Source organism: Eleginops maclovinus, chromosome 20 (assembly GCF_036324505.1).
Source record: "Eleginops maclovinus isolate JMC-PN-2008 ecotype Puerto Natales chromosome 20, JC_Emac_rtc_rv5, whole genome shotgun sequence".
NCBI classification, from domain to species: Eukaryota; Metazoa; Chordata; class Actinopteri; order Perciformes; family Eleginopidae; genus Eleginops; species Eleginops maclovinus.
This window is the reverse complement of record NC_086368.1, coordinates 3,098,243-3,226,223: the sequence shown is the minus strand read 5'-3', so window position 1 is coordinate 3,226,223 and position 127,981 is coordinate 3,098,243. Positions and strand designations below refer to the sequence as shown.

General features: G+C 41.3%; 6 protein-coding genes and 1 long non-coding RNA gene across 10 annotated transcripts; 3 read left to right on the top strand and 4 right to left on the bottom strand.

The window, feature by feature from the left end:
• Positions 1–27,365: 27,365 nt before the first annotated feature.
• LOC134883135 (fibronectin type III domain-containing protein 11-like) lies at positions 27,366–28,658 on the top strand. Its single transcript, XM_063911335.1, has 2 exons — positions 27,366–27,476; positions 27,906–28,658. Exons 1-2 carry the CDS (start codon positions 27,366–27,368, stop codon positions 28,656–28,658), a joined length of 864 nt encoding a protein of 287 aa, XP_063767405.1.
• Positions 28,659–45,496: 16,838 nt separating this feature from the next.
• On the top strand, positions 45,497–47,938 carry LOC134882433 (zinc finger BED domain-containing protein 5-like). The gene has a single exon (XM_063910111.1). The coding sequence runs from the start codon at positions 45,737–45,739 to the stop codon at positions 47,573–47,575; it is 1,839 nt and encodes a 612-aa protein (XP_063766181.1). The 5' UTR covers positions 45,497–45,736; the 3' UTR covers positions 47,576–47,938.
• Positions 47,939–52,631: 4,693 nt separating this feature from the next.
• Positions 52,632–54,749, bottom strand: LOC134882276 (P2Y purinoceptor 1-like). Its single transcript, XM_063909901.1, has one exon. The coding sequence runs from the start codon at positions 54,578–54,580 to the stop codon at positions 53,543–53,545; it is 1,038 nt and encodes a 345-aa protein (XP_063765971.1). The 5' UTR covers positions 54,581–54,749; the 3' UTR covers positions 52,632–53,542.
• A 998-nt stretch (positions 54,750–55,747) lies between these two features.
• LOC134883421 (CCN family member 5-like) lies at positions 55,748–63,545 on the bottom strand. The gene is made up of 5 exons (XM_063911782.1): positions 63,457–63,545; positions 60,824–61,040; positions 59,900–60,148; positions 57,158–57,375; positions 55,748–56,340 (listed from the first exon to the last, which is right to left on the bottom strand). Exons 1-5 carry the CDS (start codon positions 63,511–63,513, stop codon positions 56,047–56,049), a joined length of 1,035 nt encoding a protein of 344 aa, XP_063767852.1. The 5' UTR covers positions 63,514–63,545; the 3' UTR covers positions 55,748–56,046.
• A 2,323-nt stretch (positions 63,546–65,868) lies between these two features.
• On the top strand, positions 65,869–72,572 carry LOC134882337 (uncharacterized). 2 transcript variants are annotated; one of them, XR_010168144.1, is made up of 2 exons: positions 65,869–66,082; positions 70,361–72,572. It is a non-coding gene; the product is annotated as an uncharacterized LOC134882337 (long non-coding RNA). The 2 variants fall into 2 exon arrangements; XR_010168145.1 differs by having other exon boundaries at positions 70,345–72,572.
• Positions 72,573–83,324: 10,752 nt separating this feature from the next.
• On the bottom strand, positions 83,325–92,978 carry LOC134883015 (serine/threonine-protein kinase 35-like). Of its 2 annotated transcripts, none has more exons than XM_063911100.1 (3): positions 92,335–92,978; positions 90,635–91,380; positions 83,325–85,500 (listed from the first exon to the last, which is right to left on the bottom strand). In XM_063911100.1, exons 1-2 carry the CDS (start codon positions 92,819–92,821, stop codon positions 90,671–90,673), a joined length of 1,197 nt encoding a protein of 398 aa, XP_063767170.1. In that variant the 5' UTR covers positions 92,822–92,978; the 3' UTR covers positions 83,325–85,500; positions 90,635–90,670. The 2 variants fall into 2 exon arrangements, with proteins under 2 accessions (XP_063767170.1, XP_063767171.1); XM_063911101.1 differs by having other exon boundaries at positions 90,647–91,380.
• A 2,799-nt stretch (positions 92,979–95,777) lies between these two features.
• Positions 95,778–121,782, bottom strand: LOC134883014 (3'-5' exoribonuclease HELZ2-like). Of its 2 annotated transcripts, XM_063911098.1 has the most exons (20): positions 121,720–121,782; positions 114,841–116,335; positions 112,686–112,869; positions 112,120–112,227; positions 110,029–110,543; positions 109,298–109,936; positions 107,605–108,403; positions 107,415–107,490; positions 103,857–107,328; positions 103,632–103,717; positions 103,345–103,470; positions 103,109–103,264; positions 102,887–103,031; positions 102,690–102,806; positions 102,162–102,354; positions 100,715–100,861; positions 100,272–100,481; positions 99,992–100,148; positions 98,605–98,772; positions 95,778–97,502 (listed from the first exon to the last, which is right to left on the bottom strand). In XM_063911098.1, exons 2-20 carry the CDS (start codon positions 116,184–116,186, stop codon positions 97,375–97,377), a joined length of 8,772 nt encoding a protein of 2,923 aa, XP_063767168.1. In that variant the 5' UTR covers positions 116,187–116,335; positions 121,720–121,782; the 3' UTR covers positions 95,778–97,374. The 2 variants fall into 2 exon arrangements, with proteins under 2 accessions (XP_063767168.1, XP_063767169.1); XM_063911099.1 differs by lacking the exon at positions 102,690–102,806.
• Positions 121,783–127,981: the final 6,199 nt, after the last annotated feature.

The following is a 127,981-nucleotide window of genomic DNA, read 5'->3' as shown; positions in this document are numbered from 1 at the left end:
TTCTCCTAGCAGTCTTCCTCAACGGGCATGGGGCTGGCCCCTGAGCCCCTGTTTAACCAGGTGAGCAGTCAAAAACAGAGCACTTGCTCAACGCGATTTCAATGATGAGCGGTGGGGCACAACGGTTTTGGCCCCATAACCAATGAAAAATAATAGAAGGACATACGTCACATATTACCATCCACCGTTGATGCAGAATTCTGTACAGTTAGACCAATCAGAGTTATTTGTTTGATGCATTTTCATTTGAATTTTGAACGAACCAATAGTAATTTGTTAATTCACTTTGCCCGTGATAGGCAGAGACATTTTGTCAATCCAAGTTTCTGTTCTGAAGCGGCAGGTGCCATTTTGTTCTTTGCTATTGAGTCAGACCTTTATAGTTGTATATTACTTACATTTCTTTTTTTGTGAGTTAGTTTAGTAATGTTAGTGAGTAGCTGAATGACCTAATCTTAGCAAACACTGCTCAACTTTACGGCTTGTTCGTCGTTGAGGCTGAGTGGGATTTTTGCTAGTGGCTGCTGTTAGCCTAACTTAGTTAACGTTAGCTGCGCTCCAATGGCACCTAGCCGTTCCCATTCCCATTGAACTTGAAGACGCGACCGAGACGCCACTGTTTAGGACACCAACGGAGGGACTATAGCCCTTTCTCATTTCTCCAATTTTCGCTTCCTCGCCTCCTCGCTCATTCTCTAAATTCTCTAAATGCACATCAGGGATCGAGGAATATCCAATGACCGCTCTGCAAACTGTTCCCGTTGTGATTACATATGAATGTTATGCTCAGTGTTTCCCACAGATCTGAAATACACTTGGGGGCGTGGCTTTGTGACGTGCAACAACATATCCACGTCTGCTAAACTAATCCAAACGTCGTCTTCCGTGTTTCTCGTAAAGTCTCCCTTTCTGTTGGTTGCTTGATAGAAGGCCCTTCACGCGATACCAGAGTGAACAGGTACAAGAAGGCGTAGAGCGAGGGATCATTGTCCACTAGTTAATCGATGGCGTCGTGCTCGCGGACGAATACAAAAAAAAACAACCTAAATGCGTCGCTAAATATACGTTAAAACCCTGAGGCTACTTATGTTATTAATACAATTGCTTGAATCGTGACGCGATGTTTAAACGTAAAAACACTACTACTACATATTCTGTCCTCCTGCCTCGAGCTTGCACCCATAAACACCAAAACAGTTTCCTTCACCCACTCTGCTCTCTGGTTTAGCCCCCAAACTCCGCCTGATGAAAACCTTGTGCCCAGCAACCTGAAAGACTCAGCAATTACACAGGTTGCACGATTCACTCTCAAACCAAGGACTACCTACAGCCAGGGCTGGCTCTGACCAATTTGGTGCATGAGACGGACGGGCTGTCAGGAGAGGGAGACAGGGAGAGAGGAAAAGAGAGCTTTATTATACCCGTGTTATTATCCAAAATTACTGTATTATGAGGGCAACAATAGATTATGGTAGTATAGTGTATGGAACAGCAGCAAGGACATCATTAGAAAAAGTGGACAGAGCACTGCGATTATGTATACGACCTATTAAATCAACCCCCATTAACGCAGTACTTATAGAAGCAGGAGAAACAAAGCTTGAGTTAAGAAGGGAGAAACTGGCACTCGCATATTGGGTCAGGCTAAAAGGAAGGGGAGAAGAAAACCCTGCAAAAAAGACTATACAGGAATGCTGGGAATATTCAAAGTTCCAGGGGTTAGGGTTTGGGTGGACAAGGGATGAACAAATGAAGAAATATGGAATGGAGGCCTTAGGGTTCACCAGGACCACCCCAGTGAGTAGCGTTCCACCTTGACTATTCCCAGAAGTAAAGATCGATATGAGTATTCTGGAAAAGAAAAGACAATGGCAAATGAATGAAGTAGGAGTTAAAACTGGTATTTACCTGAGGAGCAACTACTACAGTTATCTCAAAATATATACAGATGGTTCTAAGAACAAACAGGAGTGTGGGAAGTGGTGTGTATGCCCCTGAGTTCCAAATATCTATTTCCAAAAGACTATCTGATCAGTTATCAGTGTATACAGCCGGAATAGTGGCAGTCATTATCGGGTTACAGTGGGTGGAAGAGGTCAGACCAGATAGGGTGGTGGTATGCACAGATTCAATGGCTGTGTTGGAAAGCATACAGTCAACAACATCTGTCAGAGAAGATTTAATCATTGAACTGTACCATAGTTTGCTAAGACTTCACAGAGGTGGCATGGATGTACAGTTCTGTTGGGTACCAGCGCATGAGGGGCTGAAAGGGAATGAGTGTGCTGATAAACTAGCAAAAGGGGCACTACAAAAGGAAATAACAGTACCAGTTCCACTCGGAAAAGGAGAAGGAAAAGCAGTGATTAAGAAGAAAGGAATGGAGATATGGCAGAAAAGGTGGGAGGAAGACCATAAAGGAAAGGGGTACCATAAAATACAAAAGTCAGTGATACCAAAGAACTACAAAGAAAGGAACAGAAGGGAGGAAATCATCATAACAAGACTCAGATTGGACCACACAGGTTTAAATGGCACCATGTTTGTACTGGGGAAAAGGAATAGTGACAAATGTGGGAACTGTGGAGTGAAAGAAAACGTTGAACATATCATATTTCACTGTGCCATGTATGCAGTAGAAAGAGAAAGGTTATATGATAAAGTCCAAGAGGCGGGGAGGGACTGGATTTAATGGGGATACTGGGAACAGAGGGAGAGGGGGTAAGAGTCACCAGGAAGGCTCTCTTTACTTTTTTAAATGACACAAGGCTGGTGAGTAGAATTTAAGAAAGGGTAAATGACATAATGTTACACACTCTTGTACAGTAAGTGGCGGTATGCACCTTAAAGTTGGTTGCGATCTGCCATTAAACCCAAAGAAGAAGAAGAAGAAGAAGAAGAAGAAGAAGAAGAAGAAGAGACAAGAGAATTAGTGACGCCTGCGACAGGTCGTGGTGACAGTGATGGAGAAGTTTTTAAAAAGGAAAAGTGCAAACTCCGAACTTGGCCCTGCACAAGATTCTGACTCAGATGAAGGCCGTAGTACGAGTGGTGGTAAAAAGAAAGTAAATACGGTGAGCTCGAGGCAATACAACGAGAGCTATCTTTCGTTCGGATTTACTTTCACCGGGGATGAGACGACACCGACTCCATTTTGGTTGGTGTGTGGGGAGAAGCTGTCCAACAGTGCCATGTTGCCAAGCAAGCTTAAACGCCATCTCCCCACTAAACACCCGTCGCTTCTAAACTAGCCGACGGACTATTTTGTTCGCCTGCGTGAAAACACAGCGAAACAGGCAACTTTTATGAGAAAAACCACAAAGGTAAATGAGAAAGCCCTCAAAGCTAGTTACGTAGTTGCTGAACTCGTAGCTAAATCAAAAGTTCCCCACACTGGCAGGGACATTAATTCTACCTGCCTGCAAAGCCATAGTCAACGAGATGCTCGGCCCTGACACGGTTAAAGACATAGCTACAGTCCCGCTCTCAGATAACACAATTGCCAGACGTATTAATGACATGTCTACAGACATCGAAAGTCATGTTTTGGAAAAGATACGCATCAGTGGGAAATTTGATGAGTCTACGGACATTAGTGGCCATGCTCAGCTGCTGGCCAATGTGCGTTTTGTGGATGGAGATGCCATTAGAGAAAACTTCCTATATTGCAAGACACTGCCAGAGAAAACGAAAGGAGAGGAGATTTTTCGGGTCACATCGGAATATCTTGACCAGGGAGGACTTACGTGGGAAAATTGCACAAGTGTTTGCACTGATGGAGCTGCAGCCATGGTCGGGCGCACCAAAGGCTTCGTTAGCAGAGTGAAGGAAATAAAAACACTGATCTTATTACTACACACTGTTTTTTGCACCGTGAGGCCCTCGTTGCAAAGACTTTACCAGCAGAACTAGGTCCTGTGTTGGATGATGTTGTGCGCATAGTGAACTTTGTAAAGAAACGACTGTGAGCAGGATCGCTCAGGTGGAAGGTAAGAGACAGAAGGGTTCGGGGTTGGGCAAAAATAATAGCGTTTATTCCATAAGAAACATGCAAACGAAAGACTGCTCCCCGGCACTTCCAGGACGGCAAGGCCAGGACGGGGTGTGTCGGCTTCCCAGGACCCAGCCTACTGCAAGACAGACCAGAACCAGGTTACCAACATGCTTTATATTAAATGACTGATTACCTGATTCTGATCAGCTGTCTGGTCTCCGGCCGAGCCACTCCCCTCACCCCAGCAGCCGGCGCTCTAACCACACCCGGCTGCCACAACGACCTTTGAAAAGTCGTATATTTGCATCTTTGTGTGAGGAAATGGGAGTGGAGCATACAGCCCTATTGCTCCATATGGAGGTCCGATGGTTGTCGTGCGGCAAGTTGCTGGCCCGTGCGTATGAGCTGCAGGAGGAACTTAAGGTGTTTCTGACAAACGAGAGATCCGATTACTCCAATCCGATTACTCCAAAGTGTGCAAAGCTGGCATACCTGGCACATATATTTCATCATTTGAATTAACTCAACATCCGGACGCAAGGCCAAAATGAAAACCTGCTTACAAGCACAGATAAAATAAACAGATTCCGTTTAAAGATGCATTTCTGGCAACAACATGTGCAAAGTACCAACCTTGAGATGTTCCCACTCACAGACAAAGGGCAAGATCACACTGCTGCACTGTGCGAGGTAATAGATAAACATTTGAAAACTCTTGAGGAGAAGTTGTCATTTTATTTCCCTTCAGCCTCCACTGAATGTCTTGACTGTGCCAGACGTTTTTGGCTGAATGCTTCCAAGGAGTTCCCCATTCTGGCCAACAAAGCTGTTCTGACATTGCTCCCATTTTCCACAACATATCTGTGTGAGCTGAGCTTTTCAAGCCTGACTGCGATAAAAACAAAAAACAGAGAGACTGAGAAATGTTGAGGAAGAGCTTCGTGTGTGTCTTTCTTCCATTCCTGCCAGGATATTGGCTTTGTGCTTCATCTAAACAGGCCCAGGTTTCACACTGAGTGAGTGTAAATAAATTGAGAAACTACATTTAATTGAATATTAGGCTACAGAGTGTCAATTTGTAATATTTTTGGTTTGTGGTGTGCCGCAAGATTTTTCCAATGTAAAAAATGTTCCGTGGTTCAATAAAGGTTGAAAAACACAGAGTTAATCGATCGCGGATAGCGTCGTGCTCGCGAACGGATTAGAAAACAAAAAAAACAACAAAGTTGGTCGCGAAATATACCTGGGCGGCGCCCCCAAGTAAAGTGTGGGAAACCCTGCCATGATATTAGGCGGATTGCCAGACTTTTTTAAGCCACTAGCTGTTCATGTAACGCAGAACGAAGACAACTTTATTCATAGACTTTAGAAGGAGACTAGTGTGTAGTGTATATGAAGAGGCGGAGAAAATGAAAACGACAGAAACTACAGATAATGGGATGAAGACTAATACTAGTCAAGGCCGAGGTCCCACCAAAATGCCCGCTAACAGAAAAGAGGATGCCAACATGACATGTTACAAGTGTGGAATGAGAGGGCACAAGGCAAGAAAGTGTTACAGAAAAGTGTGGTGTGGTTACTATAAAAATAATACACACCTCGAGTCACTGTGCAAGAAAAAAGGGGGACAAGATGGCGTCAGAAAAGTGTCAGAGGTACAAAACATTGACCATCGACAGCAGAGAGCACAGCTACGGGATACACTGTATATACCTTCATACCCACATGACATCTTTTCGGTGGCAAGAGCAACAAACACAGGAGCATGATTACCAAGGATGGTAGCAGATTGGACATCCACAAGAATGGAAATCTGTATTACTTGCCAACTGTTGTGGAAAATATTGACAAATGTAAAGGGTGTCATGACATGCAAACTTGGCATGACATTGCAATTATGAAGATGTACAAAAGTTACACAGTGTGGTGAAAGGCATGGAAATAAGGGAAAGTACAGTTAAACCTACTCAGTTATGTGAAGTGTGTACAAAAGGAAAATTCACACAGACAAGAAATAGGGAGCCAGATAGAAGGTCTGAGAAACCAGACGGAGTGCAGAAGGACACAGATATGCACAGTCTTTTACAGACGATTATTCAGGCACCGTGATGGTGTATTTTCTAAAGACAAAAAGCGATACAGTGCAAGGCACAGAAAGGTTCTTAGCAGACATAGCACCTTATGGAGAAGTCAGATGTATTCGTTCAGACAACGGCACTCAGTTTACAAGCCGTGACTTCCAAGCACTGTTAACTAAAAATAGGATTAGACACGAGACATCTGCACCTTATTCACCCCACTAAAACGGGACAGCAGAGAGAAGTTGGCGAACTCTCTATGATATGAGCCGATGCTTACTGATAGAAAGCGAGTTACCAGGCAAACTATGGAACTACGCTATGCCGACAGCAGCTTATGTGAGAAACAGGTGCTACAGCAGGCGAACAAAGAAAACGCCATACGAGCTTTTCACAGGAAAAGAACCAAACATATCCAAATTGCAGAAATTTGGATCGACATGTTTTGCCTACAAGCAAGACAAGGGAAAGCTAGACTCTAGATGCAAGCAAGGTGTTTTCATTGACTACAATAAAAAAAAAAAGCCATACATACACAATGTATTACCCAGACGAAGAGAGAGTCCAAAAGCACAGGTTGGTGAAATTCACAACCAAGATGGCAAAAGAAAAAGAGAAACAAACATATGAATCACACATAGAATATGGTGATGGGGATATACACCCCACGGTCAATGACAATGATGTAAAGGTTGTTGATGAAAATGTGGAGAATGTATCAGGCCAGACATGTGAACTTGAGACTTTACCTGAAAAGACCGAACGCACACAGCCGGGTAAAGCCACAGAGACTGTGACCAAAAGATACCCACAGAGAAACAAAAAGAGACCAGCTCATCTGCAGGATTTTGAGACTGAGATACAAATGTCAAAATACATGCACAGATTGCTACAGAGCACTCAGTGACATTCCCCAAACTTACCATGACGCCATAGCGTCAACAAACTCAAGAGAGTGGAAGGAGATGCGCTCTCTGGAGGAGAATGAGACCTTCAACCTCACCCATTTGCCACCAGGTAAACAGGCAGTGGGGGGAAAATGGGTCTATGCACTCAAAAGAAACATCGATGGATCAGACAAACACAAAGCAAGATTTGTAGCAAAAGGCTACAGTCAAAAACAGGGAACTGACTACGACCAGAGATTTTCACCCACACCTGATATGACCAGTATCAGAGTGTTCATGCAAAAAGCAGCACAGGAGGGCCTAATCTTACACCAGATGGACGTTAAGACAGCCTATTTGCATGCACCAATTGACTGTGAAATCTATATGGAGCAACCAGAAGGCTATGAGAAAAAGCCAAAAACAGGTGAAAGACTTGTATGTAAATTACAGAAGTCTCTTTATGGACTCAAGCAGTCAGGTAGAAACTGGATGTTATGGAAACTATGTTACACACGATTTCATACAGAACCCTGTGTATATACAAGAGAGAAACATAACGAAAAAGTAATCTTGATAGTGTGGGTCGACGATCTGATCCTCGGAGCAAGTAATGAAAATGTACTGGAAAGACTGAAGAGTATGTTGACTGAAAAGTTCAAAATGAAAGACTTGGGAAAGATAAAACATTTCCTAGGGATAGATTTTTACCAAACCGAAGGTGAAGTTAAAATGACACAGAAGAAATACATAGGCAAAATACTAGAACGATTTGAAATGCAGGATTGCAAGCCCAGAGAGACCCCATGTGAGTCAAAACTTGATTACACAGAAAATGCTGAAAAAATGAAAGAGCCAAGAAAGTACAGAGAGGCAGTGGGAAGTTTAATTTACTTGTCCACGTGCACTAGACCAGATTTAAGTTTTGTGGTCAGCAGACTTACTCAGCACTTCGCTGAACTTACAGAAGAACACTGGAGCACAGTTAAACATGTGTTCAGATATCTCAAAGGCACAGCAGAACAGGAGTTATGCTTCAAGAGAAATGACACAAAGGTACTAGGTCTAAGAATGTGCACTGATGCTGACTGGGCATCAGATGCAAAAGATAGACGTAGTATGACAGGGTATTGTGTCAGCCTGAGAGAAGGAAGCTCTCTGATCTCATGGAAAACAAAGAAACAACCAACAGTGGCACTATCTACCTGTGATGCAGAATACATGTCCTTAGCGTCAGCTATACAGGAATGTATCTATGTAGATCAGCTACTTAGAGGTATAGACAAATATCAGTATGCACACAATGAGGTGCACAAGGATAATCAAGGCACTACGACCTACAACAGCTGCCACGAACGGCTTCCATAGCCACTGGCTGTAGGTGTAGCCTAACGGTAAGTTACACTTTATGTTAGCTTGTTTACTTGACTGGGTTTGTTTAGGGGCTACCGGTTAGCAGATGAGAGGCTGACTAACTCCTATCTATCCAGCTGCTTCAGATAAGGTAACGTAAATGTAGGCTAACGTTAACTTAGTAATGTAATGTAAATGTAATTAAAGGTTTATTAACCTCTTACCAGTCACCCGTCCCGAATACAGGACAGTGGAGCCTCTTACCCCCCACACGCAACACTACAAATGCATTTTTGGGCACCTTATCATGAACTACCATAGTAATGCTGTATATCATTTGAAAGCTGAGAGTCTCAAGAATCGATACATGTAAAGCTTTCCATGAATAAACATATGTAATGAACACAGTCAATCTATTGGTAAAAAAATATTCTACAAAGCCTCAGCTTTCAAAAGAAGTCAAGCACTTGATTATAAGTCAAAAGTATGGTAGTATGGTCAAAGTAGGAGGTGTGCAATTTCGAGCAAAAACTCAAAATGGGGGGTGAAGCCGAAGAGGTCAATTCATTTAACAGTGCTTTGATATGTGTGGTGTATAGTATTATGGTGTGTGGCACAGCATTACAATGGTCAACTCAAAATGTGGCTATTAAATAATCAGAAGAACTATGACAACCCTTTTGTGTAAGGGCCAGCAGTCAAGAATTGAACAACTTTGTTGCAGCTGCTAACAATGACTACATTTACTGTTGAATTCTACAGATCACCATGGACCCCTTTCTTTCAGCCTTGAGAGAAAGGGGTGTTCCTGTGGAGAAGAATGGCAGAGGACAAGGGGAAGTAGCTACATCATCTAAGATAATATTCAAAGGCATTGCCTGCTAATGCTAAAAAGTGACAAATGAAGAACTATTTTGGTCCAATTTGGTTGTTGCAAATCTGTAGAATCATAAAGATGATACATTTGGACATTGATAATGGCATAATACATGTATTCGCCCGCACAAGATGGACATAAAATGATTTATATGACCTAAGTTAATACTGGTAACTACAAAATTGCAGCAAAGGTTGGACACACACCCTTGCTGTTAAAAACAAATTAACCAAAACTGCTATGACCAGTGTAAGAATTGAATAGAATAGAATAGTATGGAAGCCGAGAACGGCCATGGATTTTCTTTTTTTTTATGAACTGTTATGTCGGGATAACGACTTATTATCTCGTTATCTCAATATAACAAAGATTGTTTTCTCGTGATAACAAATTAATTATTTAGTTATCTTGATATAACAGAAATATAACAGAAATGTTCAAGTCTGATGATTGCGCGCTGGTTAATGTGATCGTCCTGATTTCAAGCTACAAGAGCTGCCACTGTCTGGTCCAGGTGTGTCCCAGGGAGGTGAAATTGGCAGATCACATTATTGATCAACGCATCAGGATTTACTTCAATCAAGGTCTAACACAGGAAGAAATTGCATTGTGCCTTTCTGTTAGAGATGGCATTTAAGTCATTTAAGGAGAAGACTAGCCCGGTTACAACTTTACAGGCAACGGTTAAGTGATCCCACTGAGATTGTTATCTTCATTAGCAACCAGATAAGAGGACCGTGTCGTCTTCATGGTTACCGAATGAAGCACCACAGGTGCAGATCGGCTGGAATGCGCGTTACTCAAGACATGTTTCAGAACCAGAGGGCGTACAGCAACGGAGAGGAACAACACTTCAGAGAAGATCTTATAGTGTCCCAGGGCCCAATTATTTATGGCATATGGACTCCTATGACAAGCTGACCCCTTTCGGCATTGGAATAAACGGATGCATTGATGGGATTTCGCATCATATAATCTGGATGCAAGCAAACTCTTCCAACGGTAACCCCAAAGTCATCGCAGCATATTTCATTAATGCAGTCACAGAACTTGGGGGATGTCCATAGATAATTCGATTGGATTCGGGAACTGAAAATGTCCACGTTAACAGGCTGCAACACTTCTTCGGAGAAGATGAGACTGGCGTTGTGCATGGGCAGTGTGTGTTCCAAGGACGCTGTACAGCAAATCAACGGATCGAAAGCTATTAATCCATCTGTTGTGGAAATGCATGTCACAGCGGTCACTTTAAAGGCAACGTCAACAAACGGAGGTGGGGGATCTATAGGAGACAAAACGTGAGCTATTGGAAGGACGTCTTCCAGGAGTTCCAGGCAACTGGAGACTTTAATGGGGATTTCATAGACAAGGGTCTGATCCAATTCTGCTTTCTTAAGATTATCCAAGTTAGTCCTCCACTGTCCATATCTTCAATATAGTACATCTTAGCGCTGTATTTCGTGTTGTTTGATATGAAAGCTGAGCCAGTTTGCCGCCTGCCCCACTTGTCTGTATACCTGTCTGTAGACTCCAACTGTCAATGAGAGAAACGTGAAATAAGATGTGCTGTTTATTGTGTTTCACCGGCTAGGAGCTGTCATTATGCGCAAATTACGCACGGCTGCGCGCTCTTCATAGTGTCCATCCTCACTTGAACGTCGTCACAACTAAGGATAAATCAATCAAATCAAAATGCTGATGAATCACACATGATTCATCAGCATTACGTTTATTAAAAAGCGCCTTTGGTTGACAGTTTACAGATATCTATCCTATTAAAGGAGTGTCAATCCTGATATCCTGGTGTGCATAAAATAGTACTGGTTGCTAATACGGAGGATTAAGTTAGACGTGCGCCCAGTGCACTCAAACATAGCAAAACGGAAAGTTCAGTAATGTTACAATTATCTCGCAGGTTTATTTTCCTTCATATATTATACAGCGGCAATAACTTTAACTCATAATACATGTAACCAAAACAACAAACCAAATTGCTCAACACATCAAAACCACATAGGCACAGTCAAAAAACAGTCTGCTTCCCAAATCAGCAACGCCTGTGTCTGGGTTTCCCTAGGTTAAATGGCCTAACTGGGCTGACCCGAGGTCAACTGAGCCACACAGCAAATACAGTCCCCTAGTGGTACAGGGCAAAATGATATGAAATAATGCAAAATTAATATGGCTCATACACTCCAGCACCTAATTGCGTCTGCCAGAGCAATTACACCAAATTCAATTGAGCCATAAATACAGAGAAAAAGACAAAAAATAATAATAATATATAAATATATATATATATATATATATTCATATATATATATATATATATATATATATATATATATATATGAATATATAGATATATTTATATATTTATATATATAGATATATATATAAATATATAGATATATTTATATATTTATATATATAAATATATAAATATATAGATATATAGATATATTTATATATATATATATAAATATATCTATATATTTATATATATATAGCCCATTTTAAATGGGAACCAATTACTCTTTAGCTTCATTAAGAAGCATATTTTAGTTATGGGTCGTTCAATGATGTTTGTCTTGGTCTACAAACGAACCACACATCGTACCAGACCTCTCTTATCAGGGAAGGTTTCCCGGACTCTTCCTAGCATCCATGACCCAAGTGGTGCTGTGGAGTCCGCAACCATGACCAGGTCTCCAGGAATAAAACTCATCTTCTCCTGGTACCAGGGCCGGGGTGGGCCATTTTCTCAGTCCGGGAATTTAATTCAAATTCAGGCCACTCTGATATGGAGGAGGAATTTGAGTCCATGAAAAGATAAAACAAACAAAAAACAATTCTCTCTCAATGCTTTTTATTTGTTTTAAACAAAGGTATATAATACTTTGCGTCACTTTAACAATATATAATTCAAATTCAAATAAAATAAAGATAATGATAAAGAAGAAAAGTTATTTCACAAATCAAAGTTATTTCAAAAATCAAACTGCACATACTGTATTTAAGATTAAAACAGCAAAAGTTTCCTCAGCAAAGTGCTTGTCTTTGCGAATTCGTTAATGACAGTGTCATTGTCAATGGACATCAAAATGTCCTTTTCAACACACATGAGCATAAATGCATCAAGGAGTTCCTGCGACATTGAGCTTCGTAGCCTGGTTTTCACACATTTTAAGGCAGAGAAGCTCCGCTCGCATGCAACCTGGGTGGTTGAAAGAGTCAAGAGAAACTTATAAGCCAACCCGATTACATGGTAAGCATCTGTGAGGAGGTTATATTGTGTGAGGATCAAGTAAACGCAGATAGCACAGTTTTTGCAAGAAGAGCATGTCCTGCTCTCCAGCTCAAATTCTGGCTCCATGTATGAAATTCCACTACCCTCCTCATCAGTCTGTGTGACCTCTCTTCCTGTCCTGACCACATAATCCTCCAGAGGAGACTTTTTCAGTCTCTCCCACTGGGATGCCAGGCTATACAGCTCGTCATGCAACCTGCTGACAGTCGCTCTGTCATCAAACCTCAATACACACTTGCTTAACTCTTGCAGTGCTGTACTGGGGATTCCGTTTTCCCTCAACTCAGTAAAGTTGTTTGGGTCAAGGCAAGCAAAATCTGAGGCAAGTGTTGCATTGGCTGCAAACCTCCTGTTGATACTGCCAGCAACTGTGTGCAGAATAACATTATGGACTTTGACCTCAAATGCAGTATAAGGTGAGACTGGTGGGTCATCTTCCTGGAGCTCTCCTGGCATTCTTTTCTTTTTTCTGAGTCGTTTTTCTGGGAGAGAACTCTCCACAACAAGTTCACTGTCTGCCTCTTCCAGTTTCTTGTTGGCCCAACTCACAAACACATCAGCTGCTCCTTTAACTCCCTCAAAGTCCCTGGCAAATGTTTTGAGGCTTTCCTCTGTCCCCTCAACCAAACGCTGAGCTGACAAAATATTCATCCCATGTGTCTGTAAATACTTGGATAGAGGGGAGGTGTGCCTGAAGATGCGGAGGAAAATCTGGGCTGTGAGTATAACCTCATATCTCAAAAGGGTTTCCACATGCCCCTTTGCTTTGGCCCTGACCACTGACTTCATAGTGTCATCCGCTTCAATTGCCACCAGGGTCAACAAGAGGTCAACATAGAGAGCATCCCTTGGATCGCCAAAGCTCCCAAACACCTTTGTAAGGGCCTGATCCTTAGCCCACCACCTTGTAGCTCCTATTGGAGCCAATTTCCGGTGACGTCTGTCCTCACTCATCTCCTCCCACTTTTGCATGCGTTTCCACGACTCCTTCAGAAACACTGCCACATCATTCAGAATGGAAAAAAGTGATGTGCTTTCAACCACACTGCCTGTTGTGTCTGTCAGAACAAGATTTAACACATGGGCATAACACCACATGTGAATCTGTGTAGGAGCCAGTTCAGAGAGCAATGCTGAGAACCCCTGATATTGGCCCTGCATATTGGCAGCACCATCAGTGGAGTTGCCCACACATGTGCCAATATCAATGCTGAGATCATCCAAAGTCTGTTTCAACAGGTCAGTGAAATGCTGACCTGTGGACTTCTCACAATCCACCACAGCAACCAGTCGCTCATGAATCACATCTGTCACATACCTTAGTATGACAGAACATTGGTCTGTGGATGACACATCCTGAGTAGTGTCTATCTGTACCGAAAACATGCCTGCCTCTCTGACCTCATCAGCGATTCTGCGTTTTATCAGCATTTTGAGTACATCCACCACTTTGTTGACTATGTCCTTGGAAAAAAGTGTCACAAGAGACCCTCTTCCTTTTCCCCCACTGTCATGGTGAATTTTGCTTTGCTCAATGCAACTGCTAATGTGTTGCTGAAGACAAGGATCATATCGGCCCAAAAGCAGTAGCAACTCTAAAAAGTTGCCATGATTGACCTGCAGTGTTTTCTAGGGTGTAAGCAGCCTCTGCCTTATCCCCTCGATAACTAAGACCACATTTTCCAATGACTTTAACCACATCAACAATGCGTTCCATTACCTGGCGCTTCTGTTTAACTTTCTCATGATGTAAAGACATCTGTTTGCCTGCCAAAAGGCTGTTTACATTTGCATCTTTAGCCATCAGAAAGTAAGCATCTGCACAATTCCTATGTATCTTACTTTGTTCATGCTCTTCAATGCGCTGATGGATATGTTTCCATGCCTTCATACCACCCTTAATGAAGGGATTGTTTGTTTTAGCAGGTGGCGCAAATGCCAAACAAACAGAACAGTACAGTGATTCTGTTTTGTCACTGAAAGTCAACCATTTGCGGTTGGTGCCTTGTTTGTTGTAGAACACTTTGGCTACAGGGGGTGTTGTGGGCTGCTGAGGATGGAAACTAAAAAACATTTGTAGGTCTTGTCTCTGAGGACGAGAAAAATAATCAAATGCCTCCTCATCTATGCTATTGGCTGCCTGTGAGATCTCCTGCTGCACTCCTGCTGTTTCTAAGGTTCCTCGAGCCTCCCTCTCAGCATCTGACTCTCCTATATTATAGCAATTAGTCACATAGACAATTATTGATTAATTATTGATTGAAGTGATTACTTATTTCATTTGGGCTTATTTTGATGCATTTCAAGTAATTAGTTCGTTTTAAATCCTGCTACCTGTTTCCTCTGTGGTCCTGGCCTCTCCATGCCTACTGCATTCTCCTTCAGACTGCACCTGATCCTCTGAGGCTACAGAAAATGTTCATTAAGAGTTGTCTATGTTGCTAGAAAACATGACACACTTTATTTATCCTTTTATTCACTGATTAATTCATTTATTTATTTACTGTAATTGTGGTTGTGTTAAATTATTTGCATGATTTAGTCTACCACCCTACCATGGTTTTCTTCTCTATGCCAATATTTTACATCACAAATGTCTATCTTGACTAACTACAGTATCTTCCTCTACCTGGCCCTTCAGTAGTCGTGCCCTCCTTGGGATCATCAGTAGCACTGGAAGTGGGCTGCTGAGCTGTTGCTAGAAAACAATCGATAACAATAAAAAAATATATTTAATAGTGAGTTGATAACCACAGTGTGCGCGCCTCTGTGGAAATGCACGATATGACGGCGAGACGAAATAGGTTACAGTTGCAGAGGAGATAAGCGTGACAGCACATTTGAAACTGTTTGTCAAAAAATGGAAAAATTGAATGTAAAGCAAGTGTTCGGTTCGTTTACACACAGCAAGCACGGGACGTGAACATCTCTGCATCTGCATTCGTGCTCAGTCCGAAATGGATAGAAATCGACAAGAAAACAGATTCTTCCTTTCACATCAAAGCGTCGTGCCCGCGCGGTGTCCGGATAAGTGCTCATTGCAACTTGAAAATAGAACAGTCTATTCCCTGCACGGGTCTGAGCGGGCTCAGCTCACATTATAATAAATGGGAGGGGAAGGCTTGAACATGAAACATGATGCTGATTCCCGCGGATAGAACGCGCGTGCAGACTCTCCAGTAATTAAAAAAGGCAACTAAACACCCCAACGTGCTCGCGCTGCCCCTGTTCCTGCACACGCGAACCATGTACAATATTTGCATACAGCACTTCTAAATAATTATATTTATTTTAATTGCATGTTTGAGATGCATTTAATAACAAATATCAAACAACTAATGTGATCGTCCCTATTTAATATTGCGTTAGTAACCACATGTGCGCGCCTGTGGGAATGCAGGCTAGGCCTACAGTTGATGAGGAGATACAGTGTGATAAAGCGTTAAGCAATTGTTCATCAGAACTGGAATGTAAAGAAAGTGTTCGGTTCTTCTTTGAATATAGGAATACACTTCTAAATCATATAAATTGTGAGATTTTACATATTTAACAACAAAAGCAGTCAGATGACAGTTGAGTTGACATTGCAAACGTTCGCCACGTTATAGCCTATTTGATCAAATTCACAACCAGGCCTATTATCCATATCTCTCAGTAACCTACCAGCTTGTCTTGAGAACATATCTGTCAATTTGGCACATTTGGCTGCCACCTCCTGTCTTTTTTTAAGCTTAGCCCTCTCCGTTTCACCTGGCCTCTTTCTACCCTCCATCACTGACGCGCTCTGTTTCGCGCCGTTGTTATTTAAAAGACGAGCCGTGGGCCAAACCATCTGAAACATTTGGGAGGAGAGAATTCCCTTACATGGTAGAACCTATTTAATCTGCTGTGATGCAGCAGGCGGCTGCGCTGCAATGGTGAATTTATGCAGACTACAGTTGAATTGATATTAATGCAAGAATAAGATAAGTGACAAAAATTAGTTACAACTATTTTCCCCATGGGCCAATCAGGCCAGGTCGATGGTTTGGGCCGGGAAAGGTCCCGGATAATACCATTGCCACCCCGGCATTGCCTGGTACCATTTTTGACGGTCTAAAAGCGGTAAGTAGCTACTCGCGGATCCTAATGCAAAATGAATGTGGCTCTTACAGTTTAGGTTTAATTTTAACAACAATGGAAAAACATCAACCACAAACAGTTGGCCAGTTTTTACATACTTTTCCAAGAAAACAGCGTCACATTTCTATTTTTTGTAAATAAATTGTCTTTATTGAAATGTTAACACAAGTGCGACGTTTTTTTTCTTCCACAGTGCCTTCAGCGGTCATATTCAAATTTTAAAGAGATCATAAATTGAAAAGAAAAATCTACCTCCTTCTTCTACAGCGATACATCTCGCCTCCACACGTAGAACTTGTGGATTATATAAAAGATGGTGCTACTAAATTCCTGTGTGTGTGTGTGTGTGTGTGTGTGTGTGTGTGTGTGTGTGTGTGTGTGTGTGTGTGTGTGTGTGTGTGTAGTTTTAATTTGCTGTCCAAGCAAACAAAGCCTTTTTAGGCCAAATCCATTACCCACACACTACTCTTCAACACAGAGATGAATTCTGTTCTAAAATCTGCATAGTCTTTGTAGCTAGATGCCAGTTCCAAAGAACAACCACAGGTGTGAGCAAAGGGCGCCCTTGCGAACTCTGGCTGTTCTGCTGTGAATGTGACTTTAATGGTCTTAGATAGGAACAAGTCAGACCCTGTGCAGTACCTGAGGAATAGGTCAAGCTCCTTCTCATCTCTTTCTCTTACACATCTCAAGAGATGATTTGAGGTACTTTGCTCTGACATAGATCCTGGGAACTTGATGGTTTTGGTAATCTTTCTTGCCTTGGGTTTGAGATCATCCAGAATCTTCTTCAGTCCTTCACCACTCATGGATTGTCCAATAGACCTGAGAATTGGCTTCCAACACTTTATGATAAATGCTGGTTGTTGTACCGTCTCTTTGTGGGTTATTTCCTCCTCCAGACTTGGCAGATTTTCTTCAGTTGGGAGTACACAGCAGTTGTGACTGCTGAGTATGCTGAGGAGTTCATCCATATCTGCCCCTTTGAAGTTGCTAAGTGCCTCAGTTAGCACATCCTTCTCAGTTCCGCTGATATAGTTGAAGAAAGCCTCCAGTAGATTGTCTAAACAGGAGAGAGATAGAGCCTCTGTAGGGAATGGAGGAGCAAGTTGGACAGGAAAAAACTGAAATTTCTGCTATCCAAAGGCCAAGATGCGAGCAACAGCAGTCCACTCTTTCTCTTGGAATTTGTGATGCAAAATTGGGATCTTGTAGTTGGTTCCACATGTCTTTGTTGCATAAAACACATCCCAGAGATCAGTGAGGCAGTCTCTAGTGACCCCACTCCCAACTCCAGCCTCAACTTTGCCACGTTCAAGCACACGCCTGATGAAATATTAGCATCTAGTATGCAGTTGTCTTTAAATGCTTCAATCATATCCACAAGACTTTACGGATCACAATGACTTGCTTCTCCACTATATTCTCTGAATTTGCAAATAAATCAATGGCCATTGTGCTGGTGGAACTTGAACCCTGCTCAGAATCCGCAATATGTATAATAGCTTCTCCCATCTCAGCTACCACTTCTACTACTTCTATTTGATTTTCAAAGGCTGTGTTTGCGCTGCTTTCTTGTTGGCTGTTAACTGGCCAGGAATCTGGACTTACTGTGTCAGCAAGACCATTGACGAGTTGAAACGGCATGTTGGTGTCATATCCAAGTACAATAACTTCATCATCATGCCCTGATGTTTGATAATCAGGAGTAGCTTGGAGTGTTGAGGTGGTATTGGGACTGCTCCAAGAGAAAAGCCTACTGCTGTACCGAGGCCTTTTGACAGGAGTGGAGGAGAGCAGTGATGGGCTGGATGAGCATGGAGATGCATGTGTAGCTGGCCCAAGTATGTTAGATATGTCAGGTGAATAGGGCATGTCTGTTGTTGCATCACTAAGCTCAGAATCACTGCAATCTTTTTGGCTTTGTACAGAGGTATAGTCTGAGGATCTTGTATTTAGTTTTCTCTAACAAACTTCCAACTGTGACACTACCCTCAAGGGGCTCCTCAGAACCAATGACAGAAAGCTTGTACTCAAAGTCCTCTAATTTGCCTTTCGTCGACGTACCGTTGGGGAACAAAAGTGTGGAATGGTGGATACATTATCATCTTTGCTTACAGCTATCTCTCTTGTTCCACCCCCAGTAGGCCTTCTTACTTGTTTGTACATAGAATGTTGGTAGTTCAACCATCCAAGTTCAATTTTCCTTATCTTCTTTTCAACATTCTTATTTCACAAAGTGTAGGCTTAGAGTTAAAGCTGCCGGTTGCCATGGCTGAGGCAGTGGATGGAAGTCTCATCTTCTCTCTTAGTCTATTTATTAAAGTTTGTTTCCGTTGCTTGGTATCCTCTATCTTTTCACTTGAGGATAACTCCTTCCAGTTTCTGGCAAAGACATGGTCTCCATATCCAGGAATAAAGAGAGTTTGTCTTCTCCAAGGAACTTTACAATGTCTTGGTCGATCTAAAACACAAAAGCAGACATAATGTCATATTCACCGACTGGTAACCATCACACTCAGAAAAAGAAGGCTCTAAGAGGGTTCTTCACACACTTTTCTATTGGCACTTTTCTCCCCTATATCCAGAGGTGGTAGTAACAAGTTACATTTATTCCATTACATTTACTTGAGTAACTTTTGGGATAAATTGTACTTTTAATGCAAATACGTTTTGCTTTTACTTGAGTACTATTGTTCTAAAGTAACAATACTTTTATTGAGTACAATTTTTGGCTACTCTACCCTCCTCTGCCTATATCAATAACCTTTCTAATTAAAAAAACACTGAATGAACCTTTTGGAAGGAAAAATACTCATTTTATTCTTGTGACATGAGTCAACAGTGCTCCCTTGTGACCAGAATCTGCAACAACATGTTACTGTGCAGCTCACTTCAAATCTGCTTCACATTTAACTTATTTCACAACAATATTACACTCAAAAGAAAACAAAGAACACATTAGACAACTTTGAGAACTATCTCACACCAGTGGACAATTATACTTAAATGAACAAACTACACGGCTACATATATCTGAGTAATGAGTGTTTTGAGTTTCTGTTTATTTCTATTTTTGTTATTCTTTTTGTAGAAAACTCACACTCATCACTGTAAGCTCCAACTGTTATGCCTGTGTGCTGCTGAAAAGGAAAGAAAACTGAAAGCATATCAACCTCTCTAAGCCTTTTATTACCCCACATACTCTGAATTGTGGCCTCAAGTGGTGTTTTAGTCTACACACCGGTGTGAACCTGGTGATAAACCTTGAACTAGTGCCCAGTCTGAACATTACTAGTAGTTTCGCCACTACAACCAGAGTGACATTAGCTGGTTTAAACTGGACACCAACTGAGCCACCAGTTCAACCACCTTGATACCTACATTACAGATCAGAAAACCAATAAACAATAAATTGAGATAGATTTCTGTCACTCTTCAGGCAAATAAAGTTTATATTCTATTCAATTCTTACACTGGTCATAGCAGTTTTGGTTAATATGTAAATGTTCAACAGTAAATGTAGTCATTGTTAGCAGCTGCAACAAAGTTGTTCAATTCTTGACTGCTGGCCCTTACACAAAAGGGTTGTCATAGTTCTTCTGATTATTTAATAGCCACATTTTGATTTGACCATTGTAATGCTGTGCCACACACCATAATACTATACACCACACATATCAAAGCACTGTTAAATGAATTGACCTCTTCGGCTTCACCCCCCATTTTGAGTTTTTGCTCGAAATTGCACACCTCCTACTTTGACCATACTACCATACTTTTGACTTATAATCAAGTGCTTGACTTCTTTTGAAAGCTGAGGCCTTGTAGAATATTTTGGTCCCAATAGATTGACTGTGTCCATCACATATGTTTATTCATGGAAAGCTTTACATGTATCGATTCTTGAGACTCTCAGCTTTCAAATGATATACAGCATTACTATGGTAGTTCATGATAAGGTGCCCAAAAATGCATTTGTAGTGTTGCGTGTGGGGGGTAAGAGGCTCCACTGTCCTGTATTCGGGACTATTGGTAATATTACTAAACCTATGTCTTTTCACTTTATCAATATCAAACGGTTTCTGATAAGCCAACAACAAGCAAAAAACTCTTTGTTATTTTAGGCAGGACCAACGCGAAAGGGGTTGGTGTATAACGATGTGATTGGGCCGTGACTGGTGCCAGATGGCCAGTCCTCAGGTTACTTTTAATAATTGTAAATACAACTTTTGGGCCGTAATTTCATTTCCCATTGTAGCGATCAGAGAGAGGAGAGGGAAATACACCAATCAGCCATAACATCATGCCCACTGACAGGTGAAGTGAACAACAGTGATTATCTCGTTAGAATGAAACCTGCCAGTGGGGGGGATATGTTAGGCAGCAAGTGAACACTTTGTCCTCAAAGTTGAATTGTTGGAAACAGGAAAAATGGAAGGTCAGGATGCTCTCTGTTAGGGAATATTTTGTGTAAGCTTGTAACCTTTTGCTCAGGCCTGTGACCTCTTCACACACGTGACCATTAGTCTCCTCACAGCTGCTTGTGTACTGCTTGTTTTCAAGTTAGCCAGTTGTGTCCTTCCTTTCTGTCCTCCTCTGGCATAGGCTAACGGCCTTGCAGGTGCTGTTATCTTCATTAAGGAGGGGCAGCCTGGGCTTCCGAAGCCTTGTTGTTCCCATAGTGGGTACAAGCTCATGCTGACCTAAGATTGGCTTTATTGTTTAGGGACAGCAAGCTGTTTATCTGGCCCCAGATGCCCCAGTAAACATCTTGTTTTTGATCAAGATGACAGTTTAGTAAGACGTATTGTCCGAGCTTGTTCAGTCTGGCGTTTGAAGAATGTTGATTACTCATTTGGAACTAGTTAAAACTTCTTCGTATTGTCGAGATCTTCAGGATTGGTTTGGCAACCGCTGTGGCAACTTGTGTCTACCGCATATGTCTTGTCAATTCTCCGGCCGTAGCTTTGAATAAATCCAACAGTGTTTTTGCCATCAAGTTCCTGCTCTCCAGCGTCTCTCTGTCTGGTCTCCATTGCTTCAGAAGTTTCCACCACACTCTCTATGGTGCACCTGTAGAGGGCGACTGATCGCTGTCCCCAGGCTTTTGTTAGTCTCCCCGGAAGGTGTGCGTGGGGATTGTAATCCACAATCAGCTCCTTAGTTTCGCTGACGTTGAAATATACTGCTTATAATGCTAAATAAAGGGATTTAGAGTAAAGAGTTACCCATTAAATGTGTGCATGATTTCAGCTAAGAGATTCACATGTTAGCATTAAAGGGTTTCCTATATGTCAACGGCTTTATTCAATTTAATATCCATATAGCAGGCTATGTTTTCAAGGATAGAGACTAAGGTATCCAAAGGACAGAATCAAAGGGTTAGGAAGTCAGATCTTTAAAAAAAATCAAAACCCCAGTATATTCTGATTAGTAAATTATATATTTGATATTTATATATGAATAAGTAAATACATCACCCTGATATGTATGATCCAATTGTTCCTCTGCAGCCATTCTTCCTGCCAGTAGATGGAGGAGTTTCATTAAAAGTCAGCAATAAGGAATCACCTCATGGAGATCCATCCTCCTCTCTGTGCCACAGTGAAGTCTGGTTATTAGAGGGGCACAATTTCATAGAAGGGGGCCGCTGGCAATTTTTCTTACTAATTATATAGATATATGCCTAGCATTAATACTTTTATGACAGTATAATGGGATATTATTAACATGAATGAGTTTAACAAACCAATGACAACATTTTGTCATTTTTGTCAATGAATGATTTATACATTTTTGTTTGCGCACATTAAACCCAGATAACAGAGGGTTCACCACATACAAGTGTCTTAATAAATCATCACACCGAGTCAGAATCAGAAACGGCATTATTGCCAAGTAGGTTTACACATACGAAGAATTTGTTTTGGTGTACATGGTGCATACATAAGTTAAGTTACACAGTTAAAGAAGATAAAAGGTAAGAGAAACAACCAACAAATACAAAAAAACGATACTGAAAAAGTGTCAGTGGGGGGCCACACAGAGTTGTCAACACAGAATTTCCTTTGCCAATCAGAATGCAGATCCTGGAGCACTGTAGGCGGGCTGGACTGCAAACTGTTATCAGCAGCGTGGTACAGAAAAGGAACATTCGAAAAAGGGCACTTCTCTAATAGGAAGGCACAAGGGCAGGTGCTCAAGCCCCATTCGAGGTCTAACTGTTCACCTGGCTGAAGTTTGGGTCCTGATCAGGCACACACAATAAATAGTTGACTTTTAAGTCTTCAATGTGAAACTTCTTGGAAGCATCCTGGCACAATGACAATAGTTATTTTGACATCATGTATCCCAAAAGATTGGGGTTTTACAAAAAAATGTTTTACACTTGGAATATGATGTTAACTTTCAAATAAAGAATACTTAAAGAACGCAGAATACAAACTTTAGAAATGCTGTGTAAGAGGGCCTCATTTCTGTGCAATATTGCAAGGCCTGCATTTATTCGAAATTGTTCCAAAGCTGTCCAACACAAATCAAAGGTGGGCTTTTAGAGGAGTTTGAAACTTTGCTCAGTTGGTAATCCATCCTTTTGCATGACATTTTTATTGTCATTAGGCAGTTTGTAAACGGATTTCAGTCAGACAACTCACGTGTTTCTTGATGTGTTTATTAGAAGCAGTATATAGATGCAGTTTGGCGTCTAGGCTCTGGCGTCATCACGTTACAGGTTTACATAGAACATTGAGTGATGATTAGATCCGCCCCCCACCCCGAGCCTACAGGTGGAAGCTGGGGTGGTGGTGAGGCAGGCGAGCATCCGCAACGTGAACACAGCAGCAGCAGCAGCAGCAGCAACGTGCAAGCAGCAGCAGCAGCATTAAAAGGCAGGCAGATCTGGGTTGCTTAAATAGAGCCGCAGGTTTAGGAGACTTTGTTTGGTTGGATGTAAGAGGGACGAAGCGCGTCACGTGTAAATGTATTATTGGTGCTGGAGTTGACTGCATGAACTAGCTCACAGGCTTCCCTCCATGTAAGGAAAAAGGAGGATGCAAAGTCCAATGATAAGCCACATTTCTATAAACGTGACCTATACAGCACTGTCATTTATTACAAACTATGTGTGAGTGATGGTCATTAAATGTTACATGAAAAATGATTTGGCTGATGATATATCTTAAAAGTATGACTTGACTCTGTAGCTAGAGTGTAAACAAGAACTACAACAGAAACACAACTTGATAATAACTTTATTATAATAAATTAAAAATTGTGTGAGAAACAGTTTGTGAAGTCAGTCTGAAGCTAGAAACTTCACACCACAATACCAAAGTAGTAAACGAAAGAAAAGTTACGCAAGCGGGAGAAGCACCGCAGTTTATATACAGGAGAGGTGATAATCGAGAAAGCTTCATCGACACAGAGAGACAGAAAGGTGAGCTCAGGAAACAGGAAGTGTAATAACAAGAGAAACGGACATAGTGGTTACCGCTCATAGCAACATGAACACACTGGTTGAGCAGGTTTGCTGAGTGTGTGAAAAACTCAGCAGAAGATGAGTGTAGTCTGAAGATATGCGTGGTAGGAAAGAAGCAGCTGAGGGAAACGGTCCGTCTGTGAGCTGTTGTTATTGTTTCAGCAGATGCTTTGGTGTATTTTAGGCTGAATGAGTAATATCCGTTTACATACTTCTTGCTAAACCACTGCACAATAGAGCAAGACTGAAAACGCTGTCTTTGGTGGTCAGATGTGGAGAAATGAGTGAGGCGGACTTTGAGGTGGAATAGAAATTCACTGAAAGGATGAAATGAAAATGATCGTATGGCGCATTCATATTCCAAAGCAAAGCAGCCCGTGCACAGTTACATTTATCTTTTATGTATGAAAACAAGAGCAGCCGAACTCCTAACTGCCCTCAGCCCTGCAGTGCATGGTACATATCAGTTGAATGTGAATGCGCCAAAGCAGTCCATTTATCACACCAGTCATGTATTAACCTGTGTATTTCCACCCTTTTCTCTAAAGTTCTCAGGAACTCATTATGTGATTGGGAGTTTTATCCAGGTGTGTGAAGATATTTGACATTTACATCTTAGTCTTTGCAGATTAGTGGGAATGCAGCTCTGTTGCCAAAAAAGAACTGGTATGGAGCAACAACTAAGACGGGTTTGACACAAGCCACCTCTGCTGTAAGGTGTATTTATGGAACAATTTAACACCTGCTGTTGTGCTGTTTTCCAAGTTCGTGCTGACCTCGCCTTAATGCCTCAGCTTACAATGTTCTTGGGTGTGTGTACAACAGAGAAGGCATAATTTCTTTACACTTTTTTCTAATTAGCACTCAAAACAAAGAACATGTACATGTGCCTGAGAGAAATTATTCTTATCATAATATTATGGTCCTAAACCAAAGTATTGGAGGAATCAACATTTTTACCTGATGATGAAATTATGAAAATGACTGAAGATCTACCCTCATCATGGATGTCTTCACAAAAGGTCTTTGCAAACCATGCAAAAGTTGAGATGTTTCAGGAAGAGTGATGTCACCATAACTTGAATGAAATGATGCACATTACATTATGTCACAGGTGATACCATCTGTCCACTGTTCATAAGGCCTGTAGATATGCAAGTCATGTCTACTTCAATCTTTTTCATCTCTATGATTTCAGGACAAAATGGACGTTTTTTTGAAGTCATGTATGTTCAAATATGTTCAAATTTGTATGTTTTTAACTCAAGGACTTATTGCTGGTAAAATTGTAATCACGCACTTGTATAGACAACACATGAAGTACATCAAGTCTAGATACATTTCTCAAAGATCAGCCCCTGGTAAATCTGATTCAACCACAAGGTGGACATCGATCTTCATTAGGTTTTCTGCCAGTCCTTTGTGTTTGTTGGATACTGTTCAAATACATTTTACAGCATCACATATAGTGAATACAGATTAAGTTTTTATCTTATGTTAGTCTCTGTGATGGAAGACGTTTTTGTTCAGACCATGCATGTGTTGATTGTATCAATCCATAAAACCTGTGATAATCCAATGTGAGCACTGTGATAATAATAATGCTCTTGAGATTAATTAAGAAAACAGAGGGAATTATTTTTGGCTCATCCTTTCACTCCCACATAATCCCCATTGTCATCCATACTGAACAAATCACACAGGTACTTTCATATTTTTCATAAGCTGCGTGTCTCAGTTCCTAAATTACATACTACGCACTGTACAGGTTGACCAACACAAGCATTGCAAAATGAATCAACTAATTTCTTGTGAAGACAATGCCAACTGTGTATTGCTGTCATACCCATGAGAGTCATCTGTTTTACTCAACGGTTAACATTGTTAAATGTCCATTGTCGACAGTGGCGAAAGTATCTAAGTACATTTACCAAAGTACTTAATTAAGTACACAGTACTTTCATTTTATATTACATTTCCTAAGCACATTTTCTACTTTTTACTCAACTTTACAGTTTATTTAGTAGTTACTTTAAACATTCAGAATGTGACACACAGTACTTTTTGGTATAGAATGAACCATCCAACCTTCAGTATATTCAAGTAACTAAAAACATGAGTGGGTTAACAGAAAATAAATTGGAATTAAGATTGTTTTTGTCCAAAATATAAGTCCTTCTGTCACCGTGGAAAATAACCGTAACCATGCAGATGATAATTAACTATAAACAAGAGTTGCCGTCACACTATTTTACAGGAACCCTTAGTAAAACAGAGGTGAGAAGGTAGGCTTTATTGTTGTTGTACGAGATAAATAATAAGTAGGCTGCTGGGTATTGTTTAGTTTGGTTTGGTGGATGATTTATACCTGGTATTAGCTTGTTAGCTCGCTGTTTCAGACTAACCTTGTTAACCTGTAGGTAGGTCTATAGGCCTAATAAAAACAAAATATAATAACATCAGGTTTAAAGTTTATAAGCTTCATTTAGTATTGTATAAATGATTACACTTACCTGATTAGTGACGGACACTTATTAAAATGTTTGTGAGGTTACACTAGCTAGCTTGTTGGCTAAGTAAGCTACAGTGGAGTAAGCTTGATCAGGGCTTTTTTCCAAATATTGATTATATTCACCTTATCTTGTTCTTTTGGCTGACTTTCTATGAGAATTACTTATTACTTTGAAGCTTGCAAAACAACATTATTAAACCTTAACATTAGCTTTTGGAAATGAAAGTAAAAAAAGTCTCACATGTTAATTATCCCATTTTTTTTCCCACCATCACTCAAGGTTTTAAAAGTTACCCTTAAGCAACACAAAAGAGAAATGCTGATAGTTTTTCACAAAAGACCGAATCATTTTATCAGGAATGTATGGATGGAAAGTTACACTTTTATTTTCAAATGTAATAGATTTCCCTGTGTACAGTAACAGGAACTTGTGTGGTTTGTGATGGGGATAGTGGTAGGTGGTGTGTGTGTGTGTGTGTGTGCGTGTGTGTGTGCGTGTGCGTATGCGTGCGTGTGTGTGTGTACTACTACATTTACATTTTTTCAGTGTCTCACAGTAGCATGACAGTATTGTTGGAAGTACCATATATGGAAGAAGTAAAACTTTCACAGCTGTCTCTGGAAATGCTCTAAGAATACATTTCCAGATGAAATGCAAACCCAAACATTGACACAATTTGTTTTGATTGCCTACATTTTGCATTTATTCCACACACTTTACATGAATGATGTGAATGTGTGAAACAGTTACCATGGAAGACGTCAAGTGTGCGACTCAGGAGATCAGGACCCAGACCGTCCAAGACCTCTACAACCAAATCCTTCATCTGCGCAGCACCGCACTGAGTGACAACTCCATCATGGTAAGTATACCAGACTGTATTTAAGAATGAGCAATGTACTTTTGTATTATTCATTTTTTTTCAAATACAATTGTTGATTTTAAAACATATAGTAAATTAAATCGAGGCCTTTAACAAGCAAAAGTATGTTTAAACCTGTACACACCCATAGTCCATCCTGTCTGTTTTTGTGTACAGTCTGTGCTTGATTGAGCGCTCCATCACTTGCCTGTTAGCGGTAGGAGTATTTTATACCGTTAATATTGTTATTAGTTCAAAGGCTTCCTGGCTACACCCAACATCAGCCTGACTAGAGGTCTTGCTACCCAGTGATTGAAACACCTGTATGGGTTTGCAGGAGTAAAAACATTCAATAGTATGAAATGTCTGAGTGATGTCCCATTGTAAAGTACATGTGAACTTAACCAGGCTATGTGATGTATTTCCAAGGTGAGGCAGAGAAAGCTGCGGCTCTTGCAGAGAAGCTCGTTCTACTTAGAAATACGAGTGGATGAAATGCCAGCAGCTGCAGAAGGGGAGCAGCCTTTGGACAACGCTGTGTCCTCTCTGACTGACGAGCGGAGGCTGCAGCGAGCCATGGCTCTAGGCAGGACCCAGGTCAAGCTCCTCCTCACTGTTATGGGACAGCTCTACGAAGTGATCACCAGGAGCTGCCGGGAGCTGGAGGCCTTCATCGTTAAGTATAAACAGGGTCTGGTGGACAGTGACATGGTAGCTTCCGTGCAGCAGAAGACCCAGCAAGCACTGCAGCATGTGCACGATTTTGATACCAGATTGACTCGAAATTGCGGCCCACTAAACCTGCAGAACCAGCTCGCCGCCAGTACAGCCAACCTTCAAACACTAAAGCTTAGTGCATTATTGTCCTTCAAGGCACCGGTGACTTTTGACCAGGTCAAGTCCAGAGTGACATCCAACAGTGTGCATCTGTTCTGGGAGGTCGAACACTCATCGTCTAAGGAGCTGAACCAAATGTTTGAGATCCACATAGAAAACTGTCATCCAACTCTTGCTGATGAAGCCAAACTTATATATGCATGCAAGTCATATGAACTGCTGATCGACGTCCTTGAACCTGACAGGAACTATAAGTTCTCTGTCAGAAGAGTACATGCTTCAAACTTGCTGTATGGACTGTGGATGGACAGCATAAACCTGAAAACCTTGGATATTTCCAAGTAAGAGAGTTGTCCCCTTCTAGACATGAAGGGAATTCACAGATTGTTTTTATTTACAAAGAAAAATATATGCAACCAGATTCATGCAAATAAATTAACCCCAGGATTTCCTGAATTGAAAACTGTGTTAATGTCTTGATAGAATAATTGGTCAGATTATTTGGATCTTGTAAAAAGTTAAAAATACACAAACATGGCATCTTAAAGGCAGGATTCTGATTCATATATGTAGAAACCTTAACCCTAGAGGAAAGAAAAACTTGGATGATGACATAAAACTGTTTTTGATCTGGACATCTGGACACCTCAGCTGTAATCATTTTCTTCCTGATCTTCATCGTCTGTCTAAATGTTTGTGGGTTTGAAGTTTCGAGATTTTACTTCTTTACTCTAAATACAAATTAGGTTAGACAGAGGCCTCTGATAAGGTGAATTGTCTTAGTTGTTGTAAATATGTCATTATGATGGACGCATTAGACGTATATTATTAGTTAAGTGTGGCTAAAAAGGCAAACAGAGGCTAGTGAAAGTGAACGTGGTTTATTAAAGGTTGAAACGTAAAGTGATATCAGAGTCCTTATTTGTGTTTTTATTATCCTTAATTATCCTAAAAGCTGTTAAAATAACTATTACAGAACAACAAGGTGACAATGACAATGAAGAAGTCGCTGGTAGTGATGAACGTGAAGAGAACTATAATATAATCTGCAGCTCCCCTGAGCTTTACAGAGTTTTACTGTTTGTCTCAGCTCAGTGTTTATCTGTCCCACCCATAACCTAACTTTACTGTCCTGGAAGCGACATAAGATAAGGTCTATAGACCAGATGGTTCCCTACCTGCTCAGCAGCAAACACGGAGTGGATCATTCAGTAAGAGACATTTCCCTCAGAAGTATGTAGAGACCAAAAACAGTCAGAAGAAGAGAATATTTAACTAATTTCATTTGGGAGTAAAAAGTGACTCGACTTGCTCTGTTACTGCTGATGTGGAAATATCTACGTAATGCTGCAGCTGAGTGACGTAAAAAATAAATGATTGCAGGTCTAACTGTCGTTATTTCAGTCTGCTGGTTTCAGCTGTTAAGTTTACTTTACTACAATGGTGGCCGACCCGGTGCAAAGGCGCAACAACAGCCCAAAACACTTCCATCAGGAGGAACGTGCTGCAGCAGTGTGCGTCACTTTTTAGTGTCCCGTGGTTTCCGTTGGGTTTTGGGCTTCTTGCAGCGTTTTGTATCTGCGGGCCTTTTAGAAAACGCTGTGCATGTGTGGACAAGATGATGAATGTTTTCTAAATCCTCTGCACGGGTTACCAAGTTTGTGAAGACGGTTGTGTTTTAACACATTTGTATGTTTTTTGTTTTCTTTCAGCACTAGAGGCTCAATAGGGCACTGGATATTTAAGTGACCTCACCCGCACAGGTGCGGTGATTGGGACTGTGAAGAGCAAAAGTTTTTGGACTGTGTTTCAGCCCCGTTTTCGAAAGTGCTGATTCTGTGACCAGCCTCGGCTGGATTTTAGCTTGCGCCACACCCCCATCCAAATCATGTGCCGCCACTCTTTTTGTTATGTATAAAAGACAGCAAAAAGTGCATTTTGCCTGTTAAGGGGCGTTTAAGTCTTGCTGATGGAATGTTTGATTCTCTGTTGGTAAAAGGAGCAGTTTGGGGAACAGCTTCAGAATTGGTTGAGCAGAGGCTGTGTCACTACAGTATCCTGGTTGTAATTTCCAGTAAATCTGCAGTATCTGACATCAGTTTGAAGCCCGACTGTACTCATTGAGTCCCGGTTCTTTGCTCCAATAATTTTATCTGCACAGCTTCCAGCACCTTTTGGAGTTCACATTAGGAAGGAAACTCTGAGCAGGGTGCCTCAGCCTGAAGGAAGTGGTTCACCAGAGGGTGGCTCCTATTCGTGAAGTGGTCCAGGTCATTGTGCCCTGCTGTAATCACTGCTTCAAACATTCTTAAGTGAAAGCAGCTTGGACCGCTGTCAAACAGGCAAAGCATGGTCTGCTGGTCTGGCCTGATAAAAGGTTTAACACAAATCTTGTGATTTCTAGCAGATTATTCAGACACTGTATAAAATGTAATCAGCAATATCCCAAAAACGTTAAGGTGCTGAATTGCTTCTAGCTTTTCAGTTTTTGCGGAACACTGTTGCTGTATGATTAAACTGACTGTACTTGGTCAATCTTTGACACTAATTGGACAAACAAATGAGTTTAAAAGTGCCATATCTCTGATTTCCAATCCTCCATTCGCCTTTTTTAAACACTCCACTGCACAGTCTCTGGCTCTATCTGATCCTGCTGTTAGCTCTAAGTGCTTATGCACATTCATCATGGTGAATGGTGTTTTTATTACTCGTCTGCGTTTACAGAATCAGAGAGTGAGTGGGAGAGAAAATCTGCAGTATGGTAATATTTATCTGTGAAGACAACACAAGTGGGTATTAGGACTCTGCAGACACCACAAAACAAGAAGGACATGGAGGAATAACTCTCTTACAAAAGACTGGATATTCTGATTCACTCTGAGGGCGTGAACGTTTTAGAATGAATGCATGAGAGCTCCACAGTGTGAAACCACAGGAAAGTGGTGAAGGAAGAGTGACGCTACAAACTGTTGCGCACAAGTTCCGTTATTATTCATCATTACATCACACATTGCTGACGAGCATACTTTCACAATATTAACTTTGGAGGGAAAAGGGTTGTGCATATCTTACAATGTACTCTGTAATATGTATGTATGTCATACTTTGTGATTTATTGTCTTTACGAATTCAGTCCAACCAGAAGCACTTGTTGCCTTTGTGTGCATTTAAATGGGCCAGGAGAAAGTTTGATAAGGAAATGATATCCTCATTGTGTCATATGTTTCTGTATATAGCACAAACTGGGTTTGATTTGCAAGCCAGATCCAGTGTCATTATTCCTAAGAAGCCAGGAACTCACTTATCAGATGCTCGGGCGGCAGGTCAGGGAGCTGATAAGTACTTTAGTGAAATCCTCCAAGGGCCCGCACTTCCACCAGCTTCTGGCCTTCACTTCCTGCTTCATTGTGCAGCTTCATTAGAACTGAGGAGAAGAGGACTTCCAAAGAAGCCTTCCAAACAAACTACATCAGACCTTTTCTTTAATAACACGGACCTCAGGTATTCATCTATACTTTGTGTGGCTTAAATACAGCGATGAAGAAATAAGGTGGTTGACCTTGAGCAACAGCTGCACCCTTTCCTCAAACTGTGTGTGTGTCAGCTTTAATTATTACAACATTTCTACAAAGAATCAAGTACAGCCTGCATTCTACGGTCTCATTTTGCTGAACCCAGTACCTACTACAAGTACAATTACTTAGTGGTTCCCACAGGTAAATTACTTTAAGCACAGTTTAAGAAAGCAATACTAAGGAGAAAACAGACTTTGGGTAAATCTTTTTAAACTTGCTTGTTGAGGTTAGGACAAGATAAGATAAGATATACTTTATCTATTTGATCCCAAGTTGGGAAAATATTCAGATGATAAAAAAAATGTTCAAAGTGAGTAAGGTTCCCGACAGGCTCTGCAACATTACTGACTGTTCTCTGCTTAATAACCTTTAAAAAGGCAAGTTCATTTATATAGCACCTTCCAACACAAGGCAAATAAAGTGCTTATGAAGGGTTCAATTAAAGGCATCAGCCTGGATTTAGGTAAGTAACAGTAGCAGCAGTCCAGCAGGTTTCTGGGAGTTTGTCCCAGATAGTTGGAGCATAATAACTGAATGCTGCTTCTTCCACGTTTAGTTCTGACTCTGGGGACGGAAAGCTGACCCATCCCAGAAGACCTGGGAGTTCTGGGTGGTCCATAATAACACCCTTAGAACTACTTATGCAATACTTAATGCATTTATTTTCCTTCTAAAATCGGTGTTTTAACTCTTGCTCTTACTCTTACATTAACTGAAGTTGAGTAAACCTCTCAAAATTCACAGAAATGTGTAAATGTTCAAATGCCTACTGTGGAGGATATCATAAGGCCTAAAGGCGATCAAATGTAATGACAATATTTATGATTGATCAGGTAGTAAATCATTGAGATTTGACCCGAACACGACTGGAGGGTTAATACTACATCGCTGAAAGTATTGTAATACATTTGTCACATTTAAACTTCTTATTCTTCAACATTTTTCATTTATTTTATCTTCTTTTTTTGTTGTGCATTCTAACTTTAACTTTATCTGTTATATCAACATTTTTATTATTTCATTTAAATATGGAGCAACTGTCACAAAACCCTAGCCTAGATATCTAGGTGCACCCTAGCGGTAGCAAATTGAATTTGCAGCTAGGGTTCCGCCTAGAAACTCCTCGTTAGCTCAAACTGCAAAACCCTAACTCTGGTTTGGCCAATCACATCGTGTGATTGTCGGTGGGCGGGCTTAACGTAATGAGGACAGAGTTGCGATCGTTCCGCGTGTAGTCCCTGCCGGTCTCTGCTACATGTAAATAAAGAAGATGGCTGCTGCTGGCGAACAGCAGTCTTTCGAATCAGCACCATACACAACACACCATACGCAGAACAGTGGCCCATGGACTCTTTTCCGTAGCTCTGACTACGTCACCTTCTTCGTTGCTCTGATTTGTTGTAGCGCTATCCTAGAGGGAATTGATACACAACCGTTTATCCCGCCCCTCGGATTGAGCCCTGCCAATTGTGTGTGCCCAGACCTACACCAAGATGTTAAGTTATACAACTTTCTGTTATACAACTGTTATAAGTTATATAACATTATCAAAAGAATAACTATGTTGTTTATTATTTTATTTGAGTTTTGCTTATTTCTTTTGAATATTGTAAAGGCCTATTTTCTTTGTTGCATGTGCAAAAGTTTGTTATTCTATTTTTGAGCAAACACATCGCCACCTCAATCAAACCATCGGAGGCCAAGCAACTCTTCAAAATGTGAGTAACTAACGGAAAGAAAACGAGTTAGAACTGTCTGTTTAAGGCGTCTATTGGCTTGATAGAAATACAAGGAAGGAAGCCACTACATTGTTAAAAAAACTCTCGTGACGGACAAATCCGTGTGTAATTAAATGGTTGCCATCATACAATAGAATGAAGTATATTCTTGGAAATGAATGGATACGAGGAATCACGAGTTTACAAATCACCGACTTCAAAGTGAACATGGAAGTACCGCATTGACTTCTGGATTGTGACAACGTGGATTTCTTTGGAAAAGGCTTGTGCCGCATGTTGTGGAAGTTACAATACATTAAAGTCTAATGCTGGAAGTGGAAACAATTCCCTTTTGAAGAAGTGTGGAACGTAACTTAAGGAGCGCATCTTGAAAAGCGCTTTAATAAGTTTGTCTATCTGGTTTACTGCCGCGGATCCAAGCCGCACAGTCACAAAGCCCAATATTAAAATAAGGACAGCTATTTAGACGTGGACCTTTAACAACAAAACATAAAAATGGCTGAAAAGGGAAATGTGGAAACGAATGACACTCCTATGGATTCAAACGTGAATGAACGTGAAGTGCCTGCGGAAAATGCTGATGTCAGACCAAAAAGAACAATAACACTTACAAAAAAGGCGTCAGAAGCTAAGCTGGCTCAGTTAATAAAAACAAGGAAAACGAAATTGGGTCAGGTTTCAATAAAAAAAACCGAGATTGACTCACTTATGATTGACTTTGGGAATATCAGTGAAATGCAAAGTTGTTGTTGTCATGATCCTTGTTTCGTGTCTGTCATGTCTTTGTGTTCTGTTTTATTTTTGAAATGTTTTTGTCACTTGTTAAGATTCACTTCCTGTCTGCGTTTCCCTCCTGTGCCTGATTGCGTTATTGTGTTCACCTGTTGCGCCTGTGTTTCTCCTCCCCCTTCCAGCTGTCTCTCCTCTTGTGATTACCCATGTGTATTTAGTCCCTGTTTCCATTTTGTCTGTTGTTCGGTCGTCGTCATTTCTTCCCTGATCTTGTCCATGTTACCTGCCTGTTCCTGTCACCCTTCATGTCTGGAGCTAAGTGTTTTTCATGTCCTGTGTTCCCCTTGCTTCGTGTTTTCATCAACAGCTTTTGAATACAGCTCGCTTTTTGTTTTTGACCCTTACCTGCTTCCCCTTGATTTACTGCACTTGGGTCCTGTTTCCCCAACCCTGACAGTTATGGAGTTTTTCATATACTCTTCAAAGAGCTTTTAAATCTACACGGCTCAGTGCAAGAAATGCTGTTAGAGCAGGAACAAGAAGAGGATCACGTTGGCTGATATCTCCCAAAAATTTCATATTTCAACATTGTTGGGCAAGCTACTTGTCCAGTGTAGTGAGCTAAGCTATCAGTTACTCAACAATAAATTAAGCTTCACTACACAAAAGCTACCACCTATAGAAATATAGCAAGCTAAGTTACACAAATGTGTTAAAAGTAGCTTAACTACATCAGAAGCTACTTAACGTTGTACCAACCTTATGTCAATTCAAAATGAGTCTGATACACTGGTTAAAACATTTATTAAAGATCAGCCAATGACCTAACACAGTGTAGATATTGCTTTGCAGCATACATGGCTATGTAACAAATGAAACTGTTTACAAAAAAACAAAATCTTACACCATGATTAATAAGCATGGCTCAGAGAGTGATCACTGGGACAATAGTAGATGAACTAAACTGAATGACAATCAAAAGCCCCTTTCACACTGAGGAAGTCCAATCAAACCTGTCAAGTCCAATCAAAGTTTTAGTGGTGGGGGAATAGGGCGGGGTGGGGCTGGGGGGTTAACGGTGCATGGATCAGCCCTTATTGTTCTTACAAGAGGTGTTTGTTCACACGGCACAAAAGAAGCATTTCAAAAGTTGCATCAGAAAGGCGGTTCCTCTTTGGTCTGAAAATGTCTTTCCCTACGCTAAAGAGTCTTTCACAGGCTGCACTTGCTGGGACTCCCGTGTTGTACTTAAGAAAGAGTTTTTTCATTAGTGGCAGATTTTGGAATGCATTTACAAGTTTGGTTTCAGATGACTGCAAGTAGGAGTCTACTTCATTCAGCTCTGTGGCTGATCTCAGTGATGGGAAGTACCCCGTTACCTCATCAACATCATCAGCTAGGTTGTCATCTTCAGTTTGCCTGTGACCTGAAGGCTGGGTTTGAAGCAGGTGTACTTCTGCTTTCAGGTCTGACACAACTTGAGCCTTCTTGTCACTCGGGATGTAGGTCAGTCTGAACATCGGGTGAGTTGCAGAGGCTGTGAGCAACCTGGTGTCTTGATAAATGTACTCAAACCTTTTCTTAATCCCACTGATGATCGCATCTACCAGGGGGTTGCAGTGATGAAGCTGTCTCTCCCGCTTCATCTCTTCCATCTTTTCCAGTAGAATTGAGATGGTTGGCACCAACACTCCCGAGAAGCCCATTCGGTCAGACTGTAAAACGTCAAGAGCCTTGGCCAAAGGCATCATAACCTTGGAATACAGTCAAAGAAAAATATTAACTCACATTAAATCACATATTGTTAAATTATTTAAGTCATACAATTGAGTTGTTGTTATTATTATTATTATCAGCTCCGCCAAGGTGGTTATGTTTTTGGTCGCATTTGTTTGTTTGTTTGTCTGTTTGTTAGCAAGATAACTCATAAATTACTGCACAGATTTGGATGAAATTTTCAGACAACATGGGTATTGGGACAAAGAACAGCTGATTTTTGGGGGTGATCCGTGACACCGTGTGGAATTTGTGGGTCAGTCACCCATATTACCTTGGCGGAGGTCTGCGCTCTCCGAGTGCTTTTTTAGTTAAATACTTTATCACATATTAAATTCAGGCTATTATGATAGTTTGTTGTCATTATGTTCACATACTCTTTGCACACTTGTCATATTTACCTTCACGTATTCCTGTATGAATGTGAATTCTGTTGACTTGAATCGTGCCACCTGCAGCTTCTCACAGACTTCATAGAATTCTTGTTCTTTTGTGAGGATGCAAGTATTCAAGCGCTCCATGGCATGGTAAGTTGAGTTCCACCTGGTTAAAATGGGCACTATCAGCTGACATCCTAGCTTCTCTTGAATGGTGTCAGAGGCTTGAGTGCTCCTGTTTTGCTTGTTCCAGAGAGCCTGACATTTGGCAAGCGTTGATCTCGATATTCTCTTGAATGGCTCTGACTGGGTCAATGCGTGCTCAATGTCTCTGGTGGCAACAAGATTTAGAGAGTGGCAGGCACAGCGCTGGTGTGGAGGGAGGCTGTAATCTTCCTGTGTTTCCTCCAGGATGTCTGTGAGATTGATGAAGACAGGATGATCTTCCTCATCCTCATCGTCTTCCTCCTCTTCTTCCTCGTCTCTGTTTTCCTGGATACTCCTCTGAACTTCCGCGAATATACTAAAGGCCTTTATAAAGTTAGAAGCGTTATCGGTAGTCGTTAGAGTAAGCTTGTCTTTAATGTTGAATTCTCTGTGAACACCTTCAAGCATCTCGGCCAAAACATCAAAAGTGTGCCTCCCTACAATTCTACGGCAGGCTAATGCCCCAGAGCGGATGTTCAAGGAGTCCTCATCTATCCAGTGGACACTGACACAGAGGAAGCTCCTATTATTTGATGACCAGGCATCTGTGGTGGTGCATAGGTGACTCTGTTTGGACATTACATCAGTCAAAGCACTCTTCATGGAAGAGTATTCCTTGTTAAGAAGTCGCCCTAATGTTTGCCTTGAAATCAAATGCCTTGAGGGCAGAATTTCACTGAATAATTGTCTATATTCAGGTCTGTCCACAGTGTGGAGGGGGTGCATTCCTTGAACTATGAAGTTAAGAATCAGCGTATCGAAACGTTCCTGAGATATGATGGGTGTGCCCCCCCTGAAAAACTGTGACACACTGGGTTGTAAGTCACTGTCTTCATCATTTGGCGTTAGACATCTTTTTTTGGCCCGAGCGCGCTCCTTGTCCAGCCATTCCATTTTATTTGGGTGGACCCTCTAAAGAAGAAATGATTGATTCATAAAAGCTCTTATCTGTGTAAATAAGCCTTAAACAGATTTGTGTAAACATCCTGTCTGGTAAGCTAGGCCATGAAATTACAATATCCAAGTTTCACTACTGCTCTCTAATGATAGTATTTAGTAGCACTCATCAGATTTGACTATATGGAAATTAAAGGCGCCAATAAAGTAACAAATGAACTGCAGTTGACAATTTTGATGAGTGTTAGGCTATGTAAAACAAATAGCTAGGCTTGGCCACATGAGCTTTATATGGCCATTGGCCAAGGACCTTGAACATCACTCATGTCTGAATATCTGAACCTGATAAAACACCAAGCTAATCGAATTTTACAATTATAAAAACTACATAAGCTTTTAAAAAAACACTAGGGCCTAGCCACTTGGCTAGTCCCTTCCAGTGACGTGCAGTGAAGTTCATGGCTGGTGAGGCACTGACGTCATCACAATCAGATTTGAACTGGACTCACTAGCACCCACTGCCATGAGGCAGGAGAACTGCGTGCCTCACCTAGTCTCTCTTCGCAGCGGTTTTGCTCAGCACAAGAGACACGTTACAGACATACAGTTGACAAAAAACACTGTATATTATATACACCAGCTAAAGTATGGAAATTAGTTAATATAGCCAGAGTGTTTGAACATTTTAATAGCGACATACAGACAGACAGCAGTCTCACTGTATAGCATGTCAGCAGGTTGGTGCCTCACCGAGCAGCCGTTCTCAGTGTTTGAACGTGAATATGAAAATTCAGCGATTTTGGATCAAAAATAATGTAAAACTGGTGAAATTAAAAGGAAAATAACTTTATAATACAAACAACTGGATAAATATGATCAGGCAGGTGAGGCACGGCCTCACCTCACGGCCTCACCTGCCTCCCCTCACCGCACGTCACTGGTCCCTTCCCACCACACACTGGTTGCTAGTTAGCTGGGTAGCTTTCGTTTGACTAATTTAGATACAACACTTGGTTAAAGTGAGTTGGGATTTGCGTTTACATGCACACAAAAAAACGATTACTGACAATAAACGGGTATAAATAATGAATTAATTAATAAACCGTTTAAGGTGTATACATGCATTTAAGAAATCTGAATATTGACACACAGAAACCTAGGTGTGTTAAACGGGTTTTCATAAACCGATAACGGCAGTAAACGGATAAGGAATATAGGTTTATTCCGTTTACATGAGTACTTGAATAACCAGATAACTACAAAAACCCGATAATAATCGGTTTATTAGTGTGCATGTAAACGCGCTCAACTGAGTTGATGCTAGACATTGCACTTGGAGGGAAATTAGTGATTCACCTGAATGTGAGTTCTTAGGTTGGTGTTCGATGTCTTGGACGTCGACAACATCTTGGTTTTTGGATTGCAAAGCAGACATCTGAACACGTACCTGTATCTGAGGATTCAACAAGTGTCATATATGTCTGAAGATAAGGCCACGGTGTGGTAGGGCCAGTTGGCTGATCTTCTCGCTCTCCTCCTGTCTCATCCTCCATCCTGTCATGTACGTGTGTCTTTCTGCGAGTTCCACTGCCGTACGCATGCGCATGTTTCGATAGATACAGTCAGACAGGAGAGGCAGAGTAGAAGCTCGCGCATGAACCATGAACATGTCCAACTAACAACTCTGATTGATTGTTCACTCTGATTGTTGTTTCAAAATAGCAAACCTGGTTTCATTTCTTAGTTATGTCCTGGATTTTGTAGCGTTTGTGGACGCTACGTCGCTACTTGATCAAAAAAATAACGTCACTACAGGAAAGTTACTTGATTCATAAAGCAGCGACGCTACGGTCAAGCTACTGGAAAATGTAGTTTAACTAATAGCTTCGCTACATGTAGCGGCGCTACTGCCCATCACTGTATTTCAATGAGTTTCAAGGTGTGATGAAGACATGGTTAGTTAGAGCTGCCTCCTTTGAGAATGTGCCTCATTCAGACCATGGCTCATATACTGCACATATGTCCAGTCCGCATAAAGCAATATCAGTGGGCATGATAAGCAGAAAGGGTAAAAGCTGTAGTGGCAGCAATAAATCTTCAACAGTTTCATCAGTAAGAAGAAAGGCAGATGCGCTCATATCACGTGCTGCTGCCTTACAACAGAAACACTCGCTTGAAAAGCAAGAAGCTGACCTGGAGTCAATGAAAGCCAATATCAGAGCTGAAATGGAAAGGCTTGAGCTACAAACTGATATTGATGCTGCAACAGCCAAAATTAAAACATTGGAAGCCTTTGAGGATGGTGACTATGATCCTGACGCTTGTGTGGGGGAGGAGCAGTATTATACTGGTCATCCAGCAGAAAATTGTGATTTACAGGATGAAGAGAACCAAGGAAAACCTGTGGCGAAGGATAATGAAAATAGCTTCATTGACTCCAATTCAATAAACTCAAGTCATGATGCCCCTAGTGGTCAAGTTGAAGTATTACAACCAAGGCACACAACAAGGACAGCAGCATCAGCACCGCAGCATCGCTCCATCCAAGTAAGACAAAGCTCTCGGACAGAAAGCAATGACTTTATTCAAGTAATGCAGCGAGAAAACGAAATCACTGAAATGCTAATGAAGGAGCAACGCTCGTGGATGTTGCAACACAATGGAAGACGTTGAGTTTTTGGATGAAATAAATAGCACATCAAACATGCGAACTGTAATCATGAAGCTCCCATTTAAACTCAGGGGAAAGTGGAGAACAACTGCATATGCATACTATGAATGCAATCAGAAAAGAGCAAAGTTTCCAGTATTGGTCGACTTCATTGAAAAGCATGCATGCATTGCATCAGACCCCATGTCTGGAGAAATACAGGATGTCATGCCAAAAAGGGATATTAAAGTGTACAAATCACACAGCAATAAGCCTGCTCATGGTTATAAGGGAAGTAGTTTTGTTACTGTGACAAGCCCAGAAGTCGGTGAGGAGCAAAAACCTTTCCAAAACATCAAATCAGACCATAAAGGCATTACTTTTCAGAAGCGCTGTGTATTTTGTGCAGGAAAACACACCTCTGAAACATGCAACATGAACAAGAAATCTCACAATGAAAAGATTGACTGCTTAAAAGCACAAGGAATTTGCTTTGGCTGTCTAACGAAAGGACATCTAAGCAAAGACTGTCAAAAAAGAATGAAATGTGAGGTTTGTTCAATGAAACATCCAAAAATATTGCACATCTTCAAGAAAAGGATTGAACGAAAGGACAACTCTGATAAATACACCCAAGTAGCTTCTGTAAGTAGTGCATTAGTCTCCTTAAATGGCAGGAACCACACTGGGGCCGGTGGTCTACAAACCCTACCCATTATCCCAGTTCAAATCAAGTTGTCAAACTCAAACCAGACTGAGCAGGCTTACAGATTTATGGATCAGGGAAGCACTGCAAGTTTTTGTAATCAAGCCCTTCAAGAAGATTTGCATGCCAAGGCCAAGAGAACAAAAATCCTCTTAAAAACAAGGGGTCGGGAGAAAATGATTGACACTCCCTTTGTCAAAGGTCTTGAAGTGAGTGGCATCGAAGGCAATGATTTTTATCAGGTGCCTAAAGTTTACTCACAAGGGGAAATTCCTGCTGGAAAAGAGCACATTCCCACTCAAGAGACAATAAATAAATGGAAATACCTCAAAGAAATTAAGTAGCCTGAACTGGAATGTGAAATCGGGTTGCTTATAGGAACTAACGCACCAAAGCTAATGGAGCTGTGGAAAATAATAAAAGTCAAAATGGAGGACCCTTTGCTGTTAAGACAGTCCTAGGTTGGGTTGTGAATGGACTGAATCAGGAAACCACTGAATCTGAGAATGTTTCATGTGCTGTTGTGAATCGGATATCAGTGACGGACTTAAGTGAGCTGCTGGTGCAGCAATACAATCATGACTTTCCAGAGAAAGGTTGTGATGAGAAGAAAGAGATGTCAGTTGAAGACAAACAATTCTTAAAGATCATAGCAGATTCAGCTGAAATCAAAGAGGGACATTATCAGCTTGAACTCCCATTTAAAGAGCAGAATGTCATGATGCCAAACAATCGCAAACTTGCAGAGCAGAGAGCAGAATCATTAAAAAGGAAATTCAAAAGGACCAAAGTTTTCCATGATGAATATAAAACATTCTTGGACGCTGTGATAGCAAAAGGTCACGCTCAGCTATTGCCCCAAGAGCAGCTCAAACCTGAGAGTGGAAAAGTGTGGTACATACCACATCATGGGGTTCACCACCCAAAGAAAGGCAAGATTTGTGTAGTGTTCGATTGTTCTGCATCTTATCAAGGATCTCCATTATACAACAAGCTTATTCCGGGTCCTAATCTTACCAATACACTACTTGGTGTGCTCATTCGATTCAGACAACAGACAGCTTTCATGGCTGATGTCGAGGGGATGTACCATCAGGTCAAGGTTGCTCCAGCCCAGCAGGATTACCTTCGCTTTCTTTGGTGGCCAGGAGATGTCAGTTTACCTCTCGCTGAGTACAAGATGACAGTACATCTATTTGGTGCCACTTCATCAGCAAGTTGTGCTACCTATGCTCTCACTAAAACAGCAGAAGACAACACAGATGATTTCTCTGCAGAAGCTGTTGAAACTGTCAGAAGATATTTCTATGTTGATGACTGCCTAAAATCTGTCACTTCTGCTGTTTAAGCCGTGAAGTTGTGGAAAGAACTCAAGGACCTTTGCGCACAGGGAGGATTTAATCTGACAAAGTGGACAAGCAACAGTAAAACTGTACTGGCCTCCATCCTAAACAGTGAAAAACTCAAAGAGGTAAAAAACCTGGACTTAGAGACCCAAGACAGCCTTCCAATAGAAAGAGCCCTAGGGATACAGTGGCATGTGGAGGAAGATGTTTTTCAATTTCAAGTCTGTTTAAAATCTCAACCAGCCACAAGGAGAGGCATCCTTTTTACAGTCTACTCTGTGTATGACCCACTTGGATTTCTTTCACCATTTATCTTCACTGCAAAGCATGTCCTACAAGAGTTGTGCAAACTCAATTGTGGGTGGGACGAAGAAATCCCGGAAGCTCACAAGAAAGAGTGTCAAAGATGGCTCATGGGATTAAAACAGATAGAAAACTTCAGGATTGATCGATGTATCAAACCAAAGAATTATGCACAAATCAAATCTGCACAATTGCACAATTTTAGTGATGCAAGCGAGATGGATACGGTGTTGTCACCTACCTTAAGATGACAAATGAAGATGAAGAAGTTCCCATATCCTTCATGTCAGGAAATTCACGTGTCGTGCCTCTGAAAAAGGTCACTGTCCCAAGATTGGAGCTCACAGCAGCAGTACTGGCAGTACGCATGGACAAGATGATCAGAACCGAACTGCAAATCCAATTATGCAAATCTATCTTCTGGACCGACAGTATATCTGTTCTGAGATACATCATGAATGAAACACTAAGGTTTCAGACATGTGTAGCTAGCAGAATAAGTCTGATAAGAGAAGCAACAGAAACATCACAGTGGAAATACATCAACACTAAAACTGAATCCAGCAGATTATGCATCTCGGGGATTGACAGCAGAATCGTTCATGAAATGTAGGACTTGGATAAACGGTCCATTGTTTCTGAAAAAACCTGAGGACAAATGACCCGAGATTCCGGACGCACTTTAAGTGGTCAATGACAGCTATCCTGATGATCCAGAGGTGAAGAAGGAAAAATTCAATGTGAACCCAACCATTGCAACTGACCTTAATGCCACAAGCAAACTATTGTATCACTACTCTGATTGGAGGAAGCTGAAAAGAGCAGTCGCATATAAAACCTTCATATAAAAGATCACTTGCTGCTTTTGAGTAAGAAGAGGAAGGAAGTATTTACTTCTACTCAAGCACAAGAACCAAAACGGATACAGCTGATTGAGAAGGAGATGAGAGTGTTTAAAACCTCTGTGAGAGGTCTCACACTCTCTAAGGATAACTTGGATAAGGCTGAAGCAGCAGTGTTGTGTTTCTGTCAAAAACAGTCTTTTCCAGAGAAAGTGGAAACTTTGAAAATGAGAAAACCTGTCAAAGGAAGCAGTACATTCTATAAATTGGATCCAGTGTATGAGAATGGATTGGTAAAGGTTGGAGGAAGGCTAACTAAAATGGCAATGCCTGAGGAAGCAAAGCACCCAACCATTCAAGGAAAACACCACGTCTCTAAAATCATACTTCGAGATACTCATCAACAAGTTGGTCACAGTGGAAGGAATCATAGGTTACCCAGGTTAAGGCAAAAATACTGGATACCATGTGCAAATGCATTATCCAGAAAAATCATATCTGAATGTACTGTGTGCATGCATGCATGGAAATGCAGGAGAACAAAAAATGTCAGATCTGCCAAAAGACAGTTACACCAGACCTACCACCATTCACACATGTTGGAGTGGATTACTTTGTCCCAATGGAGGTGAAAAGAGGACGAAGCATTGTTAAACGATATGGAGTTATCTTTACCTGTCTAACAACCAGAGCAGTGCATTTGGAAGTAGCTCACTCATTGGATACAGATTCATGCATAAATGCCTGCAGACATTTTGTCAGCAGAAGAGGCCAAGTATTGGAGATCAGGTCAGACAATGGGACGAATTTCGTTGCCACTGAAAGAGAGCTGAAGGAATCCATAAAGGAGTGAAATCTAAGCAAAATAGAGCAAGCCCTCCAGCAAAAGGATGTGAAATGGACCTTTAATCCCCCTTTATGGAGCACATCATGGCGGAGTATGGGAAAGATTAATCCGGCTTGTAAAGAAAACTCTGCTATCCATCACAACAAACTCTTGATGATGAAAGCCTTTCAACAGTTCTGTGTGAAGTTGAAGGAATTCTAAACAGCCGACCAATAACTGCAGTGTCAAATGATCCAAATACTTTGAACCTCTCACACCCAACCATTTGCTGCAGCTCAAGGTCAAACCTTCGTTGCCCCCAGGCTTATTTCATCAACAAGATACATACTCGAGATGCCGCTGGCGACAAGTGCAGTACATTGCAAATTTGTATTGGACCAGATTGATCAAAGAATATCTACCACTTTTGCAAGAAAGACAGCAATGGAATCGCATTAAAAGGAACTTCATACCTGGAGACATTGTATTAATTATGGATTCAAATGCACCTCGTGGATCCTGGTTAATGGCAAGAGTTATGGAGACGCATCCTGGATCTGGAGGACTAATTCGAAGTGTTCTTCTTAAGACAAAAACCAGCCAGCTGGAAAGACCGATAAGCAAAATATGCCTACTGGTGCCTGCCTTGGAATAAGAACATAACTGAAGATATATAATTAAGACCCCTCTGCCTTCTATCTGAAGACTGACTTTGTCTGGCTCTTTTAGATTTTTTGTTTATTGTTATTAAAGATGCCCATAACGATAGGGGCCGGTATGTTACAGCTAGTATTTTGTTTTTGCCTAGAAAGGCCACCTAATTGTGACGTTTGTAGTCAACTCACTATAAAGGACAACAAATCTCACGGCGCCCTGCTAAAAAAAGCCACAGTGATGGGCAACCTGTGTGAGAGACACCGTCGAGGAACAGTTTTTAACCTTACAAACCGTACCGTACACATCGTACAAGTACCCTTTAAGTTATATAACATTATCAAAAAAATAACTATGTTGTTTATTATTTTATTTGAGTTTTGCTTATTTCTTTTGAATATTGTAAAGGCCTATTTTCTTTGTTGCATGTGCAAAAGTTTGTTATTTTATTTTTGAGCAAACACATCGCAACATCATCCAAACCATCGGAGGCCAAGCAACTCTTATGGAGTCACATAATCTGTGCATTAGGACAGTGGTTCCCAAAGTGTGGGTCGCGCCCCCCTAGGGGGTCGCGGAGGTATTGCAGGGGGGTCGCGGGGGAGGGGTACGGTTTGCGTGAACTGCAGAACCGCGTCTGTTGTTAAGGTGGCACGTAATACAGTTGTTTAGTCTACATGCCACCATGAGCCTATACCACCTTAACTAACGGACCACTCACCCTGGGGTGCGTTTCCCAAAAACGTTTTGATAACAGTAGCCATGCGTGAGTCTGAGAACTGAACATTTTAAAATGGAAAAGTTTTTAACAGCGGGTCCAATCAAGCGTAAGCCTACTTTACAGTACGAGCCATCAAGCACTCCGACTCAGAAAAAGACGAGGAGATATGACGAGGTGTACATCGGGCTGGGCTTCACTAGTACGCTGGTAGGTGGTGAGGAAAGACCGCAGTGTGTTCTATGTTTAAGAGTGCTAGCCGCTGACAGTCTAAAACCCAGCAAGCTTAAACGTCACCTGGAGACCACACACCCTGAGCATAAAGACAAGCCGGCTGATTTCTTTCAGAGAAAATTAAATAACTGTCGTATCCAACAGACTAGTTTCGTAAAATCTGCGTCTGTCCCTGCCAATGCTCAGCTTGCCTCCTATAAAGTGGCCTACCGTGTCGCACAGTGCAAAAAACCACACTCAATAGCTGAGGAACTGATACTGCCCTGTGCTATCGATATGGTTGCCACTATGATTGACGAGGCAACAGCAAACAAGTTAAAAGTGATTCCCCTCTCTAACAACACTGTTGGGAGACGCATACTTGATATGTCAAGTGACATAGCGGAGCAGGTCAACGATATGGTGCGTGCAAGCACCCGGTTTGCTCTGCAGGTGGATGAAGCCACCGACAGCAACAAGGACTGTTTATTAATCACATACGTCCGATTCATTGCTGCAGGGGACATGAAAGAGGACCTGTTGTTCTGCAAAAAACTTAAAACGCGAGCCACTGCTGATGAACTTTTCAAAGTAATTGACACTTACTTGCAAGAGGCCAATCTGAAGTGGGAGGGTTGTGTTGGGGTGTGTACAGATGGGGCTCAGGCAATGGCTGGGAAGCACAACGGGCTCCAAGCGCTCATAAAGCGTGTGTCGCCCAACGTTCATTGGACTCACTGTATGATCCATCGAGAAGCGTTGGCTTCTAAACAGCTGAGTCCCGAATTGAACGAGGTGATGACGGACGTCATTGCCACAGTGAACTACATCAAAACGCGCCCTGTTAAGGCCCGACTTTTCTCTGCGCTATGCGAGGAAATGGGATCCAATCACACAGCTGTTTTGTTTCACAGCGAAGCGCGATGGTTGTCACGTGGGAAGGTTCTGTCCAGGGTATTTGAGCTGCGGGAGGAAATTCGGATTTTTTTGGAGGAGGAGGGTCATGACCTCGCGGTTAACTACAGTGATGAAAATTTTCTTACGAAAGTTGCCTACCTCAGTGACATGTTCCAGAAATTAAATGAACTAAATCTGCAGATGCAAGGAACCAACACCCACCTTCCGCATCTTGCAGATAAAATAAAATCATTTTCAAGGAAATTGGAAATGTGGGAGCGGAAAATTGGGGAGGGAAACATAGACTCATTTCAGAACCTTCATGCTTTTCTTGAATCCAACAACATTCAGAACACAATCGTGCCTTGTATGAGAGCACACATCTCTGCCCTACAACAACATTTTCAGAGGTATTTTTCAGTGAAGGATTCAGCACAATATGACTGGATCCTAGACCCCTTCACTGCAGCCGCACCTACTGACTTCAGCACTGCTGAAGAGGAGCAGTTCATTGATATCACATCAGACTCCACACTGAAACTGCAGTTTCAGGCCAAGTTACTGACTGCATTTTGGATTGGGGTGGAGGAGGACTACCCACTATTGGGTGGAAAGGCAATGGCAGTATTACTCCCTTTTGCCACGTCTTATCTTTGTGAGGTGGGCTTTTCTGCAGTGGCCTCCATAAAGACCAAATACAGGTCAAAGCTGGACATTGAGAATGAACTGAGGGTGGCCATCTCACAGTTGCCACCACGATTTGAAAAGATCTGCAGTTCAAAGCAAGCCCACACTAGTCACTGAGATGTATGAAATATTTTATGAAAAAACAAATCTGGGGTATTTTTTCAAATTCAGTGCAGATGTTAAAAAGATGAAATAGGTTCAAAGTTGTACAATTTAAAAGTAAATGTAAGTTACTTTTTTTGTTATTTTGTCACTCAAGAAGAGAAGTTGCAGTTGCAAAGTTGTTAAAACAGTGCTGTTGCACACAAAACACATGAATACATGTTATTTTGAAGTGTCTTGTAATGGTGATTATGCCCTTATTGTTTATTTGTACTGTTTGCGTGAATTTCAAAATACATTTTCAAGAAACTAAAAGTTTCGGTGTTTAGGGGGGGCTCCAAAATATGTTTAGGTCTTAAAGGGGGTCCCAGCAGAAAAAGTTTGGGAACCACTGCATTAGGAAATGTCCCCAATGCTCAGCTGCTATATTAAATTGGATTGTTTCTCGTACTGAAGTCCGGTTTTGTTAAAACACCAGGAACGGCTGTTTTGATTCCTGTTATCTAGGATCAGAACGTAATTCCCAAAATCACAGGCAAGACCACCTTGGTCTGCTAATCTCAGAGTGATTTAGAACACCAGCTGCCTTTGTATCACTGCTTTATACTTGGGTGACCAGATTTGAGGTGGGGAAAAAGAGGACACTTGCGATTGTTGGGGGGTGGGGGGAAGCGCCAGTCAATTTAGGTACACGCTTAATGGTCCCAACAGTGAAAACCGGGCGTTTTCATGAATTTATAAAACCCCCCCGGACGCTCCGGACAGGACGTAAAAAGAGGACATGTCCGGGCAAAAGAGGACGTTTGGTCACCCTACTTTATACGGTGGCTGACTCGGTGCAAAGGCGCAACAACAGCCTGAAACACTTTTAAAAAATACAGAAACGGGGACGCTGAAAAAGTGACGCACACAGCTGGGACCAAAGCACTTTTGGCGGGTTATAAAGTTGGCCAACTATCCCTTTTGGCAGAGTTTCAAAATTGTGTTTTAACAGAATATTTAAAATGACTCGGTTAGCTACGTTAGCAAGCTAGCTTACAGCGTTCACATGGTTCCGTTGACACTTGCCGGAGGGCCTATCTTGCGCTTCGAGTTAACGCGACCGACACCCGATCACATTAATCTCCCGCCTCTGGAAACTCAAAGCAAAAAAGCCCACTTTCCAGAGCTCGACTATTGCGAAAAATGGATTTATATGATGAAGATTTATGGCATTAATGTCTATGGCGCTATTTTATGCAACATGCCATGCTAGCTTAATATACTGTATATTAGGGTGACCAGATTTGAGGTGGCGAAAAAGAGGACACTTGTGATTGTTGGGGGGTGGGGGGAAGCGCCAGTCAATTTAAGTACACGCTTAATGGTCCCAACAGTGAAAACCGGGCGTTTTCATGAATTTATAAACCCCCGGACGCTCCGGACATGACGTAAAAAGAGGACATGTCCGGGCAAAAGAGGACGTTTGGTCACCCTACTGTATATCCAAGCCTGCTAGCTTTCCATTCAATGTTAAAACGAAGTACACTGGATATAAACTCCGCAAACAGGCGAATACATACCAGTTTCACCCACTGTCTCTGCTACCTCCCTCCATGCCTGGTTCCTCCTGTTTGTGGTCGTACAAAACCGGGTGATTCCCTACAGTTATTAGCATTTCTTGGTCAATGAGGAAATGAGTCGAGCTATGGCTCTCCTGGCATTTTTACATACACGTGATTTGATTGGCTGGCGCTTCCGTCAACGCTTGAAAAGTTGAATTTTTCTCAACTTTCGACGCGACGCGACGGAACCACAATGCAGTTCGGCGACGCTTAACGTCACCCCGTTTAAAGCGAATTGGGGAGTTCCGCCAAGCGTTAACAGAACGGAACTGTGTGTAGGCCTACAGCAGATCTGCAATGATATCAGAAGGAGTCATGTGATCACATTGTTAAAACAATACGATAAAACATTCAACACTTTTGTGGTGTTCATCTTTGTGTTACTCAGCCAGTGTTCATGGGTCTCGTTGACCCGCTGCCTTTTTTGGACTTTTAATTCAACACAATCAAACTATTTCATTTCATATTACTCAACAGATGTTTACTTTATCCCAAATACAAGCAATATAAACAGCATATATGGTTAATATTTTCCGTTTACCTTTCATGGATCACATTAACGAATTAAAGTGCAACTCGTTTTCTGTTTGTTTTTTAATAAAATGTTAAAAAAAAAAAAAAAAAGAAAGAAAGAAAATCTATGATAATCAACATACAGCTCCGATGCTCGATCTCATCCTCTTCCTCAAAGTTGGACTCAACATTTTCAGAACTGTGATCCTCAAATTCCGGAACCTCTTCCTCTACATCATCATCAGAAGCGTCTCTGACTTCCAAAATCAATTACAAGGCCCTTTAAGCATTGTATATGTTGGCCATATTGATCAGTTATGATAAGGAACCACACTGGCAAAGCTTTAATCACATCGGTGTAGAGGATGCCCTCATCTACATGCTGCACAGAGCCAACTCACACCTGGAGAAGCCGCACAGCTCACTAAGAATCCTGTTCTTCAACATCTCCAGCGCCTTCAATACGATACAGCCACACATGCTCGCTGAGAAGCTGTCACTGATGAAGGTGGATCACAGCTTGGTGGCCTGAATCACTGACTACCTCACCAGCAGACCTCAGTATGTCAGACTGCATGGCAGCGTGTCTGATGTGCTGGTGAGCAACACTGGAGCCCCCCAAGGAACTGTGCTGTCACCATTCCTGTTCCCCCTCTACACCTCTGACTTTCGCTTCAACTCCGGCTCATGCCACCTACAGAAGTTCTCCGATGACTCGTCCATCGTCAGCTGCATCACAGATGACAACGAGGAGGAGTACAGGGCCCTGGTGGAGAACTTTGTAGGCTGGTGTGACAACAACCACCTCCAGCTCAACATCAGCAGGACTAAGGAGCTGGTGGTGGACTTCATGCGGAGCACGAAGAGGTCTCTAACCCCCATCACCATCAGGGGGGAGGAGGTGGAGGTGGTGAACAGCTACAAGTTCCTGGGAGTGCACTTGAACAATAAACTGGACTGGAGTGACAACACTGATGCTCTCTTCAGGAAGGGACAGAGCAAGCTGTTCTTCCGGGGCGGCAGTGGCTCAGTAGGGACTCGGTCTTGGGACCGAAGAGTCGCCGGTTCACATCATTAATAAAAGTATGTCTTCTTCTTCTTCTTCTGAGGGGGCTCAGCTCCTTCAACGTGTGCATGAGGCTGCTGCAGACGTTCTACCAGTCTGTGGGGGCCAGTGTGCTCTTCTTTGCCGTGGTGTGCTGGGGGGGGAACACCAACAAAAGGGATGCTGACAGGCTGAACAAGCTGGTGAGGAAGGCTAGCTATGTAGTTGGAGTTAAACTGGACAATCAGAAAGAGGTGGCTGAGGGGAGGACGAGGAGGAAACTGGACAGTATCCTGGATAACCCCTCCCACCCCTCCATGCAGAGCTAGTGAAGATGAGGAGTACGTTCAGCCTCAGACTCATCCCACCTCGACCCTTTGTGCCTGTAGCCATCAGGCTGCACAACAAGGGGTAAACCATGTGACCCACTGACAATAACCCAGACTGCACATCAAGCCTGCACTTCTGCACTTCTGCACTTCTGCACTTCTGCACTTCTGCACAATAACTGCAGTTTCTTTCTGCACACAGTACATCATGTGTATATTTTTAACAAAACGGACTCCAAATGTATTTATGCTGACATCATATCTTTTATTTTCTGCTCAAACAGCTTGTTTTAAAACCGTTATCTGTATATCATTTTTATATTTAAAATTGTATTTCATATCTTTGTGTAAATCTGTTCTGTTTTTTCTTATCTCCATTTGTTGCTGCATAAACACTTGTATTTCCCCACGTGGATTAATAAACGTACATCTTATCTCGTCTTATCTTATCTTTTCCACGTTTCTGTTGTGTTTTGAGCTTCTTGCAGCGATCCTTAACAGTATTTTCTTAATGCTGCGCTTCACGTCAACGCTGCACATTGTCCTTCCTGGTGAATTCTTTCTAGCAGAGCAGAACCCATACTGCTTCTGGAGGAGGAACCCTGTATCGATTGGAGCCTCTCGGAGCATCTGATCCCAATCTCTATCATTATCCTTGGGATCAATAAAGTATATCCAGCTCTGGAAAAAATGAAGAGACCACTGCAGCATTATCAGTTTCTCTGGTTTGACTATTTATAGGTATGTCTTTGAGTTGAATTTTAAAAAATGTATTATTGTATTCTATAAACTACTGACAACATTTCTCTGTGTTGGAATTCAACAGACACAGGAATGGTTGCCATACATGTAGAGATAAAGATTTAAGAAACAGAAAGAGTGGTCTCTTTTTTCTGGAGCTATTGAAGAATTTTCCATCTAATTTAGAAAGCCAATTTAACAAAAACAGAACATCTCAAAACTACACAAAATGATTATCTTGATAATTAAGTTCCATATTTTTCCTGTGAGGTGATTATTACGCTGTCTGGCAGTATGAGCTTGTAACAGTTCTCTGTATCAAAACCACACAGACTTCCTATTCTGCAGATAGCATGGAGATTTTTGCTATGCTGTAGACTATGTAAATAACCTGCATTAAGTGTGAGGTAACAGAGATCAAATGTTCACTGGGTTCAAAGTTTAGTTTTGGTTTCCTTTAAGCTATTTCCAAGTAGTATGTAAAGTTTCCAATAAAACAAATTAAAGCTTATTAGGAAATGCTTGATTAATTGATGAATTTTAGGCAGATTACCCCTGTGTTTCACTAAAGTAAGTCAGTTCACTAGTGTTGTCTTCAAACCAGCGGTGGTGAAAAGTAAACAACACAAATGTATTTCTGCTTTCTACTGAAGTGCAATTTAGAGTACCTGTAATTTACTCATTTCTTTCCCGTAACCCTAACCTTAGTTATTAAATATCTTCGTATTTTTATGTTTCGTCAAACAAAACCAAACATCTAAAGGCGTTCATTTGAGCCTTTAAAATTGTGGCAGGTATCGGCACATCCATCCATAAAATTATCATTAGTTGCAGCCATATGTGTATAAAAAACAGTAGCAGGTTTATTGTAACATTTACATTAAAATTAGTTGTCTAATACAAGTCAGTAAGGATTCTGTTTGCCTTACCTGATAAAACTGGGGGTGGACAAAATAACACAAACACATATTTGTATAATACAAAACAGTTTAACAGCAGCACAAAATGATCACCGAGGAATGAACACTATCTAACGGTTTTATAAAAACGGAATATATATTAACCTGTTACAATGATACAACACTATAGTACAAAATAATATATCCTTTAGACAGGGGGCACTCTGCATTTAAAGTCCTTTAATGTGTGACTTGAACACATGAATACAGGACTGCGTACTTGTATTTTGAATGCAGTTTAGAATATTTCCTAGTTGTTCAGACAATAGACCCCGGCACTTTTTCCCTGTTGCAGTTCCTTTTCCAGTTCCAGTTTCTCGAAACAAACGTGCAGTTAAGAGATGTGGCATGGTCACATGCAAAGTGGAATTTACAATCCATACAAACACTATATTAAAGGCTACATATGTAAGAGTGCCAAGGCAGTCCCACACCCTGCCATGTCCAGACAAGTTTTGGATGGAATTGGACGTTTCCTTCCTTCCTCTGTACAGTCAGATTACAGAAAAATCAGCTCTGAAACACAAACACAGTCACACACAGAAAGTGCAAAAATATAATGAGCACCTTGGTGATTGATCAGACAGATTGTCTCTCTGCGCTGTAACCTTGGTGACCTGATGACTGAGATATGAGATAATAGAGTTAATATCCTGCCAATCATCATTCATCATACTTTGTTACCGGAAATGTGGGAGTTCTGGCGGTGCATGAACACAGGGACTCACGGAAGTGTAACTCAGGTTAAGGACAGTGAATGAACCCTTCATAGGGTCCGAGTTGACGCGAGGCTATGACGGAGTATCCACGTCCGTGTCCAACGGTCTGCGGTAACGCGCAGCTCCTGTCAGGCCGGCCAGAGACATCCGAGCCCGGTTCTTGACCCGGTGGAGCCTCATTAGGAAATCATCATTACCCACGATGTAAATTAGCGGGTTTATGGCGCTGTTCAGACTCGCCAGGAATCTGCCCACCTGATGCGCGATGTAGATGTTTCGGAAACTGGCGTAGCAAACCCCACTCTGTTTTAAAATCCTTGTGTTCAGGTTAACATTCCGAAATATGTGGTAGGGGATGAAACAGATTGAGAACAGAATCACCAAAACCATCACCAGTTTCACACACCGCTGCTTCAGCATAGGGTTGACGTTGGAGGAGTTTTTGACGAGAACCACAACGACGTGTCCATAACAGAGCAGAATGATAACCAGAGGAATGGCGAACCCTGTGACGGTCCAGCCGATGCTGTAAGGCATGTAGTCTTGGATCTGGTCGTTAGAGGTGGTGTCGTAACACGAGTTATTGGACTTTAAATCATTCTTTTTGAAAAATATATCAGGGAGGATCTGGATAATGACCAGCAGCCAGACCAGCGTGCTGACCGCCAGCGAGTGCCGGCTGCTGATCTTACCCATCACCCTCATGGGGTGAACGATGCCCAGATACCTGTAGATGCTGATGCAGGTGAGGAAACCGATGCTGCCGTAGAGGTTGAGGTTAAAACAGAAGCGGGTCACCTTGCAGAAAGGCTGGCCGAACTCCCAGCGGCTATCGTTCATATAATAGTGCACGAGGAAGGGCAGGGTGAACAGGTAAAGAAGGTCCGCCACCCCCAGGTTGAACATGAAGATATTAATGTTTCCAATTTTTTGCCAGCTGGTGCACACACTTCTCAGTCCCCAGATGTTGGACAGCGTCCCGACCACGAACACCGTGACAAACGCGGCTGGCAGGAAGGTGTGCGTAAAATCCAGGTTGATGCGCTCGCAAACTGCCTGCGAGTTATTCCCAGTCATCTCCCGAGTCCCCACTGGCAAAACAATCTCCATTCTTGAGTTTTCCAATGGACAAAAGCACAGCAGACAGTCGGCTCTCACAGAAACGTGTGCAAAACATAACTGAAGTAAATTCGAAAGCAAGAAGGTGCCCGCCCACTTCCCTGGCAGGAAACGGTGTGACGCATATTCAGATCCAAAAATCACACACACCAACAACACCGACCTGCGTTCCTGTGAGAGGATTTACACCAGGTGCCATTACAGAATATAACTGTTTTATATAAATAACACTTGACTTATTCCTATCAGAATTGTACAATGTCATGCTTCAGGTTCGGCCCTGGAAACACTCACACAGATAATTAACAAACACTGATTATGCAATGACATTAAAGGTGGATTGTGGACCATCATTAAACTCAAATGCAGATAACAGTGAGAGATAATCATCCATGAATGAAGCAATGTTTTCGGTTGAACACACATATTTATGGAGATAATTCCCTGCCATAACTATGCCAATCAATTCTGATTTAAAAAATATATATATATATTCTAAAAGAATATTTTATTTTAAAAAATCTGTTTCCATTTCATGCAACCAAGTGACTCAAAATCAACACAGCCTTGTAATACTTCCTGTATGAGCTGAACATCTCTCTGGTTGGATTCCAGTGTTATTTTTTATTCTGAATATTTTATTGAAAATATATACATATGTTTTTTAACAGCTTTAATAATAATAATACAATACAGAATTGCAATGCTGAGCTAGATGAGGACACGCCTCTTTTTTATTGGATTATAGTGTTTTTTAAAAAAACCTAGTGACTCCAAATCAATGCAGCATTCTAAAGCAACATTTGGAAGTGTAGGATACTTCTTTTAACAAGGTCAAAATCCATCCTAACATTTGAAATGAATACCCAGATTTAAAATAACAAATAATCACTAAGATATGTGAATGTGTATACATTTGATAAGTGTGGGACGCTGTGGGAGTAATGAGAGCATTGAGATCGAGAGTAAAGCAGGAGGGGAAAGGCAGTGCTGAGCGGTTTTTCTGTTCTGTTTGTGAACACACAACCCAAAGTGCTTGATCTTATTATCATATCGATTCAGGAACCTGTGGCTGCTACCGGCCATAGAGCAGACATAACGCAAATAATACATGAGACTATTAAAGAGCAGAGAAATGAAACAGCCCGGGGAGCAATCTGGATAGAAACAACTTTATAAATGTAAGATGTTTAAAAACATCTGGATACATTCTCACAGATATTTTCATATCTTGTTTTCGTGCAGCTAGTTTTAATGGCTTTGTATACTGCAAGGTAGCTTGTGAATTTACTCCAGGTGAACCAAAGTCTGATTTAAGGGCTGATTATATTTACCATCATTTATCCAGATCTGTAAAGTAACTAAAGGGATTTAATACAAGTAGTGGAGTAAAGGTACACCATTTACCTCTGAGTTGAAGTGGAGTAAAAGTACAAACTAGCAGTCAATTCAGATACTCATGTAAAGTGCCAGGGCAGGACAACACGGCCTGCTGTCGGGGGGGGCAGGCGGCAGTTGGAGGTGCTGCAGGAGCAGGACTGGATCATCATCACCTGCTGCAGAGTCAGCCTGTTTTGGGGACAACGGAAAACCATCCGCACTGTCCTGGTCAGGGAGGGGCTGCAGCAGTGCCACTCCGGACAGCTGGAGGGGCAGTAGCGGGGGCGGTAGGCTCTGGTGCTCCTACAGCCCTGATGCTCCAGCTGTACCGGCAGAGGGGAACTGTAGCTGCTTTCACAGCCCCCCGAACCCTGAAATATAAAAAGTTGTAAAGCTGTGGTTTGTCTCGTAACATGTCCAGTGACAAGTCATTGATACAGGGAACATTCCTATCTTAAATGATGGCACAACATTTGTAATTTAGATGTAATAGTCCTGAGCATGAAAGACTATTTATCTTTGACCAACACATGGTAGCTTTTGCTACAGCTTTACTCAACCTACTCTCCATAGGATCGCATACAGATGTCTATGGGGTCTACAGTTGGACCCTTCTTCAGCGGCTTGATATGACTTTCTTTTTAATGGCATAATCCTTGTGTTGTGATTGCTTTCTGCTGGTGTACCAGTTAGTCTTAAGTCTTTCTTTTGGCTTCTCTTGCTAACAGGAGCAATGATTTTCATAGTTGTATATATTTAGTACATCTTGTATTCAATGTTTACCTTTTTTGAGTTTAATAGACTGGACAAGCAAAATGTTCACTGCCTTAAATTCTGTGTTTATTTATATTGTGTATTCAATATATATGCTCTATTGATAATTATCCTTCATGATTGATATGGATTTATTCACTGTTTTGTATATTTAGTTTATCTTCTTCTGCTGTCATGTATAATCTTTATTGTTTTTTAATCTAATTTAGTTTGGTTTCTAATTGATGTGCAATGTCGTATCTGCATATCGCTGTGACAAAAAAAGAATTGGGTTCAATCAAGGTGTATCTTATGTTTTATCATTCGGATGTCAAAATGATGCACAGAAAACCACAATCTCACCCAAAGCCTTTGTAAACCATACCTGTTTTTTACTCTGAAATGTCTTAAAGTGTGTGGTGTTGCTGTACTGACCGGCTGCAGCCTGCGGAGCCCCGGCAGCAGAGTCTGGCACGGCCGGACCTGGCACAGTCTGGTCTCAGTCTGCAGGCGACAGGCCCAGTTCCTGTTTGTGCTACGGGTAGAGACACCGGGGCCACAGCTGTGGGAGCAGGGGCTCCAATCTGAGCTCCTGTGGATGCAGTTGGAGATGGAGCCAAACGACGGGCCGGACAGCCCACCCCTGGGCTCCTCTGCTGGAGGAAAATATTTTCTGTGTGCATCAAGCTGAAAGTTGTTTGGAGTCGGCAGCTTTGATGAGAGATTCAACACATATGGTCCCTGAAATGTTGTAAACTGCAGTGTTGCTAAGAATAGTGCTCACAGATGTTTGGTCTTCCTCACTGTTCCTTGGTATTGAAATCAGTTTACCTTGCCACAACACAAAAGCTGGTATTTGCCGGTGGGTCCATGTGTTCACATGCTGACCCGCCTTCACAGTTTCACAGGAAATAGCTGAAAATCATCCAACTGCTTCAGAGATTTTCTAAAGAGCTAGCAGGGATCAGATAGAAATGCCTCTGCGGCCTTCAAGGTTCCTCTGAGCAGTCAGCAGAGGGGGAAGTAATACTCAGATCTAGTACTTGAGTAAAAGTACAAGTACTCAGATATTGTACTTAAGTAAAAGTAGAAGTACTCAGATCTTGTACTTGAGTAAAAAGTACAAGTACTCAGATATTGTACTAAGTAAAGTAGAAGTACTCAGATCTTGTACTTGAGTAAAAGTAGAAGTACTCAGATCTTGTACTAGAGTAAAAGTAGAAGTACTCAGATCTTGTACTTCAGTAAAAGTAGAAGTACTCAGATCTTGTACTTGAGTAAAGTAGAAGCACCAGAGTGTAGGAATACTCTGTCACAGTAAAAGTCCTGCATTCAAAATGTTCCTCCAGTGAAAGTAGAAAGTACTCTCATCTAAATGTACTTAAAGTAGCGACAGTAAAAGTAGTCATTGTGTGATTGGTCCATTTCAGAATAACATCTCTGATATGTTTTATAATTATTGATCATTAAAGTGTTCTCAGAGCTGGTAAAGGGCTGTTTTTACCTCTGAATTGTAGTGGGGTAGAAGTAATAAGTAGCAAGAAATTGAAAGACACGAGTACAAGTACCTCAATATTGGTAAATGTACTTAGTGACTATACACCTCTGGCAGTCAGCCTTCTCCATCAGGTAGCACAACAGTATACCCAGAGAACTCAGGAACATAACATCCCTCCACTTTTTCTCCAAAATCTTCCAAACAGTGTTGACTGGAAAATCAAAGGAGTAGGGGTTATATGATTTTTTTCTAATTATGAGTGGATATCAGCTTTAATCTGTTCATTTCAATATGCTTTTGGATGTTTATGCATTGTACTTAATGTGCTTTATATGTGTTGTCATGGTACCTCAAATGTGTAAATGTTTTATGCTCTTGTGTTTCTTTTCTGTGCTGAAAATTAGCCTTACATGCTTAATAGGTCTCAAATATATATAAAAAACATGTCTCTGACGTGTTTTGCTCAAAATACCAAACAGATTATTGATTTTAGCATGTCCGCTATCCCTCTGTTTCAGCCCCGTTTCCAAAGTGCTGATTCTGTGACTGTCGCTTTAAATTTGAGCTGAGCTGAAGCTGACCACGCCCCTTTGGAGCATCATGATGAGAAACTCAGCTAAACGCTGCCGTGATTCAACCAACCCATATTATGTTCCAAACCACATCCAGCATTATTTCTGAAACACTTCTCAGTGTTTACCACTAGAACAGAGACATTATATATACAACAACTCTAAGTCCCTCCTGCAGACATCCTGCTGAACACACACACACACACACACACACACACACACACACACACACACACACACACACACACACACACACACACACACACACACACACAGAGGTGCTGCGGAGAGGATTCAGCTCGCGACTGTATATTGCGGAAGATAGGTTGGGACGTGTCACGTGGGCGGGACGTTGCCAGCAGTTCAATGAAAAGCCAGCCCACATTTCGGTTATGATGTCATCAGCTCATTTGTACCCCCCTTTTTTAGAGATGTGGGTAAGGAGGAAAAGAGAGAGGGTTCTATTTTCTGACACTTTGTGAGTCTCCTTACGACACCAGGGACACATATTTATGTATAAAAGACAGCAAAAAGTGCATTTTGCATAATAGGGGACCTTTAAGGTTAATTAACACTCCTGTGGTGTTCGGCTCAAATCTGACCATTTACTACTTCCATCAATCATAAATATTGTGTACGTATTTGTACATTTGCTTCAAGGCCTTATTATATCCTCCACAGTTGGCATTTAAACAGCTGATCAGCACTTTAATTGAATTTTGAGACACCCATGGTGTTCCTGGTCAGAAATGGCCGCCTTAGAAAATGAATGGGTAACCCTAGATTATGCTCATCAGATATTACATACCCACAAATCAACACAACGTTAATGTTGGAATATATTTTCAGTGCCTATGCTTTCACTGCAGTTATTCATGTAAACCAGCAGTCTGAGACATTGTTTACGGATTAAAAGGGTGTTAAACTAAATTTGGTGATGATAAATGTTTTTTGTATTAATGTAAGAGTAACTGACGGGTCAACTTTGACCTGGAACACCTAACTAAGGGGGGAGAAACGAACACCGGCTTTTCCTCTTTACTATGAATCTTAACAGACACACTTGCAGTTGTTCTTCTGATAGAATAAAAACAGGAACCCAGTCACCTGCAGATGGCTTTGAGGCGATGCTGTTGTCCAGGCCGTCACACACCCACTCCCTGCAGCAGCGGCCTGGCAGTCTGAGCAGCTGAGGGCGGGAGCATGTCTCAGCAGGCCTCTGCAGCTCATCGCTGCACAGGGGCACGCAGGTCACCCCTCCACCCAGGCAGTGGCAGAGCTGGGCACAGGAGGGTTGGAACACCTCCCCCTCCTCTAGCCTCCTGCCATCCAGCTCACAGCCCAAATGGTTTCTACCTGACCACAACAGAAGGAGGGGGGAAACCTTATGCGAAGAAAGTGCCACGCTTAATACATCCTTTCGGTGCCAAGTATGTAGTGAGTCAAGTGAACATGTGCAAACAGAGAACCTGCAGGAAACATGTTGGTAGTCATTTCCTGGAGCTTTAGCAAGAAAGTATTGGAAATATGGAAGAAATGAAACAGATACCTGCACAATAATGCAATCATTATTATCATGATGAACATAGCAGTAATCACAGTAGTTTTAGTGGTAGTAGTACTATCATTACTATCAGTAACAGCAGTGTAACTAGTGTTAACAGAGGTGGAAGAAGTAATTCAGATTATTTGCTTAAGTAAAAGTACCAATACTACAGTGTAAAAATACTTAGATACAAGTAAAGTCTGTATACTTAAAACAGACGCCTCAGATTGCTTATAATAAGGGGACATATGAAGGGTATATTTCAAGCTTGTTATGCAAATACTTTATGGGCCTAACTAAGATTTGTTTGAAAATGTTTTCAACTTTAATTGTCTGAATTTATTTGAAAATGTGGTTTATTAACACAATTTGTTCAGACAACACATGACAGTTCGATGACGCTATAGCAGTAATGAGCAGACCACAGAATAAAAGTGGCAGTTCTGATCCAAACTAATGTGTGTGAGTGTGTGCTTTCTTCGCACCGACACACTGTCCCGGCTCTCCAGGGAAGCTGGCGCTGTAGTCACACTGCAGGCCCCGGGAGGCATCACAGGGCAGCCAGGCGCTGCAGGCTTCGCCCCCCTGCCTGGCACACAGCTGGCAGCACCCACAGCTGTCTGACATCAGGGAGACACCCTCCGGGCAGCGTGGCATGCTGGGAGAGCACTGACATGGCCCAGTACACGGCTGGCAGCACACCTGGTGTGAAAGGAGTAACTAAGTACAGATACTCAAGTACTGTACTTAAGTACAATTTTGAGAGACTTGTACTTTACATGAGTATTTCCATTTATGCTACTTTTACTTTACTGAACTACAAGATCTGAGTACTTCTACTTTTTCAAGTACAATAGTCTCCCCCCTGTGGGAGAGAGCTACAGCTGCTGTTGATACTGTTGCTCTGCTGCCTGTTGTGCTACTGTAGGAGCTAATAAGCGCTCAGGGTATAAAAGTAGGAAACAATGTTTGTTCACTAAGTTTCCACCTAGAGTTTAAACACGTTTTGACCACACACACCCCGGTACACATTCACACACCTACACTTAGGGAAAGTTTGGCTGAACGGTGAAGAAAAAATATTGCTTCGCTGAAGATAATTGGTTTGTGCTGGAAGGGGTTTGTTTGGCATGAGGAGCCAGTGAAATTCCAGGGAACATTACCTTTGTTCACTGGAATTTCTTTCTTCTGAGGAAACAACATGGTGCTGTTGAGGGTTTCAAACATTTATTTTTGTTTGAGCAGCACACCACATTTTTCATACCACACTTTACTACATTGATGTCCTTCATGAACTGCCCCTTTAATTAAATTGTCATAAATCATCTTCCTTAAGACTGTTTTTTCCGTGGAACTCGGTGTGAATCATCTGTGTTCCTGCAACTTTTCACACCCAAGGTCAGGGGGAAGTTTTTTCTTCTCAGATTCTCAGATCATCAGCAGGCTAGGGGAGGACCAGATTACATGTCAAGGGTTTGCATTATCAGGATACAAAAAACCATATTCCCTTACAAAAGACATTTTCGGATTACTGTAACATTTCTAAGAGTTGGGGATTACTAGCAGGATTACAGTGTTATTAAAACCTAAAAAGAGCATCTAGTGTTTGTTGTAAAGGATCAGGTGTTCTCTTTCCTCTGTCAGCTGTTCTGTTCTGTAGGCTAATAGTAGTAATAATAGAGTTTATACGCCTACTGCCTGAATCTGCTTTATGGTTTCACTTTCTTTGGTTCATTTGTTCTGTTTTTAATTCAGCAGGTGAACCTATATGTTCATACAATAGTGTGTGTGAGCTTAACTGTGTATGCTAAACTAAAATAAACCACTCTCTATCAGTTCAGATTGTATTTCTGTTTTTTTAAACTGTAGTATGTGCTCATGTATATGCTTCATGCTTTTCCTATTAATAAAATCATTTCTGATTCTAACTATCTTGGTTTCGTCTTTTCTAAGGTCACATTGTTCTGTTATCTTACCTAATACACTTAAGTAAAAACATCTTATTGATATTTATTTTTCTTGGACTTATTTGCTTTGCATTTGATATTGAGGTAATCTAAAATTGACAGAAGTATACAGGTTACATTCCTTTATATATGAATTTTCAGATTAGGTTACTGATTACATTTTCTTTTAACAGGTAACTTGTAATTGTAACAGAATACATGTACAAAGCACCCCTCGCAACACTCAACAGACCTCACAATAGGATCCTTAAATTTGCTCTGACAGATTCCTCTGAGGGACAGCAGTACAAAACCTGGACTGATTTTCATATCATAGAATAGAGATACAGTAATTCTTGTATTTTTCCATGTCTAACATTGGCTCATTCCACATGGGGAATAGACACTGTTATTTATGAAGCATGTAACATCTTCTGGTATGGAAAGTGGACTGCTACTTGGAGAGGTCCCAGTTCACCTCCTAGGCACTGCTGTGGTGCCCTTGAGCAAGGCACCGGACACCTCCAATCCCCCCTCCCCATTGCTCCCGGGGCGCTGCACAATAGCTGCCCACTGCTCCTAGTACTAGGATGGGTTAAATGCAGAGGACAAATGTCACTGTGTGCTCTGCTGTGTGCATGTGTGTGACGAATAAAGAGGGGTTCATCCTCCGATTCTATCTATTTCTATCATACCAAACTAAACACTACACCAAAATCGTCCTAGAGATACCACACTGAAACTCCTGTTGTTAGTCAAGTACTGCTGTGTAGTAGTTGACTAACAACCCTTGTATATCGTGGAACTTCCATCATATAGTTATTCAGTCATATTAGTCATTGCCTCCAATAAACCTATATGTCATTGTGAAGACAACAGGGACATCCCCTACACCTACAAATTCTCTCTCTCTCACACACACACACACACACACACACACACACACACACACACACACACACACACACACACACACACACACACACACACACACACACACACACACACACACACACACACACACACACACACACACACACCATGTCATTCAGAGAATGAGCTTCTATAAAAGCACCTCAAGGTCATTGCTCATGCACCTGACAGAGGGTCTATTTTGTGGCTATTGATATGGTTTTACAGCGAGGATAATATTCTGTCTCGTTGGGCCTCACCTGAGTGATGATACACAGCAGCACAGAGCAAAGCAGCTGCCGGTGTGTTCGGTCCATGTCCCTCACCACTGCCTTCTGGGCTCCTTCTCTTGTTCTCCTCCCGCTCTGGAGAAGATGTATTTATTAAAACGGCCCACCTCCACTCATTTATATAGTCTCGGTTCTCATGTCACAGGCGGTGGACTGCAAAGTAAATAGTAACTGGAAAAGAATAAAACCTCCCAGGACCAGGACCGACTCTGCAGTAATCCTTTCCACTGTCACACTTTGTCCTGGATGATGCAATGTGCTGTGTAGCTATCAGCTTTTTGGTGGCCGAAGAAATAGAGCTAATTTAAAAGTTTGTAATCATTGATCATTTCCAAGTATTGTGTCATTCTATAAACATTTTTGTTGGCACAATTATCTTGACCTAATACTTTAAAGAGGACATATTGTGCTCATTTTCAGGATCATATCTGTATTTAGTGTCTCTACTGTGTCTCAATGCTTTGATGTTCAAAAAGATCTATTCAATGTGTTGGAGCGCTAGCCAGTAGAAGCGCAGGTGTTACATAGTGATGTCACTATGTTATGGAAATAAAAAAAGGCAATGCAGGCATCTAGGAAGGTGGGTGGGGGGTGGGGGTGTTAGAGGATATGGTAGAGAATCTCCCTCTGGAGGGAACACAGGAATGTAATCCTTTGCAGACCATATACAGGCACAAAAACCTACAGAACACACTACAGGAATGCAAAATAACTCGGTTTACAGATAATCAAATAATCATGAACCCCATAATACTAGCTGATTCGATAGTCAACATACCAACACAGAGAAAATATAAAAGAGTAAAGACTGTATATTTCCTCCACTAGTAAGTCACCACCGATCTGTCTGTTGTAGGGTTCTGTACAGTGGGTCAATCTGAGCTCTTTTGCTAATCCAGCCTATAATTTTATATTTACAATGGATCAGATGCATGTGTGTTGTGAAGCAAACATCGACAGAGGGTAACGGATAGCTGGTGAACACATTGGAGACAGATGAGTTTGTCAGATAATTTGACGGGTCACCAGGAACATGACTATTACTGGATGTTATTACCTACTGCCATTGTTTTTGAGTGTCAGAATTGTATGGTTCCCTCAAAAATGAGAAACTAGCAGAATGAAATGTCAGTTTACAATCCCACAGTGAAATGACACACATTACAGTACATACAGTGGCTTGCAAAAGTATTCACCCCCCTTGGCATTTTTCATGTTTTGTTGCCTCACAACCTGGAAGTAAAATGGATTGCTTGAGGGTTTGCATAATTTCATTTACAGAACATGCCTACAACTTTGAAGATGTGTTTTTTTATTTATTGTGAAGCAAAGAACAAAAAGGACAAAATAACAGAAAACCTCAGCGTGCATTCACCCCCCTAATGTCAGTACTTTGTAGAGCCACCTTTTGCGGCAATTACAGCTGCAAGTCGCTTTTGCAAAGTCTCTATGAGCTTGTCACATCTTGTCACTGGGATTTTTGCCCATTCCTCATGGCAACACTTCTCCAGCTCGTTGATGTTGAATGGTTTCCGCTTGTGAACAGCAGTCTTCAAGTCAAACCAGAGATTCTCAATTGGATTGAGGTCTGGGCTTTGACTAGGCCATTCCAACACATTTAAATTCTTCCGGTGAAACCATTCGAGTGTTTCTTTAGCAGTATGCTTCGAGTCATTGTCCTGCTGGAAGCTGAAACCTCCGTCCCAGTCTCAAGTCACAGGCAGACTGAAACAGGTTTTGCTCTAGAATATCCCTGAATTTAGCACCATCCATCTTTCCCTCGACTCAGACCAGTTTCCCAGTCCCTGCTGCTGAAAAACATCCCCACAGCATGATGCTGCCACCACCATGTTTCATGGGGATGGTGTTCTTGGGGTGATGGGATGTGTTGGGTTTCCGCCAGACATAGCGTTTCCCTTGGTGGCCGAAAAGTTCAATTTTAGTCTCATCTGAACAGAGCACCTTCTGCCATACATTTAGGGAGTCGGCCTCATGCCTTTTGGCAAACTCAAAACGTGCGTTGTTAGAGAATATTTTGTGTAAGCTTGTAAATCTTGAGCTCATTTGCATCTCTTCCTCTCTGTCCTCCTCTGACCTGGCTCTATGGTCTTGCAGGTGCTGTTATCTTCATTAAGGAGGGGCAGCCTGGGCTTTCGAAGCCTTGTTGTTCCTACAGTTGGTACAAGCTCAAGCTGACCTAAGATTGGCTTTATTGTTTAGGGACAGCTAGCTCCAGTTTATCTGGCCCACCATGCACCGGTAAACACCTTATCTCTGACCTAGATGACAGTTTAAGTTAATCCTATTGTTCGAGCTTGTTTAGTCTGACGTTTGAAGAATATTGATTACTCATTTGGAACTAGTTAAAACCTCTTCGTATTGTCGAGATCTTCAGAATTGGTTTGGCAACCACTGTGGCAACTCGTGTCTACAGTAAATGTCTTGTCAATTCTCCGGCCGCAACTCCGAATAAACCCAACAGTGTTTTGCCATCAAGTTCCTGCTCTCCAGCGTCTCTCTGTTTCGTCTCCATTGCTACAGAGTTTCCACCACAAGTTGGCGTTGTCGGCAGGATACCAACACATCATCAGAACTGGTAAGTGTGATTTCAAACTCTTGCTTTTGAACATTGCCTCGCCAGTATCTGTGATTGACGGTATCCTAAAAGTACCTCTATAGAATTGCTTTGTTTGATTTTGGCTACTGGACATTTGAGGCTTTCTAACGCCTAGGATGTCGGTGTCTGGGGACTCTGTCCTGGCTGAGTTCCTCTGGGTGTGCTGCGGGGGGCACACGTGCCTTTCACACACACACAGCTCCTGTTCAAACAAACCTTAATAAACAGAGTAAGATTAAGAGAAACTTCTGGTTGCAAAGACGGTTTATTAAACTAATGTTTATAAATCCCAAATGATGGTGGTTTCAGCGGTCAGCACACACAGTTTATGAGAAACAGCTTGAGATATCCACATATATCGCCTCCCTAGACACCGCTCCAGCTTTCAATTACGGAGGTGTGGGCAGACACTGTACCGACTCTGAAATACCTGGAAAGTGTCGTTGGGAGGGAGTGCACAGCCTGGGCCCAAACTCTTACTCACTCCACCACTCCCATACCTAGGGGGTCCAAAGGCACAGCCTGACTGTTTCCCGGCTCCTACTTGCTGGAGGGTTGGGCAGCTTGGGGGTGCAGAAATAAAATGATAGGCTAATTGGTTACTGGTGTGAGGTGGCATGCGAGTTTCTGAAATCAGGTGTGTTTCATCGTTGATTATGAACTTGATCTCTAGTGGATAGAGCTGGTCTGAGAAAGACTACAACTAACTGTGTGGTGCTGGATGGAAAGAGGACTGTGGGGTGATAGAAGTCTGTGTCTCCTGATCGGGGGGACATAGAACTCATTAGCGTGTAGGTTAATGTGGGTCGCAAGAGGATAAGCTGGTTATTGCTCTTGGATGCTCTTCTGGGACGGATCGAGTGTGAAAAATGGTGGTATCACACCTGGAGACCAACCCTGCCCCCTCTGAAACCCCTTACATGTGATCAAATTGAGTGAACTTGCTGACGCACTGTGGTTTATTGAGAGTTCATGTTGTTTGCCTGATTGTTTGTATCGGGGGTCTATGTTGGTTTGTCTAACCGCCGTCTCGTGCATGACTTGTAAGTACTAATAATAAATCAGTCCAGATGTAAGAAGAAAATTAGATTATATTGCTCTAAGAATCAGTTTTAAGATGTGAGTGTTGACTTTAAGGCCCTGTGAGGCTGTGAAGTTATGTTTGTGACCTTTTGTAAAGCCCTAGGCCCCGTCCTGCACCCTGAGGTCCTCAGAGGCATCAGTGCTGGTCCTGGTACGACCTGCCTGAGGAAACCAGGGTTGCAAAATCTGTCATATGTCCTAGCTCAATTTTATATTATTTTATTTTTCATTTGTTCTTAGTCTATATATTGTATGGTAATAATGATAGACTTTATGTATTGAACAGATTCCAAATCAAAGACGATGAAGACAGAACTAGATTCAGACAGAATAGGATTCAGTGTAGAAACATTTTGCCCTGTTGTGGCAGAATATAAAAACTTTGTTGATTATCTGTTCCAACTGGCCACTGGAATCAGATAATTAATATAAGTTAAAGTTCAATTAGTTTGAATATAGTTTAACATTCTATATTAAAATGCTTGAAATTGTTTCTCATATCAACACATTTGGTCGCCTTAGACTTTAATTTAATTCAAAGAGTTAATTATAATTCATCTTTGAGAATACTTTAAGTTTCCTGAAACCAATCTTAGAAAAAAAGAAAATAACTAAAGCTGTAAGCTCCCTTGTAAAAGCAAGGATCCATATATTCTAATATATGTACTTCAATATGTGTGTTTTTTGAGTGCAACATTTTAACAGTAGATCAAAATAAACGGCACCATATCAACAATTTATAACAACTAAAATAAAGTTACAAAGTGTAAGAAAGGCACTATATCAATGTTATGTTTCTGTTATTATTGTCATTAAATGAATTGACTAATTCTTGAAAAAGTCTAATCTTGCAATCTCTTAACAATAAGTAATTAAAGGATAAAGGTACATATATTGTTGTTATCCAATGGCCTCTCCTCCACAGGCCTAAACTTTTTATGAATCTTCCAAATCATAAGAGACAGAGATTAGCATCACTTTGTGTAGTGAGCCAAATACTTTTAAATGTTCTACTCAAACCAAATCTAATTCTAATAAAGAAAGTCATATCAAATGTAATTCATCATTTTACAGTCATGTTAAAAAGTGTACATTTTCCAACCCATGTTCCTCTTAGTTTAGTCTAAGCATCAAAGTGTTTTCATAATAGGCACTTCAAGTTCTTACAGCCGTCCCAAATGTTTTAACCTTGTGCGGACAAGCTGTTAAAAAAACAAAATACACACACACACACACACACACACACACACACACACACACACACACACACACACACACATACACACACACACACACACACACACACACACACACACACACACACACACACACACACACACACACGCACACACACCATCGTTTTCACATTCCTTAACGCTGGGTGTGTGTACGGTGTTGGGACTGCTGAACTTGTCTCCACATTCTTTAAATAAGTATTTACTTATCCACATTGATAATTGTTGTTTGCTTTGGAGTTTTAATTCAAAATGAATTCTTACATTAAATGGGGTAATAAAATAATATGAATAAATGACTTTTACATGATAATTGTGTTCAAAACATTAGACCTGTCCTCTCATCACAACTAGAGAAGTGTGCATGTTGAGGTGTTTTAACGCTCCTGTAATGAACCTATCCTTGTTGTCCCTTTCTCTGCAGAGCTGGTTCAGATGGTGTATTGATTAGATTCTGATTCGCACAAGTCCATTCTTTTGACTGACTTTAGTTCTAATGTTAATTTGAGTTTGACTTCAATCCATTAGTAATTCTTTATAGTGACTCTACATTTCTCAGGATGGTGGATTAGTGGTTCAACATTATTTTCTAATATCTTGATTTTACAAATAGTCCAAAGGTAAAGAGAGACATTCATGACCTTGTGTCCCTTTGTGTTAGTACGTGGATCCATTTTGTCTATGGCCTTGGACGGCTCCACTTCCCAGTAAGACATTCAGTTCTGCCCCTGCTAGGGTCTGGCTGAGTCACAGAGTTTCTATGCTGCTCTACTTGCAATGACATTCACCACAGAGGGTGACACTCCTGATCTATGCTTCCTCCAAAGACTCAGGAAGCACATGAACAATTCAGCCATTGATAATGTCCCACATGGGTCTGCTCCCCCCCACTGGGACATGAACTGAAAGCAGGACATCTGCTTTAAGGACTTGGAAGCTGCGCTCTCACATCAGCACCACGGGCATTTTGGTTCAGATACATGACTCTCGTTACCGCAGAGTGGTTTTATTTTTAAGGCTATTCACATTGCTATGCACAGGATGCCTGTTTGATGGTGAGCTGTTAAAAGCCCCTAATATTTCTTTGTATTGATAAAAATAGGCATAAGGTCAGGGGCCTCTTAATGTCTAGTTTTGATCTCACATTATAGACACTGCTTCCACCCAGTAAAATTGAAGATTGCATGAAAGCCAGGCTCCAGTACAACCATTGTGTTCAGCTCTAACATTTCAATTCATAGATTCTCATCTTACAAACACAATTAGCTCTTATTGTTTCCTATGGTTATGTCACCTTAAATGGAGTAATGCAAACTGGTTTTCAAATTTAGGGTTTTGATTTGGTTTGAAATTTCTCAGCAATGACCCCCGTCAGACACCCAATATCGTCCATGCTATGCCATCAGTAATAAGACAGATGTGAAGGGGATGCAGCTCTGCCTCCTGATATGCTCTGGTCTTTTTTTTGCATAATATTTGTTTCTCACCATTGAGTTTGTAACAAGCTGCACGCAGGTGATACTGAGGCTGCTCTATTGTACATTAGCTATCTATGTCATGCTTAAATCAACTCCTGAGTTATTATTTCATATGTCACACTGAGTAACATATGTAAGAAAAGGGAAAATCTATTTCCTGGTAAACTAATACTCTTTATCAAACGGTAAACGGTGATCTAATATAACATTTAGAATCTTTGAGAAGGGGGCGTATCCACAGGGACTAGCTCACCTTTAACTACAATAACATGTATCTTCTGTGGACTGATAGTATTTGATTCTTGCATGTTAAATGACTAACACAAAACTTTCTAAATAAGCATGTGCATGTGTCAGGAAGGCTCCCAAAGCAATCTGAGGGGCCTGTCCTCTCTGAATTCAATGATAATGTGCTGATCCAATTATTTGAGTTGTCATCTATCAGAAAACATCCCTATCAGGTGGGGTCCAGATAACCAGGACTGCTCTCAAGGCCAAGGGTGAGACAGGAAGGGTCCACACTGTCCAGGTGCAAAGAGCCCCTCCAGCCACCTGCAAGGAAGCACGATGCCGAGGCGAGATGAGAGGGGTTTGTTCTCTTCACATTCTGCTCGGTGGGCTCCAGCCTGCTGCAGGACGAGGTCGGGTTCGGAGGTCGGATTCGGAGGTCGGGTTCGGAGGCTTCTATAATACGAGGATCCATGTTTTCTTGGAGGAATATATTGTTTTGCCAATCTCTCCTATCATGGGGGGACACCTGGATGCGCCACGTGGAATACGCAGTGGCCCTGCTCTCACCATTGATAGCAGGAGGAATACAGGCGGATGAGCCTCTGTTTCACTGGAGGGGTCCACTACAGAGCTCATTGAATGAGCCACACTAAAGAGCAATTGGGGGGGGGGGTTGAAATAAGGCTTTCGTTCTGATGAAGAAGAGTTTTAATCAATCAGCACCTCAGTGCTAATCCACAGTGTCAGGATGCCTTTACACACCAGACACTCAGAAAGGTTTCCTAAAGAGAGGAGGAGAACAAGTCGGAGAGACTGTTTATTTTTCCAGCTCTCGTACAAAGATGAACTCTGAATTGAATAAACAGTTTCCAGAAGTACAATGAATGATTGTTTCTATATTTCCAATGACCAAACATAGTGGTTATTAATATATTTTGTCAGATCAGGTTACACTTTCAAAATAAAAATACATAAATAAACTGTTTTCTGATTATAGGATATTGAACGATAAGATATTTGCAATATTATCACAGATAATGTTAATATCATCTAAAAAATCTGACTTAACAACACAAACTAAAACTAATGTATGTATAATCATTTATATAACAATGACTCAGCATAATTGTTCCTCCAATTAGAGAATGATAATCTTAAAAATGGATATCCCATATTCAACATTAGATAAACACAAACCCTTTCAAAGTACCACAAGTACATTTTCGGCTATGTATGGCTAATCAAAAGTAATTGATTGAGTTAGTTTGGTACAGATCAGTTGTAGCATTTACAATGATACATGTATCTATGAATTCAAGTTTTAAGAATGCTTAATCCTTCCTTTCCAGGGTTTGCCTTTTCTTCTTGAGATTGTTAAACATGTTATTTAAATTATTTAACTTTTCCTTTTCAGATTTTGAAATAACATTGATTTGATAAACTTTGCTTCCTTGACTTTGACTAGAATGAAATAGCATTGATTTGATTTTTATTTTGAGCAAAATAAACATAATTGTAATCATAGGTGGAGTGGCACTTCAGCCTTACAATTTCTGCACTGATTGATTTTAACTGTTGCCTGAATTAAGTAATGTTAATGATATACTGACTAGTGTTCAGCTTACAACTGTAGCTCAGTTTTGATTTATAGATTTATAGCTTCAAAGTAAATAAATAAGTAAAACAATTAAGGATAATCTGATAAAGATAAGCGACAACAAATAATTAATGATAAAACTTATTAAAACTTTAAATGCTCATGTTGTTATGTCACTGTGAATTTCCTGTAGGTTTATCACTGTGCTTTAAAGAAGATGCTCCAGAACACTGTTGCAAGATGATTTGTATTGTGACTGGTGCAATGTGAAATATTGATTGTTTGCAACAATTTGTAGAATGCCAACAACCTTTCTGAAGAGTCTCATTTTTACAAGTCCACACAAATTTGAGATTACGGTTTATTAAGTTATCAAAATTGATAAAAAGAGAAGAACTGTTAGGGAATATTTTGTGTAAGCTTGTAAATCTTGAGCTCATTTACATCTCTTCTCTCTGTCCTCCTCTGACCTGGCTCTACGGCCTTGCAGGTGCTGTTATCTGCATTAAGGAGGGGCAGCCTGGGCTTCCAAAGCCTTGTTGTTCCCACAGTGGGTAAAAGCTCAAGCTGACCTAAGATTGGCTTTATTTAATCTATTGTTATGCCACGGTAAACACCTTATCTGTGAACTAGATGACAGTTTAAGTTAATCGTATTGTTCGAGCTTGTTTAGTCTGACGTTTGAATAATGTTGATTACTCATTTGGAACTAGTTAAAACTTCTTCGTATTGTCGAGATCTTCAGAATTGGTTTGGCAACCGCTGCGGCAACTCGTGTCTACAGTAAATATCTTGTCAATTCTCCGGCCATAACTTTGAATAAACCCAACAGTGTTTGCCATCAAGTTCCTGCTCTCCAGTGTCTCTCTGAGTTTTGTCTCCATTGCTTCAGAAGTTTCCACCACATGCCTTCTTATTTTTAACACTACGTAATGGTTTTCTGGCCATTCTTCCATAAAGCCCAGCTCTATGGAGTGTACGGCTTATTGTGGTCCTATGCACAGACACTCCAGTCTCTGCTGTGGAACTCTGCAGCTCCTTCAGGGTGACCTTTGGTCTCTCTGTTGCCTCTCTGATTAATGCCCTCCTTGCCCAGTCTGTGAGTTTTGGTGGGCGGCCCTGTCTTGGCAGGTTTGTTGTGGTCCCATGTTCTTTCCAGTTGAAGATTATGGATTTGACGGTGCTCCGGGGGATCATCAAAGATGTGGATATTTGTTATAACCCAACCCTGACTTGTATTTCTCAATAACTTTGTCCCTGACTTGTTTGGAGAGCTCCTTGTTCTTCTTGGTTTGATGTCTCTTGCTTAGTGGTGTTGCAGCCTATGGGGCCTTGCAGACAAGGTGTTTATACTGACAGATCATGTGACACTTAGATTGCACACAGGTAGACTTCATTTCACTAATTATGTGGCTTCTGAAGGTAATTGGTTGCCCCAGAACTTTTTAGGGGCTTCATAGCAAAGGGGGTGAATACATATGCACATGCCAATGTTCAGTTGTTTATTTTTTATATATATTTTTCTCATTTACTTCACCAACTTAGACTATTTTGTGCAGATCCATCACATACAATTCAGATTAAAAACATTTAAATTACAGGTTGTAACAAAACAGATAAAAAGCCGAGGGGGGTGAACACTTTTGCAAGGCACTGTAGATATGAAACTTATTGCTGGGGGACCCCCCCCCCCATCTGTGATGATCAAAATGACTCACAATCATTATTATCTGAATTCACGATTTTCCCTTAATAAAACTTCCAAGGTCTGTTTCATAGAATAAATGACTACAGATGTCTGCTGTAGTCAAGAGATGGAAATTATTAATAACTTCCCGTTAATGACGCAATACATCTGAGTTTTTGTGTGAGGGTGTGTGCGGCATTTAAGTGTCATAAACATTGAATGTTTTGTTTTTCAATTAAACTCATGGATGGTATTGTGTCTCAGGGCTCTTTGGATCATGGAAATCAATCTCAGACACCTGTGATAATCAGTTCGCCAGGTGAGCCCAATCAAAGGAAAACTACTTAAGAAGGACGTTCCACATTATTAAGCAGGCCACAGGTTTCAAGCAATATGGGAAAGAAAAAGGATCTCTCTGCTGCCGAAAAGCGTCAAATAGTGCAATACATTGGACAAGGTATGAAAACATTAGATATTTCACCAAAACTTAAGCCTGATCATCTTACTGTGAAGAGATTTGTGGCTGATTCAGAGCACAGACGGGTTCAGGCAGATAAAGGCATAATGAGGAAGGTTTCTGCCAGACAAATTCATTGGATTAGGAAAGCAGCTGCTAAAAAGCCATTACAAAGCAGCAAACAGGTATCTGAAGCCGCTGGTGCCTCTGGAGTCCCGTGAACCTCAAGGTGTAGGATCCTCCAGAGGTTTGCTGTTGTGCTTAAACCTACTATTCGGCCACCCCAAACAATGCCCACAAGCAGAAATGGTTGCAGTGGGCTCAGAAATACATGAAGACTCATTTTCAAATGAGTCTTGTTTACTAATGAGTGCCGTGCAACCCTAGAAGGTCCATGGATGGATTAGTGGATAGGTGGTGGATGGCCACCATGTCCCAACAAGGCTGCGACGTCAGCAAGGAGGTGGCGGAGTCATGTTTTGGGCCGAAATCATGGGGAGAGAGCTGGTAGGCCCCTTTAGGGTCCATGAAGGTTTGGAAATGAAAGGTATATAGAGTTTCGGACTGACTTCCGTGGTACAAAAAGAAGAACCGTGCCTTCCGTAGTAAAATCATCTTCATGCATGACAATGCACCATGTCATGCTGCAAAGATTACCTCTGTGTCATTGGCTGCTATGGAAATAAAAGAAGAGAAACTTATGGTGTGGCCTCCATCTTACCCTGACCTCAACCCTATTGAGAACCTTTTGAACATCCTCAAACAAAAGATCTATGAGGGTGGGAAGCAGTTCGCCATGGAACCACCAAGCAGGCTGCGCTTTATGTCACTAGCCGCATGCACCCAGGGGCACACAACGTCACTGAACGGAGGCCCTGTGCTGCTGTCGTCAGGGAAATAGCAGAGACTGCAGCCACATCCCCGGGACCCAGATGGAAGCCTGAGCCTGCTAACTCCAGCCCATATCCCCAACACACCTTCTCTAACCCAAAAGTCACACGCAACAAACAAAAAGGCCGTAAAGACATCAACTGGGAGGAGATTCGTTGTCATAACTGTTCAGGATTAGGTCACATGAGGAGGAATTGCCCCTCACCAAAGAAAACAACAAAAGCCCAAGTGTTTTCAGCATTTCCTGAAATTACTGACCCCACTGTGCTCCACCTTAAAACACAGAATCAAGAAATGAGCCTTCTCATGCTTATAAACGGACTGGAAGTGTGTGCTGTTTTGGACAGTGGTGCACGGAAAGGTGTGTTAGCTCTGCATCACTACGAAGCTATTCACCCAGAGGTCCGGCCTCCTCTCCAGCAATCAGTTGTTACGTCTGTTGTTGGTATCGGTCCGGGTGACATACCTGTACTCGGTGAAGCTATCTTCCCTGTCCAGTTAAACCAACGCCAAGTTAGCATACACTTCCTGGTGGCTGACATAGCTTCAGATGAAGCCCTGCTAGGCCATCCATTACTGGTCCAGTCCAAAGCACGTCTGGTGTGGCGCGTGCATGTGTGGGTGGGCATGGCAGCGCAAAAGTCGCTCAGCCGGCAGCGAGAGAGGGAGTGGGGGTGGGTGACGGGAAGGATGATGTGTGAGTATTCCCAGTAGGCCTATATTTGTAGCAATAATATCAATACCGACAAATACTTACACATATTAATGCGACGGGTGGGCTTGCATCTTGGGTGGACAGCGGCTGTCTTCTTCTACGTTTCTATCAAAAACTAACAAATTATAGTTTTTTGATTTTAAATAAAAGAGATTACAAAGGAAATGTTTATTGTTCCTGTTTTTTATTGTAGCCTATGGAAAAATCCCACTTAAAAAACAACACTGTGTAATATTTTTACACCAGACCACCATTACATTTTTCATCTCGCGCAGGCCCTTGGTGGCAGCGCGCGCACCACACTCTGGGAATCCCTGGTATATGGTAACGGTTCATCAGGCTTTTAGTGCTGCCGGAGTGCACCGGAACGCGGCCGTACCATAGACTGTATATATTACAGTCTATGGGCCGTACACATCCCGCATATTTTGCATGCTAAATTCCAATGTTGTCACTGTCGACGCCACTTACGGCTGAGTCTTTAGTTTAAAGCCCAGTTCATATTTTCAACCGTTACACAGTAAAAGTGTGTGTGTGTGTGTGTGTGTGTGTGTGTGTGTGTGTGTGTGTGTGTGTGTGTGTGTGTGTGTGTGTGTGTGTGTGTGTGTGTGTGTGTGTGTGTGTGTGTGTGTGTGTGTGTGTGTGTGTGTGTGTGTGTGTTGTTTCTTACACGACCACTAGAGGTCAAACTCATTAAAACGTGACTTCAGGTCGTAATAAGCTGCTTGACCAATCGACTTATTTGGTCGATTTTTTTTTACAGGACAGGCTCTTTGAACTGGTTACTTGCAAACCAGTATTTTAATTTATGATCTAACATTGGCTTCACATTGACAAACTACAACATTATAACGGCCTGATATATATTTGTTAGTGATTAAAAAAAAAAGGATATTATAATCATATATAACAAATATAATATTTTGAAAGGCCCCAGTATGCATATTGAGTACTTTTACTTGTGATACTGTACATTAAGCTGATATAACAGAAGGTAATCAGGTCAAATTACTTTCATATTTTGAAACTAAGATTAAGTTATTGATTACTTTTCTTAACTGGTATGTTATAATTGCAGCAGAATACATTTTTTATGTAAGCCTTCCAAACGCTGGTCATGAATACCTGCTGATGAAGATGCGAGTGTTTACAGCTGCAGTGGACTGTCAGAAACCGTGATGGTGTCAGTCTCCACCTAGTGGTCGCTTCAGTTAGATCATGAAACACAGAGATGATCAGCTTCATTCCCTTATCGTCTTATTTGTTTGTTTGTTTTAAAAACACGAGTGGGGATGAACTATAACTTAACCATTTCATTAACTCTGTTCTCTTATATATTTATAATCTTCTTCATATACTTTAAATGTTTCCCATTAATTAGCACTGTCTCATTTAAGTATTGTTTTGTGTTAATTAAATTATTGGTGTCATGAAATCTTGTATTATTGTAATCTTACCCCAACTCATCCTGTAAAAATAAAATTATATAAAAGAAACATTTAAAAAAAAAAGAAAACTGGTTCACGTTTGGATCTGTGCTGCAGTCAAAAGTGTTTGTTTTGGAGTCTTAGAGGCTACCTGTTAAAATAATGCAAAATGTACGATAACGGTGCCAACAGGAAATGTTAGTTAATCTAGTCAAATACATAACAAGGTTACAAATTTAATTTGTAGACGCACATCCAATAATAAACTGTGTGGTTAAAGGGGGGGAAAGTATTTTCTCATCCTGCTTAAGTACTTTTCAGGTATTTGCACTTGAGTATTTCCATTTGGCAGATAAGTATTTTTTAAAACATGTGCATCTTAAATATTATGGATTATTATACAGTGAATTAAACAGCATAAAAGCAGATATAATATATACTGTATAAGCAGATCCACCTCATCACACTTCAACCTGAGAAGGATTCAAACATGGTAAACCCTTTGTTGTATTAAAGTGTGCTTTAAAAGCTTCTTCCTGATATTAGTCAAATCTAATACAATCAAATTGATACTCATTTATAAAATATAAAGTCATTCTACAAAGCCCACCCTTTATAATTACTTTGGAACGGTTGAGAAAAACCATCCTCAGGTCATAAAGCTCCAAGCTCTCCGGAGACAATAGCAGATATATCTGTTGAAAGTATTTATTAGGTTATAGTTTTCAATAATCAGTTTTGATTGTTTAAATCAAAGTAAATGCATGCTTTGTGTTATACTTATTTCACCACTTGGTGACACTGTTGAATATCTTTCTGCCTGTCCTTTGCACTGAAACACTCCGGAAGAAGTTAAGAGATGGACAGCTTTGCAGTCTCCCTGAAAGAGCTAAGAGCTGAATGCACTTGATATAACATGTTGCATAACAATGGTTGGATGCATTAGGTGCACTAATCTGTTATTGTCACCCATTATTTGCATTATGGGGTCTAGAAATACTCTTGGAATTGCATCATTTGGGATGACTTGAAAGCTGAAAAGGTGACGAGATGTAAACCATTATCATCCTTTAAATATATTGTATCATGAGAAATCTAATAATTACTTAATAATACGATCGTTATTCTCTACTAATGCAGTGCAGATATGCCCTGAGGACGGTTGCAAAAACAATTTTTCCTCCATTAGATACATGATCTCTGACCCTCAGTTAGCCCCCCCTGCCACCAGTACCGCAGAGTGGTGTGCTGCTGTTCATGAACTGTCATTTTGTGATACTGTCCTGACCTTTTCTATACAATTATCCAAACTCCATAGTTTGGATTGTTGCTTTTTTAAAACATACTTTTAAGTGGCTAATAGTAGGCTATGAGCTAGCACATAGTGTTATCTCATGGCTGATAAGAGGCCTTATCATGACACACTCCACACAGCAGCATTTTGGGGTGATTTAACAATATTAAACCCAAATACAAATAGTTTTCAACATGCACCCGTCATTTTAAGGTTAATATTAGGATAGTTCAACTCCGGGACATGGACTGTTTCCAGAATAACTGGTGGAGGGGTGGAGTAGGGTGTGGGGTTTAATGGGTTGCTTGTTTGCATTGTTTAAAATAGTTCTGAAAATAGTTTTCACAAATAATTGTACAATTTGAGAGGTTTATTAGCACAAGAGAACATGAACAATCTGGAGGACTGTTCTCACTTTTTTTCTGTGTCTCTGGTAAACCAAGGGGTGCAGCTTGGACCTGCGACACGTTTAATATTAGTAATAATTTAATAGAGAATAGTAAAGCAATCGTTGCTCCAGCTTTGCACCAGCGCAGCATAGTTACTGCACTAGATGTCATAAAAAGTATGTAAACATATGCATGTACCATATCTGTTGTTTGGGGGAGCCATGCAAGAAAAAAATCACACCACTTTTTCTTACAAAGTGGCGCCCATGTACATATCAGTAACAGCACTCTGGTTTAAGCACATTGCCAGAGAAAATTAGTCTTTTCTCTCTCAAAAACACACTCTTTGTGTCCAGAGGTCAGTGGAGTTTAGTGTCTGCTGAAAGCTTCTGTCCCAGCATCTGGAGAGGAATTTTGAACCGTTGCAGCCTCCTGAGCTATAGCCCTGTATGCAGCGCTGCCACATCTGCCCCGTATTCACCAACACTCAGGTCCTGCTTTTCGTGCTGATTGCCAGACAATGTTTGCTCTGTCACATTCCAACTGTGCATCCTTTCAGGCCTGGGAAACTCTGAGGGGGGATGAGCGCGCCATTGTTAGTGATTAATTACACAGATCACAGCCTGTCAACTCCAGAGTGTGTTCAGCTCCCTAACAGAGAGCAGACCAGAGCTGCACAGGACAGGAGGAAAAATAACTTGTGGTAAATATAATCAGACTATAATGACAGGCGTCTGTGTGTAAGCTGTCTAAGTTTTGATAACCTCGCCAACACTCAGACCAACTCAATTCACACTTGGTGTGTGTGTGTGTTTAATGAGGACAGAGGGAGTACAGACTGTTTTTGTACTTAAACCGCTGCCATGAACATGTACTTCACATATTATGTTACACGGGCCCACCACCTGCGGGAAACAGCGATGGGGTTGGGTGCGCTGTCAGAAGGGTGACGGACCAGACCCAGGGGACAGAAGCTGGCTTTGGGGACGTGGAATGTCACCTCTCTGGGGGGGAAGGAGCCGGAGCTTGAACGGGAGGTGGAGCATTACCAGTTGGATCTGGTGGGGCTCACCTCTACGCACAGCGTCAGCTCTGGAACCTTACTTCTTGATTGGACTGTATTCTTCTCCGGAGTTGCCCAAGGTGTGTGACACTGAGCGGGTGTGGGGATACTCACAAGCCCCTGGTTGAGTGCCACTTTGTTGGAGTTTACCCCAGTGGGCGAGAGGGTCGCCTCCCTACGCCTGCGGGTTATGGGGGGGAAAACTCTGACTGTTGTGTGTGCTTATACACCAAACAGCAGTTCAGAGTATTCGGCCTTCTTGGAGACCCTGAAAAGAGTCCTGTATGGGGCTCCTGAAGGGGACTCCTTAGTCTTGCTGGGAGACTTCAATGCACACGTTGGCAATGATGGAGACACTTGGAGGGGCGTGATTGGGAGGAACGGCCCCCCTGATCTGAACCGGAGTGGTGGTTTGCTACTGGACTTCTGTGCTAGTCATGGATTGGCCATAACAAACACCATGTTCGAACATAAGGATGCTCATAAGTGTACGTGGTACCAGAGCACCCTTGGCAGAAGGTCCATGATTGATTTTGTTATCGTATCATCGGACCTGAGGTCGCATGTTTTGGACACTCGGTGAAGAGAGGGGCGGAGTTGTCAACTGATCACCATCTGGTGGTGAGTTGGGTCGAACGGCAGAGGAAGCCTCTGGACAGACCTGGTAAGCCCTTACGTGTAGTGCGGGTGAACTGGGAACATCTGGAGGAGTCCCAAGTCAAGGAGGCCTTCAACTCACACCTCCGGCGGAGCTTTTCAGGCATCCCTGTGGAGGCTGGGGACATTGAACCTGAGTGGGCGGTGTTCAAAGCCTCTATTGCTGAAGCTGCGGCGGGGAGCTGCGGTCTCAAGGTCTTAGGTGCCTCAAGGGGCGGTAACCCTCGGACCTCCTGGTGGAAACCGGTGGTCAGGGAAGCCGTCCGACTGAAGAAGGAGGCCTTCCAGGATATGTTATCCCTGGGTACTCCTGACGCAGTTGCAAGGTATCGACGGGCCCGAAGGTCAGCAGCCTCAGGCGTGACCGAGGCAAAGCAGCGGGTGTGGGAGAAGTTCTGAGAAGCCATGGAGAAGGAATTTCGGTCGGCACCAAAGTTGTTCTGGAAAACAGTCCTACACCTCAGGAGGGGGAAGCAGGGAACCATCCAAACTGTGTACAGTAAGGATGGGACGCTGTTGACCTCAACTGATGGGTGTTAGGGCGGTGGAAGGAGCAGTTTGAGGAACTCCTGAACCCGACAACTCCGCCCTCTATGTTAGAGGCGGAGCTGGAGTATAAAGGGGGATCAATCCAATCTCACGGGGGGAAGTCACTGAGGTAGTTAAACAGCTCCACAGTGGCAAAGCCCCGGGGGTGGATGATATCTGCCCAGAAATGCTGAAGGCTCTGGGTGTTGAGGGACTGTCATGGTTGACACGTCTCATCAACATTGCGTGGAAGTCGGAAACAGTACCGAAGGAGTGGCAGACCGGGGTGGTGGTTCCTCTCTTTAAAAAGGGGGATCAGAGGGTGTGTGCCAATTACAGAGGCATCACATTACTCAGCCTCCCTGGGAAAGTTTACTCTAAGGTGCTGGAAAGGAGGGTCCGGCCGATTGTCGAACCTCAGATTGAGGAGGAACAATGCAGTTTTCGTCCTGGTGGTGGAACGACGGACCAGCTTTTTACTCTCGTAAGGATCCTGGAGGGGGCCTGGGAGTACGCTGATTCGGTCTACATGTGCTTTGTGGATTTGGAGAAGGCGTATGACCGGGTTCCCAGGGAGATACTGTGGGAGGTGCTGCGGGAGTATGGGGTGAGGGGGTCTCTACTCAGGGCCATCCAATCTCTGTACTCTCAAAGCAAGGGCTGTGTCCGGGTCCTCGGTAGCACGCCGGACCGATTTCTGGTGAGGGTTGGCCTCCGCCAGGGCTGCGCTTTGTCACCAATCCTGTTTGTGATATTCATGGACAGGATTTCTAGGCGTGGTCATGGGGGAGGGGGTCTGCAGTTCGGTGGGCTAAGGATTGCACCACTGCTTTTTGCAGATGATGTGGTCCTAATGGCTTCATCGGTCTGTGACCTTCAGCACTCACTGGATCGGTTCGCAGCCGAGTGTGAAGAGGCTGGGATGAGGATCAGCACCTACAAATCTGAGGCCATGGTTCTCAGCAGGAAACCGATGGACTCTCCACTCCAGGTAGGGAATGAGGCCTTACCCCAAGTGAAGGAGTTCAAGTATCTCGGGGTCTTGTTCTCGAGTGAGGGAACAATGGAGCGTGAGATGGGCCGGAGAATCGGAGCAGCGGGAGCGGTACTGCAGTCGCTTTACCGCACCGTTGTGACGAAAACAGAGCTGAGCCAGAAGGTTAAGCTCTGTCTACCGAACCATCTTTGTTCTTACCCTCACCTATGGTCATGAAGGATGGGTCATGACCGAAAGAACGAGATCGCGGATACAAGCAGCCGAAATGGGATTTCCCTGCAGGGTGGCTGGTATCTCCCTTAGGGATAAGGTGAGAAGTTCAGTCATCCGGGAGGGACTCGGAGTAGAACCGCTGCTCCTTCGCGTTGAAAGGATCCAGTTGAGGTGGTTCGGGCACCTAGTGAGGATGCCACCTGACCGCCTCCCTAGGTAGGTGATCCAGGCACGTCCAGCTGGGAAGAGACCAAGGGGTAGACCTAGGACCAGGTGGAGGGATTATATCTCTTCGCTGGCCTGGGAGCGCCTTGGAATCCCCCAGTCAGAGCTGGGTGATGTGGCCAGGGAAAGGAAAGTTTGGGGCTCTCTGCTGGAACGGTTACCTCCGCGACCCTGACAGAAAAGCGGGAGAAGATCGATGGATGGATGGACACCAAAATATTTCTGTTAAGTAAGAGGACAGGAGGGGGCCATGGGCAGTGCATCTCAGGGGGCAACATGATGCTGATGTGTCACTGACCATATATGAACCTGATAAAAGGTGAGATTAATACAGGGCGAGCTTTTACATCTTTACACTTCTAAGTCTTTTAATATTATTTCCGTTTGCCCCATATGATCAGCAGCATGTTAATGTTAAATCATGTAAAAATAGCAGCGTGTGAAGTGAGGGGCTACCGAAGTGACACACCATTACAACTTTGGAAACCAACATAGAAGTTAAATAGAGTTACTGGCTTTTAAATTATTTGTCTAATTACATTGTACAGGAAAATTAGAAAGAAGAGAGGGGTCCATTTTTTCTTTGGTTATCAAAATTATTTTTTAAGTATTTAAAGTTTTGAGCCCCTCAAAGGAAAAAGTCAATTACGATTTAGTTGTTGAAATGTTGTCCCAACTGCCAAAAAATAAAGTCCTGGCCCAGTCGCCACAGACAGGGGAGGGACACCAGAAGGTATTTTGAGTGATGGACTTGGATGATCTCTTCATGATTTGTTTACAGAATAAAAAAACGTCCGATGATTTTATTTGAAGTACATGTGAGGATCTACAGGCAGCTTAACATCTGATCTAATTGCCTCTTGAGTACCACACAGCAGTAAATCCAGTTACACAAGTGTCGGTAAACACCTAAAGTGTAAGGAATGACCTGTCAGTTATTCTACTTTCGCAGACCATGTGCACGGGCTGGAAAGGCACACCCAGCTAACAAGCTCATTATTATCATCAAACTGCCACGTCTCCTTATAACACACATGTTGGGAATGGACACAGATGAGGTATAACCAACCTTTATTGAAACAGAGCCTTGATATGTACAAATCCAGCAATAAAAACAACCTAACCATCTTGTACAACCAGAACTGCACATTGTGTTGAAATAAAGGGTCGATTGATCTGAACACAAGGACTCAATCAGCTGGGCCTGGATGAACGATCCACAGTGTATTAGGGAGGCAGAGTTGCATAGAAGAGTGTAACACAAGTGACCTATGAGTCACGACAGCGTAACTGCACACGTTTACACACATTACTCCCAAGGAAGCCCTGCAGAGGCGGTGGATATTCAAGGTCTGCTTAAATCTCTTTAAGTACATTCCTCTAAATTAAAGTAAAAAAGCAATTTGTCAGAAATCGGAACAAAGAACTGATTGGGAGATCTACCGTTAGCTCATCTCCAGTTCTAAATGATCAATACCCTGCACCACCAGACGCTAATACTGTGATGAAACAAAAGAGGGGGACAGAAAGTAACCTAATACATTATGAAGTGTGTTGAGCTAAGTTGTGTAAACATTTGAATGAATGTAGACCAATGTCTCACAATGCATCAGCAAAAAAAGAATTAGCAAAAGCGGAGTCACTTAATACAGGCTAACGTGACCATTCACAATCCAGGGAAAAGTGAACTGGGAATCTTACAGGTCCTCTCCATCTGAGGAATGGAACATTAAATTATGGCTCAGTAAAGACAATGAGGTAGTACAAATAAAAACAGGATTAAGATTCAGGGTCACAGGTCAACATGTGACTTCAGACCTTTGGTTCAAGGGGAAGATATTAATATTCAGCCGTGGTTCCAAAATGCTCCTCAACTCCTTATTTTTCACATTCCACTTTCAATCAATCACACCTCAAAAACGCCTGTGACTGAATAGTGTGATCATTTGTCGACAAAACAACCCTTTGCGTCACAGTTGACATGACATAATTTAGCTCCTTTAACATTAATGGCACCTTTTAAAATTAACATTCAATCTTCAGTTCCCTTTAATAGTCAGTTTTACAGAAACATTCAAATAAAAAACACTACATATCGTCTTCTTTCTGATGACCACATGGGAATTTTGGAAATCCATAATGTTTCTTGTGGTTAGAAACTAAATCATTTAGATCCTTAATAATGCATTTGGATTGCAAAATAAAATAAAGAATATGACAGCTGTTCGGCTGTGAGCCAAATTTGACCTGACTAGCAAATTCAAGGCACCATAGGTTTACATGAGATTACAAAAGGAACTCAAGGAGCACTGAAGTCACATTTAAATGGAAAAATAACCTGATCTCCCCAAACAAGGTGTATAGTCAAAGGCAAAGAAGTGTGGGAACTACACATATGCAGATTTCCCCTGTGGCAAAATGGGAAGGGTTTTATGAGGATTTTTCAAATTTATAACAAGGTGACTAAGACTTTCAGGCAATGCTGTGGATTGAATGTCACATCTTTCTAATTCCCAGGCTCTTTGCATGTATGTCATTCACTAGATTAGCCAAAACTTTTAAATATATGAATAGAAATAATGGGTGTTTTTGAGAGATATGTAGATATAGATACCTAATAATTAACCATCACTCCGATGTAGTGTACTTCCATGTTAACCCACAGTTTCTGAAGTAATTGAAACCGTAACAGAAGGGGTGTTAACGTTTTTCCAGAACATGAAGCCGTCATATCTCAGAGGGCTCCACAAGGCGATGTTGTGTTCTAATTTTTACGAGGAAATGAACTACCATAAGACTGGTAAACACATGCCATACAATCCTGTGTCAGCAACATCTGGCATGAGACCAGCCTTCACTGAAGTGACATGTTTCCAGCAGTATTGTGAATCTGATCCCGGTGTTTTCATTTTATATCATTAAATTGTCACATGGCTTTGACCCCTGCACATAAAGTAATCCTGCACTTAAGCTTACATTTAGAGTCAGCAGCTTGTTACCCAGCCGGAACTTCCCCACATCTTTATTATCATTTTTAGGGCGAGACAAAACATTCTCTATCAGCATTGGCAGATGATCACACTGTAAACAAGCTCAAAGAAAACACAAATCCCATTTTAGCATCTGAACTTCAGGAGTAACTCCAAGTGTTTCCTCAGCCTCTCCTTTTCTTCACAGTCTTCAGGTTGAACAGTGAGGCCCTCACTGATGTAGCAGCTCCCGTAGAAAGTCTGGGAAACAAAGACAGTAAAGTGGATCAACAACAGCAACACAACAGAGTTTACAGTGTCTGTATGTGGCGCAAAGTCACCTTTAGCAGAGAGAACCATGCCTGTGTCTGGAATACTGTTAAAACCTCTGGAAAAGAATCAAGCACTAATTTCAAAATGTCCACGTTTAGAAGAAATAACCAATCAAGTGAGGATTGTCCTGACATACTAGGATACTGAAAACTCCTTCTCTGGTTCTGTACAAAAATGAAACGTTTTTTTAAACTGAATCTCAACAAAAAATACCCAGAAAAAAAACAATAACATTTTGGCCTTTAGGAAATGATCACTATGTTGAACATTTCCAGACCAAACTAATAGTAAACCCAAACAGAAATAAATGAAAGGTTTACCAATACCAAAACACATCTTTAGCTGCAGCCAGAAAGAAATATCAAAGCTCCTCTTTTCGGATTTCTTTCATATTGCCGTTTTTCCACCAACCCGGAGCCGGAGCCGATAAAGATCTGGTTTTTCGTGTTTCCATTGCAGCGGCGCCGGCTTTAAGCGCCGAAAAACCGGATCTTTCTGGCTCCACTCAGCTGCCCGGCAAGATCCTAGATCCAATACGTCACGCTTACTTCGGAGGGGGGAGATTAACCTGAGCAATAACAGTTCATGGCGAGTACAGCGAGTACAAGTTGTAACAAGCATTATCGCTGAGCAAAGTGACTACAACGCGACCACACACTTTATAAAGTCAGGCGACACTAACCAGGCTCAGTGTGACGCTGTTTATTTGAGCTTACTTTAATCACCATCCGTTCTCTGTTATTGATCATTGGGAAGAGCAGGCAGACGTTCTCCTGTTGTATTATCACAGCTATGGGATGGAATCAGTACATGGGCTACACAGGTTGCCATCAGAAGTAAAATAATAAAGAAAACTACGCCGGTAAAATATGCCTGTAGAAAACGGCTTGTGCCACAATAGGATAGCAGAGTAGTCAAGATAGTGAGAGTAGCCTCGCTGGCTATGCTAACATCACCTGTCTAATGCCAGAGGCAGAGATGCCAGCATCAATTCAGACTGAAACACATTCACTTATGGGGAGGGGGGGTGCATCAGCTGCTCGTGTGACAGTCAGACAGTCAGCCAGTGAATCTGAATCAGTCTTAAGAGGGCACGTAAACGGTCATGACGCAAACGATGACGCAATGACGCAGCTCCACTTGAGCTCCACTCGAGCTCCACTCGGCCTCTGAGCGGTGTAAACCCAACGGGTGCTACAGGCTAGAACCAGAAAAGCGCCAGAAAAGCAAAAGATCGGATCTTGAACCGGATCCGGTTTGGTGGAAAAGAAACTAATCTCACAAGACAAAACCCACAAGGCTTACAGTCAAATGGCAGGGCTAACAACAATGTATTGATTATAACGATACTGCAACACCTTAAGTAATTCATAATCTTAAGTATCTTTTTCTGTAAGGCTACACAGTAAAGTCATGTGATATTATAAAATGAGGGTTTTAGCTATTCCATTATCTGCCTTATTCATTATGTGCAGTTTACCAATAATTATTTATTTAAAAAAAACAATTACCCTACATAATTGGGGCATAATCAATAGAGGTATTTGATCAAAAGTATTAAGCCATTGATTCACTCAACTCTTTGATAGAACACATGACTTCATGGTGCTGTAGTACAAAGAATATCCCAACGGTGATCACATCAGTGCCTGCAGATAGTGGCGCTGATCGGATTAAATATGCATCAGGATGAGACGTGGAGCAGCTTGGCGTCTTTTCCTTATCCCTCTGATAGATATGCGTTTGCTTGCAGAGCCTCTGTTATAAACAAGCCGTGTTTTCTTTGAGGAAACCCTAAAATTCCTCTGAGGGCTTCATTCCACAGCCAGCTGCTTTACCCCGTCCTAATGTGTGTGTGGCATAGAGAGCTCACTCTCCCAATGTGATGTGAAAGCCTTACTGTGCAGCAGTGAGGGAGTGAAGGTTGCAGCAGCTTATAACAAAGACATTTGCTGAGTCACTGCAGCAATGCCCCGCTGCCACACACACACACTAGAGTTTAGTTATGGCATTTATTTAGCATGTGACGTGATCTGGGTAACATAGGTCACATGCTTGCTGTCAGTCACGGGGAGGGGGGGGGCTGCACTCATCCACACAGCTATAAGTGTGCCAGTGTGTAGAGCAGAGTTTTAAGGAGGCTCAGTCATCGTGCAGCAGGGAGGATGCAGTCTTTGTTAGCCGGGCCCTGCAGCACAGTGAGGGACTGCCGTGTTCCGAGATGTGCAGCCGCTTGGCTTGTCACTCTCAGATACAGTGCGTGTGCCCAGCTATGCGGTCATAGATTTTCTGCACGCACACAGTTACATAACAGACTTAAGGAGAGCTTTATCCGGCAGCCCACAGAGACAACAAGATTTAATGGCCAGTGCTGACATGTCACTTTATGTAGCATGGGAATCCTGGTCTCCAAACGTAGCCACATAAACGTACCAGAACACAGTTTGTTTTGCCAACAGGGCTGCTGGGTAACAATATGATTGGGACTGCCTCTGTCCATGTTTTTCACACCACATAAAAAAGATCCAGAATGTGGACGACAAAACCTAATACTTAAGAGCTGAGATTACCTAAAGCACAAATACATTTTCGAGGTTTGGACAAGACCAAATGTAGTTTGTGGTAGGCAAAGCTGTTTTCTGATAGATTAGTGAAATAGACTTGCAGAAATATGAGACGGATCGGGATGATGAGCAGCTGACATCCGGCATGTACGGGCAGCCAAACGATAGGTGCACATCTAACAAACTGTGTCTTCACAGATACAATGACCTCCTTTTTTAGTATTTCATTGCTTTTACCTTTTGGTTGGAAATAGCACACAGTGATATGTCTAGCTGGATGAATGTGGAGGCAGCCGAAGGAACATAGGGTCGTCCCAATCTACTGTTTTGACTGGGATCCTTGGCTTAGAAGCAGGTGGTCTTGAGCAGTTTTAGCATCAAATAAATTGCGCACACACTGACTGGCTAAGTTTCTGCTCAGTTCATACTGCACACCCACCCACTCCCACACCATCCCTTGACCAAATGAAAGACTGTGTCCCACACAAACGCTCTCTCTTTATATTGCCATCTTTCTCTTTACAGCACACAATTCGAAACAGAAACTAGTGCACAGTTATGACTTCATGTAATAAACACCTTTAAAATACAGACTTGCAGAACCCTGGGGGGGGGGACCATGGTAAATGAATGTTGATTGTTGAAAGAAGCCTCCTAGAATTCGCACAACAGTTTTGCAAGGAAAATAATACTGCTGTATGGGCTCTACTTACTTTTTCATTTTAGTGAAGGGCTAGCCTATAGCTTCTTAATAGGCCCCCCCAAGAGTGCTGCATTTGGTGAATTTGCTAAGGATGCTTTTCTTGCTTTACACACAACGGGGGTCTGTTCCCAATGTGAGCCAGATCTCCTGACATGGTGTAATTAATGGGGTAGCATTTACAATATGTTCTCTGTGTGCATTTACACTTAAAGTTACACGTTTGCACACACACACACACACACACACACACACACACTTTGAGATCACCCGTCAAATCGGCTTAGTTTTTCCCTATTTTTGTAAGTAACTACAATCACATAAACAATATCATTAGTTTAAGAGGGCAGGTACAACGTCCGTTCCCCCTCTATTAAGACATTCTGAGACACAACCCACCCTGTACAATCTAACGTTTTTTTACTTTTCAGCTGGTGAAAGTGAGGGTGAGCACAGGGAGAGGAGGGTCAGCTGTTTGCAGCTCCTACCTCCTCCATGCTCTCATAATCTGCACTCCCCATCCCCCACAAGGACAAGGCACATGACGTAAGAACAAACACAGACTAAAAAGGTATGATATGATGTCTGCTACATAGACACAGAAGAAAGTCATTCTGGGAGCTCAGTTGACGGACACCAGCTAACCATCATATATACTACTGTAACGCTCCATATCGAAAACCCCAGGGGCAGCCAGCACATGTTACTCAACCTCTCAAAAACATAGGCATCTGTGTGCTGATGGATGTGTGGCCCCCAGGCCAGGGGGCGGCTGAGGCTTTGGTTGCATAAGACAGCACACACACTGAGGGCAGTCACTAAAGTTACAAAACGTGTTATGGGCAAGACAATAAAAGAACCCCACCCTCACTCTTAACCATTCACTCGCACACATAAATGGTACATAAATTCCACGGAACACGTTTCAACACCTCAGAGTGAAACTGACTGACAGCCATCAAAACAGATCCAAGCAAAAAATAATTAAGCTCCTGACAAATGCTACCCAAGTCAATATCAAGTTTACATTAGTCCCTGACATCTTGAATCCACTGCAGGAACCCCATAAAACTAAACTTCAGCCAACACCAAGGCCCGCTCAAACTTAGAACAAGTTTCCTGTAAGTAGTCGAGTCAAGATGTTAGTGGCAACATTAGAAGGCAACGCCACCCTTTAACAGGCTAATGGTATAGTCTCTACTGCATATGCTAGACACATCTACTTGTGTTGGACACCACGATAAAAAAACTAAGAATGTTTGTACGAGATTGCCCTGGACATCATGATACTGCTATAACTGACTCGCAGCTAAAAGGCATTTTTACTAAATGGACCTTGAACACACGCTAACTCAACTCTATGGAACCTCTGTTCCCCGGCTGCTAACAGCTAAATGCTAACGTGACTAGCTTTCCTCCTGACATTCCACACAGACTTGTTGTTTACATTGTAGCATTATTAGGGAAGTAATAAGTTAGCCTGGGGGAAGAATGGCTTTAATCCATTCTACATAGTTGCTATAGAATGCAAATCCCAACAGTGTGCAATGAAACTGATAAACAAAAGGGTTTCCATCTATATTCGCTATGGGATGAGAACATTAAGAGTTATATTATATGTTAGGGACAAAGATGTTCAGAACTTTAGTCACTGAACTAAATACAAATAGTATTTCCACATTTAAATGGTGGGGCAGTAATTCATCATCATTCAAGGCAGATAGCAGAACACACAGCACAATAAAAAGGCAAAAGCTCAAAGACGTCATAACGTGATGATATGAAGAGGCATAAGTACCTGTAAATCTACCTGGTTGAAGGTCACGCAGCACACCTAGGTAACCTGGTCCATTCTGGTCTGCAGCTGGACAGCGTCGGGCCGGTCCTGAGGGTTGACAGCGAGCATTTCCTTCAGCAGCTTCCTCACTCCGTCAGACATGCACGACCTGCGTTTCTGCGGGATGTTCAGTACCATCTTTGGATTCTCTAGCAGTGCCTCACCCACCGGCACAATGTCCACCCCTTGTCTCACATATGTACCCAGCAGCTCTCGCTTAGACTCAGCATCAATGAAGGTAATTCTTTCCAACATGGCCCAGATGATGATGCCTAGGGCAAATATGTCAGCCTTGGCCGTGTAATGACCCTCCCACACCTCTGGAGCCATGAAGAAGTCTGAGCCGCATGCCGAGGATAACCAGAACTTGTTCAGGTTAATGTTTTTGTTCTTGTCTTCGCCTTCTTTGCCAACGTTTGTGTTTCCTATACCAGCACAGACTTTACTCAGGCCAAAGTCGGCCACCTTGAGAACTGGAGTCCCTGATCTCTCTGAGATGAGTATGTTGTCAGGTTTGAGGTCTCTGTGGACAATGTTGTTTTCATGCAGGAAAGCAACGGCGCTGGTCAGTTGGAGCATAAAGCTGTTGTTGGTTTGCGGGTTGGGCCTCCGGGACAGAATGAACTGGTTAAGGTCGCCGCCTTCACAGAACTCCATGACAAACCAGAGGTAGCAAGGCTCCTCAGGAGGCCCAGGCACTCTCTCACCTGCAACACATGCAACTCAGTCATTCTCATCGTTTTACAATGATGCCAACCACTCCATATAGCTTTGTGTCCCAAGAAAAAAGAGAACAAATAAAATAATAAAAATGATTTACATTTACAAAAAACATTTGGCCATCTGCTACAGATGCATTAGATATATTTGGGTTTTTCCATGCAACTGCATTTACATAATTTGAATAAGCGAATGGCTGTTGTGCACCCGGACTTTCTGACCATAGTGGTTTCAATCACTCTGGATATGTCCCGTCTTCTCCTACAGGGTGTTTCTTGAAGGGTTATTAATGTGTATTGATATCTATCACCATCTCCACATCTCCAACATAATTTGGTGTGTTTTGTTTTGCAGCAAAAGAGTTAAACTAACATTTTTGACCTATTGCAATGTTATCTTTAAAAAAAACTGATCTGGACCCAATATTCATAGTCTGTATACTTATGCTAAAACTATACTGGCAATTAGTTATAATGCTCAGGTTGATGTGAGCAGATCACATCATTTAAAGAGGTATATCTTCACACAGCTGCAAACACATTAGTGAGTGATACCATAGCCTACTATGAATACTCACACAGGCCACAAAACTGGCACCAGACACACACAAGGGAACCAGAACACAGCACATGAGAACACAAAATGAAAACTTGAGGAGGAAAGTGTAAAACACCTCTGAATACAGCCAACACAGCAGACTCCATTTTAGTCAGAGCTCTCTCAAAGCTACCCAACCCCCAACGACTGTGTCATGGCGACAACAACAATCTCCCGCAGGCTAAGATTCAGAACTGTATTACCCACGACTCGCTGCTTGTAACCCATATAACATTACAGAGTAGGTGAGTTTCGGAAGTATTAAGGTTATGTCCTTAACTTCAATTCTAAACTGAAGGCAGCACATTGTTCACACAGCTCACGGTATCGGTAAGGAGCCTCACCTTTCAGAGAAGTCTCCACCAGACGCAGGTACTGTTTGGACCGTTTATTACCATGACTCATTTTCTGGGCCATGCCGTTCCTCTGCAGCACACACTCTTCCAGCTGCACCACGTTGTCATGCCTTTTCTCCAGGCTTGCCAGGGCCCAGAATTCCTGCAAGGCGAGCTCCACGTTTTCCGGCGCGTCGCATCTCAGCTTCTTCACGGCCACTTTGGCCCCGGACCTCCGGGCAACCGCTTCAAACACCACGCCGTAGGTGCCCCTCCCCACCTCTCGCAGCAGGCTGTAGCGGGGGGACATGACCCGTCGCTCCAGGCTGTCCTGCTTGAGGCCGGTGTCCTCCTCCATGTCATGGCCTTCTTCCGTGTTCCCCACGCTCAGACACCGCAGCACATTGGACTCGTCAGCTCGCGCTCTGGTTTGCTTGCAGCAGTCTCGCGCGCTCCTCGTGCGTCTCCGCCAGTTGTCCCTACCAACTGTATCCATAGGTCCCCACGAGGCCTTTACGATTCAAACATTAAATATAAAAGAGTCGACATATTGTCAACAGCTGCACTAGACATGCTGTCCCTCACTTTGAAGAAACAGAAGAGTGCTGCTCAGCTGTGGAGCTTAAAGGAAGAAGACAGGATGTGACGGAGGACTGAGAGGGAAAAGGATGGCTGTAAAAACAGACTTTCCGGTCAAGACCTTCAAAATAAGACCTGACATAATGAATACGTTTCCATCTAGGCCACACGCTGCGAATTCAGAGTTGTTTTATTGAGCCTCTAAAGTCCGTTTAGGTTTGTGTGTTTATTATGCGAACTATATATTATTATATTTATGTTTCCGTGATGTACTCCACTTGGAACCATAGCATCACTTCGCCCTCAATTACCACCTACCCCCTCAATGTTGCACGAATGGTTTCTTCCGTTCGAACTTTTATCCCGCATGGTAGGCTATATAATTGAGTATAGCAATGAATGTATTGACACGTGTTGTAGCCATGAGTGTATTAAGAAGATATGGCGGGAGAAAGTTTCCTTCCAAACCAAAGGAAGGAAAGTTCATTTAAAATAATGAATTCAAAATAGAAATAACAATACAGACGCAAAATTAATAAGTAGGATAATAAAAATGACTCAAGTAGTTCTGCCCCTCGCCCTCGCCACAAATGTCCATCGGATCTTATAGTAAAAGGCAAAAAGAGTATGAAAAGAAAACTATTTAAATTGTGTTTCTTTCTTTACCCAGTCAACAGAAAAGTAAATGCAATGTTTTTGTATTGTTGCCTTTACTTTACTAAATGTTGTCTATTGGTCAAGCAAATACAGTAAATACAGTCAAAACTGAAGTCCTCGCCTACTAAAACACCCTACTAGAATGTTTTGGAAATCGTTAAAATGCCTGGAGATTAAATGAAGGGGCTGTGGAGACAGGTTGTCACGATCTCAGAGTTTAGATTGCTACAAATACATTTCATTTGAGGGTGGGATGAGTATATGAGAGTATTTCCATTTTATGCTACTTTGTACTTCTACCCCACTACAATTCAGAGGTAAATGGTGTACTTTTGCTCCACTGCCTGTATTTAATCCCTTTAGTTACTTTACAGATCTGGATTAATGATGGTAAATATAATCAGCCCTTAAATCAGACTTTAGTTCACCTGGAGTAAATCCAGCAGCTACCCTGCAGTATACAAAGCCATTCAAACTAGCTGCACCTTTACCAGCTCTGAGAACACTTTAATGATCAATAATTATAAAACATATCAGAGATATTATTCTGAAATGGACCAATCAAACAATGACTACTTTTACTGTCACTACTTTAAGTACATTTAGATGAGAGTACTTCCTACTTTCACTGGAGGAACATTTTGAATGCAGGACTTTTACTGTGACAGAGTATTCCTACACTCTGGTACTTCTACTTTACTCAAGTACAAGATCTGAGTACTTCTACTTTTACACAAGTACAAGATCTGAGTACTTTTACTTTTACTCAAGTACAAGATCAAAGTACTTCTACTTTTACTCAAGTACAAGATCAAAGTACTTCTACTTTTACTCAAGTACACAAACTGAGTTTGGGATAAAGCTGTTGTTGCTTAGCAGCCTGTTGTGCTACTGCAGGGGCTATTTAAGAGCTCAGGGTAGAAAAGTAGGAAACAATGTTTGTTTACTAAGGTTCCTACACTCTGGTACTTCTACTTTTACTAAAGTACATGACCGAGTACCATATCTGAAGAGGAGATAGGAGGAGTTATTTTCTCTGACAGGCCTTGTGTCCTTTTTTCAGCAACCCAGTGCAGAGTTTTCTCCTTCGTCTCAGGTGACGTTAGGTCAGAGGTCAGGCTCCCAGGTCAGCTTTGTGTGCCATTAGGTGGCAGAGCGCCGCCTCCGCTCTCCTTTTCCACAGAGTTCTGTCAGGCTCAGGTTCAGTTTCAGGTTATTTATTTGTACCTGTAGGTAGATTTGGTTTTCAAATAAAAAACAAGGGTTATGACGGATAACAGTCACATCCTGCTCCGTCACATCTGAAAACACTTTAAAAACCACTAGTACAAACATGAGCATTCCAAAAAGTATTGCTTCCATAGCACACTGCTACAACTTTCAAGCGATGGCTGCTGGGACAAAGCAGTTTTTTAAACACTTAGTTCTTTGGGAGAACTAACCTCCTGCCTGAAGGAAGAAGCTTAAACTCAGTGAGCAGAGGGTCGGGGACATCGTCTAATATAGAGCTGGATAACCGCTGTAACTGTCTGAGGTACAGGGTCTCCAGGTTTAGCTGTGGCTCACCATCAGACTGCTAGACCACTGTATGATCTGACAGAGAGAGTTCCCGCTCTTTTAAGGCGCGTTACCAAACCATGACCGTTAAGAAGAAGACAATCTTGCCACTGTTTCTCTCTGCTCTGTCACCCTTGCACTTCGCCTGAGCATCTCTTTGTTTGCGCTCCACCTCCACATCGCCTTCAGCCTGATATTCATGTGTTTTCTGACCTCCACCTTTCTCTCCTCCTGCTTCAGTTTCAACATGCTGTGCACTATACCAGTTCAGCAAGAAGGTGTTGTTAAGCATCATCTAACGATCATCGTTTGAACTCTTTCACTGTGTGTTTACATAATGTCATATGAAACCAAAGCTATGATGGCCACGGATGACCTCATCAGTCTGCTGAGTCCCTGGGGACAGACTGTCTGGGATGTATACGTTTATTACTCAATTCTCAGATGAATTTCAATTTGATCATGGCCTTAATATAAACAATGCCTCCATGTTATTTCTGTGATGTTTTTCTAATCCAATGGAGTTAAATGACTGATGTTTTATTAGATTTTTGGGTGAGGGTGAAGAGACCCTCCAAAGCACATTCTCTAATAAGATAAGATAGGAATGACTTTCATGGCTCCTGAAGAGGAATTCAGGTGTTCAAGCGGCAACAGAATAGAAGACTTCACACATTTTATTAAGAATAAATATTAGAGATGAACAATAATAGTAATATTATAATAATGACACAAGTACAAATAAAGATAATAACAGTAGGAACACAGGAGAGCTGCTGAAGCAGGCTGCCACTGAGAGCCGTGCCAACTACCAGGTAGAGTGTGTTTCAATAGCAAACATTTAAATTCAATCCATATTATCAACAACATATATAGATGATCTTCATGCACTTGAAACAACTAAAATTTGTTCATATGAATTACCTTTGAAAATCATCTTGCTTTTTCTGTTTCTGCTCTTCTCTCACAGGGCCCCCGGACCCCCTGGTGTTCATTAGCAGCTCTTTTGTCACTGCATTATTTACCTAACAGCTTTAGTGACTTGTTACTTTACAAATTAAGATTGTTGCACAGAAAACATTTATAGAATTTTCCTATAAGCAATTAAAAGTTATTTTTGCCCATCTCTTTTACCCTTGTGACTTGAGCACAAGGTTAGTTTTAATTTCTCTATATTATCACTATGCTACGAACCGGAAAACGTTTTTACTGAGAAACAATTACAGGGACATTTTCTCTGAATCAATTACTTTTACTTTCAGTGCATTTTCCAGATGGACAATGGAAACATTGCATTTTCTTTTTGTTGAGAAAGCTATTGCAATGCTAACCTCCGGGTCGACCTACAAAAAGACCTTATCCATAAATGCAAAGGTCATGGCCTGCTCTTTATTTCATTAGCTTCATGTGTTCTGTAGGGGTTCCCTCACATATCCTCTGACCAAGTTCAAATCTTATATTGTTTTCCCACCTGAGGATTGGCTGTTTCGTTTATCTATTGCTGTCCTTTTCATTTTGTTTGCCGTTTATATATATTTGAAAAAACACACAATACATTTCTGAATAGAACATTTTACATTTTTAAACACATATCAATGCAATAAGGCTTAAAGAGAAACTGATTACTTTACAAAATCTATACTTTCCTAAAAAAAATAAAACTTTAAAGTCAACATAGAATTTTATATTTCAAAATTCAAAGTAAAAAAAATGTTTTCCAACATCGTACATGCATATACAACATCTAAAGTATGAAAAACAATATCAGAAGGTCTCACATCAAACTACAGATTACTCTCCCTGAATGATGAGACAGTGTAAGGACTTACCAGCAATAAAAACAAATGTCAACTCTCTTAACAGGAACAATGATTTTGCGGTTAATACAGTGGAATACATTTAAAACCTATGGATGAATTAAAAGTATTGCAGCCTGAAATGTGATTAAAATGCAATTCTTAAATTGAAGTAACAAAAGTAAAAACTAAAAAAACATAAGACTATTTAGTCTTTGAAACTGGAAAATGAAATTGTCACATCTAAAAATACAAAAAAGGGATGAAGTTGATAAGACAAGTTTTATGAATTCATATTTACAGAGGCATGTAAAGCCCAACAAAAACTTGTCAATTTTTTTTATAAAAGTTCAAAATAGAGTATAAAAGTGTAAAAGATTGCATAAAAAAATCTCTGCAACATCAAAGAAAAAAATACATCTTTGTGAAGCTGTGTGCTGCAGGCGCTCTGCCGTGCTGCTCATACAGACGAACGTTTGGGGACATCTAACACTGAAATCTTGTCCGCTTCGGTCACTGCGTTGTGACGCTTGTAATGGGCCAGGAGCTTTTTCCAAGTTCGCCCGCAGTTCAGCAACTCCTGGTTCCCTTTGAGAGGACGGACACATGTGAGTTACTAAGCTTCAGAGGAGTACAAATAATGAACGAGCTGCAGAAACGTGTACTCTACATTTATATTTCATTTAACCCAGAAGAACCCACGGGGACACAGATGTTACAGGACATTTAAAGGCTCTGGAAAGTTCCTTATACAGCTTTACCCTTGATTTGAACTCATGAAGTCCCTAACTAACAAATACTGAACATGGTGATGTTATGTTGCCATAACAACATGTCCAAGATGTCTGTGTGCCAGGCTAACACATGTGACTGAACTAGCTCATTTTCAAAAGCTTGTTTTTTGTTGTAAAGATTCAAGCCATTTAAGAATTAAAATGCTTACATAACAAGTCCTTTATTACACTTAACCTGTTGTGAAAACTTGAGTTGATCAGATTGATATGAAACAAATAAGACAAAAATCGCTGTGACATTAATGTCAGGGACTTTAACCTTAAAATCTAGAGTGACATATATCCCAATAAGGAATATGACTATGATCTGCTCAGTTAATTTAACTTATTTAAAGATATTAAGTTAATGTATTCAATATTGTTAAACTCAAAGAGTATTACAACAAATTAAAACAAAGGAATCATCAAATGTATTAAATTATAAAAATATATATACAAAGAATAACTTTACCATTACACCCAATGTGACATATATGTAACAGATCTGACACTGGGGGAAAAACAGACTCTATAAACAGTATATTTAGTCTTTTCTATGTTTCCCTTAATTTTCCCTTAAGTAGAAATGGGTCCGGGTTCTTATGGGTTAATATGCCATTCCTTGCACACTTAATGTATTCAATATCCCACTTTTAACTTGTGTTAGCTGTAATTTGGCCCTTCAAAGTGTTATTTGTCAGTCTACAGATATTTATCTATCACGGTTCAACTTGTATATTTACTTTTAGTTCTGTTTTATTTTCTATTTTGAGATGAATATATTTTATGATTGTTTATTTTCTCATCTTTTAGTTTCAAATGATGTGCAATGCCTTGTTTTAACATGCTGCTGCATCTAATTTTCCCCCCAATTTGCGACCAATAAAGTGTATCTTATCTTATGTTATTAAACTTACCAATGATGCACAGTCCCTCCTTGGCCCTGGTGATGCCCACATTTATCTGGTTGGGATCGCCCACAAAGCCCAGATGTTTGGACAGCCAAGCTCCCTCCGGTTCTGCCTCAATCTCTTCACTTGGCAGAGAGCACACAGTAGATATGATGACGTAGCGCCATTCACTTCCTAGAAGACAAATAAAACATGATAAACCATCTGTAAACATCGGAGTGGAGGTTGTTTGGTTTCTTCTGACCAACACTGGAATACCAGATTGAGTCGTGGGATAGTCGTCTACAAGCCCAAAAACAGTGTCTGTATCAGAGAAAAGTTCTGACTTCTGGAGCATTTTGTGAGTCTCTTTCAACTAAAATATTTCAGATTTACATTTGTCTGTGTGTGCTAGTGCTGCCCCTTTAGTAGGCTAAACAAGTCTTAGTCGAAGCAACTTTAAGTCCATTAAAGTTTGTAGTCTAACACTGAAAAACTGAAATGCTGACTTTAATTAAATGTATTGTGTCAAAAAGTTCCACATAACTGTATTAGGTTAGTTGAAAGCAATAATATTAAGTTTAAATAAAAAAATATTAGGTTCAACTTAATATTATTGCTTTCATCTAACTCCATCTGGGTGCTGCCTGTGCTTTCAGTCTGAAACCACTCAAACGTCAGTCAGTGCCTTGTCATTATTGTCATTTTGTCGGTTAGGAAACCAAAGTGTGGGATATTTTTAAGTAAAGGATGCCTTTTATATCCACTCCCTCGGAGCGCATCTTATCGAGTGATGGCATCATAACAAAACACGGAGCTTATTTCTCCCCGACAACGTGTGTTCCTTTCTCTAACTCGGAGGAAAACAGCAGCAGTGAGTCAGGCAGCAGTATAGCCCTGTATCAACATATATAAACCTAAAATATATCTGACCTCAAAATATATAATAATCTGACCTCAAAATATATAAAAATCTGACCTCAAAATATACAATAATCTGACCTCAGAACACTATAAATTCAAGCTTTCATACAATGATGAGGGCTTAATGTGCAGACGGATGTTTATATTTTATTTTCATCACAACATACTGTGATGTTACTAATTATGTTGTTTCTCAGCCCTAAAAAAATCATAATATACAGTATCTTAAACATGCGAGTTGACTAATCGCCTGAATTGTCGAAGACCCGGGTGACTAGGAAAACATTTAGTACACTATGGCAGTCGTAGTATTTATATTTTACACATTATGATTTCAAATGTGAGATACGGACATAAATTAGGAAACACGTCAAACAACCCATCCGGACAGGAAGTAGTTGACCCATCATTTCTGGTTACACTTTCACACAGTTAGTACGTTGGTGTAGCTACTTAACTTTTATCCTTCAGCACAGAGGAACACTCTCACCTTGACTTTTAGTGATTGTGGTAACGGTGATTTTATCCAACTTCTTCTTCTTCAGCGCATCTCGGATTTCTGACACTTGGGCATTATAGGGGGACAGAATCACAATACTTAGCTGTTTGATGTTGGCTTTAGTCACCAGCTTTTCAGCAATTTCAACCTGCAAAAGAAACCAGTAAAACAAGAATGAATGTTAGCTAGTACTATAAGGTGACTTTTACCCTTATATTTTTATATTGCTGTTTAAAATCAACAGGGAAACAGGGGGTGCCCAATACAGTACCACTTTGATTCTCTCTTCCTCGTTGGCTTTGGAGTTCTCGTTGCCCTTAGCTGTGCTGACCACCAGGCTGACGGTCTTTCCTTTGATGTCCCCAAAAACGATCGGCATGGGCTTGTTGTCAACACGGAGGACGCTGCTCGGCTGCACCTCTCCGGTTTTCAGATTTCCCTCGTAAAATTCTTGAGACGGGAACTCGCATATATCCTCATGCTATAAAGTCACACAATTCCAGTTGTTGATTGCCATTTATAACACAGAAACTCAAACATGGTAATACAACAGTCCATAGTTAGCGCAATTTATGATGATTTACATTTCAGTAAAAAAATAACGTTCATGTTTGTCCTTTTGATTAATACAGTGTTGAACGTTCAAAACAAAGCCCATTGGCAAGTTATGGCATACGTTTTAAATTGCTTAATGGTATTTATAAATGTTCTCACCATTCTGTACTGGGTGTCCAGCATGACTGCCCTCTTCTTTTGCATTGCATGGTAACGTTCAAATAGGGACTTGGCCATCCCCAGCTTCCTCACATGCACATCCTTCACAACGGGTCGTAACTGTTTATGGTCCCCAATCAAAACAATCTGAAAGAGACGATATGAAGGTGTATAACTAGTGTCACATTTCAACCAGTGCATCACTCCTGGTATTTGAAGACAGTCAGGCGTTATAACTACACTTAGCAGTTGGAGAACCTCTTGTGTCCAAAATTGAAAGGCTTGAAGCTGAGGGGGGCATGAGCGTGCTGAAATCTATCTAATTTATATTTATAAGAGGAATACCTGGTGGGGGAACTAAAGTGTAGGCTATGTATGTGTATATATATGTATACAGCCGCGGAAAAAATGAAGAGATCACTTCTGCATTATCATTTTCTCTTGTTTTATTATTTATAGGCACGTCTTTGAGTTCAATTGTTTTTTTATTCTATTCTATAAACTACTGACAATTTTTCTCTGTGTTGTAATTCAACAGACACTGGAATGGCTGCCATACATGTAGAGATAAAGATTTAAGAAATAATTGGAGTGGACATACATATGTGTCTATGTGTATATATATAAATACATGTGTATGTATATATAATATGCGTATATATGTCTAAGCTTCAGCCTTGTACTATATATATTATATTGTTCAGTTTTTGTTTAATCTCCCCTTGTAGTTTGTCATTGTCTGTGCCTTGCTTTGTCCAAAAACTATTTTGTCTTTATATGTGACAATGTTTTTGTCTTAACCTGTCCTGTAGTTATTTAATCACTCAATAAAAAAAACTAAAACAGGGTTGATTTCCTGTGAGCGGTATTTGTCAAAAATGCGATTTATTTGACATTGACCAAACTGTTGGTCAAAGTAAGGAAATATGTTTCAGGATAACCAAGCCAGTTTAGCAGTGAGCCAGAGCAGAATCACTATTGTTACATGTGGTGTATTAAATCTGTTCATACATACAGTTAGTTAAATCGGTTCATATACAGTTAGTTAAATCGGTTCATATATACAGCTAGTTACTCTCTGAGGTCATGGAGAGTGCAGAGAAGACGTTGTTCAGGGGCCATATGGTGGGCAGTCGGATGTTGTATATAACCTCCGAAGTACGTTAGGGGGCCAAGATGAATGGACACATGTCACTTAGTGAGGCATACATTGTCCTTGATTACCTCCTGTGACGCACACACATTTTCTCCTATAAATTGCATGCACAAAGACTGTTCGGGGGACTTCCACAATTGGCTCTGGGAACCTCGTATTGCCCGTGTTGGTGTATAATACTATGCTGTTGTAATAAACCTTATTATATACAAGCTGGTGTCTCCGGAGACTTCTTCATCATCTTCACAAACATCGCTACAAGATAAACCTCACATGTAAATAAAAACACACCTTTTCTGGACGGTTGCAGGCTAATGGAATCAGGGCCTGGGGTTCAGTGGCCATTGCACATTCATCAATGAGGATCTGACGTGCACTGACCGTCTTTGTCAGATTTGGGGTGGAAGACTGTGTGCATGTACACAGTATGACGTCATGCTGTTCAAACTCATATTTACGAGCCTTTGCCAGAAGTATTTTGTATCTTGGAGGAAAAACAAAAGATAAAGTTAGGCTGCAAATTATTTTCTTTGTGATTACCAATTTATTTTGATAGCCATCTTAATGTGCTTTTGAGCTAATGCAACTAACTAAGAATTAACTAACTACCTTAAGCGGACTAATATTAACTCACATGATTATTTGTCAGTAGCCAGGCTTGTTCATTTCGCAACAAAAAAAAAGCGTAGTAACCCACCAACATACAACTGACCAAAACATCAGATTTAATGAAAACTAGAAAAAGAATAGCATTCAGGAACCCTTATTTATTAACTTTAAGGTAACATTTGAGTTAAACTAATCTTTATCTGAACTTACTCTTTCACTTCTTCATCAGTCAATTTTGTTTGTGCACCAATGCGTTGATCAAAATCCTTTATTTGACCTGAACAAGGGTTAGTGTCCTCTCGCATGCGGTGATGCAGAGTGATGCTCCTAAAACCATATCAATTATGCCATTGTTAGTCAATAGTTATATATTTTTTTTGTCAAATGTTTTAGTCTGATAATAATACCTGAGCTCTGGTTTGGCACGTTCTTGACGGATTGACCTCCGGGAAAACTGCAGAGTGCAGTCTGGAAAGGGGTAATCAAGCATCTCCACTTGTTGGCCATAGAACCTGAGGGGCCTGAGTTTGTCCCCAAATCTCAGTAGGTACTCTGTGTTACAAGGGAAGAGACATGGCTCAAGGTAACAGAAATTGTTAAAATATTGGCAGAGAAACAAAGGAACTTGCCTGCAACAACATCAACAGACTTGTTGGATGGGCCGCAGTAGAGAATAACTTGTTTCTTCTTCTCATCCCTTGGGTCCACATTATTCCGTGGATTCAAAGTGTTCTGCTGAAAGAAATCGAGCACTATCTTCACACCTACGACTGTCTTTCCGGTCCCTAAGAGACAAGTGAGAAAATGGTTTAACACTTTACAGAAAATATGAAGCATCAGGGTGAGTATCAGTTCCAGCCCTTACCAGGTGGTCCCTGTATAATTGTGAAGGTATTGTTTAGAGCTTTCTCCACAGCAAGATGCTGACTCTGGTTAAACGATGGCAGTCCATAGAGTAGCTCTCTCCTCTGGTGGTTCCACACTGCTTTTACTGCAAAGACAACAATATTTATTGTTTTTAACAAGCAAAAGATAAAGCAACTGAATTTAACTTTTAAGAAAAGTATATTGTGTTTTCTGTTTATTCATTCTATTGGTTGACTTAAAAATATCCGTCTACAGTATGTACTTCTGACTCATGGACATACATACCCTCTCTTGGAATGTGTGCTCCAAGTGCTATAGCCTTGACAAGGTCACATGCATACGTAATGCTGAGCACAGCCTCTTCTTTCCGGCTACAAAAGGAAAACATAAAAATGTAAGTCAGCGGTTTAATCTAAAGCTGAAGAAATTGTCAATCAACATATAACCTCAATGTTAATGCCAAACTCTAAGCCATGTTACACAGGTAAAGTCGAGGTGGAATACACTTACATGTCAGGCAGAAGCTTTGGGATTATTTCAACTGTGAAAGAAGTGTTTTTCTGAAAGACGCAATCAGGAATGTTCTCCATCGGCAGGTGATGGACATAGAACTCCACTTCACTTCCTTCATTTGGAGGTCTTTTTGGTTCTACTCTTATTGTGACACCATGGGCCACCCATGTGAACTCTCTTGGGTCCACCAGAGCAGAATGTTCTGGGGTTGAAGGCAGCGTCAAACCTCTTTTCCGTATGCACAGTAAGCACTTTGAAAGGTTACATTCAATGGCCCATTCAGTGATCCATGCAATAGGTAAGAAGAAGCTCCCTGTTAGTCTGCCTTCCTGCTTTGGACGGAAGTTTACCACAAGGTTCTCAATGACTATGCTGTCACTCTCATCCACTGCACAGGAAGCAGATTCCATTTTACACAATGGTATCCAGATCTGTACATACTCATTGGTGTCTCTATAAAATATTTTTGATGGTTCCTCTGCATATCTGGCGAAGCATGTGATGGCGCTGTGGACATGGTCCACACAGATCTCAAACTTTGGTTTAATCCGCACCAACTGAACAGCAGGCAAGTTGTAACCTCTTCTTACCTCAGTGGTCATTTGGATCTGAAGGGTGTCACCTCTCTGCAACTGGAATTTTATCTCAACCTCATGCTCCCTTGGTTCCTCCTGCCCTTCAGAGTCACATGACTTTGTCTTATGAGGTGGCGTTTCAGACGATTGTGGCAGGATAATTGCTTTTTCCAGCTGCTTAGCATTAGCTTCCATTGTGAGAAACTTTGCATGATCCCAGTTTTCTTTGTCGATTGCTTCAAAAGTGGCTTTCCATGTGATCAGTGGAAGCTCAATGCAAGGACCACAGTTTGGCATTTTCAACTCTTTGTGGATTTGAATGTCTTCAACTGCGTAGATCCGCCTTTTCCAAGTAAGAGTGATGCAGCAATTTTTTTCATCAAGAATGGGTTGGTCACACAATTGTAAATCCTTGTACATAACTGATAAACCTTCTGCAAATACGTTTTTGTTAAAAGGAAATGCCACTGGAACACTGTCTCGGTTGGGACTCCCAACAAAGGCTAGCTTGGAAGCACTTTGTTTCTTCATGCTCACTGCATAGGAGACCTGCTCGACCCTTTGTTCATACTCCTTGGCTTTCTTGAGATTGTCCTCAAATTGACTACACAAAGTTGCAATCTTGTCCGCAGTGTATTGCGATCTCCGGTTATGTATCATGGAGTGCAAAAGTCTCTGCGAGATGAGGTCCATGTACCGCCGTATTGGTGAGGTGGCTTGTGTGTAAGAATCTACGTTCAGAGAATAATGCTTAAACTGTTCTCTGGAGTTGGAACAAATGACTTTAGCTTTACTGGAACATTTTCTGAACTGAGCAACGACTGGTTGGAGCTCAGGGTGGATGTCATCTGCCGCAATTAGGTCAACCATTTTGTCAATATCATCTGCTCTGGCAGCTGACTGGATATCTTCCCACACTTGTGTGAGTATGCGGATGTTTTCACAGCTTGAGGGTTGTTCGCCAATTTCGTCAACTTCTTCGTCGTCTTCGTCATCTTCGTCTACTTCGTCGTCTTCGTGTACTTCGTCAACTTTGCCAACTTTGCCAACTTTGTGCCGCACATGAAAAGACAGAGGTATTAGTTTTCCACATGTCTCCTTGAAATTTTTTATCTTTTCAGTGTCAGGTTCTGCCTGACAGCGAAGGGGTGTGCGATCCCAGGTTTTCCTCGAGTCAATCAAATCCTTCGATGCAAGTGTATTAAATAACACACTCAGCTCTTCCACCATCATATTGGCTTTGCGCTTTCCTGGCAATCTCTGATCATCAGGTTGAGAATAAGCCCAATCTGAGCCCAGTCTGTCCTTCCTTCGAGCTTTTGCAAAACGATAAGCCACTGTGACACAGTCTTCTACAGAGTCAAATGCAGGTTCCCATCTATACCTGTCAGTGATCATGGTCTCCGCCTCGTTATAAGACAACTGCCTGTTAGACTTGATCGATGACAGCTGAAATTTGTGCTTTCCATTGATCTCATTTGTGTTCTTGTTTACTTTGAACATTAAGGAAACCACCCTGCGTTGTTCGCCATCCGACCGAAGACTGAAGGTTTTGGTGCTGGACACTTCGGGGAACATGTGCGAAGGTTGTCCACTAACACTGCCACAGTGATATGTAACACCACGTTGTTGTGCCTCCTTGTCCAATTCACAACCTGGGTCCACAGAGCTTGCCACATCTGCAATATGGACTCCCAACTCATACTCATGCTCTCCAATTTCTCTGACACTGATGGCGTCGTCCAAGTCTTTTGCTCCTTCGGGGTCAACAGTGAAAGTGATCGTGTTGCTTAAGTTCTCTCTGTCTGTCCCTTCTTCGTCTCTTCGTCTTGCATTACATGTATTGGGTTTGACTTTGAATTCTTTATTCAGGATCTGTAGTCCATCAAACAAAGAACTTCCGATTGGAATAATATCTATGACGTTCCCTAATGGTAGATAACAATTTTCTTTCCATCCAATCACTTGCACCACAAATACATTGTTCTGTTTGAGCTTTGAATCAAGATGTTGATATGTTGCAATCGTCCACTGATCATTCATTTTTTCCCATATTGGAATGAAGTTACGTTTTTTCTTGCTGATAAGTATGCATATTTTAGGTTCAGATTTTGCAATGGGCATCATCGTTCTTGTGATAAATGTGCATTCAGAATTGTGTCCGGGTTTGCTGTGATCCTTGTCCTCAAGCAGACACACAAGCTCACGGGCTGATTCAGATTCCTTTGTGATGCTGATCACCTTCCCTGTTTGTAAGAGCACTTCATCTCCAGTAAAGGTCTTACCCAGGTTATCTCTTCCTTTGATGTGTATTTTTAAGGTGGGGTTGTCAAGTGGTACAACATAACCTTTGTTAAATGACTCTCTGACCAACTTTCCGTGCTTGTACTTGCCTGGATGTTTCTTGGTCAACTCAAAAAGATCTGCATCAACATCACTGATATTGTGTGATGATCTTGACTGATGGTGGTTGAAGTCTTTACATTCCCACCTGTCCTCATCTGAATTGTGTTCTGTTTTCAGGAGATCATAGTCATCTTTTAACTCTTGAAGAATAGCATCGCTGAGAGTGCTGCTCTCATCAACATGTTCAGGCTTCTGAAACCTTGTCGTTTCCATGACATCTTTCATGAAGAAATCCTTGGTGAAATGCTTTGGTGTGACACTTTCGTTGCTGATGCAATGATCTATGTAGCTTTTCCAGACTTTTGAGCAGTTCCCAAAGCAACAGAGGGCAGCAGCATCTCCAACCACAACCACCTGGGACTGAGCTCTGGTCATTGCAGTGTTTAACACACGCGCATCATTGAACAGCTCCAGACCAGGTAGGTGAGAGGTCTTTATGCTGTCACGTGTTTGCACAGCAGTCATTATGACTGCCCTGAACTGTTTACCTGTAAACACATGAAGACAATGTAAATAATGTGAAATGACAGGTTGGACATTCAAACAGCAGAGCAGCTTGGCGAAATAAAATTACCTTGCACGTTTGCAAGATTCTCAACATGGACCCCATTCAAGCCTCTTCTCAAAAGTGCTTTCCTTATTTGCCAGACCTATGAATGAAAAATAAGAGAATTAAACTATTATAACTCTGACTTTATATTACAGAATAGATGCATAAATCTTTGATATGTATTTTAATCTCAATCTAAAACGTTTTCATTTACCTGACATCCATCTGATAGAACGCAGATTGAGCTTGGGTCCTTGGGCCCCCATGTCGATGGCCACCCTTCGAGAACCTCTTTCACTGCTTCAGCCACTTTGACAACTTCTTCTTTGTTACACCAAGACATAGACCCAGTGTCCAAGAGACATTCTCCCCTAACATGGTGAAACTTTAAGGCATGGCCATTTGCAGGAGGCGGAACATCTCCTTTAGCTTTGATAACGTCATTCTTACCGACGTAGAAATTGGTGGACACAAACTCCACAATCTCTTTGGTTGAGCGGTAGTTTTCACTGAAAATGATTCTGCTATTCTGAGCAGCATCACACTTTTGGCCTTGATAGTAGTGGAAGAGGCGATTAAGGAGTGTGTGATTTGAACGGTGATGGTCATCCACTGAGAAAAGCTTGGGTCCCATTTGCATGTGATCTCCAGCCAAAACAACTCTGGTTTGTGGACCGGCAAGGCCAAGGGCCATCAAGGCTTCACATTCAAGCATCTGAGAGGCTTCATCAATCAGTATATGGGTAAAATATCCCTCTGGGAGATTTAGGTCATTAAAACTTCCTGCCATTGCGGTGGTTGTTATAACTATTTTGTGCTGATCTAGAGCAGCTTTTGTAGGTGGTAAAAAAAACTGTTTGTCTTCTGAAAGCAAGCAGTATTTCAAAGTGATCTCATCTGTGGCAAACAAAGCTTTCCCTTGTTTGTTCTTTTTTATTCGAATGGGTCTCTCTCCATCGTTTTTCTTGTTGATGAATGGATGGAAGTGATCTCTGATGTACAGATCTGCAGAACTGAAAGGACATAAAATTAAATGCTGGTGCTGTTTTTAATCATACTTTAGACAGTAAAGCTCAGAGCAATGAGCATGACTCGAGTAACACTTTGAAAGTAATATAAAGTCACAAAGAAAACTCCCGAAGCACATGTTTTAATTTATTAAAGGTCTCCTATTATGCTCTTTTATGGCATATATTATAGGTCTCAAATATATATAAAAAAACATGTCTGACGTGTTTTGCTCAAAATACCAAACAGATCGTGCATTTTAGCATGTCCGCTATCCCTCTGTTTCAGCCTTGTTTTAGAAAGTGCTGATTCTGTCACTTTCATGCAAATGAGCTGAAGCTGGCCACACCCCTTTGGAGCGCAGCTCTCTGTCTGAAGAGAGAAGTTCAGCTAAACTCTGCTGTGATTAAACGCCATATTATGATCCAAACCACATCCAGCATTATTTCTGAAACACTTCTCAGTGTTTACCACTACAACAGAGACATTATGTGTATTATACAACAACTCTAAGTCCCTCCTGCAGACATCCTGCTGAACACACACACACAGAGAGCTGCTGCAGAGGGGATTCAGCTCCCGACTGTATATGGGGGACGATAGGTTGGGACGTGTCACGTGAGCGGGACGTTGCCAGGAGTTCAATGTAAGCCAGCCCACATTTCTGATATGACGTCATATCGGAAGCAAATCTGGATCAGCTCGTTTGTACCCCCGTATTTAGAGATGTGGGTAAGGAGGAAAAGAGAGAGGGTTGTATTTTCTGACACTTTGTGAGTCTCCTTACACACCGGGGACACATATTTATGTATAAAAGACAGCAAAAAGTGCATTTTTAATAATAGGGGACCTTTAACAAATCAATATATTATTAAAACATTTTGAAGAATATTCATTACCTGTTGGTGTGGGTGCAAATAAGCACTTTGTTGTGAGGCAGCTTACACAGCTCTCGGGCTGCTAAAGCAAGGGTGAATGTTTTCCCAGTTCCAAAGGGTCCGTAGATGAGGAGTGGTGCTGAATTCTTTTGGGCATTGGAGCTTCCTGTGATAAAATCAACTGCCGACTGCTGCTTTGGGTTGAGCTTCTCATGGTGGATGTTATTCACAGGAACTCCACAGTGTTTAAGGTCTGGCAGCACTATTTTTGTATCAGGAAGGAGGTCTATGGCCTTGTGCATTGTGCAGGAGCTGTAACGATTGAGCTGGAACTGCACCTCCATTTGATACGACTCGTTGCTTTTGAGTGTAAGATCAGAGCAACACTTTTTAGACAGTTGCAAATACATGGTGTTCTCACTTGTTTGGTCTTTCTGTATGCTGGCTTCATAGACCTTGGAGTTCTGACCACTTCTAGATAAAGGGGCTATCAGGGCAGACTGGATGCTGCGTTTCAGTGCCAGTCCCTCAGGGGTGTCTGGAGTGAGATTACAAGGAATGGAGACGGCACAAAACAGTTCTCCCCAAGGAGCTATCATCATGCCAAACTTTGTACTGTTCAACGTGTCCACTGTTGTAATTTCTCCACACACATTTAACCTAAAGAAAAATAAGAAAACAAGCTTTGAATTTGTAAATAGTTGCAAAATCCAAACATGATAAAAGAAACTCTCTACAGGAAAGCACATCACCTTGAAACAATCTGGTCCTCTGCCCGCTCCTCGTCATACAGGAACTGGTGCATTCTTTCTTTGTAGTTGTCACTGTTCAGAGGTGTTTGGGTGCTGTAGGAGGATTTATAGAGAAAGCTCATCTGTGGAGGCTTGTACTTCTTTAAAAGCTCTTCCTGTTCTTCTGTCCTGGAAGAACATGGAATGATTACCCTGTTCCCTCGATGCCAGCGCTCAGCACTTTGAAAGGTGGATCCAAACGTCACTGTTGGTTGTTCAACGTCATCCAATGACAGCTTGCCTACTCTAACCCAGAGTTTCTTCAAGAGCACTGGTCTCATGGCAAAATCTAGTACTAACCACTGGTCAAACAGGCCTGGGTTGATGGATGTGAAAGATACGGTGATGTCATAGGTCGTGTCGTCAGTGAGAAAATGTTCACCAGAGGAGTAGATGCAGGGCTCCGAACTGATGTCACCCAGCGTAAAGGAGGCTCCTGGTTCTTGCTTTAGCAGCGCCACGTGCAACAGCTGTCTCTGTACATACAGAAAATGGCTAGTAAGCAAACTAGGAAAAATCATTTCTTAGATGTGAAGTGTTACAAATATTTATAAGATAAAGAGTATGTGAATACTACACAGATACTTCGAAGAGTAACTAGGGTAATAGTTTAACACAGCATTCTGATTTAGGGCTTTTTATACTATATTGTATAGTTATAGCTGACCACGGGCTGTAGTTTGTGATCATACATTTTGAACTGGACCACAAGCTGAGGTGTTAGTGCAACATTAAACATTCAATTAAGTAGTTTAAACTTAATGATAATATGAATAGGTTGAGTTTTAGTCAAATACAGTACAATACACTGCATGGTCTGCAGAGCAAATTAGTTATATACTGATTCTAACTCCTGATGTTGTCCTGATGGTGCCAACATAAGCACAACCTTATTCTAATGTCCCCTCAAAACCATTAGTTTTTACTCTTTACCTTCTCCTGCTTATAGATACAGAGATATACTATACAGCCCTGCCCGAAAGTTTTAAGAATGACACAAATACTCTTTTTCACAAAGTCTGCTGTCTGTTTTTATAATTGCAATTTGCATATTACTCCGGAATGTTATGGAGAGTGATCAGATGAATTGCAATTCGGAGAAGAAAAGGTGAGCGCTACCATCAACCTTGTGTCATGCCAAAAGTGAACCATTCTGAGACCATTCATGTGTTGGGTTGCTTCTCAACCAAGGGAGTGGGCTCACTCACAATTTTGCCTAAGAACACAGCCATGAAAAAAGAATGGTACCAAAACATCGTCCGACCATCCAAGAACGATTTGGTGACTAACAATGGCTTTTCCAGCATGATGGAGCACCTTGCTATAAGGCACAAGTGATAACTAAGTGGCTGGGGGAACAAAACATCGACATTTTGGGTCCATGGCCAGGACACTCCCCAGACCTTAATGCCATGGAGAACATGTGGTAAATACTCAAGAGGCAGGTGGACAAACAAAAACACACAAGTTCTGACAAATTCCAAGCATTGATTATGCAAGAATGGGCTTCCATCAGTCAGGATGTGGCCCAAAGGTAAATTTACAGCATGCCAGGGCGAATTGCAGAGGTCTTGAAAATGAAGAGTCAACACTGCAAATATTGAATCTTTGCATGAACTTAATGTAATTGTCAATAAAAGCCTTTGATACTTTGAAACGCTTGTGAAAATACTTCATTATACCATAGTAACATCTGTCAAAAAGATCTAAAAACACTGAAGCAGCAATCTTTGTGAAAACTACTACTTATGTAATTCTGTAAACTTTTGGCCACGGCTGTATATAGAGAATGTGAACTGGAACCATCCTGTTTTGCATGGTGGTTAGTTAATTATTCATCTTGATAAGTCACATATTAATAATACCATGCAACTATTGATTTTCCACAGTGCACACACATGCACGCACACTACAGCAAATGTGTAAAGGGCACCAAAACACAGTTTGCTGTGTCCGTATGAAGAATTCTGAAGTTACAAATTCAGCAGCAGACATCCCACACAGGAAAACCAACCAACTTCAATGCACTGGAAAATATTGTAAAAATCTGACCTCTGTTTCAACTTGAAAGTTCCATCGCAGTGTTTCATTGATCTGCTCGCACTCCACAGTCAAATCTCCATCACAGGAGATGCTGACATCGTTCACTTGGTCTGATAACTGTAACGTATGAAATGGTGAACTAAAATACTGTATTTAAGGAACTGAGCATATATATTAAAAACATTTTCAGTCAAACATTTGTACAACTGTTTGTTGTAACTGGATGAAGACTAGGCCTCTGTTCCTGATGGGGAGACAGTTTGAGCTCAACTGTGTGTAGGGAAATTAAAGGGAGTACACATCTCTACAATTACATTATACACATAGCTAACTGTCTGTGGCAGGTCTATATATACCCACAATGCACTAGGTTCAATTTCAGTCAAGCACCAGACACCGACTGCGTATGACCTGTTAACTTTCCCTTCGCATTGAAGGAAACACCTTTTCCTGTCCAGTTTATTTCTGTGTTTTGTCTTATGTGATATATACATGACAGGCTGGATTTAAAGACTTTCAGATGATCGAAAAAAATCTGAACAGAATGAGATAATGTGTCATAGACTCATACTCACTATGTGAACTTCATTGCTGCTGTTTTTGTATTCCTCCAGCAGCTTTTCGTTATAGCACATGAGACCCTGGTCTCCGATGTTCTGTCTGATCTCCTTCTCCTCTGCAGCTCGCATCATCCACTCCTTCAGCTCCTCCTCAGAGTGAGCTTTGGGGCACTTGTTGCCGTACTCACATGTTTGTGGTCTAGGATGAAATGGATATTTTAATCGTACGATAAAAAGAATACGGCTATCATGCTGTCACATTGTGATAGCAACAACAATATAAAGACATGTAAATGTCTCTCCGGAGGTTTATTCTAATGTAAATACAGTTACTTGTTTTTTTTCTACTTTACTACTGTTACTTATGTTAGTGTTTGGGGGTGCCTGAATGAAAAAAAAAATCCAACAAAGGAAGCAGAGATGGATTTTCCTGCTCAAAAGGACAAATATTTGGAGCGCTTTTAATTTTAGCGTGATGTTCCATGCCATATTGAAATCAAATCACCGAGAGTAGAGTGAATAGGTGTGTGCAATACTGTTTGGGATGGATGATTTGATGTGTTTTTAAATTCAAAAAGCTAAGTATTCATCCGAATGCAGAGTGAAATAAACACTCACACCACACTGAAAAGATGATGATTTCAGTGTGTATGCTATGTATGTATGTATGTAACTCACTTATTTACACTGCCCAGAACCTGCTCATAACTTGAGACACAACATTGTTTGAATAACAGGTCTTTCCTGAACCAACAATGAATGAATTTACTGATTGGTTTTGTTCATCTATATTACACATAAAATGAAACAATATGCAATGTTGGTGTAGAATATAGAAGATCATTGGTGCATCCTTTAAACAGGATAGAACAGAAAAAAGTGGGAAAACCCCCAAAAACGACATGTAATTGTGTTAATGTAAGACATTAAGCTAAACTTGCCTCCACAGTGACCCATGATAAAGAACCTGAATGAATGTACAGCAGGGGTGACAAACACATTTTAGGTCAGGGCCCGGTATCTGGAACTGAACAATATAGTGTTTCACTCTAACCCATAAGAACCGGGACCCATTTCTAAAGGAAAATTAAGAGAAACATAGAAACAACTAAACACACTACTTAGAATCCATTTCTGACATTGATTTTCCCCTAGTGTCAGATCTCTGATAATGGGAAAGTTATTCTTTACATATATATTTTATAATTTAATAAATGAAGATGATTTTTCTTGCTTACATTTTTTTTTAATACTCTTTGAGTTTAACAATATCGAATATAATAACTTAATATCTTTGAACCACTCAAATTAACTGAGCAGATCATAATCGTATTTCCTATTGTGATATATGTCAATACATTTTCTGAGACGTTTTAAGGTTAAAGTCCCGATGTGACATCACAGCGATTTTTATCTTATATCATATCAATTTGATCAACAAATGTTCTCGTAACAGATTAAATGTAATAAAGGTCTTGTTAATAAGAATTTTAATTCTTAAATGATTTTATTCTTACCTTTAACAACAAAAAACCAGCTTTTGAAATGCAGCTAGTACAGCAGATACAGTATCTTGGAATGTTGTTATGGCAACAAAAAATCACATGACCTGACCCATGAGACATGACCCACCACGATGTTCAATATGTGTCACTTAGGGACTTCATGAGTTCAAATCAAGGGTAAAGCTGTATAAGTACATTTCAAGAACATTTAAATGTCCTGTACAATCTGTTTCTTATGGGCTAAGATCAAATCAACATGTCAAGATCTATCAATTATTTCACACTATTTTCCACATCTGTGCAGTAATCCTGACACACCACCATCCAAACTAAATTGGGAACTATTAAGGAAGAGGGGTAAGTTATCCCCCTGCCTTGAAAATGTATGAGATTTATACCTACAAAATGTAGAAAGGTTGTGAAAATTGCAGTGAATGTCTTCTCTGTAATTCATGTTTCTATTTTTTCCCAACAATTGAAAGAAAATAAATAACACAAACACACATGACAGGAATACCAACATAATCCACGAATAAAATAAGAACTAAAAAAAAAAAATCATAAAAAGTGTATAAATATAGATAATAAAGCAAAACCTTAAGGTGGAAATAAGCCCAGACTACACCCCCCGCCCTACCCTCATTGATACCCTACAGTGTGTTTACCTCTCACAGAGCCAGAACTCAGACCGATGGTTGTGTGGAGGCTGCCGTCCCCTCCACCTGGTGGTGGTGTCCTCAGAGAGGAGCTGGGCATGTTCCAGAGAGGAGCAGTGCTTGTAGAAGCTCTCCGGAGAGGAGAGGACCAGCAGGCACACTTTGCAGTACATGGTGACCTGCCGCTGCACCGGGTGCTGCAGCCGGCTCAGCTGCAGGACCTGGGGCCGCACGGAGAGACCGCTGTGCTCCGCTTTCCACACCGCCATCTCCACTTCGCTCTGGGCGGCCTGGCAGCAACCGGCCTGGTGCCAGCAGGGCTTCCCTTCCATGACATGACTGCAGTACTCAAACTGACATTTCTGGGGGAGGGGGCGCACCTGGCTGTAAACGTGCTTTCTCTTATTCTCTGACAGGTGATGAACTAAGACTGGGTCCCAGATGTGTGCTGCATCTGCTGAGCAAGTGGCATTCCATCTTTTGGGTGTTAGTTGCTGTGGCTTGTCATTAAAGCAGTTTTTGCAGAGCTCAATGAATTCACCTGGAAACTGCTGGAGAATGCTTTCCGCTGTACTCTCCGGTGTGATTGAAATCGGTTCAGAATCAATTACAAGTCGGATGAACTCCTCTCTACTAATGCGTTTATCTTTCAAATAGTTCCACACAGTGGCCTCTTCATCGCTTCTGGCATAGGTGCAGGTCTTCCCGTGTTGTGTGCACCCAGAGCCCTCCACAAAGAAGTGACACATTTGGAAAAAGACATTACGACCAAATTGTCCACCTGTAGGCGGCTCAGAGACAGGCCTCCAGAAGACAGAGAATTTGTCTTTGGCTAAAAAAAGATTTCTCCTGCACTTGTGACTCACTGACAGAACTGTGTAGGATATTTCGTTCTCTTTGACAGTACACAGGTTGCATGCAGCCTTCAAATCTAGAACTGGCAGGAGGCCACCCAGAGGTTCACAGTCATCAGGGGAATCAGCTCCTCTGTCAGACTGAGCTATAAATTTACAGAGCAACGCATGGTTGATTCTGTGATACTTCTCAAATGTCCAAACATCAGCTTCTTCCTTACTTCTGGCAAAGGTGCACCGATTCTTGTGGTGTGAGCAGCCTTTACCCTCCTTAAAGAAGCAACACACCTCATACCGACTGGGATTTGGAAATGTGGGCCTCTTTGACACAGGCCTCCATTTGCTGCCACACTTGGCTCTGCAGAGCAGGAGATTGCGTGCACACTGGTGTTGGACTGGTTTTAACCTGTAGGTAATTTCTTTCTCCTCGACAGAGCATTGAATGCATACAAATTTGAGGTCATATGTTGTTGTAAGAGGATCAAGTTTGGCAGCTGACATGGTGATACGCTCATATTGCTAAGTCACCAGCTGCAGTCAAAATGTGTCATGACCGTGGACATCGTAGAAATAATGAGGGAGGATTCACTTGTCATAATTGACAAACCCAAAGCCAAAGTGAAGAAATGTTGAGCTTAGCTTGAGAATGTCTGAAAAAAGAAAACAGAAGACAGCATGATGAGAAGAGCGCTCAATGTCTTCAATTCAATTCAGAAAGCCATTAAATCATGTATATTTCCGGCAAATATTACAGAACCACTTTGTTTGTTTGTCTGCTGAATCATTAAAATAGTCTGGCTTTGTCATTTAAATCTAGACACCAATGAAGAAAACAAATCTAGATTTATTTTTCTTTGCATTGTGATCTGAATTCTGATTACAACATGGACCAGACCTTCCAATTGTACTGATCCAAAGGGTTCTGCTTGCATTTACACCTGCATTACCTGGCTGTCCTCCTGACAGGATATCTGTACAGATTACATGTTAAAGCCAGGTGTAACTGGGGTCACACATTTAACTATATATTTTTTAATCCATTTAGTAAAATAGATAGAAGGCTTATTGTTTTTTATAATAATTCAATATTCATACAGATCAATTATACAGACAAGGTAGAAGAAAAGCATAGGCAATAGGTCAGAATGCATCACTTATAAAGTAGATAGCCTTCCTGTGGGTTATTCAGTCACATCGCCCCTGGTCAAAGACCTCAGATCACGCCGAAATAACTACAAACTTGTGATGAACATGCTCCAAAACGTACAAAACCGAAACAATTAAATAATCATTTCAAGTCTTAAATGTAGGAATCCAACGTCAACCACAGAGGCCAAAACAATGAAACGAAAGAAAACAGAGGTATACTGATTACAATAATATCCAACATTACAAAATGTTTTAGTAATTTAAATAAATAATATTTGTTTTATTTTTAGGAACACATATTATTGTTTATTATTATTCCTATTTAACAGGAATACATTATTAGCATCAGATTCAAGATTCATGAAGCAGGAAACAGTAGCAGGACAAAGTGGGAAAGTAATAGGTACAAAGTGAGAGGTAAAATCAAACTAACATAAAATAAACTAAGTAACTAGTAAGTAAAAGTAATACAATGACAGTGAATACGTAGGTACAGTATATACAATATACAACAATACGCACTGTGCAATTAGCAGCATATCTAAAAATAAAACTAGTATAAACTAAATAAAGTGATACAGTGGAATTGGGTACAGCAGGAGTATAATGTAACTTAGTATATTTACTCAAGTTTTGTTTTTATTTTATGCTACTCTATACTTTTACTCCACTACATGTTGTGAGCAAATGTTGTACTTTTTACTTTGAAAAAGATCTTACTACTATAACACCATATATCTAGGTCTTGTCCGATACCGTCGCGCGGGTGCTGATAAGGCACCGGAACGACAGCTGTCTTAAAGCCTCCAAACTCGGTCTTAGAACGAAGGTTACCCTCAAAAATCTACACGCAAGACCACCGTAGTCTGTTTAGGAAGGCAACTCACAGCATAGCTTAAAACGCCAGCTGCTGTTGTATCACTTATTTCAGGCACTAAAGCGTCGCATGTCCAACCGCCAGGATATTAACGGAAATGGGTTGGGCTAGTAGAACTCCAGTATAGTCTGCTAACCACACCTGGAGGACAAAGCCAGCGTGAGGAGTTCAGGCAAGGGGCTCAGCCCATTTCGTTGGCTGTATAAGGCAAATTTTAAAATTGAAAAAAGATGCACTGCAAGCTGTCAAGCAATGCTTCGATCAACAACATATCAACCAGTGCTTGTGCTACATAACTAGCTGGCTTTTATACAATTAGAAAAGTGTCAAATACTGTCGCATTACCGGAAAGTGTACTGCAGCAGAACCCGACAGAGGAGAAGTGGATTGGGTGAGATGTACAAAGTACAGGTTAGCCTAATCACAAGAAAAAATGAAAATAACACCACGGTAGCTTTCGTTTATGCAGGATCAACATTATACAATGGGTTAAAGGAATAGCAGTACAATCACATAATTTTAAGTTCCTCCCTCTTATGATACATCACCCTTTTTAAAATTTTTAAGAGAGTTTGCAACTTTCATTATTAACTATCGACACTGATCCCTATTAACAAATAAAGTGTGGTATTAGAGCATCTAGAAAGTTGCAATACTATGATTGCAATTTGGCTATATTTAGAATTACCTTGCTATGATAACTTCATTAAGATCCCAGTTTTTGTAATGTTGTTTACGAGCAGCTGACTAACACCATATTATAAGCTCAGTTAGCTTTTGTAGTTTGAGCAGTCCTCCTGAGTACCTGCTGCAAAGCCTTCTGCTTGTCGAGATCTTCTGTAGCCGCAAGTGGTAATTATACTCGTTTCTGAGAAGGGGTGAAGCTTGAAAAGCACAACCGGCAGCTAATATATGTGTGTTAAGTTAATCTCTCTAATTTGTAAGTATTCTGAAAACCTGATTTTCAATATAAATAAATAAATAGTATATTAACTGGCTCGGAAGATAATATACAATGGTAATCCGGTGGTCAGTGATCTGCCAAATGGGCTCCCAAAAAGTCAGTGACCAGACTCACACCTTGATGACAAACTTATGCTGGTTAGTTTCGCATGATTTAGAATCACTTAAACACAAAATATCACATTTATACCACCGTTGAGCTAGTTGTATAAGGCAATTAATAAACCACTTGCAAACGAAAGCATATGCACCAATAATTATACACGTAATTTAAAACCAAGGCTTAAATGCCATTCTAGCATTGTATTCAAAATATTTGAGCAAACTTTGTACTTTATTTAAGTACAGTTTAATGACCATGTACATGTTTACACTTTTCCCATTTACTACATTTATGTACTAGATTTCACACTTTGAGATACTGTTCCACTGAGTATTCATATTTGTACTTACTCCACTACAGTCAAGAAATATACTTTTAATACCCCTATGTTCATTTCAGATTTATAATGAGTAACATAAATCAGCTCTTTAATCATTTAGTTTCTTCAAAACACAGCTACCTGAGTATACAAACCATCTCAAACTACTTTCGTCTAGAACACAATGACAAAATAAAAAGAAGCAAGTTTAACAAAAGGTCAAAATGTATACAAATGGTTCAAAAGGCCGAAAGAGCCAGAACCCCATATCACATATCATTTTTTATAGTCTCCCTCCCCCCTCTCTATGATCAGCCGATCACCCCTTTTTAAAAAATCTTTTAAGGAGGAGGTTACATACTTTCAACTTTACTTAAACTATCAACAAATAAATCATAATTAAACAAATAAAGATGATGGTATTTAGATGACATTTCTGAGAAAAGTGAATGAAAACAATACCTATGATATCAGAACACATTGACTATGTCATTTAGAATTACACTTCTTATAACTTCATTAAGACATGATAACTTTATTTGTTAATGTTTTTTAACAGAGCATGCTGATTAAACATTTCTGCTATATCTATAAGTTCAGTTAGTTCTTAGTATTTAAAGGTTATGAACAGTTCTTCAACTCAGCTAAGCAGGTCGCTTGCTGCCCACACCCTCTGCTGCCTTGTCTCAAGATCTTCTGTAACCGTCCGCAAGGTGTCAAAAATTAATACGCCTCGTTTCTGAGAATTGGGGTGAACAGTTTAACGTCTGCACAACTTCAGGCAGCTAAAGGGCATTGTGTTAAAGTTCAACCTGCATCCTGTCTGATTTGTAAGTGTATTCTGAAGAACACTTGTTTTGTCCAATATAACATAAAGTAAATCATGTACTATTAACAATGGCAAATGTCATGGAGACAGGAATTAATATACAATGGTATGTATCTTCAGAGACAGGGTTTTAAGTGAGGTCTGCCACGGCCACTTCAATAACAGATCTGTGTTCAACTCTTATACATTTATTTTAAACTTTTAATTCCTGGTTAGTTTGCAGATTTAGAATCAACAAAATATAAATCAACTAATAGATTATCACATATTATTAAACATTATAGCTAGTTGTAGATAAAGCAATTCAACTAAACCCCACTTTTGCAGAACCGATAAGACATAAATGCACCAATAATTTTGATACAGTAATTTAAAACATATGGTGCTTAAATTGGCCATTCTGTATAGTGAGGTTTTTGGTATTTAAAGTATATTTTGATGCTAATACTTTTGTACTTTTATTTAAGTACAGTTTAAATGCAGGACTTTCACTTGTAACAGAGTATTTTTACACTTTAGCATTGCTACTTTTACTACATGGGAAGTTCACTGTACTTAGTAGTGTACTTTCGTACACTTTTGAGATACTTGTTCTTTACTTGAGTATTTCCATCCACTTTGTACTTTTACTCCACTACAGTTCAGAGGTAAATATTGTACTTTTACTTAATCCCTTATGTTTCTTTACAGATTTGGATTAATGATGGTAAATATAATCAGCTCTTAAATCAGACTTTAGTTCACCTTCAGTAAATTCAGCAGCTACCCTGCAGTATACAAAGCCATTCAAACTAGCTGCACCTTTACCAGCTCTGAGAACACTTTAATGATCAATAATTATAAAACATATCAGAGATATTATTCTGAAATGGACCAATCAAACAATGACTACTTTTACTGTCGCTACTTTAAGTACATTTAGATGAGAGTACTTTCTACTTTCACTGGAGGAACATTTAGAATGCAAGATCTGAGTACTTCTACTTTTACTCAAGTACAAGATCTGAGTACTTCTACTTTTACTCAGGTACAAGATCTGAGTACTTCTACTTTTACTCAAGTACAAGATCTGAGTACGTCTCCCACCTTGGGTAATTTGAAGTTATTTGCCAGTGCCAAAGACAGATTTCCATTATTTGTGAATGTAATGGACTATAAAGTATCCTAAATGTGAATCTAAATCAGGGATGTAACAGAGTATTCCTGCACTCTGGTACTTCTCCCACCTGTGATCAGCAGTAGTCTGCCTCTTAATGTCAAGAGTCGCTACATGGAGCTTCTAGCGTCGGTCCACTAGAGGGCGCAGCTGACCATGTTCCTGGTGCAGCACCACCCCTCAGCATGATGTCAGCGACAAGAGAATAAACAATGGTTTGAAGTGTAGGTTTTCTACAGGTAGATATGCCTAAAATTCTACATTAAAGACGATTCAATTATTACTTATTCAAAATAACATTTCTACAAATGTGTCCTTTACGGTCCGTCAATTTTACGATTTCAACAGTATTACTGCAACTACTGGGATTTCCACTACTATTACTACTACTACTAATATTCCAATAAATAAATATGATAATCACAATAATAATTGCAGTGAAAACAACGACGACGACAACAACAACAACAACGATAACAACAACAACGATAACAACAACAATACTAATGAGCGTCAATAAGGCAGCTTTATTCGCGGGTTCCTCCTTGTGATTTGAAATCATTTCTCTCTTTTGTCATTCACTCAATGCTTGATTGAAATATGAAACGGTAAATGTTTAGATGTTCGCGTGCACTCACCTCCCGCAGCAGCAGCTCCTCTCTGTCTCCGTGACCGGGTTCTGTCTGCAGACTTAACTTTCGTTTCCCGTGCTTTGCGTCACTATCAGCTCCAGATGACAGGCATGCGCTCTGTGCACCCGCTTCACTCCTCTTCCTCATTTTAACAACAGCTTCCTTGTGAATTTGCATGCTGTGTGATGCAGATTCAAATTCAGATTATTTTAAGTCCATTACATATCATGGAAATCTGTCTTGGCCCTGACAAATAGGATAAAATCATCAGAGGTGGAAGAAGTACTCAGATCTTGTACTTGAGTAAAAGTAGAAGTACTCAGATCTTGTACTTGAGTAAAAGTAGAAGTACCAGAGTGTAGGAATACTCTGTCACAGTAAAAGTTCTACATTCAAAATGTTCCTCCAGTAAAAGTACAAAAGTATTAGCATCAAAATATATTTAGCGACAGTAAAAGTAATCATTGTGCAGATTCACAATACTTAATAAAAGTATGTTAAATATAAAAGTGACAAGAGATCTTTGAATTAGCTCAGGAAGTTGCATCGTCAATACATCCAAAACTCTGCAGCTAGGATCCTGATGAGAGTGCGGAAACATGAGCACATTACCCCCATTCTCCACTCACTCCACTGGCTTCCCGTCTCCACCAGGATTGAGTAAGTTTTCCCTCCTCACACACCAATGTTTCCTTGAATGCTGCACATCAGCTAATATATGCTAATGAGCATATAATATAAACTAATAGAAATGTGCTTGGATGCTAACTAACAAATATTGGATTTTAACATGCACTGTGCTACATGTAACTTTGAATTACTGTTTAATCATGTGAAATTAAGAATCATTGTGTTTTTGTTAAAATGAGGTGTTTCCTCTTTACCTCCATGTTGCACAGAACAGACAAACCAAACACGCTGTCATCAAGGCTTCTTCTATATACAGCTCTGGGAAAAATAGAGAGACAACACCAAATTTTCCTTAAATCAAAATCTCTACATGTATGAAAGCCATTCCAGTGTGTGTTGAATTCCAACACAGAGAAAAAATGGCAATAGTTTATAAAATACAATAAAAAAACATTAAACTCAAAGACATGCCTATGCATAATAAAACCATAGAATCTGATAATGCTACAGTGGTCTCAATTTTTCCGGAGCTGTATATATATATATTCTAGGGCTGTCAGTCGATTAAAATACTTAATCGCAATTAATCGCAAATTAATCGCACATTATTTAGCTGTTCTAAATGTACCTTAAAAAGGATATTTTTGAAGTTTTTATAGGTGGATAAATATGATTGCTTTATAATTAATCGTAAATTATGTTTATTATAATGTTATAGTTATTATTAATTATAAATAATGTAATTATGTTTATTCAAGACAGTAAACACCATTGTTATTGCAACAATCTGCGACAAAGTTATGAATCTTTTTTATAGCGGCGGCTCTCCAAGGCTCAAGGACATACCTATAAGTAGTTAAACCAGAGAAACTCATAATGCTGCAGTGGTCTCTTCATTTTTTCAGAGCTGTAGTTCTCTAACACGCTTGCTAAACTGATGTACATTGAGTTGGTGTGTTTAGTGTTTATAGTAAGGATGGCTTATAAGTGTGGGGGTCCTGAAAAAAACACACAGCATTACAAACCTTTGCACTCTGTGAGTCTCTAGGTTTGAGTTTACATCTAAATCCTACTCCCTGTCCCTTTAAGGAAGATAGCAAACATTGTAGCAGTGCTAGTTCATCAAATCTGTATGAATGGACTTCCTCTTGTAGAGGCTTGCTAGTGTATTATCATGTGGACCGTGTTTCCTGTCTCTGCCATCGCAACTTAAACTTGTTGTTCAGAACTTTAAGTTTCACCATGTCCTCAGATATTTGCGACCCTGGATCTATAAACGTACAAACATCAGGCCACTATTATACATTTACATAGTTTTAAGTTAAGCTGCCTGAAGCAGTTTTATTTTTACTTACTGCCCAACACATTTTCAAGATACACTGAACACTTTTCATGACTCAGGTTCAGAGTTATTCCAGCTGTAGCATTAGCATATCAGACAACGTATCTGCCTTTCCAAATGTGTGTGGTTAAACAAAAATGAGATAGATGAGGAATATTATTTGATGCTGATTTACAACTTCAGTCGTAAAAAGTGCACTGTAGGTTGATGTTGGAGAATACTGAAGAACAGACAAACTTTGACCCACATAGCATTTTCCAAACTGCCAGCATGTAGAAAACATCTTCAGCCGGAGAGATCAGCCTGAAACTATGTGAACCCTGGCAGTGTGCTCTTCCTGGAAAATAAAGTAATAAACGGTCACATGATGCAAAATGAAACTTAATGACTTAGTAAAACAGTAGGTGGGACTGAGGAACACCAAACTTGACATTTGAAGGCACAGCTGTTAAGTTTTTTATCTCTGAGGGACAGAAACTAGGTGGACTTCTGAGCTTTTCCAGAAACACACACTGTTAAGATAGTGTGTGTCATTGCAGCAGCAAAATACAAAAAGAAGAAGCATAACAAATAATTTGAACTAAAAATAAATAAAAATGAGTAAAAATGAGAAATATACAAATATACAAATATACAAATGTCAAGGTGTGCATGTTATGTCAAGTTCACAGAGAGGCTATGGAGCAGTGAGTTGTCTGCCAGCCAGAGGGGAATTATTGTAAAGTGTTATTGCAGTGGGCAGGAAGGTTCTCCTGTAACTGTCCTTGTCCTTGTGTCTCAGGCAGCCTTAATGCTTCTGGTAATGATTCTGTTTGCATTCACAGATGTGTTCAGGCCCAGCCTGACCTATACCCCTGCCTTCAGGGATCACAATCACCTGCACTTCCAGGCAGCCAGCATTCCCTTTTCAGGCTCACTTTTCTCAAGATATTATCAGATTGTCAGGTGTCTCTAGCCACCTTGTTTCCATGACTTTTTGCACTGTTCCTTGCCTGTCCCTCTCCCTGTGTGTGCTTCTGCCCTATCCCTAGTTTGCTTGACCTTTGCCCTCAGTCACTTAGGAGCAGGTAAACTTAAAAAATGTAACCTGTTACAATAACCAGTAACAGTACATGTCAAAAATATGTAATCAGTAATCTGAGTATCACAATATAAAAGTAACCTGGCACCTCCAGTGCCGAGGCTAAGCTTGTCAGAAGTCCACTCCTCCAAGTCCAAATGGAAACTTCTGAAGCAATGGAGAGGAAACTCAGAGAGACACGGGGAGAACTGGAACTTGATGGCAAACACTGCAGGTTTATTATCAAGTTAATGGACGGAGAATTGACAAGATATTTACTGTAGCCACGAGGTGAAAGAGCGGTTGCCCGACCAACTCTGAAGATCTCTTCTACAATACGAGGTTTTAACCAGTTCAGAGTGTATAATCAACATTCCTCATCAGTGAGACTTAACAAATATGGACCCTGAATCTAATTAGAGCTGTCGTACATGGCAAAATAATGTACGACAGGGAACCTATCTTCCAGATAAGAAGGGCTCTAGACGTCCCTGGTCAGCTTGTGCTCGGTCAGAAACATCAACAAAGCGCCCAAACTGCCCCTCCTTAAGGGAGATTATAGCAAGGCCATTAGCCTATGCCATGGTAAAACAGACAGAGGAAGGAGAAAGTGATGAACTGTTTCAAAGGTTATATACCAAATCAAAATATTCCCTAACACAAATCTTCCCATCAACATCACCACTGTGATGAAATCCTTGGAGAAAAGATCCAGAACACAAGCAGAATGCAGACGAGCTTCGAACTGATGTCGAATGTCTGATGTCTTCTAAAACCAACTCTGAGGTTCTGTCCCCCAAACTGCTCCTTTTACCCACAGAAAGCTGGAAATCAAACATCTACTGATGGCTGACTCATACCAAAGATACTGTACATAATATCAGTATGGGGCCTAATCGCTAAAGACTGTTCACATTTCAATTATCTTGTGCACATAATGGCAGTTGGTGTTGGGTATTCATTAAAGCCCCCAAAACAACAGAATGTAGAGCTGATGATGAAGATGAGCTGAATCTCCTTTAATGATACAACCAACAAGACGTTAACTGCAGGGTAACCCAAAATAACCATGATACATCTGCAGCGTTTCACATTTCAAAAGTCTCTTAATGGCTTGAGCTGTTTTGAAATAAAACCACAAAGTGAGATTTTACCACAGTCCCTCTGCCAGCGCCCATCCCATCCTCCGCTGCTTAGTCACTGATTCTCTTCAGATCTGAGAGAAGCAAACAGGTTTTACTTGTTCTGCTAAGGTAAAGCACAATCTGTTCAGTGAACGTTTTTGTTGCATAACTGCATTCCCTTTTGTCAACCCAATGCACACGTCCTGTGCCAGGTGGAAATATGTTGAAATCATCTTTTATATTTTTAACAGCTGAAAAACGCTCTAGAAAAAATGCTGCTCCAAAATCAAATAAAAGTATAATAAAATCAAGGTGTTTTTGCTTGTAATAAGTAAACAAATATGCCCATAGAATTGCAAATGTGCTTTGTCAGGTTCCTTGAAGTAAGATGGGATTTTTAGATAAATTAGATCTTGTTATTAGCTGGGGTGTCAAGATTACAGGGTTAGTTAATAGTTTTATATATCTTCCACTGGTCTTACTTCCTGTGCTTGCCCTCCTGTGCCTGATTGTCTCATTGTGTTCACCTGTTGTCCTTGTGTTTCCCCTCCCCTCCCCAGCTGTGTCTTGTCTTGTGATGAGTCCCTCTGTATTTGTCTTCCCTTTTGCTCCTTTTTCAGTTGTCGTAGCTTTTCCCAGAGTTTGCTCCCTGATGTAATTTCCTCTTCACGTTTGTCTCTGTTGGTTTTTTGTTGAGACATTTTTAATTGCTTTTACTGCACTTGGGTCCTATTTACCCCAAACTTGACAGCACGACCAAACCAGTATGGACCCAGCAGTATTTTTTGATGATACTTTCCTAAAACATTTTGTGTATTTTTGTAGAGTGCAGGAGGGCGGTTTGTAAAGAGGCTGAGGATGCTCTTTTACGTGCACTCCAGGAAGTGGCAACTCGGCCGACAACCCATGTCCCTTTTGAGTCAGGGGTCCTCTCGAATCCAGTTCCTGTTCCTTCGTGGGTCCCGCCGAAACCAGCTTTGCACCCTTCGGGGGTCCTGACTCCTGTTGCCTCTCCTGTCCAGTCGGCAATCCAGATTACTCCTGTTTTCCTGATGCTGTCCCTCCAACCTCCAGAGGGGTCCCGGCGGCCTCCTGCTCGACCTCCGGAGGGGACCAGCCGTACCTCCAGAGGTTCACCGACGGCCTCATGCTCGACCTCCAGAGGGGTCCCGCCGTCCTCCAGAGTTCCCCACCGCGGCCATCATCGCCCTCCAGGCCCGGCCCCCAGAATTTCCCCGTCTTTGCCGTCACCCCTTTCTCCGACCCCCAGAGTTCCCTTGCCGTGGTCTCCGCCCCTGTCTCCACCCCTGTTTCCGCCCCTGTCTCCGACCCCCATAGTTCCTTTGCCGTGGTCTCCACCCTTGTCTCCGCCCCTGTCTCTGACCTCCAGAGTTCCCCTGCCACGAGCTCTGCGTATGCACTGCCTCTGCCTCGCCCCGAGGCCGTCCGCCTGAGACCCCCTTATCGGCCTCTGCCTTGATCCCGGGCCGTCCGCTGTTTGTAATAAGCTTTTTGTATCAAAGCTCACTTTTTGTTGAGACGTTATTAATGGTTTTTACTGCACTTGGGTAATATTTACCCCAACCTTGACATGGGGAAACTTATTTTGAACTATATTTCACCAGGATCAGGGAATGTTGTGCGACAAAATAAGCCAGAATTGATCAAAAGTTTTCTGTTTTCTTATGTTAGTTGGGGATATTTGCAATAAGTTGTGTTTTCTAAAATCAAGTAAGATTTATTTCTTGAAACAAAATGATCCATCTTTTACCAATACCACAGCAGCTTAGAGAAAGATGATCTCAACAGTCCCCTATATCTCACTGCATTGTTACTTATTAAGTCAATTTGTTTAATCACAAGCGTAAAGAAATATTCTGACTACAAATTAGAAAAATATACATGGCAGGATTTCAATTTCCAACGTTGACTTATGTTGACATTGAAAAACGAGTCTGAGGGGATACTGTTGTAGAAGACTAAACGACAGCAGATCTGAAAGCAGGATGGAGGACACGGTTTGAGAGCTTTTCATAAACTCATCATGAGGTTAATTCTTGCTTTGGGATGAAGAGGCGTGGTTTGGCTGTACAGTAAGCCTGGCAAATACTG

Coding starts and splice junctions, on each gene's coding strand:
- LOC134883421 (XM_063911782.1), bottom strand. CDS start 63,513: ATGGACCGAACACACCGGCAGCTGCTTTGCTCTGTGCTGCTGTGTATC. Junction 57,376..59,899: donor CGCCTCAAAGCCATCTGCAG/GTGACTGGGTTC, acceptor TTCCTCCAGCAG/AGGAGCCCAGGGGTGGGCTG. Junction 56,341..57,157: donor GGCTCCGCAGGCTGCAGCCG/GTCAGTACAGCA, acceptor TTTATATTTCAG/GGTTCGGGGGGCTGTGAAAG.
- LOC134883015 (XM_063911100.1), bottom strand. CDS start 92,821: ATGGATACAGTTGGTAGGGACAACTGGCGGAGACGCACGAGGAGCGCG. Junction 91,381..92,334: donor GGTGGAGACTTCTCTGAAAG/GTGAGGCTCCTT, acceptor CATGTGTTGCAG/GTGAGAGAGTGCCTGGGCCT.
- LOC134882433 (XM_063910111.1), top strand. CDS start 45,737: ATGGAAAAGTTTTTAACAGCGGGTCCAATCAAGCGTAAGCCTACTTTA.
- LOC134882276 (XM_063909901.1), bottom strand. CDS start 54,580: ATGGAGATTGTTTTGCCAGTGGGGACTCGGGAGATGACTGGGAATAAC.
- LOC134883135 (XM_063911335.1), top strand. CDS start 27,366: ATGGAAGACGTCAAGTGTGCGACTCAGGAGATCAGGACCCAGACCGTC. Junction 27,477..27,905: donor TGAGTGACAACTCCATCATG/GTAAGTATACCA, acceptor TGTATTTCCAAG/GTGAGGCAGAGAAAGCTGCG.
- LOC134883014 (XM_063911098.1), bottom strand. CDS start 116,186: ATGTCAGCTGCCAAACTTGATCCTCTTACAACAACATATGACCTCAAA. Junction 103,718..103,856: donor CCAAAGCTTCTGCCTGACAT/GTAAGTGTATTC, acceptor TTCCTTTTGTAG/CCGGAAAGAAGAGGCTGTGC. Junction 97,503..98,604: donor GGAGGGACTGTGCATCATTG/GTAAGTTTAATA, acceptor GTCCTCTCAAAG/GGAACCAGGAGTTGCTGAAC.